Below are 144,179 nucleotides of genomic sequence, written 5' to 3'. Positions count from 1 at the left end.
GTCGCTAGTGCCCTACCACTAAAGGAAAACAATGCAAAGCAGTAGGAGGAAGATGCAGTAAGATGTTACTAATTAAGGTCATGATCTTCTTCTTATCAGGAACTACAATGCGAAGTATGAACGCGTGGAGCTGAAGAACTCGCTGGCACGAAAGGGACAGCCGGAAAACACACCCATCGGCGGCGGCTGGGTCTTCGGCAGCAACGACTACCACGTTGACTTTGACGACGGCTCCACGCAGAATGTCGCGCTGCGCGCGATCTCGCCGATCCCCGTGGCCACGCCACTCCTCAAAGTCGACACCGTCGACGACCCGAACGGTGTGCCGGACTCGGGGCATGGCGGGTCGATCCCGCCCGATGACTCGGCCATCGGAGTCTCGCCTAGCCTCGATGACGACATCGAGATGGAGGTGAACCCTCTCTACATCCCGCTCGGCGGAACGATGTCGACTGGGACCGGCAGTGAAGCGCGCGACCACAGCTACACCGGCGGTGATTCGGACACCATAAGCGAAGGGAATGAGCCGGTCGTCTCATACCCAATCCGGGACGTTCAATTTAACTCGTTCGGTGCTGGAAGCAGGGTGACTGGTGAAGAATCTGTGGAACTTTGATCACACTGAAAATTGCCCTGAAATCCACAGAGGGGAAAACGGACCTCGTTTTTGCTACGCTTTACATAGGTTTATTGATATCGCTTCTCAATCTTTCGCACCGAACAGGGACATTGCGAAGATGTTACAGTGGATATTGCTTTTTTTGTGACGTGTGGACAATTTTGCACAATGTTGAGTTTTGTCGCGGTCGATGTTGTGGAAATCGTGCAAATTATATTGTTGAAAATGTTGCCAATTTTAATTTTAAGTTATCAGTTAGAAAGTCACGCAATAGCGCCAGCATACAATGTATTGATAGTTTTTTTTTCACGTCTTATTAGAATGAGGATGCTCGTTGATATAGGTTGAGACGTAGACCTCTGCGTGTAATAATAGTTGAGAAGCAATTGGTATATCGCAGGAAAACACAACAGGAGCAAGTTCAAACAGTCATGACTTGAGGTGAATCCTTTTCAAGGATTATGATCGTTATTTAATCATTGAATTATCTATTTTCTTTTTTAGTATTTCAGATGGACCATAAGATCTGGACCATCTTGCATAAAAAGTTGTTATGATGGCAACTCTTGTTGGAATGACAATTGTCATGACAGCGACAAGAATTCGGCTTCCTGATTGGCTGTTGCTACGGGAAATTGCTATTCCAGCAAGAATTGCTATAATAACATGTTTTATGAAATGGGGCTCTGGAAGCCAGCTTTCTCCACAAAGTTAATGTATAGAGCGAGGAAGAAGCGTGCAATGGATATCAGGCAGTATAGATCAGCTGTAGATTCCTTTGCCGTGAAAACCAAAAGGGGAGTATACATGAAGTCAGTCTAAAGCTTGCCTGTTTTAACTTTTAATATCTGTGCCAACGACTTTGGACAGTGTGTACAATGCTAAAGAGTTTTCTGCGCCAATGGACACTCAAAAACGTACTAAGTGTGAACAGAATAATTATTCTGTAAGAAACAATATTCATATCACGATGGACGAAATGCTCGCCCACTGAAACATCAATATTTCTTTTATTGTGTCGTGAAGAAGGCTTGCTCTGACGCACCATCTTTCTCTGCGATCTCATTTGTTAGCTATGACTGTTCTGCGGAAAATGCATCACAGAGTAAACAAAACTGATTAATGATAAAATGTGATATTGTTTGGACTGACAGTTGACTTCTTTGACATCCATTTAGAATGGATTCACAGGTACATGTTCTAGTGTGCTTTTAAGACAGCCATTGAGAAAATTATTTCAGACAGTCTTGGAAGCATCACAGTTTATATCGCACTTTGTGTATACATTTCATTTTTGCGAGGAGCTTTCTGTGTTCTGTAAAATGTCACCGTGTGTACCAAGGTACCAGTGTTCTGTTTTTAAAAAAAAAAATCAGGTAGTAAGTGATGCATTGTGAGTTTCAATATTCACCTTGATTCATATGCAACACACTCAACGACGATTTTACTTTATTTATATGTCACATTTTTTTTTTGCGTTGTATTTTGTTCGATTTTTAAGCTTTTACACAATTCTTGCTTCGGACCCGTCAGCATAAAATCTGAGAATATTGGTATTTCACAGCTGATGGTGATGTATCGTGTTCCAATTAGTGATTGAAGACAGTAACAGCAACGAATACGCACACACGACATTCAGCACATGGTATTCGCATAATTTACATTCTCACTGTGATTATTGTTATTTAGTAGAGTGAGATAAATTTGAAATGTGAATTATGAATGGCAAGAAAGTTGGACTAAGCTTATTTTTATGGCGTCATTTTGTCATTCCAAACACAAAGGAGATGACACTCCCACACATACAGCCAGAGGTAATCCCCTACTGTACCCATTACGTGATCTAACTCTGCAATATATTACGCATCTTCCCCCTCAAATGTTTACAAAGCTTACTCAATAAGTCAGGGAATAACTGCAAATAAACAAGATTTAAAGAAGAAGAAGAAGAAGAAAAACCACTGCGACTGCATACAAACTTGGCACGGTGCTGCAATGGTGCCGCACAGGTCCACAGGTGCTGGTATAAAGTCATTGACCAGTTTACCGCTCTATATAGCTTGCCAACATCCGCGCCGAAGCGTACACTCACTGGTAACGTTCGACTTCAGATGAGATTCTCCGGCTGTGTGTGTGAGTGTGTGTAAAGTCATGAAGTCAGCGATAAGAAAAAGAAGAAAAGTGCGTACGTAACGAACGTTCGAAATATCGAATTTTATTTCGTTGTCGGATGAACGAGCCTTTGGAATAATGAAATCCAATCAAAGAAAGGCACGCAAAGAAGAGGGTTATCCTGGTACATGAACGCTTGTTGTAACAAGCTGTTAACATAGGACCAGTAAAATCACTGGGATACGATGAGATTTCTTTTATATCAGGATATGAAACACACTATAGAGTGCACAGAAACCTTGAACTTTGGGGCAAGATACTCTCTAGAAACGAGTTTGTTATGTCAGTATTCTTCGAGGCGAGCGTCACCACTGAATCATCAACGATGAAATTACTTCCAGAATAACATAAAATTAATATAGGCCTAGTGAGAGACAACTTTGCCCAGCTTTTTCAGTCATTACGATTTCATTATAACGTACTGGAAAGGAGAAAAATATATATCATCAACCAAATCAAACAACCAAGTATTAACGTTTAACTTTTTTATTGTTATGTTAACGTATCATCATTTTGACTCGTTCCCTGCGACAGTCTAAAATGTTCATAGACTTTTCACACAACCCCCCCCCCCCCCCCCTGCCCTGTTTCCGAAGCAGTTGATGGCCTACCCGCTACTTGGCTCACCCATCAGCGTAGACAAAATAAAAAAATGATGTGAAGTGAATAGCTCGGGTTTGTTGCGAATGATGTTATCTCATTTGATAGTTGCTGTGTTAAAATTAGCTTAGGTCGCGTTTAATGTTCTAAGGATGCACACTACGTCACACAGTGTATGCGCTTATCATCACTTGGCTGAAACGGTTAACACCAATTTACGGTGTTAACACTACGGAACTCACAGCACGCGTCAGTCTTCAAAATGTGCACCAACGAGAACACTCATGACCAGTGTAACACACACTGATAACACTACATGTAATACATGATAGGCCTATAGTCACGTCGTCCAGTGTCAATTTTCATACACAGCGTAACACGGAGTAATCCTGTTTGGCTGTGTTGATCCACTTGACACGAAAAAAAATCCTGTAACACAACATACATGGATCCTGTGAGATAGTCTGGATGTAATCAAGAATGAAATACAAGAAACTAGGCTAAGGGTGCTCGAAGTTGTTTGTACGTGTATATATTGTATAATCTTTTATCTTTATTATTGTAATTTTCATTTGCATCGCAATAAATACGTGCCTTCAGTAACTGAGACGAAAACCATAATGATGAAGTTTTCTTATTCACAATAGAATGTGATGATATACACTTGTAGTAGACTCAACCAAGCGATATACAGAAAGAGTAAAAGATCGAGAGTAATACACGTAGTGAAAAAAGAGAGAGAGAAATAAATAACGAGAGAGAGAGAGAGAGATAGATGGAAAGAAAGAAGGAATGGGACTCTCAGAAAGAGAGAAAGAGAGAGAGAGAGAGAGAGAGAGGAGGGGAGAGAGGGAGAGAGGTTTTAGGCTGAGGAAAAAGAGAAAAAAAAGCATCTTTTTTCATGCAGTGACATGTATTGTTACCGTAGCAAAAAGCAAAAATAAACCCCAGAGCAAGAAATCACAACTGGACTGTAAAGCTTTATCAAATCAAGTCGTACACTGTATGATCTTTTATTGCCGTTCACTCAAACTTATGCTAATATATCACATTTCTAAAATAATGATGAATAGCTATTCAATTAATGCTATTTTGACACCATGACAAAGGAATATTCATACAATATTGCAGATTACGAAATAAAGCGAGTCGCTATTTTTAGAATGCTTTTTTTTTCTTTGCACTGAAGTGAACATACACAGGCGCATTAGCAACAATGAAAATCGTAAACACACAGTGACTTAAAACAAAATAATGTATGAATCCCACGAATACATTCGTCATAATTTGACCTCAAAAAGCAAAGCTTTGTAACGACTTCGTTCAGGCCAATGGGAGTCTTGTGAGTATATGACGTCACGTCATTAATTTGCGTAATTTATTTCATTTTGACATACAAAACCGTAAGTTCCATTTCAATTCTCACGTTCAATTTGTTTCATTTAGAGTATACTTTTATTTTGACCATGCAGGCACTTATAGAGCTTATTTATTGCATAGTGGTATTTATCCGTACAACAAATATCAAAGCATTCTAAAAGGCTTTACTTCTTTCTATGTTCGGTGAGTTGTTCAAACTGCACAGTATAAAATAATGTTATATTCTCTTTAAAAAGAAATACTGTAGAAATGAGGAATCGAATATGATTATTATAACAACACAAGCGCAAGCGCAAGGAATATCAAGGCATTGCTAAGGAAAAAAGCAGTCGAAAAGTACTCGTTATAGTGCAGCCTATTTTTATTTGTAACATTTACGAGTAAGTCATGATGGGTAATTCCAGTCAGATTTCATGACTCACATAAATCTTACATCTAAAAGGACCAAATACCCGTCTGCACCTTGTACTAGTAAACGTCAAATACAATAGGCACATTCTTTCAAGCGATTATGGCCTTATGTTGTTATCATTCAAAGTATTTTTGATAAATATACATTATAGAATATAATATATATCTTTCTCTTTTTTCTCAATGAAAATTCTAAAATTCTCTGTCAGTATTGATGCATAAATGAATTATATACTAGCGCGTTCGTTATACAAAGTAACAAGACATTATACATGTAGTTTCCAACGTTAATCTGGAAGCCAATGCAATACTGGTGTATAATTGTGTATATTGAGTTCATGTAAGGTACCGTGTCAGGGGCTCGACAAACCCTTAGAAACTGATGTCGAGCCACTAAACTTTCGAAAATGTTACCTTCTGCATGGTGACAAGATATGGCCACTAAAATTCATAATGGATTATTATGTTTCCTCTTATTTCGGACCACTAAATCTATTATTCGGGCCATAAAAGAATAACAGATTTTACTATTCAAGTGCCCAGAAATGGCTACCAGAGGGGAAAAAGATAGTCTGGAGCCCTGTCTTTTAGTGCAGCTCTATGCTGGATTTAATGACGAGGTCCACCGAATCCCACGGTTATAATGGTCAACGAAAAGTAATATAACACCCATTCACAGAATAGGCGGAGTAAAAAAAAAGAAGAAGAAACAGAATGAACACAAAAATGCATGTGAACAGCTTATGAAGTAAATAAGAGACATGGCTAGTGATATGTATAGTAATATAGAACATTCTTTCTTATCAGAGGCAAATTGGAAGACTTATTACAAAGACTATTGTCCAAAATCGTACAATGCCCGTACCATGGATGCTTGCATAATACATGTATTCACTCGTAGAATCACTATATGCGTTACGTCCAATTGTAAACATGACCTCACCAAAGACAGTTGAAGAAAATACAATAGTGATAATAAGTATGCCAGTTTCTATTTTGATATTCAAGTCAATTTCGAAGTTGCGATAAGGAACAATAAGTCCAGCATAGAACATGATTTTCCTTGGCGAAAAGAAGACGAAGAAGAAGAAGAAGAAGAAGAAGAAGAAGAAGAAGGAGAAGAAGAAGAAGGAGAAGAAGAAGAAGAAGAAAGATAGAAATAAGAAAATTGACCATAATACATGGTGTGACAAAGGCATTTACTGACATAACTGTCAGCACAAAAATTGGACATTTACAACGAGAAACACAATTTGTAAAGTTTCCCGATACAATTACAGTCATAATTTCTTGCACATTAACGATGACATTTTTTTTTCATGGCAATGATTTATATTTTTGCATAGATGCTAACGAGAAGCTGATGTACAACCGCCAAACGAAATGACATCACCAGAATATTACAGGATCATATTGGGAGATGACAATTATAACTCTTGGCAATTAAATTCGGCATACCAAAGATTTGTATTAAGAGAAATCATCACCGCTGCCAATACGGTACAAGTAGTACGATCAAGAGAAGCGGATAGAGAGGTGTACCTAATAAGATAGATAGACAGACAGACAAACAGACACACACAGACAGATAGATACATTGATTAATTGTAGACGGGCAAATGCGATAGATAGATAGATTGATTGTAGACAGACAGAAAGATAAATAGACAGATAGATAGAAAAAAAATCATCATGTCCTTAGCGACAAACGGTCTTTCCATCCTCGTGATCGTTTTTTTTTTCCTCTGCGATCACACTTGGATGTCTCTTCCCAAACGGTCGACTTCCTCGATGACCTTAGCGATGCTTTCGTTGGTCATCCTGGCGTTGCCGACGCCCACCTTGAAGAAGTTTACCTTGGTACCGTTCGGCTGGTACGTGATCAGCATGGACCCTTCCATAGTCATGGCCTCCTTGATCGCTGGGGCCACCTGCAAATTGGCAACACGTGACAAACAGACACTTACATCAAAGTCTCGTAGAGAATTAATGAAGGTTCAATGCAGGCCCCCTATACTATATATTCAAGCTTTGTTTTAATCTTCAGCTGTGTTGGTTAAAGAAAAAAAAAGTAAAAGAAAATTTTTATGCGGCTAAACTGAATGATTTTAGAACATTTATGGACATCTCTTGACACTTCACTAAAATTGTTTGATGCTCGAGGGTGATTTAAACATGACATAATTGTTATTACAAATCCTTTGAGCCGATATGCTGATGTTGTGGTAAGTCTACACGATGAAAGCAACTGGGTGAAAGTTAGGCAGACAGAATGGATTATATTGTATGAGAGAGCATACTTTCGAATCGCTTCCTACTAATTCGTCCTGTCAATGTGAGAATGTTCCTTATTAGGCCACATGTACAAATTACCATGGTAACCGACCTTGTGTAATCTTTGCCAATACTCGGGTGTCCTCTCTTGACCTCGTAGACACTTCGGAATGTACCAGAAGCAGATGTTTGTGCACTCCGGCTAAGGGTCGAACACAAGATATTCTTTGTCAACTTTTTTAAACATCAACAACAACAATTTACTAAAACAGGTATATTATGTGAAGGTGCAAACGTGCATGGGAATGGGTGAGCATAACGGTTTATGTTAAAGCCTTTTCCTGTCACACGACTTTTTCAAATTATAAAGAATGTTTGTGTTCCATAATAAGCATGTTTGTATTGTGCCTCGAAGTATTGCAACGCAGATAACGAAACAAAGATTGAGTAAATACCCTGGTGCCAAGCCGTAGGGAGCGTCACTCGTGCGGAGTGCACCGGTCTAATGCGAATATCCAAGTGATCCGCTGTGCTATCAGAGCATGATACACGTCTGAACGGGATCATAGGGCACGCTTAAAGTCGAGAAGATTTTCGAAAGTCATGGAGAGACACAGTGGTCATAAGCATTTTTCGGGAGCATAGTTGAATTTCAAAGCTTGCAATAACCTGCAGGACGGGGTTTGACCATTTACACTCATGCCCGAACTCTTTGGCGTGCATTATTTGTTTCATGAAATCGCAACGCAGAATTTCGTCATCATGTCACTGATATACTCCGTACTGTCCGTAATCAGGATTTTCACCCAGCCGCGTCAGAACAGCTCCCCCACCTCCGTAACCCACAGGGTGTTTCTGTATCACATATTCGCGTCTACGGTCAAAAGTGAAAATAGACAGACAAAATAGATAAACAAGTAACTGGTAAACTGTGCTGCCCCGTCTTGATAAAGTTTTCGTTTGTTCCACGCTTACCTCCTGCACTAGTTCGAAGCCCTCTGTTTCTCGGACTAGTTTTGCTAAATGTCTGTAGTGAAATGAGAGATAAGATGACAATAATTATGACAGCAGAATGTTGTAGTTCTCGCGGAATATGAAAGTGATAATAGCTATGCCTCATCATTCATCCACCAATAAAAGGTCACACTGACTTGTCAATACCTGAATACGAAAATAACGAAACTTTCATTTATGGAAGTTATTTCTACTGCCCTCCACCTGCTGTAAAAGTGATGCGGCTCCTTACTTTTCTGCTTTCAAGAATCTGAAGAATCACCAAAAACCGGTGCCTACACTCAATGTAACCAAGTACATGTACAATTATCATTAGCAACCAGTTCTAAGGACAGACGTTCCAAAGACAAAAATGGTAAGTATTGGATATTTCTCTTCATCAATTTAGTCTTCGAGACCTCATACAAGACCTTCGTTAACCGCGACATTACATCGCTGGTTACTTGACTACACTAGTCAAAACAAACGAACATGCGCACACGGACACAGATCACAGGTGCACACGGTTACATTACACTTCTTTGCGAACACGTGCACTGGGGCACCGTTTCAAAAAAGTTGTCAGCCCTGACAAGTTGTTAGTCTCTGACAATTCAGTAAAATCCTTGGTTTTGATTGGCTGAAAAACTCAGGTCACTGACTGCTACTTTCATTGGTGGTTGCCACTTGTCAGGGCTGACAACTTTTATGAAACGGTGCCCTGGACTTCAGCGCTGGGCCACACAACCACACATTTAGACAAAGGGAACCAACCAACCTGGACACCGCGAACTTCTGGTCGATCTCCGCCTCAAATCCCAGGTTTCCCTTTGCCTTCCACATGAGCCACAGTTTGAAGACATCCACCTTGCGACCGCACTGCAGCGTCTTATCGCCCGTGTCGTACGACATGTCGTAAAACTTGTCTTGCTGGAAGAGGTACTGCGCATGCGCGCTCATGCACTCCTTCATCAGGGTTTCCTACACAGGAAATTGATATTTCAAAGGTTGAAGTTGTATTTCCTTCCTCTAGTTGCCAATTCGATGTTCCTTGAACGTGCATTTTCTCGTCATCCAAGCAGATCTCCCCCACCATTTAAAACGCTCAGTAAAAGATTTTTGTTTTAGGACATACAAAATTTCGTTTCATAACATTCCACAACATTTCAAAACAGATGGAAACATAATCACACAAAAGATCCTAGCATCGTTACATTTACGGTTTATTTCTCAAATAGAAGAAATTATGTTACAGAATCAAACTCAAATTACTAGAAGTTCCTTTATACTTGGTTCTACAGAAAATCCAAAATGTTACAATGTGGTTTATTTGTACGCAAAATACTTTGTATTTTCTGTAAGAAATAAAAAGAAATCGTTACATTTTAGCCAATTTTGTCAATTTTTAAAGCATGCGAAGAAAGTAGATGAATATATGTCTGAGAAAACTAAAGGTTCTGTATCTATGGAATCGCATTTACATTATTTAGTTGTTTCGCAGTTGCCTGTCAAATTTGGATCTATTTTGTCTTTATGTATTGTATGTGACATTTATTTTGTACCTGAATCGTTATATGAATAAAATTTGTTTGTGAAAAAAAAATGTTATATTGCCGAAATTCAATTATCCAATTCACGATATATCAAGTTCTCTTCCTTGCCTAAGGTATTTCTTTAATTTAAAGGTAACTTTTCTGCAAAGATATGATCTGATGAAGAGGTTTTTAACTCTAGAACTTTAAATGTGAGTTTTTAAACTCACATTGCCGTTGACGAGGAAGGACGAACACTGATAGGGCACCCCAATCATTTTGTGCAGACACCACGTGACCGAGTTTACGCGGTGGATACCGTGAAGCAGGTGGCGGTGGGTGCGGGATACGAGCGCGCTGCCGCCCCAGGCTGCGTCCACGTGCAGCCATATGCCGTGTCGGCTACAGATGTCCGCCATCGAATCGATGGGATCGTAGCTTCCCAGGACCGTCGTGCCAGCCGTGGCGGCTACCAATAACGGGATTTCCCCCTGAAATCACGATGTCAGACATGGTACATCAATAAAATCGGTGACTTTTAACTTAAAACTGATTGACAGGATTGTGAATCAGATGCCATAAAACAACTCGACGCAAGAATTTCATCAATTTGAGTAAATTATGCAGTACCCGCTACATAGAATAAAGTCCAGTCTACAAGAATATACAGCTTATTGAAGGAGGCAGACTTTATAACCAGAAGAAGAAGACGAAACAGAACTGGATGTCTGACGGCTGCACGGTGGTCTAGTGGATCAAGACGGTGATCAGAAGGTCGTAGGTTCGAATCATGCACTGGTATGTATGCCCATGACTTCTTTTGTCATGGATACGACTATTTGTACTGATCAATTCAGTGCTTATTTACGTCGATGTTGGGCAATTTGTGAAATCGGTTGCAACAAAAAACAACTCTGCGCAAGAATTTCATCACTTTGAATAGTCGGTAATTTGAATTCAAATAAACTGGCTTGTTATGGTTATAAGCTCCTAAATGAGTTTGACATCGACGCTTATTACGAACATGAATGTTATTCCCCTCCCCCCCCCCCCCCCCCAACATCCCCAAACTCCCTGGCACGAAAGGAAAAGGTAAACGAAGCGTAAGAAAACGTATGATTGCTTAATGAAAATGAGCTGATTGTCGCCTTCAAAGACGGTATACGTTTAAGTGCAGAGCTCCTATTTGAAGTGTTCTCAAGGGGTGCGTTCGAGCGCTTTAAAGCGAACCAAAGCGAACTGAACCAAAGCGTACCGTACCGAACTGTGCCAGATTTGAAGCGTTCGAGCACTCTGTTGAGAAAGCGTACCTCACGAGTTATTTTTAGAAAAGATCACGTATTTTGTAACAAGAATGTCATCCACCTGGCGCTTAAACGACTTGCACCTGTTCCGAACAAAGAGAATGATGTCTTTGCATTGTGACGTATGCGCATAATACGCGCATGCTTTACAGCGAACTTTTGATAAGCTTTTGGTACGCTTTTGGAGCACATCGGGAAGTGGTCCACTTTTGGCTCGGTACAGTACGGTACGGTACACTTAAGGAGCGTTCGAGCGCTCCTCTGGCGCGGGTACAGTACGGTACAGTTCGCTTTAGGAGAGCGCTCGAACGCACCCATAGATTTCTCAAGTCAAACGCCCCCTATAGAAACTCCCCATTCCACCCACTCCACCGGTTCATATGTGTCTTACCTGTTCTTTCGCTGACACGATCGCTTTCTCTAGCTCCTCCGGAATCATCTTACCTCTGTAAAATAGATACATGGAGGAGAAAAAATAATGAGACAGAACGGAAGAGTCATGAATGGACAAGAATGATAAGTTGCATGTGAATGAATGGGTGAATGAATGAATGAATGAATTGATTTGATTGACTGATCGATGGAATAATTAATGGATGATTGATTGATGACTAGATCGACTAAGCGAGTGAATATGACATATCGTAGCATATCGTAGAGGCACGAACGACCGGTTATGTCTATACAAAATATGTTAACTTTGTCATCACCATGTTCATATTCAATTCAGTATTATTAATGCTTTTTCTTAGCGTATGATGTTTGGTATATTACAAGTATCGTTAATGAATTTTCTGGAGCATGTATCAATCAATATTTCTTTCTAAAATATTTGTAATAAACTATGTCGTTTATGTACAGTTCGGCCTTCGGGCAGGGACACTAATGTCTTGATGAGTAATGAAACCATTTTTCGAATCACTACTTAAACTGAATTGAATTCAATAATGAATTCCGCCCAAACAGACGCCTTTGATGGCGTTACCAACATTATTTACCTCTCGTCTGTTTTTACGATGACCACGTTCTCCGTGCCAATGCCCATAAACGCGGCGCCCTTCTGGAACGAATAGTGACCCTATATAGGAACGTAGGACGTACAAGCGGAGGGGGTAGAGAAGATAACAATACTCAGAGAGAAATTCTCAGCAATGATATACCAAACAGAAACTTCCACGAGCATTTAAGAACGTGTTTCACTTGATTGAATATCGCTCAGGAATCAATAACATATTAAAGTAATACATACGCAGACACAAGAGCTTCCATGGACAAAAATATTATATTAATGCAAAATCAATTAATGGATACAAAATTTCAGAAAAAAATCATGTTCACTGCGCAATAACAAACACATAAGTTAACAATAAGTTCCACACCGAAATGTTATATTAAGTTTAACCTCCCCCGCCCCCCCCCAAAAAAAAAATCGTACAGTATAAAACAGAATACATGCACTGCAGTTGTTTATCTTTGTCTGCCTTACAAAACTGATGATGATGGACGATATCTCTGCATAACGCATCCTTCCCTTATTGTCTAATATAGTCATGATAGTGGAAGACAGTTACAGGCATAAATAAAAGAAACAAAATACTCAAAAGGATTTCGTGATTTCGCTATACGATCGTGAAATTCGAAAATATTTGTATGTACCACCTCGGATGCGAAACAATTTTATATCTAAGAAATTCAAGTATATACAATCTATGCATTATGAAATTATTATGAATAGTTATTACCATAAACTTTATACTTCAGTATCGATCGTTCTTTCTTTATTCAAATTTCCCACCCTTTTCCTTGCAAATTTTCAGAAATAATATGGGACAAATTACAATATTACGACATAATTGGAAAGCATAGAGTCTGGAGACTACGAAAATTCCACAATCAGACGATCAAAATTGTGTTAAACTAACATAATTTTTGATCAAGAAGTCACAGAAGTCAGTACACACATATATATTTCTATATTATGATAAAGTGCAAAAGCATTGAGCGTAGAATTACAAATGTTATACGCCATCCAAGTGTACAATATCATACCTGGTCAGATACAAATATTTTGAGCGGCGCCGAGTGATAGTTCCCCTTGGCACGAAAGTTAGGGTCAAGTTTATGCCTCGCTAGGTTTACAGCAAACATATTGGCAAGGGATCCACCTATGAAGGAGGTCAGAGGTCAAAGGTTATTTGAAATTGGCGCCAACTTGAGCTGCGCAGGCCAGTGCCCACACTGTTCCATTACTTGCGTCATCGCAGCGGTTTTGGGTAAATGGTACAGTGCACTCTCGTTATAACGAGCACGGTTATAACGAAATTTCGGTTACAACGAAGTAAAAATTCAGGCCGCAACATGTATCCGCTCTTTTTAATTATTGCTTATTTGTTCGGTTATAACGAACTTTCGATGAAACGAAATAAAACTGCCGGTGCAGAGGACTTCGTTATATGACGGGAGTCCACTGTAATAGTCGCTGAAATGAATCATCCGAATGGAATGCAACTGGATAAAAGTTCATTTTGTTATAATCAGTTGCAAATTTTCTGATTGATTAGACTTTCGCCTGGTAGATCTATAGGTTACATCTGCGATCTAGTAGGCAAAAGTCTAATCAAGCAGGGTTTTTTTTTGCAACTGATTGTGACAAAATGAACTTTTATCCAACTTGCAATAGTATTTCTCCAAACCAATCACAATATGTATTACTATCTTCGCCGCTGGCTACGGAACAACGCCCCTTCCCCCCCCCCCCCCCAAAAAAAAAGAAATACAAGCAAATAAAAAAAAAAGACATTGAAATAGACAAACAAACACATAATGTACAAAACTATGGGAATGTTTGAATACATACTAAACGATGCTCTTTCTGTAACTATGCCTTTCTGCTGTGATTATGTAAATTATCAATAGGTAAATGAGTTTGATTTTAATAGATGAGTGACCAGGATATTAACGTTCCAATGTCAATACGAATGAAGCAACATTATTTCTTCTATCCAGAAGCTTCTCATAAGTAATCAATATAAGTGACAAGAACTTATACATGACTCTCTCGTTTACCTCTCTGAGATCCTGAACAGCACAACAAGCAGACAAGCGATTGAATTCATGAGTAAATATGACAATATCATACACACTGAGATACATCGAGAACAATGCCTTGCTACCTTCCAAAGAAACAAAAAAGAATATAAAACAGTGGGATACAAGCGTTCTTCACTGATACACTTCAGGTCTTGTGCGTTCTTCCTCATTTCGCCTTTGTCTATACTTAAAAAAAAAAATAATAATAGTAAGCGAATGAGAAATTAATATAAGCAGACTTACCAGGACAGAATATGCCATCGCCGCTCTCAAAACCACATAGTCTTCGCAGCTTCCCCAGTGTTTCACTCTCCATCAAAACAAACACCGGACCAACTTCAAAAGTATATCTATAGGACACAAAGCGTTACAAATAATGGTAAACGCACGGATGGAAAGAGAGTTATAGTATACCAAACCTCAAAAAAACCTCTAGAATATACTTCTATTCCACCATTGTGTGGTCTCTTCGACGGACATCGATCGTAAACACCTCATAACCACATTACGTGTATATGTTTTGCATCAAAAGAAACAAATCGATGTGAAACACGATACTTTTCCACTTCTGACACCCCAATTTACTGTTTTGATGAGATCAACGTTAGAAATGATAGAAACAGACGTTATGTCTTACTGGCTGGTATTCAAAACGTCAGTCATCCATGATGCTGCTAGTCCGTAGGGGTCTTGACCGTTGAAATTCGTATCGTAATACTGCGGGTGTGCTGTACGATGAAAAGTGGAAAATGGGAGAGGAGCATTGTTATTATTATTATTATTATTATTGTCATCACTCTTATTACCCCCTCCAAGGATGGAGGTTATTTTTAATTGGCGTTTGTATGTTTATCACCTACAGTGTTTGTACGGAATTTTCCTTTTTTTGGTAGTTAGTTTGCTTGTGTGTTTGCCTGTGTGCAAAATAACTCAAAAAGCTGTAAACGGATTTGAATGAAACTTGCAGGAAAAGTTGATCATGACTGTTAAGAAGCAGATCATTAAATTATGGTAGTGATCTGGCAATTTTCATCATTATTACCATCATTATGAAAATACTAATAATGATGTTATTATTATTCTTATTGTATTATTATTTTCATTATCATTATCATCATTATTGTTTTGTTGTTATTGTTATCAACACAGTTACTTATCGCACTGTTTGGCAAGATTATGAGTTCAAATCGGCATTTTGATGTACAGTGTAATGAGGACTGGAAATGGGCATGGGTAATGGCGATGGAGATTGGGATGGTGATGGGGATTGGGATAGGAGATGGTGGATAGGGATGAGGTAGTGAGGGTGGGGATGGGAATGGGGGATGTTAGAGGGGGGTGGTGGATGGGGAATGGCGGATGGGGGACGGAGAATGGTTGATGGTGGTGGCGGATGTTAGAGGGGTTGAATGGTTGATGTGAGAATGGAGGATGGGTATAAAGGATGAGGGTTGAGGGATGGGGAATACTATTATGGTGGACGGTTGATGGGACAGGGGTTGGGATGTGAACTGTGGAGAGGGGTGGAGATGGGTGATGGGGATGTCAGATAAGGTGATGACATTGGAGGGATTTAGACGGGAAAGGGGGTGGGATAAAGAATTGGGAATTGAGCATGGGGAGGAAGGAAGGGAGCTTGCCTGTTTTCACGCTGTAGTTGAAAGTCTCCTGACAAAGGTCGAGAAGTCTCTGCGATGTTTCCGGCTTGTCGCGGATTTTAAAGTCGAAGGAAGCTTTCAGATCTTCCGGGTGCTTGAAGTCAACGACTTTCATGGGAATAATGATAAAAACAATACGATTAGATATCCAATGTCAAAAAACTAAATTTGAATACAACCTGTACTAACTACAGTGTATTCTTAGATTAATGACTCGAGAAGTAAAAAAAAAAATATGATTTGATGCCACTTGTAATGAAGAGTTTCCATTTTATGGACAATAAATAAATGAAATTAATTTACTGATTTTAATAACCGCAACAATTGCCAGACTACATATTTACGGCCACACTCACCTTTACACTCGCCAGATAACGGCTTTCTAATGCCTTCTTCTAGTATCAACGCGAAGACCTTGGCAAGAAATTCCACTTCCTCGGACCTCTTCGAAGCCATCAAGGTACCCGGATATTCCTCCGCCTGGTTCTCCATTGTGGTATTGAAACTTTGGTTTGATCTGCATGCGGGCCAGATATTACAAATCAAAAGTGAACCTCTTTTAGGCTAAAATTCATGGCGAAACTAAATATTCTGGATCGATGAGCAAAGTCACGGTGGAGCGCAATTTGACCCATATATATATATACACACACACATGCACATATGCTATGCAAATACAGCATTGACTGTCATAAACAGAAAAAAAAAACGTCTGACCACTTGCAACTTCCACGTGTCCTCCTCTATATGGCATTCTGACGCGAGTCCTGTGTATTTAGCTCAAGAAAACGTATAAAATTTCAGATGGATATACCTCCCAACTACAAAGCTATTTGCATTGCCTGTTTAATACTTACCGTATAGATTCGCTGAATCTTGTCTCTCAGACACGGGTGATATCAAGAAAGAATTAAATAATACTAGCATTCTAAAACAAAACAAAAACTACGGCAGAAAAAAACAAACACTAGGTCGGTGACACGGTGATGGAGGCCGTTCTGCTCTCCCTAATGTTGGCTCTTCAAACCGGTGTATAAAAACCCAACGGGTCTCCTTTCCACTCTTTACGATAGTGATGCATGAGGCCAGAGTCTAAATGAACCGCCACCAGTTTATGATAATAAAGCACAATTATGTCGTATACAACATATGAAATAATCCATACAGCTATCTATTGCGTCCTGATATGACGTGCTGGGGTGTGTGTGTGTGTGGAGGGGTGGGCGCGGGGGGGGGGGGGGGGGGGTTCAAGCGTTTCTGACGAGTTAGGATCCCGTGATTTAATTCTGTGACAAGTGCTTGTACGGTAGTGTTTGTGACAGTTAAGTATACGGGTTGGAGTCCCTCTAACACCCCTGACAAGAAAGAAAGAAAGACTGATACGTGAATATTCAATCTCATTGGTATCAAGTACGTCACCAACTTCGATGATCCAGGGAGGTTGCGAGGAGCTGAGCTACAGAGAGACACACCTCCCTGCTTGATCCGATTTATGCCAAACTCGAAACCTGATATTCAGCGCAGAGGAAAGTGAAGCTAAATATCTGCAAATACGACAAACCTAATGCCTGAATTCAAACTCTATATCTACGGTATAGTCTGTGCAATAAATTACCTTGACGAATGTTTGCGGATTACTGTGTGCTATACGGTGGACGGAAATCAGCCACTCTGAATGAACCGTGACAAGTCGAGTCCCACACGTCACACCACATCAGAGCCCAAATACGAGTAGTGTGAGCCCCTTGCCGTGGTGCCCCTGCCTCGCTCGCGGCTGGAGCTCAGTGTAGCTGTCCGATATCAGTACCCGGGAAAATAAACGAGTAACGCTGCGTTGCTGGAAGCGATCAGGTAGTTGTTTTCCACATTCACATCACATTTTACCTGGCAGTTATGTTTGTCCACACGATGATTCTGAACACCCACAGAGCTACTGTACAATATACGGTATTAGTGGGACGGTTGGTGATCACGGTAGCATAGAGTTCGGATCAAGCATGCAAGGTTTATTCAGTGATCACAATCAATACCCTATTCTGCTAGTGCCATATCGGCAGCTGTTTATTGCTTAGCCTAACTTCAAGGCTGTGAAGGGGCAGATCTATGGGCCTATTGCATGTAGGCTGTTATTAGGGACTCCACGATATTTCTATACTACAATTTATTAATAATATGAATGAAGCGAGATTATAAATATAATTTCTTATCATGCACATTTTTATCTCAAGGAAATGGTCTCATGGAGTATTCTGTAAACTGACTGCGCTGTGACCTCTATAATCGTACCCTTTAAAATGACCATTGTTGCTCCTCGAGTTGCACAAGTTATCATATCCTGTATGCCAAAGTGATTCGGCACGTTAGCATCCTCGAATACATATTCGCATCTTCTATTTTTTGTTATATATCACCTGAACGTAGTCGAAGGGGACAAGAATCACACAGCATCCCCTACTGGCCCCGACCTATGGGTTCAGCCGCTACAGCCAGGGAAGTCGAACAGGGAGCCTCCTGATCGATAGACAGCTCCTCTGTTACAGCCATTGTGACTTTTCTTCGGGACCGTATACAGTCTGGTTGAGGTGGGGATTCATGTTTTGAAAATTCCTAAGTGAGATAATGAGAATCCTCTTATGAAACATGAAAGAGCATGTAATTTTAAGAAGGATTCAACGTTTATTTAATGAAAAATTGGTTTTCAAATGGCTGAGATATCCAAAAAAGTGATAAATATAAAAGGCGACAGGTCACGCTTTTTCTTAGGATCTCTTTGTTTCACATTGTTTTTGGATATCTCAGCCATTTCAAAACCGATTTTCATCGAATAAATTTTTGATACCCCTTAGAATTGCATGCTCTTTGACATCTCATAGAGTGGTTTCTGAATATCTCGCAAAACGGTACGTTAAAAGCTAAATCCTCACCTCGACCAGAACTGTACATCCTTTAACCCTTTCGGTGCCAAAGGACTTTGGACAGTGTGTAGAAGGCTACGGAGTTTTTTTCGTGTCAATCGGTACTCAAAGAAGACGCAGGGTTAAATGAAATGCATTCATAATGACACTAAGTCCGCTGCGCCACCCCCCCCCCCCCCCCGTAGAAATGAGGTCTACCCATTATGGACTTCAAGTTTGATGCTCCTTGGGTCTACTTACGATGATCGATGATACACAACGGGAAGGGTTCCCGCCTGCACTCCTCCAAGAGACGTACGGTGGACTAGAGTGTTCGTGACTCGACCTGCAGATCGTGTCGACAATCGCGGGAGATCACAGACCGCGAGTCCAGCGGTGGGAAAACGTCTGGACACCGCTTGAAACAGCCGAGACCAGGACAGCATATTAAACGTTCATAAATCATACGGTCCTCTGTAACGTGACGTGTGTTTCCACTGTTCCCTGCCCGAAACTGAATAGTGTAAACGAAGATACAAGGTTATCCTCTCATAAATCTGTTAGATATGTCCACCCATTGTACATACCCTTCGAGTTTGTCTACATAAAACACACTGTAGAATACGTTTATTGTACATACAACAAATTTGTATTGTACTTGCCTGGGAGCTCTTGCAACTGTCTCTTACGTTCTATTCCGGTGCAGGTCAACATGGCAAAAAAACGCATTGTCTTGGTATTTGTTTTAGTTTATGGTAGTCGGACGGTACACCGAGCATTCTTTCCTGTGAACATTGACCTTGGTACAATGATCAACTGTGGGCAAACTATATTAGCAGAAGGAGTAAAACATACGCCGTCTGTTGGGATAACATGGAAAATCGTTCCCCTTATTGGTTGTATCGAGACACAGATCGTGGTCACATGATGGCTTATGGTGGACTTATAAAAGGAGAAGTCCAGACGATTTCCTTAATTTCCCATCATGTTACATAAATCGACACTTGCCTCCAATATAGATTTGTGGAATTAATATTGTGGTCTTTGAGCAGAGAAACCCACTCTGACAAATTACACTGAGCAATACTTATATGACATAATAGAAGGCTCGAATATTTCAAAAATGTAGCCATGTAATTCCATTACTTTAGCCATGTTCAGACGTATTTCTAGTCGGAGTAAAAATTTGTGGCACGGCAATTAAAATTCAAATTAATGCATATCTTACCACGACCTTTGTGTCCACACGACGGTCGTGGGAAGAAACTCCGACCAATTTATGTGCGAGGGTCGGTGTAACTTCCGGAAGTGGTAGCGCCGCGCACGTCGACCATGCGAGTTTTTAAATATTTTTTTTTTTTAACCAGTGGCGTTTGTCTTCTCCATTCTTGTAGATGGAAATTTCTGCATGAGCGCTAGCTTCTTCGTCGCGTTCGACTAGGTTAGAATTGCGCTACACGCGCACGTGTAGTCGCAAAATTTCAACATTGCCATTACCTTGACCCAGGAAGTTTTACCTAGGTCGTAAGGTATGTAAGTTCATAGATACTCCGAGGGCTTGTCCGCACGGGCAATTTACTCCGACCGGCTAGTCGTGGTAGCGAGATACTCCTGAGAAAACTCAGGAGTATCTCGTTCGGAGGAAGAGGTCGTGGTAAGTTCCTCCGATCGGAGGAAGTTACCACGACCTTGTTCAGACGGGCACTACTCCGACCTTATCCTCCGAAGTTACTCCGACCAAGCTTCCTCCGACCCTTCCTCCGAAGTTACTCTGACCAAAACCGGCCTTCGTCTGAACACAGCTAATACCTTTAAACTTGCCGAACAAATTCACCTGTGTACAATTTATGCATCATACTCTCTTCTTTTGTTCTGCTTCCTTGAGCCCCACTCATGCATTCTTATGGTGAATCTGTCATGTTATCATTCTTGTTCATTGCGATTTGTTATGAATTTTGAAACATTCTTATTCATCATCCCAATTACTACAAATTCTTGATCTCTGAACCCAGTTTAACCGATCTATAGTTGTTCAAATGTAAAAGTCTGAAAGTCATCCGGAATTCTATCCATTATTTACCATTTCAGATGAAACAAGGACCCAGCTTTATTGCTTCAAAATAGTTCTAAAATGTGAGTTAGGGATATAAGTAACCAATGGAAAAATTCAAATCAGTACAATCGATGTTTGCCTTTTATGTTTTTGACCTCACAAATTATTACGATATTTTGGATTTGATTATTGATTCTACCTGTATTTTGTAGACACGTCCGTTATACAGTTATGTAAATTTAATTTAAGTTCGAATTTTACCCCGAGGCCTCGATCAATGTCAAGCTGCCGCTTATGATCGCGGTCTCCTGCTTTTCCATTATCATAATAGATTTTAAAAAAATGCTTAATTTTAAAATCAATTTATTCAAATTCCCTTTTTTATTTTTTTCTGAAATTCATTTATTATAACGACATGACAAATTCTGAATGAATGATTAATCATTATTTACATAATTTACAAGTGTTATTTCCTCGATTCCCTTTGAACACTTTTTTTGTGAGTGATAATAATTATGCTATACGTCTCATACATTGAATACTGTCATGTTCACAGTGTATGTATTGTACTTTGAATTAATTTGTAAGACAGTATGCTGACTATACGTCGTGTAATATTGATTTCTAAATATATGTATTCTTTTGTTATGTGTGATTTGGAAAAAAGGCAGAAATAAAACCAAACCAAACCAAACCAAACCAAAAGTATAGTTAGATACCTTATACAAAATGTGGACAATAGTTATAATAAAAATCGTTTCAAGACTAAACCGTTCACATGGTTTTGGGAATAGCAATGATAGACCCCTTATATTTTAGGCTTTATTGCAGAATTTTAAATATGGTAGGATGTTTTGTGACACAACTGACCTACATATAATGCATCAAACGTGATATCTCGAACATTTTAAAATCACTGCTCCCAATGGTAGGCCTAAATAGTAGGCCTAATTTTAACCTCCGCAATTTGTGAATACACTGTATGATTAACAAAAGACATTGGAATTCACCTTCCTCGAGACTGAGCAAAACTTACATGTTTCCATACAATGTCCTTTGAATATGATAAGTTTGGCGGAAAGTGCATTCCATTGTCTTCTGATAATCATAATATTATTAGCTCTTCAGCAGTCATGAAAAATAGTTATGGCAAGAAAAAAAGATCAAACAATAAATGGCAGATATCTAGATAATTCATTTGGCCACATACATTTTGATGAGGGTATAATGTAAGCCAACGTGCATTTGCATTGCATAGGTTATAGGTACTTCAGTAAAGATGTGAAAATGAAAGGACACACATCAGTATACGAAAAATAGTGAAAATATAACATGGTAATATCATTATTAGTATAGGGGTGTTTCAATTTGGCCAGTTAAAATAAGTTAACACAGTTGGTCATAATCTACCTTGACAGCTGATTTCTCAACTTCAAAAAGGTTCTCCATGCGACGTGTATGTAATAAAATCTTTTCTGATTATCGTTATTTGAAATGAACTCAAACAAAATAAAATCCATGGCATTAATATAATACTTGACATGTGCTTGAAGAGTTCTGGTGATGAAACAGAGGTAAATTTCGGGAGGTAGGAGGTTATCGCAGCAATGGCTGAATATTGAAATTTTGACTTTTTTCCCTCCATTTTCAGGCACAATGAATTCGATCTTGTAAAGCAATGATATCATCGTAAAGAATGGTTATCCATAATTTATGAATGATCAGGGAGGTTGAAGCAACTCGGGCATGGAGAAGAGATTCCACTATAGAGCTGGCATTATTGTTTCTGCCGCCCTCCGCGTCGAATGTCGGGTCAATCAAAAGCGGCATTTCAGACCGACGAACGTGACGGAGGTATTAACGATTACAATCTAGGGGCCAATTCGCGAGTGTAGGTGTTGTTTTTTTTTTTTCTTCCTCAAGAGACCTGGTAACAAAGTAGTCCATACACCTGCCCCTATTCAATGCATTTCAATATTCAAAACGTATTTTTAATGCAATGTTTATTGCTGTGTTTGGAGAGATCAGGAAAACCTCTGGAAAGCTTTCCGGTTGTAGGGGGAAAAGTCTTCATTATCAAGAATGGTTATGGAGGGAGGCAAAATGTTTTGATAATGTTGACAATCGAAAATCCTACGGGGTAAATGTTGAAAATCGTTCATTAGCGATGTGAGGTTTAATGAGGTTGGACATTTATGAACTCTTACACACGTAAACATAAATTACAGATGAAAACATAAGCTATAACATGACAAGAAGTCCCTCTATTTGTAATTCGACAAAACACACACACACACACACACACACACACACAGTTTGGTTAGCAAGCGTCATTTTAAATCTGGTTTTATTTAGGAGAGAAATCTGTCGAGTAAGTGGTGCACCCATGGAGCATTGTGTGTGTGTGTGTGTGTATGTGCGCGCGCGTTGGAGGGAGGGGGAGGGGAAAGACGTGGAAATCACTCACAGAAATAATCTTCGGTTCGTGTATCATTCATCCACTTATCAATGTTAGCTATATTTTCGATTGATATTTGCAGGTGTTGCATCAGCCTAGAAACCCATTTCTTTCTTTTTTTGAAAATAAGTAAATGCTGAAAGTTTGATAGATAATTCTCACGGTTTGATTTTTAGATTTTTTTTCAACGTTCGAAAAATGAATTTGTTGAAAATGAACGAAGCACCTATTCTAGTTTGAGAGGTTCAATGCTGACTTTTTTTTTTTTGAAGAGCTAGTCAACTTTAATATCTCCAGCAATTTTGATACCATAATAATATGATTATGGTCGCAATGTCAGTGAATTACACACTAATACACAATGATTAACACAATCAAAAAAAAGAAACGGAAAATAACGACGATATCTCTTCCAAATAAAATACAAGTATGTGTCTGGCTAGAAAAAAGAAGAAGAAAAAGAAAAAGAAGAAGAAGAAGACGAAGAAGAAGAAGAAGAAGAAGAAGAAGAAGAAGAGAAGAAGAAGAAGAAGAAGAAGAATTACAAAGTACATTTTCATATGTACGTTGTCAAATTGCATTCTGCAAGTATTACAAATATCCTGTACATATGCAATGTATATAATTTCTTTGTTTATTTGTTGGAAGTGAAAATAAATTTGATTCTTTGAATCTTTGAAGAAGAAGAAGAAGAAGAAGAAGAAGAAGAAGAAGAAGAAAATGAAGAAGAAGAATAATCAAACACTCACAAATGTATTAGATGGGATTGTGCATTTATCAGAATGTATACATGTGTACGAGTTATTATTGGTCTGCCATAAGGAGTAAAATCCCGAAAATCAACCGAATATCCCCTACAACATGACATCCTTCATCACACCGCCTGTACATCGTTGCCAGCTATATAGCTAGCATTAATTGAGCATTTTCTATCTGCGGGAATAGAACGTGCGATTGCAAGGACCCGGCGCTGCAAGACTGGTGTATTATCTTTAATATAGATAAGATAATTCGAGAGGGAACTCAACAGATGTAGCGACTCGAAAGTAAACAAGCCGACCGAAAAGGAATATGATTATGATGTGTTTATCTTTTATTATTTCTCATTTTGCGTAGACATCGTATAACGTATCTTTTTCGACGTGTCCTGCCTCGTGTTCAAGTCAAGAGGACTGTTTCGTCACAATCGCGTGTCACCACTTAATTATGTCTTCAAAGCTCACCCAAAAGAAAATGTCATGTTTATTACATATGCCATAATTACATATAATACATCTATCATTCAAGACTATGGTGTGGTCAGTAATGGTTTCCCAGGCAAGGGCAAACGCGATGCCTCGTCTTCAGAAAACTACCGGTACGTAGTCCGTTGTGTCTACTTATAGAGAGCCATTAGGTTGATGCAAGCACCCGATTAATAATAGTCTATTTTGGCAGAGCTGGGAAAGCAATATTGAAAACGGAGAGAAAAAAACTTCTCCGTTTGGTTTATTCGTGTCACTCATCCAAACTAATCAAACACCATGTGAAAAAAGAAGAAACCATATAAGCAATAAACTTACAAACGACTCGACGTTGTAACATGGCAACGCAATCATGACATTCCGGTGCTGATTTTTCTTGCTTTGAACATCCGGTGTCAAATGGGAATATTAACATTCATGGCATTCACGTATTACGGCAGTTCCTATACCATGATTGTACCATCGCATTTCCTAATTTACATAATCATTTCTAATCTAATATAATACCACATGTACTCTAATGAAGGACATAGTGGCAGTCAACGTGACCAAACAAGCATTTTTTTTCTTATGTCGTTGTGTAAGCGGATCAATTCCCCCACTCATCAACAGCACACGAAATCGTAGGAATAAGATAATGGTATGCGAGAGGAGATCACTGTAAGTTCTTATGACGTATTCACACGTCACACTCTGTCTGGAAGCCCGGCAGTGATATTACAACGGCAAAATCGTTAGAGAACCATTAAGCCTGCTCTCGTATCACATTATTGTGAGTGTTATTGCGAACACCATGAAGATCTTCTTCGTTGTCGCCGTCATCGCCACCGCCGTCGCTTCCCTGGCCGCCGATCGGGGGCTCGCCCCGCTTCGGCGGAATCCGGACAAATTCAGCGATCGTCACATCGTCGTTTTGGAGGTATTCAAACCAGGAAAAAAAACAACATTAAACTTTATACTCCAGTTGAATGTATGTACTTCCTTTTTCTTCTATTGGGTTTTTTTTTCCCTCATTAATCCTCAGATCTGTAATGAGTGAATGTTGTTGCAATATTCAAATCATGTCCGCGTTGGGTAAGAATGCACGATCGTCTATTTTACAAAATCAAATGCATAGCATCTTGCATGCCGAACTACCATCTTGTTGTATTAATTTGATAAATAAACAACAAGGAGGATAAGAAGAAAATAAAAGAAGTGAATCTCGGAGAGAAGATGAGCAATGTTAAGCAACAATGATAACAACATTACGAGGAAAAAAAAACCCACACAAACATGGAAAGCAATATCAATATGTCTTTGGGAAATTCTGCTTTCAACAATCTACTTCAAGAATGACATAGATGTAGACGCGTTCGCCAGTCGTTTTGACATGGACTCCGGCCTGACAGGAAGAACGACTGTAGTGTGGGAACTGAGAACGGCCATCAAAGCAGTCGTCGTCGACCTGGATCCAGACACTGTAGACAAGGTACGAGCTATTTCTAAATCTACCCAATGACAGTCGCGTAACTGCTCGAAACTGTTGGCCTCTTTTCTTTTTCTTTTTTTTCTTTTATTTGGGGGGGGGGGGGTCGGAGTCCCCGCAATAATTGAACTTAAAGGGATGGTGTAGTATTGGGTGAGGTGAGGATTTAGTGTTAACTTTTTGAAAAGTACTCAGACCCCATTTACAGTGCGGGGCTGGGCCCCGAAATTCTGTCCGTTTACGGTGCCGGGCTCGGCTCGGGCTTTTAATTCAAACTTTCAATATTTTGTCGTAGTGACGTTCTGCTTGACAACAAACACAATTTGGTATAGTCTGGTTTCCAGACACTTTGCCAACTGAATTCCGTGACGACGAAGTCGCCGTTCGGCAAAGGCCTTTGCCGAAGGAAAAATCCTTTGCAGGACTATACCACCTTAAACTATACTAGCTTTCGACGTTGAGGGGGTTAATATCCTGAATAGCGAAATAGTACGGGCAGACTAGGGTCTGGAACCAGACTAAATTTTGTACCGCATTTGGCCCATATACAGTTTGCATTTACAGTGAGAAAAGCTCGACCTTTTCTCTCCAAATGCGGTACCAAAAGGCCGGGCTCGAGACTACCTCCCGAGCTTGGCCGAATGCGCGGCCGATTTTGGCCCCGCATTTGGCCTTTTGCGCGTTTACAGTGAAATGAAGGCCGAGCGCGGCCGCGGCCGAGCCCGACCTTTTCACTCACTGTAAACGGGGTCTTAGAAACCACTTTATGAAATATTACAGTGCATGATAATTATAGAGGAATTCGAAGTTTATTTGATAAAAATTGGCTGAGATATCCAAAAACAAAGTAAAACAAAGCGATTCTAATAAAAGGATCGTTTTGTTTTGGATATCTCATCCACTTCAAATCCAATTTTCATCAGATAAACTTTGAATTTCTCTCAAAATTACATGCTCTTACTTATTCATTAGATGTTTCTCATAATCTCAAAAAGTATCAGCAAAAAATTTGAAACCTGAAGCCCATCTCAACCGAAACTATACCATCCCTATAAAACAAGAAATAATCCGCGCGAACTGAACTTTCATTCAAATTGAATTTCACTTAGTTTACCGGGAGAAAGAAAGAAAATTCAACAATGTCGTGAAGTACTAGAAGCTATATTGTACAACTCATTAGAATCAGTGTCTCAACAGTGTCTCAAATAGTCAATTCCCTCATTAAAGGTCTTGTTTACCTTTGGGAGCAGTGATTTAAAACAAATGTTCAAAATATCACACTTGATGCATATGTATAGGTCAGTTGTATGACAAAACATCCTACCATAATATTTTTGCTATACAACCTAAAATAAAAGGAGATAAAGCTATTTTTTTCATTAAACCATAACTGTAGACGGTTTAGTCTGAAAACATTGTTATTATAACTATTGTTCACATTTTGTTTATCAACACTTAACATCTATAATACTGGCTCAAAAATTTTCATCGGTTGTTTCTATCCCTAACTCACATTGAAGAACTATTATGAAGCACTAATGCTGGGTTTTTGTTTCATCTGTAGATGGTATATCATGCCTTTAAGACCCATATTTTTACAACAATCGTGACAATTATATATCTGTAAAACGAAGAAAATGGAAAAAAAAAATAAGAAAGACTCCAATGTCAGTCATGGTGACCACTGGCTTAATCAAGGAAGGCTGGTGACAGGAAAACATGGTCATAATACCAGGTCTGTAGGACCGTGATTGTTGTGAAATCCGTCCATTCTATTGCTTTTCTTGATTTGTTTTGTTTTGTTCGTTTGTGTTGTGTTGAATGAATTAATCTATTTATTCACTCATTCTTTCATTGTATATTCATTCATTCATTAAATCATACGTATTCGTTCATTCATGTATGCATTCATTCATCTATTAATTCAATCATTCATGTACTTATATATTTATTCATTCATTCATTTATTCATTCATTCATTCATTTACCCATCTCGTCCATTCACTATTTCTCTCTCTGTCTATTCAATCTGTCAATCCCTTTCCATCTCAACTGCCATCTTCCCAAATGATAAATAATTAATTGTATAACTATCATCAAGTTCTTTCATTCTTCTTTCCATGGCTCCTCTGTCAGGTACGATCCTTGCCAGGGGTGCGGTTTGTGGAAGAGGACAGAATGGGGTACGTCGACTGGGAGGTGGGGTCTTCGGCAAGTGGCGACGAAAACTGGGGTACCGATCGCATCAACGAACGTGAACGTGTTCTTGACGGTGACCGCACAATGCGTGAGTTCGATCATGCTGCTACTCTTGTCGGGCCATGGAGCTAACGTACCTCCAATGGTCGGATAATTGATTAATTGATAAGCGTGTGACCCGTCGCGTTGGTATTGTCGCTTAAATATATATATATATATATATATATATATATATATATATATATATATATACCAACTTCAAGACTGCTCGAAGTTTTATGGTACTTTTGGCATGATCTGTAACAATTATCCATGGGGAATATCCATCGTGGCCTATTTACTTCTCAGTTGGTGTATACTTGACTGATACGGAAAATGTCAGCGTATCTCCTTTAAAGGAAATCAAAACCAAAACAGAAAATCGTGGATTGAGTGAAAGCAGCAACTAGTAGAACACATCAGTGAAAGTTTGAGGAAAATCGGACAATCGATGCAAAAGTTATGACTTTCTAATGTTTTGGTGTTGGAACCACTGGATAAGGAGACTATACTTGAGTTTATACATCATGACTGTGCTGACAACAGTATAAAGAAAATAGAAAGAATATATTCAACATGCTTTCACTTTTCTTTCGTAATGAAAGAGCACTTGACTAACCGCTTTCATAAAGCTACTATACCCTTAACATATGTCAGTATCAAGTTGATGGAATGTGTAATTTTATGAAAAAGGAAGTTTTATTGAATTCTCTATATATTTTCTTTATAATATTGTTGTCCACACATGACGTCATAGACTCTTATGCTAGTATAAGGTCTCTTTCTCCAGTGATTATAACACCAAAACTTTAATGATTAATAACTTTTGCAACGATTATCCATTTTTTCTCAAACTTTCGCTGTTGTGTTCTTCTAATGTTGTTGCTTTCACTCAATTCAAATTTCTCCGGAATTTTGGTTTTCTTGAATGCCACTTTCAAAGAGTAAACTTCGAAAATAACGTACAGTATATTAAAACCGCGTCTGATTCTTTAAACATTTGACGTGAGTTACTGGGTATTCGATTACATAAATCTATAATAACCATTTACTGTCTGACTGCCTTGTTCTCTCTCCCCTCTCTTAATCTTGTCCCCCCCCCCTCTCTCTCTCTCTCTCTCTCTCTCTCTCTCTCTCTCTCTCTCTCACGCACACACACAATTGCACATCTTCCTCCCATCATACCGGCCGTGATCTGGCAAATACGTATCTCGTTTGAAGCGATGTCGAGATATTCACGTTTAAAGTTTCAACGCCTGCCGTTTAACATAGATTGATTTACATAACATAGAATTGCGTTCTATAAGAAAAAGGAGATTTTCATGTTTTATCTAACTCAAAATATATGCTCACTGCCATACATCTAAGTGTACTAAAAGATATGTATTTCCACCTGATCATGAGAATCCCATAGATTGTGTACAAATACAACACGCGCGTAAGGATCGGAACTTGAGATACGTAGTTCTGCCAGCTGCTTAAGCTGCCTCAATGAAAGAGTGATGATCAGGCAAAACTACGGAACTATAGTAATTACGTAGTTCTGCCAGCTCAATGACGTCATTTTTACCCCAAAACCTTGATATTTGAAGATTGTATTTTGAAAATGACAAAGAGTTAAAACATCATATTTTACCATATTAAGCATGATGTTATGAAATTAAAAAAAAAATGACAAAAAATCGAGATACGTAGTTCTGCCAAATCACGGCCGTTGACTGTCCCACACAATAATTCCCTGCCTCTCTCATAAACTCCCTCGACTTTCCCCCAGCAACCGGAGAGGGCGCTAACATCTTTATCATCGACTCTGGAATACGAGTGACCCACATCGAATTTGACAACGGCCGTGCGATTTGGGCGAAAAACTTCGCTGATGAAGTGATAAAGGTTAGTGTATTCTTCCCCAACCCATCCGCTCTCCCCTCCCTTCCACCCCCTCCCCTCCCCTCACTTTTGGTCCTTGTGTCTTAAATCGATTGATATGAAGGCGCATATAGTAGACCTACGTTGCAGATGCCGAGCGCCGTGGATTATGAAACCTAGTACGTGTTACAATGAAAATATTGTCATTATTAAAAAAAAAGGACAATGACTATTCTAACACTGTTTCAAGGTTGTATCATATACGAATTTGAATTTTATTGGCCTGCTTGAGCCTAATGGTAAGATTGGGGCCTTTCACAATCTTTGAGAAGAGCAGAAATGTCGAATCTTAGTACAGCTAGGAATATATGCTTTTTTTGTTTACACTCTTAATTTATTTGTCTTTGTTTTTTTTTTCTTAATTCTTTTCTTTTTTTTGGGGGGGGGGGAGGGGGTTGTGACTGCTGAGGAATTTCTTGTCGTTTCTATGAGCTCATTCCATGATGAAAGTGACAGAAATATTCACGAGCGCACACGCGCAGAATTTACGCTCACAAATAAAGCACTTACTCGCCATTTTCCTCGAAAATTCAGAAGGACGAAGACTGCTATGGACACGGCACTCACTGCGCCGGTATTGCGGCGGGAGCGCGTTACGGCGTGGCGAAAAAGGCGACGGTGTACGCGGTGAAGGTATGCGATTGTCGTGGCGCGTGCCCTGGGTCGTCAGTAACTGCAGGTCAGTGAGAGTGTCTGTGTAAAATCATATCATTGATGCTCACACTAGTGTAGGACCCCAAATTGTGTATTTCTCCGCGTTCCTTACATCCCTCCTTTAAAGGTATTGTTTACCATGGGGAGAAGAGATTTAAACATGTTCGAGTGATCGCATTTGATCCAAATGTGTAGGTCAGTTGTATCACAAAACATCCTACCAAATGAAAATTTTCCAATAAAGCTTAAAGACAAGAATAAATCACTATTTTTCTCAATAAAACATAACTATATAGAGGTTCATTCTAGAAACAAATTCATAAGTATTGTTCACATTTTGTATATTCAACAATACTTAACATTGATTATACTGATTAACATTTTTACATCTTTTTTTTTCTATCCCAAACTCACATTTTAGAACTATTTTGAAGTCAGATTTTAGGTTTTTGTTTCATCTGCAAACATGGCAAAAGGTAAACAGGACCTTTAACGCGCTCCTTGCGGCACTTCATGATGCACTGGTTTACATATTGTATTTGAAAATTGGGCAGTCTACTGTCCACACTCCACCCACCGCTATCAATGTGCCACTTTGTTTTAGACTACAGGCTAAACACTTGACCATCACATTTCATTATGCTGACAACCACCAGAGCAGAGCATTTCTTTTCAAATTTGGACTATTCCCCATATAGATATCTATTATTATGTATAAAAGTTTATCTTTTGGTGTATTATGTAGAGTATCAGGGCCATGTTTTATGAAGAGATAAAATTGATTATATAGTTGATTTTAGTCTATGACAGCCTGTGTGGTAGGGAAATTTAAAATCGATTTTTATCTTTTGATAAATCGGGACCGAAGGTATTAGTACAAGTTTATTTCTCAGTATAAATGCCCCTGCCAACATGCGATCTTAGCTCTTGGTCATCCCGAATTCTGGTACTGCTAGACTTCGATCTTGCTACCCGGCAGAGGGCATATCTTCATCTATTCACTCCAGCCGCGATTGGGAGCATAATAGGGAATGTGTCAAGTCCTTGTTTTAAATTATCGTTGTATTCATCAGCTCTAATTCCACGTCAAATTCGAATTCCAACTGGCAGCCATTAATAACAACATGGTCATGTCTATAATGTGTATTTCCATATTCAAAAAATAAAAACTTAATACATACTGGTTGAACTGGACTCCAATAGTGTGGCTTCGCATCATTTTGGCATGGAGAACTTCTGCTGTCTTATTCATACTCTAGATCTACTAAATCACGTATACTAGTCAACTATTAAAAAGAATGTTTGCGTAGGGGGTGCGTTCTAGGTACTCGTATACTGTTATTACTTCACGAATTTCATGGCTTTAGTTGTTGTTTTTTAAGGACGGTGGAAGGGGTTAATTTCAATTTTGAATTTTGGAATTTCTTAGTTTAATTATTATTTTTTTTTCAGTTTTGAGTTTAATTTTTTTTTTAAGTTTAATTCCGACAATACACTTATCAGCTCGCTTTCTTTGCTTGTCATGCTATGCTTCCTTTCGTTTTGTGCTGTTTTACTTTACTCTACTTTATTCACAATGGTCTTAACACAAATAGGTGTGGATTACGTTGCATCACTGAGGAAGGATGGCATGGAAAACGTTGTGGCTTCGTTGTCGCTGAGTGTCAGTTCCGACGCTTTGAAGGAAGCTGTGAAGGCTGCGATCGCTGAGGGCGTTGTTGTCCTCACCTCGGCCGGAAACGATGGCTTCAATGCCTGTCATCTTATACCTGGAAACATTCCCGAGGTACGTAACTTTATTATAATTTTTTTTTCTTTTGGCACAAATCAATGAAATGCTTATTTTCATTCTCGATTTAAAACAATATAACCTAAAAGAAGCTTCTCAATTTCAATCACATTCAAAACGTTTTTTATTTATGCTGAAGTGCGTTTAAGTTGGAACGTCATCATCCTCTAGATTTGCAGTCAGCGTGACTTCATGCGCTGCTGCCAATTGAATTTAGATGATCTTCAATCGTGTCTGTATAGGAAGTAACATCTTCGACTTGTTGCACTATTCAACTGATAGGTCATCACCGTAGGCAACGTGCAAAAGGACGATTCAATCCGACGTAGCTCCAACTACGGCCAATGCGTCGACATCATTGCCCCGGGAACCGACATCGTGAGCGCGAGTCACGAAGACGACGTTTCATCGACCACGATGACTGGAACCAGTATGGCCTGCCCTCATGTGGCTGGTGAGTTATGATAGCTACAGTACCGTAATTCCCAATGTTCGTAATTGCGAGGATAATATATTATAAGAGATTCATTATTCCAAATAAAATTCCGAAACTGAAATAAGGTTCGTAGTCCCGTAGGTTCATGATTGCGTACATTAATTCTGTTTATTTTCTGTTTAAGGAGCCTTATTCAAATTACCGATGAACGGACCTTCGGAATAAAAAAATTCATTTCATTTTTGTATTAACGTATACGTAACAAACATCACTCGTTATGATACAAACAAAATTATTTTGCACTCAAACTGAATCGCTCAAAAAGATAGAAAAAAATTAAAACGCACACACACACACACACACATTTTTTTTTTTGCTTTTTGTTCTGTTTTTGGAGTCCAGTAAACTATATTCAAGTGTCCTCTCAGAAAACGCAATGATAACAACTACACATACCTTGAACCCTGGAGTTTTTAAACGTGATATTTTCCTCAGCGAATTTTAGTAAAAAGAGTCTCTCTATTCTCAACGAACAGATAGGAAGGCTGGTAAATTTGAGAGAAATCAACCTTTTTTTATATTTATGACCTAACTCACCAGGAGCTGCAGGTATCTTAATGGCGAGGTACGGCGTACACCCGAATGGTGTTAGCGAGGCTCTAGACCAAGCCACAAAGGATGTTGTGACTGGCATGGAAGGCTCACTGCGAAGCAGCACACCGAACGAACTTCTCTACCTAGTCCCCGAGGTGTAGAAGCTAGACACCACGGTCCTTCAGCGAAAAATTGGTCTCCAGGCAACATATTCTCCGACTGCTTCTCATGTTTCATTTCCACAAGAATGGTCGTTTATCATATTTCTCATGCTTGTGCCTAAATCAACACATCTAATAGTTTATGACGTATATGCTATCGACTGTGGCGATATCAACTCCGAAAAGAAATGTTTTCAATAGAATACAATAGATTCCTAACATCATCGTCTAAGTGATGTGTATTCAAGTTCGTATCAGAGCGATAACCGTATGAGTAAACAATAATATAGACAAGTAAAGCGAATCTTTAGACATGAAAGCGCCTAAGAATGCTCAACACATGTCAGGCGTTTTTATTAATTGTCTGTTTTGAGGGGGAAATAGTGGACAATGGGGAGGAAATGAGTGAAAGATGAAGAAAAAGATGCAGACGAAGAAAACAAAGAAGAAATAATATGTATATATATATATTAATATATATATATATATATACATATTATATATATGAAGAGTTTGCAAAAACCGATAAGTCCATTTTTGAAGATTTTGAAGTACGATCTCTGTCTTAAAGTACAAAATAATACCTTTTAAATGATATATTGGTCACTACATATAAAGGTACATTTTTGAAGTTATGGTCAAAAGAAGCAAAAATTTTCTTATTATTCTCTATATTTTTCTTGACCCTTAATCGCAAATATCTCCATTTGACAAATATGGACTTATCGGTTTTTGCAAACAAACTCTTCATATGTATATATATGAATTAAAGAAATTGTTATTTTGGATAAGGGCAAATAAGTTGTCTATAAATCTTCTTAAAACTAAATGTATATTATTTAGTAATACTTTAATAATATAAAAGATAGATGATATAGTTATAGATGAAGTTGCATCAATGAAGTTTTTAGGTTTGGTTATTGACAATAAACTTTCATGGAAGTCAGATATTGATAGTATTTGTCACACAATATCTCGAAATATTGGTGTTATTAATAGAGTTAAATATTATTTTCCTATTCCCACCCTTTTAATGTTATATTCAGCTTTGATTTTACCTTATCTGAATTATGGCATCATAGCTTGGGGGAACACACATCCAACATATCTCGACAGACTGTCCCGTCTCCAGAAAAAAAAAGCTCTTCGAATAATTTGTCATGTATCTTGGAGAGCCCACACCGATGTTTTATTTTCTGAAAACAAAATTTTAAAGATAACCGATATTTATTATTATTGTCTTGGCCAATTTATGTATAAACTTTCTAATAATTTGTTGCCGTCTGTTTTCACAAGCATGTTTGCGAGAAACCGCTCGTTCCATAAATATCCGACTCGTCACTCAGATGAATTCCATCTGCCTTTAACTAGAACTATGTTTACACAATCTATATTTACATTTGCTGGACCTAAATATTGGAACAACCTTTCTAACAGTTTAAGGACATCCCCAAGTTTAAGTTCTTTTAAGAGTTATCTGAAGAAAAATATTTTGATCAGTTATAAGAATTTATCTAATTATCATTATGAAAATTAATTGTATATTAATTTTATGAAATTGAAAAATTGTGTTGATTCTTTATTGGTTGCAAAGAAGTGTAAAATCCAACCTTATATTGTGTTGAAATCACAGCTCAGCAGCTCCATCCATCCGCTACCTCTCGTGTCCTTCTATTTTTTTTTTGTCTTTTATCTTCACTCCACGCAATAAGTTGCTTTCTTTCCCTCTCTCTCTCTCTCTCTCTCTCTCTCATACACACACACACACACACACACACACACACACACACTCTCTCTATTTCTCTCTCCCTCTCTGTCTCTGTTTCTCTCCTCTCTCTTCCGGCATGACAGCGACTTGGTGTAGGGATTTGTTCAGGGTTTTTGTTTCGGATAAGTTAGGTTATAGGTCTTTTCGTCTTAGTTTCTTTATTTCATCCATTTTCAATGTATATCAGTCAATCGATCATATAATTTCTTGTATTACGTGTGGGGGGAATGCACCCTACAAGCTCAGCTTTTTAGCATTCCTCCCCATTTCCAACATTTTCGTATACTTACAAGTTTTCTGTAAACTTATCCTTTACTTTGTATAATGAAATTTATGTACTGTATTCAATTCTTGTAATATATTTATATGTTTTTGTTTGAATTTTTTTTTTTTGAATGAATGAATGAATGAATGAATGAATGAAATAATATGATCTCGTATGATCTTAGGCAAAATAAAAGCACACAAAAAACTTTTTTTTTTCAATTTGCATTTGGGCAATAAGATTACTCGAAACTCAGTTATCTCGAAGAGACATGCAAAGTAAAATCCTTATCTAACATATCATTTTCCCCACGCTCTGTGCACAGTACACACACAAATTACAGTCTTTGACTATGAATTGCTTATAACAGCACTATGCTTTGCGAAACATTAATGACGTTAACGGGTGAGAAAAGCTCTCTACAGACACTGTACACATGCATACACAGTTTAGAACCAAATATCCTGCAACTTTTTCATTCATTTTTCCGCTGATTCCTGTTTGATAAGGATTTCAATTCTTTCACAAAAAGGAGAAAATATATTCATTTATTTCCATCACACTTATTTACATAAAAAATAAACTTTGAAAAGTTATAAAGATCGGCATTACATGCAGCACTTTGAACAAGGATATTGAAAATTGCATATTCGATATTGCATATCCGAAGTATATAATGTGGATCCTGCATACAAAGTTCGTTTAAGACATTTTTTTTTTTGTATTTCTATAGCTCCTATATTGATTTGAGGCAAGCCAAGTTGACTGTATAATGTGTTTATTAATTTCTGCAGCCAGAAAGTAGGCATGTACAAAGTACGTTCAAGACACATTAAGACATGTGTGCGTGTGTTTGTTTGTTTGTGTGTGTGTGTGTGTGTGTGTGTGTGTGTGTGTGTGTGTGTGTGTGTGTCGGGGGTTGGGGGCGGGGGTCGATCCAGGTACACTGAAACTTTGAAAGGCCACAGGGAGGCATAAAAACATAGACGGACTATAAAGGCAAAAGGGCCGAACACAAGAACACAATAATTTTCTTGCATCTCAATGCGATTGCCACCAAAAACAACAAAAAGAGGTTAATTTAGTTCATCCTCTATCAGTCTATAGGTTAGTGGAAATGAAACCTCGTTGATCTCGGCCACTGATCTGTGTAAGAAATATCCGGACGGTATCCGATATTTCCTATTGAGATCAGTGATGTGAGCACAGCAATGAGGTGGTGAGCCCTTTAGCGATATAAGTATGTATCTCTACGATTTTGCTATCTATATCAATCCGCCATATCCATATACGTACATTATATGTATGTGAATATATATTTATGTATATATGTGTATATAAATACACACATACTTACACGAAGATTACATTAACATTCATTTACACACGGTATGACACATTGTGCTGCTGTTGCCAAGGAAAAGTTACGTTTAAGTTACGTTGGAGGGAAACTCATTCCAAGAACATCTAAACACATACTTTCCTGTTCATTATATGATCCCAAACTTTGTTGAATAATAAATGCTCTTTGTGAAAAAAAGAAGAAGATAAAAGTGAGTGGACAGATACGTGGTTCGGGTAGAGGAAAATGAGAAAGAAGGTTTGAATGGTGGCAGAAAACCAGGGAGCCGAAAAGAGAAAAAGAGATGAAAAAAATAAGCAGAAAGTTTCAGGGGCGAAAAGGGAGGAAATATAAGAGGGAATCTTTTGGAAATCCTTGAAATAAACTGTCGGTAGATTTGATATGGTCTGGCATAGAGAGAAAAGACAAAGGAATCGGTGAGTAGAAAGAGAGAAAGAGAAGTTAGAGATAACTTATAGGCTTACTGTAGTCGGTGAAGGCTAGCGGTTATTCTTTCTTGAGGTTGCGGTGTCCTAAAATGGACTTTGGTGGAAGGGAGATGTACAGAGAGCCCTCACTTTTTCAAATAGATTGACTGCTTGTCTTCCAGTGTTTGTCTGTTTGTTTGTTTGTTTGCTTCATTTCCATGACAAAAAATAATCAAGTTATTCCACACAGTTAGAAAAAAAAATTGACATACAATTTAACAGTCATGAAAAAGAAACACGGAGGGTATATCCTATTTTCAGTATAGTGACAATAACTGTCACTTGTTGTCTCCAATGGGGTGCTGTTTAACAAGAATTTCACACATACAGGGACTGATGATAGAATGAAATAGAAATTTCGCTTTGGCGACTTGTATGCCTTCTCCATAATGCAGAGGTCTAAGATGTGTAACGACAGTTTCACATAAGTGGCAAAATATTTGAGTGACGTGTTTGTCACAAATGTGTTGAGTGTTCACTTTCCTTGAATTAGGTTTCATTGGATGAATGACTGTACCGTATATCCCCTCCCCCCCCCCCCAAAAAAAAAAAAATACAACGGCACCCTCTGCAATCATAATTTTAAAGATAGTAAATCAATCCAAATGCAATTTCAGGGTATGAAACTTATTACCCACATTTTACAGAAAACCCTGTTCGATTTGCTTTAGTGGTCAAAGAGAAATGATGATTTTTGTAGAGCATGTCAGGTATCCCTGATAAGTTGACAATATGAGTAAGCGGGTAACAATATTCAAAACTAATTTCTTTAAAAGATTATTACTTATAATTTTATCATCATGACTTATTGAATCACTACATTTAACTGAAATAACAACTTGAATAATGTTGCTGGAACAAAAATATAGAAAACTCACATCGTGTTTCCAAATAATACCTAAAATCTAACTTTGTGCTTGGCACCTTTGAAGCTTGATTAGGCCCAATATTTACAAAATATGAATTAAAAACATTTGCTATTTCTATTGATTTATGATATGCATAATCTCTATGAGATAGAACAATACTGAGGAGGGTAGTGTGACGATATATCAAAGATTTCAACTGAACTGCCTTTAATCCAGTTTCAACCCCCTACACCTATACACGGTGGGAAGGAATGAGAAACCATGATCATGAAATGCTATTAGACTAAAACTTTGTAAAGGGATTTTCTATAGCTCTAGCCCTGCTCAATGGTTTACTTGATTGGAACTTATGCATAATTGTCTACAAATTATACATCTTCATTTTTGAGCATCACAAAAAATGTAATGTAATTGATATTGAAGAGGAGTTTTATCATTTCTAGATTTCTTGCTTCAGAGCCTTCAAGAAAAGTTCTTCCTGTGCATAAGTATCGATTGCTGTTATCAAAAATATATTTTTGTTTGCTTTTTTTATCATCCATAGCATTGTTTTCAGGACATTCAGCTGGTGTCTCCACTTTGCAGCTGGGTGGAAAAATAATTGACATGTAGTTTATGAGAACGCCTGTTATTCAAGTTTGATTCCTTGTAAACTCCTCACTGTTTCGTGATTAGGGTAGGTGCAACTAAACATGTAGCCTGTGACAGCAAATCATGGCTTCCATTGTACGTACTTGGTCTGTGTTATCATGAAGTCATTATTCAAAGAACGTGGAACGTGTATATTGATAGCATGATTGGTATCATGAATCGTAAACTTACGAGGGGAAAATAATTCAAATAAATCATATATGATAAATATCTAACGTTTAGAAAAATAGAGCAGAAACCAAGACGATGTTCTGATTATGTGTCTGTGTTTGTGTTGAAGTAATCTACCAAAATTTCTTTTTTTTCACATTGCTTCGTTTTCATCTCACTGATTACATTTTGTAGAGTGTTTTTCCTCTTAGGTGCATAGTGTGCAGAGAATATCAGTTGGAGTAGACTTACGCGGAAGGACAAACATGTTTTCATTGTTGTCACTTTATGAATCTCTCGTGTCTCTTTATCTAAGTATGTAACTCAATTATGATTACGACACAATAATCCTCTCTCAAATGATGTATGCAAGAAAAAGATTGAAAGTCATACAAGGTTTCTTGTGAGTTCGTAACAAGCTTACATTGAAATGCATATACACCAGAGTTGTAGTAAAGATATAATATATAATATAATAATAATAATGTAATATATGACATGCAAGTGTTGTGCCAGTTGCATTTCATTATTAAGTGTACATTTCATTATTAAGTGTACATTTGAAGAGTTTGTTTGCAAAAACCGACAAGTCCATTTTTGAAGATTTTGAAGTACGGTCTCTGTCATAAAGTACAAAATACACTGTAAAAACATCGGTGTTAGATTTAATACCATGGGTGTTAAATCTAACACCAATCAAGCTTCAATAGAGGACCACACCCACAGGTGTAGGAAATGTATTGTGACGGTGTTAAAAAGTGTTCACCTGGTACTTCGTGGTGTTAATTTGACACTGCATGCGGCTGGTGATATTGTTGACACTGCGCTAGAGTTAATTCAATAATGACACCGCATGGTGTTGATTTGATATTGGTGGTGTTAATTTCAATGGTATAACACCCGTCCAGCTTCAATAGCAGACCACACCAACTGGTGTTACTGTGGTGTAGATGTGTTTACACATTTTTTTCAAAAATCAAGTACTTTATCGGCCGGAAAATTCTTTATCGTCTTGTTGAAGTTCAAAATTAACAAGAAGTGCAGTAACTAAGGAGCTATTCAATAAACAATTTTATAATTTGAAATGACACCGGGAGGTGTTAATCCAACACCATGAATGAGCACCGGAATTTTAACACCAGCTCGGTGTTTCATATTTAACACCGGACTTTTTGCAGTGTAATACCTGAAATGATATATTGGTCACTACATATAAAGGTACGTTTTTGAAGTTATGGTCAAAAGAAGCAACAATTTTCTTATTATTCTCTCTATTTTTCTTGACCTTTAATTGCAAATATCTCCATTTGGCAAATATGGACTCTTCATTTCTAACGGTTGTTAGTGGATTTCAGCATGCTAATTTAACAAGGTTTGGGATTTGTAGCACTGAACACAATGTGATCACATCAGCAAATAAATATCTCTGCATGCAGTACAAATGAAAAGGCCTGAATGTAAATTTATTTCTACATTACCGTGCATGATTTTACATAGCGTTGTCCACAGAGAAAGACACATGTATTATGCTTGTTTGTGCGTACATAATAGGGGATTCCAAGATGTGAATCATTTATATATTATCATCACTGATAATCAATATACATGTCGTTAAAAGCACAGAATGGGAAAAAACACGGTCTGATTTGTGTCACTTTGTGAACAGTCATAGGACATAGCAATGCCTATGAACAGGTCATTTAAATAGATAGGAAGATAATTATAGTACGTGGATACATCAGAATTGACATGCACCAAGTAATTAACAGCAAGACCCATTGAATCCTACCGGAAGAAGCACTACAAGGATGGAGTGGGAGGAAGAAATATGTCGTGTCCAACTAAAAAAAGTCTCGCAAAAAAAGAAAGCCCGGTCAGATAGACAGGAGACTTGTCCAAATAGGAAGAAAGACAGAAGGAGAGAGAGAGAGAGAGAGAGAGAGAGAGTAGTGGGATATACTTTGTATAAATGAGATGGAGAATAGCGGAAAAGGAAGAGATTTTGGTCAAAAACTTAAAGAGATCGCATAGTTTTGGTTGAGACCTAACTTCCGGTATCTAACACTTTTGGTGAGTTAATGAGAAACCTCTTATGAAATATGAAAGACCATGTAAGGGATTCAATGTTTATTTGATGAAAATTGGTTTTGAAATGGCAATTCTAACAAAAGGTGGGACCCAACTTTTATTTTGATCGCTTTCAGCCATTCCAAAACCGATTTTAAACTTTGAATTCCTCTTAGAATGGTATACTCTGTGAGTGTTTTTTTGGTATCTCGCAAAAGTTGAAAGCCCAGTCCTAATCTCCACCAATACTATACCATCCCTTTATAATGATATTAAACTGTAATATGTTATGTATGTTCACTATAACTACAGGAAATTATTAAAAACATGCAACAACAAAAAAATAAACAGTGTAGACTTATAGTGGTTTCAAAACTTAAACATTATGAAAGAACCCACATTCAAATTACACGGGCTGCTAGCGGGAAGCACCCCCCTCATTTCTTGGTTCTTTAAAAACAACAAGAACAACAATAGCAGCAACCGTGACTTTACATTCTTCCGTTGAAAGCTGGCGAGGAGGGGGGTACTATTAAACCTTGACCCCCTTTCCTCGGTGCACAGCCTCCCACCTGAAAGACAACGACAACAATAACAACAACAACAACAAACAGGGAGTAATATTGAACCTTTAATCCACTTCCTTGCAGAGAACACACGGCCCCATCAATTAAAAAAAAAATGTTCCATAGCCCCTGGATATGAGGTCATAGTGCAACAACCGCGTATAATACACGCCATACTCTATGATGCCTTTATTACGTAATATACATAATTCAGTTGTCAATTCAATTCAATTTAAATTATTTTTTTCCAATAACACATGTTTCTTATGGGTATAGATTCAAGGAAAGCAAAACATAGAATGTGTTAAAACATTAAATGTACATATACTTATGGGATTGATTGTTGAAATGATAGGAATGGAAATTTTTGAACCACTTCCTTGTAAACTTCGTTTCACAGCGAAACTTTTTTTTTTCAAAAGTCTTATTTGAGTATAAACATTGTTTCATATTTTTCTATTAATAGCATCCATGTTCTGCGGGAAGGCGTGGAAAGGGGCGGCTCCGAAGGATCGAGCCCTCCACCCCCTCAAACAAAAACTAATTAACAGTTGACAATGAGGGTGCGATTCTATTTTATGAAGATTGTAATCTACTAGAAAACTTTGACATTCATATATCGGGAAGACACTTCTGTTTTAAACTTCACAGAGGTAGGCGTGTTTTCTTTGGGGTCAATCCGTCGCGCTGACTGGCTTAATGAAGCTGCCCCCTCTTTTCATTTATTTCTTCCTTGATATGCTATATAACACCCTGTACAAACGAACATTTATCACTGGTTTATAGACATATCGCTATTCGCCGGGTGTCGATCGATTCATCTCATGGACCTCTTTTCTTTGCCTTGTGTCTCGTCCGTGCGCCTTATTTGCAGTGTTCAGCTCGTGGACCGTATAGCTCGTGGGCCTATGCTACTTGACGTCGAGTTCATGGGCCACGCTCAATGAACTGTGAAGCTCGTGCTGGGATGCATGACTCGTGGATGTTGAGTCGTGACGTGCGGCACCTGGTGATTCGGTGCTAAATGCATTTCAGGATTTCGAATGTTTTCAGAAGCTATAGGTGATAACGGTAATAATAAAAAATATTGATAGTTTCTATGATAATGATTACATGCTGCACTAGTATTTAGCCTCATTTCACTACACCTCCAATGTCAATACATCGCCGTCACAAAGGCTTGATAACTTTGAATAAAAATCCAGGTACCTCTCTATGTAGGCCCTACATTGAGCAGAAAGAGTTGACAAAACGTTTTGTCCAAGGGTGTTAGCGCAGGGCAAGATCTTAACCCGTTGGGGACAAGTCCCGAGTATACTTGGGCAAGGAGTTAACTCGGGAATTTCGATTACCCCTTTAAGAACGCCCATTTTAAAAGGACATGCGGATTGTACACAAACAGTTCAAGCCGCCTGTAAAGTACAATTTACGGGCAAAGACTTGGACAGTCATGACAACGTTGCACACAAGTTAAAGTTGAGTTAAAGTTAGGGAAGGGATGGGAGAGGGAGAGGAACTGGCCATAATCATCTGCCCGTTTGACCCCTCATGCCTCGACGTTGCATTTGGAAACATCTGGATGCGACCACACCAGCACTGACCAGGGAGGTGAGACAAAACACCTCCCTGCACTGACATATATTATGCCGTACCCCGGGTTTCAGTTTACGATCTTAAATCTCCCTCCTGTGAGAAGACCCCCTCCCACACCCTCCCCCACTCAGTCGCTCCTCTCCCTCTCTATATATTCCAAGTCCCCCCCCCCCCATGGAAACAATTCTCTCGACGCCCCTGTCTAATAAGTCATGTAATGTCGTTGTGTTTCTCCTGTCTTGTTCTGTCCTGTCTTTGTAAATAAAATATGTTCACAAGAATCCTTTGAGTGGTTCAAAATTTACAAGCACGCTTTTCAGTGGACCTCTCAATTCTTTTTTTCCTCCAGACATAACTTTGTATTTTGCCGGTATGCATGCATGATTCTTTATTTGTTAACTATTATCTACCATGTAAAGTCGAATACATGCCTATATTATTTCTTCTGATTCATTTTGTGTTACGTTTGCCGAAAAAGAAAAAAAGAATGAAATAAATGAAATGAAATGAAAAGATATTAATGATTTATGGGGAAAATAGTATTTGTTTGTTCTTCCAAAGCATCATATTGCCATCATTGAAACTATTATCATTGTCTTCACTTATCATGATCATTGTCATTATCAATAAGATCATCATCAACATTGTAAAAAAAACCCATACTGTTATCAATATCATGATCATAATTAAATGAAAGAAACATATTATTCAGAGGAGAGAGGGTTTAGGTGTAAGTTTCTTCAATGTAGAGATCAGCAGATCAACTGATCAGCAGATAAATTAACAGAGTTGTCAATTTACAGATCAGCAGCTGCAATCTTAACAAATTTAACTTGTAGAGGGAGGCAAACTCACAAATGATCATTATTATCAGCGTCATCATCTTCATCATCATCATCAACGCTTATTATCATAACCATCATCTTTGCATTTTGTTCTCTCATGTGGACTCAAGTGTGTAAAATGATTAATGAGACACGATACCGACAAACGCTAAGCCTCCAAATAAAAGAATCGACGGATTGTGCATTGTGTGTGTGTGTAGGTGTAAATGTGTGTTCATGTCGTGTAGTTGTGACGAAATGTCATAATTACCTTGCATATCTTTTTTTTTTCTCGATGACGGTTATAATTCTTGATTGTTCGACGTATACTAATCATCTCATCTTGTTTCATTTCACTTTCTTGTTGATTAAATGTTACCACCATGAAGTGAAGGTATTTGAAGCAAATAAAGTCTACTTTTGAAATGCAAAGTCATGTCTGGCATGACGAACATCTAAAAATTGTATAAAATCACCTAAGTAAACAATGGCTTTGAGAAATGCACGTAGTCTGTACATCTGTCGGTGCCAAGACCGATTAAAAAGACGATAGTCACACGATGACGAACTTTTGGTTTTGTGCTAGGTTATACTTTAACCAATCTAGCACTATGTGTTGTCGCCTGACTCCATTTCCATTGGCATTTACCTCTCTTTGGAAAGGATCGAGTGATAATCAAAAGAATGTATTCTGTCTCTCTATCTCTCTCTTATAATTTCAGTTACCAATTGATACAGAATTTGCGAGTACAACTGCAACTCTCTTTTTTCGGCGTTTATCCAAGAAACTTACACCCACTTGCCCACAAGTCAGTATTATGTTTCACGAGCTCTGTTTCACGAACAATGAATGAAAAATCCATGAGTTTTTCGGCCCATGAGATATTTAACTCACGAATCAGACACTATATGGCCCCAATACACACACACAAACATACATACACACACACACATACACACACACACACAAACACCCCCCCCCCCCCAGAATAAGGCTTATAGTGTCAGACTCGAGGCAAACAAGACCCAACACGAGTCCAACACTGGGCAAAAAGGTCTTTGAGATCGGCCCCCGTGATGTAATGAGTTTCCGACTAGTGGCCCCTTTTTGCCTAATGTCCGACTCATGGGCCTTTTTTGTCTTGTGTTGAACTCGTGGGTCTCTTTTGTCAAGTGTCGGACTCATGGACCTTTTTGTAGTGTCGGACTCAACGGCCTTGATTACCTTATTATGTCAGACTCATGGGCAATATTTTCCAAGTGTCGAGCTTGTGGGCTGTGTGACTCGTGGGCTGTACTAGCTGTCTCGTGGGTGTCGGATTCGTGACTTAAACCTTTTTTTTTCATGTACCATGCGATTACACCAATGATCATCTCATGCCGCAATTATCATTTAACATGTTTAATGAGAGTTGTTAGGATTTCTTAACAATCACTGTTGAGCTTGTAAAAAAAATTCAAGTATCAAATTTATCAATGACGCAAATTTTAAACTACTTGTGTGTGTGTGTGTGTGTGTGTGTGTGTGAGTGTGCTTATAGTGTGCTTTAGAATATTCAAATATATGAAAAGTTGGGACGAAGCTGTATCTAAATTGCATAAAGAGATATGTGAGTGTGCAGATATCACATCTTGGTTGCAACATGAAGAAACTGCAAAACTTCCTTATTTTGACATCACTATATTCGGGTTGCTCTTGTTATCTGACAATATATCATCTATCGCTATATCATGTTTACACTCCATATGAAATCTCCGGTCTGTTTTAATATTTAATGAGTTATCTTCATTCGAGCAAACAACGCGTAAACAAAAAGCCTGTAATAAGTAACATCTGTCGGCGCCAAGACTATACTGCGTGACAAGAGGGACGGAATACAAGATAGCGACAGGACGTCAGACTTAGAGCGCTGTGGAGTGTGTTTTTGTTGTCCTTTCTGACTGCGTTTGCTTGCCACCGGTTTTGAATTTGCCTCCTCCCCCCGTGCAGATGATACTTCTTCGTTTACTTGCATTTCACTAATTGACTATACATTTCATTGTTATTTTGATTATTGATTATCACTATGTAATTGATTAAACACTTGAATGTTAAGATGTAAAAGAAAAGTAGATCAGACATAAGACATGTGGAAGACACTGGAAGATGTGAAAGATATGTGAAAGAAATGTCATGCAAAACCAATGACTACCTCTCAGCCAAAATATAAATGACTGAATGAGTAACATGAACTCCCCCCCCCCAAAAAAAAAAATGATTATCGAACACTTTCAAGCAGTAGGTGAAACAGAGCTTCTTGCTTTTCTCGTCCAGTCTTTACCCTTTTTTTTTCTTTTTTTTCTTTCCTCGATGTCTAAAGAGTGGTATCGGATTGAGTAATCGTGGGGGAGAATCATGTCTCACCCTTCCCTGGTTCAAAACCACTTCTCAAATCACATGACAGACCACGCCCACGTCAGTATGTGACAAATGTTCTACCCAATTAGCGCACATGATGTCATCCCTCGGCAGGTGTGCGTAAGGCACCCATCGTAAAGCCGGACTAATTAGACAACTAATGTCACGAGGCAATATCTTCATTCGTCAACCTCATCTCTCCGCGATGAACACGAAATTCATCCTCGCTCTCTTCGCGCTTATCGGCGCCGCCAGCGCCGGCGGCCGGCCACTAGCACCACTGGTTCGGAACCCCGACAAATTCAGCGATCGTCACATCGTTGTTCTGGAGGTAATCCTGACCACAACTGACTTATTTGGTCTTTTGTTGTTTCTTTGCAGCACAAGAACAGTTAGAATGACGAAATACAAACAAACTTTGAAGGGCCACATGGCGGTATTGAAGGAGAGAGCTCTTTTGCTTTTTTATTTGTGTTTTAAAGAATTTATCTAAGTATATATTGTAAAGATATTCACATTCAATGATGCAATATGAAGACTGATTAACATTCCTCGTTTGAATCATTGTGTGATTGCATCAAAATTGTAATGTACAAGGGGACATTGGGATAGAGTATGTTTTGATTAACGGACGTCAAAAAGTTACAACAGAACTGTTTTCTGGTAATCGGAATGGTTAGAATAGGAAAAATTGGCATTGAAGGAAACCAGAACCCAAAGATAATTGTGGATTGAGTGAAAGCAGCAACATTAGTAGACCACATCAGTGAAAGTTTGAGGAAAATCGGACAATGGATGCAAAAGTTATGAATTTGTAAAGTTTTTGGACTGGAATTGCTGGATGAGGAAGACTAATAGAGGTATGATGTCATGTGTGGACAACAATATAAAGAAAACATAAAGGGAATTCCCAAAAAAAAAAACACTTTTCCAGCATAATGAAAGAGCACTTGATTACCGACATTAGAAAGCAGGGGAAATAATTGCTACCCTTAACATTATGTCAGTATCAAGTTGATGAAATGTGTAATTTTCATGAAAAATGAATTTTTGTGGAATTCCCTTCATATTTTCTTTATTATATACACATGACAACATAACCTCTAGTAGTCTCCCCATCCAGCAGTTCCAACACCAAAACTTTAAAAATTCAAAACTTTTCCATCGATTGTCTAATTTTTCTCAAACTTTCACTGATGTTTTCTACTAATGTTGCTGCTTTCACTCGATCCACATTTCTCTTTGGGTTTTGGTTTCCTTTGAGTTTAATCATAAAGTTTTATTCTTATTCATCATCCACATCTTTTTTTTTTATTTGGGGTAGTATCACTGGTTGAAATGTTTTGTATAAGATTATTTCTATTTTTTGTTTAGTCTATAAATTGAAACAGGCCCTATGAGTGATATATAAAGTATCTCTGGTTAGGATTTATTACATAAATACAAATGCGCCCAGAAAATGTTATTTAGCTTGCATTGTTACTGTTTCCAACTTTAATGTAGCTTTGCTCTGGGTACTATTCTGTTGACCTCCCAGTTCAACGGAGCCTTTCACTTGAATGATTCTAACGTAACATTATGACTGTAAGGACACTCGTCAGCCGACGTGTATCTTCCGCGAAGCCGTGTTTGAATCTATACAATATTATAATTCCATTCATAATGTTCATGATACATATGCAAAAACAAATCATTTTAGTTTTCCTACTTTGGTGATGAAATCCTATCATTTTTCAGTTGTTTTTCGGGGTGTAGGCTGTTATTTTGTGAACCAGTTTTTTTTTTAAAAACCTGATATTGTATTATTTCATTTACGTAATCTATGTTAATTATATATTACTATACATGTCTTCTTCTTCCTTTTGGTCACTATTAGGACACTACAGTAAAATAGGCCTAGTTGAAAGAACTCTTCTATATATATCTCAATAATAATGCCTGGTTCGCTCCCATAGTAATCATGGAGGGGCAGCAGATCGAAAATTTTGATAACATCGGAATCATCTGATTATTGAAGCTTCTCTTTCTTTAATCTGGAAAGACACAGCCATATTCAGACCGTGTTAAAAAAAAAAACAGATTATAAATTTTGTGGATGTATTTTGATTCCTACCATGTAAAGGCGTAAACCCCCTTTACTCCAAAGACTCGTAATTCCGAAATCAAATACGGTTCGCTATCTCATAGTTCCGTTACTCCAAAAACGGAATAAGATTTTTTTTTAGAGATTCTTAGGTACAGAAGAACGCATTAATTTTCTGCTTGACTCCCCCCCCCCCCCTTTTTCGGATTAAGGAGCCATTCTTTATTTTGGGATTAACGAACCTTCAATACGACGAAAAATATTTCATTTTCCGATTAACCAAGCTTTATTGATATAAGGACCTTCGAAATAACATCTCAAATGCTCTGGATAATGAATCCTCATTCATTTTCGGATGAACGAAAAAATAAGTAGGTACAGGGAATTTTCCTATTTCCAAGTAGTGAATCTTTGGAATAACGAACATATTTCACTTTTACTATGTCAACCGATGTAATCACTTTGTTTCTCTCTGAATGGTCTGTCCACAGAGATAATAAAAGTTGGTGAAGGAACGGTTATTCCTTTCTCCCGAAAAGTCTCTTACTAGGTTACTACAAGACCACAATGCGAAGGGAACATCCATTGCCTTCACGTTAAGAAGAAGAGGTTTTAACCTCATCACATCTGTCAATTTAGATATTTGATTTCTAAAATAACTGATTTGTGAGAACATGAACACCTTAGAAATTAAAGTGCCCATAACGCTGAGATTCCGGTTTTGATAAAATTTCTACAGTTTTTGGCTCGTCTTTTTTTTTTTAAGATCATTAAAGGGGAAGGCTAGTAACTAATCAGTGGGAATCAGTGCAAATGCTGGGGGATGATTGTTCCAATTCTTGTGGGATTCATTTAAGAGTACGTTATATATATCTATTGTTGTGTGAAAATTATTTGCTTCAGAACGGTCTCATATTCAAGTAATGTACAGCTCAATGCCCCGTCACTGACCAGGCATGCTAACCTGGAAACATTAAACTTAGTGGAGCGGCATAGCTTGAAAAATTAGAGGAATTGTGCATTTTATGATAAAAGCACCAAATTTCGCACACATGTTGACAATGACATTTGAAATAAATTCAGATATTGGGCCATCGTAAATAGCGCCCTCAGCGGCCATGGCAGCCATTTTTCAAAATGGCCGCCATAAAATGCCATTTTTCATAAAAATTTACAAATTTCAGAAGGGAAAATCAATACGATTTTGCAAACGAGTGGGAAACAACATTTAGAATAAATTTAGATGTTGGGCCACCGCAAATTGCGCCCTCAACGGCCATGGCAGCCATTTTTCAAAATGGCCGCCATAAATGCCATTTTTCGCAAAAAATTAAAAATTTCAGAAGGGAAGATCAGGAAGATTTTGTGAACGAGTGGGAAATAACATCAAAAATAAATTCAGATATTGGGCCATCGTAAATAGCGCCCTCAACGCCCATAGCAGCCATTTTTTCAAAATGGCCGCCATAAATGCCATTTTTCGTAAAAATTTACAAATTTCAATAGGGAAAATCAATAAGATTTTGCAAATGACTGGAATATAGCATTTAAAATGAATTTAGATATTGAGCCATCACAAATTGCGCCCTCAACGGCCATGGCAGGGATTTTTCGAAATGGCTGCCATAAATGCCAGTTTTTGTAAAATTTTACAAATTTCAGAAGGGAAATCAGTAAGATTTCGCAAACGAGTGGGAAATAACATTCAAAATAAATTTAGATATTGGACCATCGCAAATTGCGCCCCCTAGCGGTCATGGCAGCCATTTTTTTCAAAATGTGACCGTGCACCTCAAAACGAACATAAAGTCGCACACACTGATTTTGCGTGAGGACTGAAAATAAGTGAAATGGGTCAACCTAGCCGAACTTGACTTTTTCATATTTTCTGAAAGAGCGGGTCTTCCTTTACATTATGCTAAAATTTGGTTTCATAAAACGGGCAGGAAAGTGTATTTTTTTAGCAGTTTATCTAGAACATTTTTGGTAGAATAGTGTGATTAGGTGTGTCTTTAGAATGCCTTTTTCATTTCTGAAAAACCTTGTCCACACTCTTCACTTTCAACTCTCATAACTTTTGAAAGGATAATGCTACTGCTTTGAAAGTTGGCATTAATTATGGACAGAATGTGTTAATGAGGCATGCTTAATTTCAGTTTAATTTGATAATCCCTTCATTGTTATTACTCTGGTGGTTTACTTCCTGTTTTTTGTCCCATTCATCGCACAGCCAGCACGGTTTGGTAAAGATTAAGTGCTTGAATAGACACTGTACTTCAGAGTCTCTTTTCTCAGTTCACACTTTTCCTGAGTTTGTGCCTTCTTTCCAATATTTAGATAGGTTAGGAGAGTCCATTTGATTTGAGTTATACATCATTTTAAAGCTTAAAGTCTGCTCTTTTAGAATAGGGTCTTAACTAAAAATTCATGTCTGGCGACTTTTTGTTTGTTTTGAGGTGCAGGGTCACAAATGGTCGCCATAAATTCAATTTTTTATAAAAATTAATTTCAGAAGGGAAAATCAACAAGATTTTGCAAACGAGTGGGAAATAAAATTCAAAATAAATTTAGATGTTGGGCCATTGCAAATTGCGCCCTCAACGCCAATGGCGGCCATGTTTAAAATTGACTGCCATAAATACCACCTTTTTCTCTGAATTTAGTAATTCCAGAAGGAAAAGTCAATAAGATCTTGCACTCAATTCAAAAATTCCGCTTGAAATATATCTTGGGCCTATGTATTACATTATTGTAAATAGCGCCCTCAATGGCCATTGCAGCCATTTTTCAAAATGGCCACCATGGATTCCATTATTTTTTATTTCCTGATTTCACCAAAGGAAAAGTCAGTAAGATTTTGCACACAATTTGAAAATTATGTTTGGAATAAATGTTTGTATTAGATAACTATAATACTGCTCTCAACGGCCATGGCCGCCATATTCCAAAATGGCTGTCATTGTCATAATCATTTTGTTTTAAAAAATGGTAATTTCTGAAAGAAAAGTTAGCAAATGTGTACATAAATTGAAAAATCATGTTTAAAATCAAACAATATATCTAGATTGCATTAACTCTAGAAATTGTTCCTTCACAAATTTTCAAGAAGAAAAAATTGCTAATAACGGCAATTGCAGCCATTTTCCAAAATGGCTGTCATAGAAGCCATGTTTTTAAATGAAGATGTCCTAATGCCGGAAGAAGACAATAAACATTTTTTTTTTTTTTTTGCGCAAGTTGACAATTACAAACAAAGAAGTTTAGACATTTAGCCATCATAAGCTGTGTTCTCAATTGCTATTTCAGCTATTTGTGAAAATGGCTACAATACACTCTTCTTTTTTCTATCAAAAAGAAAAAGAAAAAAAAAGAAGCAGACATCCATGGCGGTCAGCATGGCCCTTGAGGGCGCCTTCTAAGAAGACCTTATACTTAAATTTATTTTTGAGCATAATTTTCAACTTGTTTGCAAAGTCTATTTGACTTGTTCTTCTGACATCAGCAAATTTTTGCAAAAAAAAAAACAACAAACAAACGTGGGGGGGGGGGCATCCATGGCAGCTGTTTTGAAACTTGGCTGCTACGGCTGTTGAGGGTGCACTTTTGGATGGCCTATTATCAAATTCAGTTTAAATGTAGTTTTTCACCTTTGCGGAAATTCTGATTGACGTCTGCAACACTTTACGAAAAAAAGACATTCATGGTGGCCATTTTGAAAAACGGCTGGAATGGCCATTGAGGGGGCAATTTGCAATGGCCTAATAAGTTTACTTTTCAATGTAATTTCCCACCTGTTTGTAAAATCTCGTTGGCTTTCCCTTCTGATTTCAGTAAATATTTTCGAAAATATAGCATTTATGGCGGCCATTTTGAAAAATGGCTGTCATGACCGTTGAGGGCGCAGTTTCCGATGGCCCAATATGGAGATTTGTTTCAAATGTCATTTCCCATTTATAACCAAAATTTCATTGACTTTTCCTTTTGAAATTAGCATTTTTTTTTTTTAATGAAAAAGTGACACTTATGGTGCCCGTTAAAAAAAAATTGGCTGCCATAGCCATTGAGAGCGCAATTTTCAATTGCCCAATACCTGGATTTATTTTGGATGTAATTTCCCGCTTGTTTGCAAAAAAGAAAAAAAAATGGCTTTCCCTTCTGAAATCTGCATTTTTTAACGAAAAATGGCATTTATGGCGGCCATTTTGAAAAAAATGGACACCTTGGCCGTTGAGGGCGCAATTTCCAATGGCCAAATATCTAGATTTATTTTGAATGTAATCAACATTTATGGGCAAAATCTTATTAACTTTTCCCATCTGAAATTTTCAAAATCATCGAAGAACTGGCACATTATTCTGTTATTGGACAGATGGACGTTGAGGGCGCAATTAACAATGGCCAAATATTAAAATGCAGTTTGAATGTAATTTCCCACTTGTTTGCAAAACCTTACTGGCTTTCCCTTCTGAAGTTAGCAGATATTTTGAAAAAATGACATTTATGGCGGCCATTTTGAAAAATGGCTGCCATGGCCGTTGAGGGCACTATTTCCGATGGCCAGATATCTAGATTTATTTTGAATGTAATTTCCCATTTGTAACCAAAATCTTGACTTTTCTCTCCTAAAATTAGCAAATTTTACGAAAACATGGCATTTATGGCAGCCATTTTGAAAAATGGCTGCCATGGACGTTGAGGGCGCTATTTTCGATGGCCCAATATCTAAATTTAATCTAAACGTTGTTGTCAACATGTGTACGAAATTTGGTGCTTTTATCATAAAATGCACAATTGTTCGGCTTTGCCGCTCCACTAACTGCACATAACTTGAATATGAAACCATTCTGAAGCAAATAATTTTCACACAACAATAGATATATAATGTACTCTTGAATGAATCCCATAAGGATTGGAACAATCATCTCCCAGCATTTCCACTGATTCCCACTGATCAGTTACTAGCCTTCCCCTTTAAAGCCAACCTGGAATGGTATGTGGAATAGCATTATCATTATGAAAAGGAAATGTAAGAAAAGTTACAATAAACTATCGATGGATTTTTCTCACTTTCTTATGTTTTTGATATACTATAAAAAGAGCCAATATTGGCATGTATTGTGCATTGAATGGAGGAATATCTCAGACACTCATTTGCATAAATGCCTGCATTATTTTAAGAAGAATATGATGTAATTTCAGTGTATTTTGTATTCATTTTTTTTTTCATTTTTTGTCCATTTTGTGAAGAACGAGGTAGACGTAGACGCATTTTCCAGCCGTTTCTCCACTGACTCAGCTCTGATCGGAAAGACGAAGCTGGTCAGGAATCTGAAAACGGCCCTAAGGGCTGTGATTGTCGACCTGGATCCTGAGACTGTGGACGTGGTAATTGTCCTCTTGTCCATTCTAATATTGCCCCCCCCCCCACACACACACACCCCAACCCAATTGCACATGCTATTATAGTAATGACGTATAGTGCGAGGAGATATAGTGGGATAGAACGAATTCGAAGAGAATTCACTATGCCAATCTCTAAGCAAAATAATAAGTTTGTATATAACTTGGCACTTAACAATATTTGCTAGGAAATCACATGACTATTTTTATTTTATTTCTCTTTCTCCTTTCTTTGTTCAAGGTCCATGTACAGTCAAAGATATCTCGCAAGCACACTATATCAGTTGGGTGTGTCATTAGGTGTGCTTGTCCATGTGTGTGTGTGTGTGTGTGTGTGTGTGTGTGTGTGTGGTGTGTGTGTGTGTGACTGGGTGCGGATCGCTACAGCTGTTATAGATGTCTACGCTACCTCTTTGTTTGTTTATTAGGCGGTATCATTCCATGAGAAATGGAACATGATGCACCAGAGAGAAAATAATAGTGATAAAACAAAGCGAATGAGTATGATTTAGAAGCCAATAACAGTATGAGCGACCTCATCTTTACTTTGTAAATTGAACGTAATAAAATGTTGAACATTGGTTGGCCTTAGAAAAGGTAGAGTCTGACGCCATAAAGACAACGTATTTTGTTGTTTTTTATTGAAAAGAATTTGAATTATACTATTTTCTTGAGGATCAAAAGTGCACTTGACCTTCCTTTTCCATCATAAAGCTTCAGGTTAAGTGAAGTTGTACTTTTCACTGATGTAAAAATGCAAAGTTAAGCTTTCCGGATTTTCTTTGATATTGAGGCGATGTAGGGACATCACGTACTGGACAGTTTCTTTTACAAACAAACAATCGAACAAACCAAACAATACAGTGCGGCACATAAAATGAGGCTTTTTTTAAAACCATTTATTCTCGCTTTTCCTCAATATTTCACTGAGAATTTCACTTCGCTTCACACATTCATGGAATCCATGTGTTGATGAAAAACTTTTACTTTAATACAGAAATTATTCCATGTGAATGGTAGAAAACCTACCCAGTTGATACGACACCACGTTACAACAGTTACTAATGAATGCGTCACTTGCAGACGTTGTTGCTTTTTCATTCATCTCATTTGATTAATTTGATGTTGTGGCGATGGCGATTAATTTCATATAGCTTTATTTCATTCTGTTCAAAGCAGTCAAGTGAACAAATTTAACAACAATATGTTGTTTATTTTGTAATATATATGATCATTTTAACACAAGGGCAGACGCTGGCAGAGGCATTACAAAATTTCCACATATTGGAGTCCTTGACGGATCTTGAGATGCCCTCATCTCCTAGAGTAATTCGTAAAATTTTACAAGCTATGATTTCTTGCGAAGTTCTTTTTTTCCATATTGTAGAGTTAAAAAATAGGATTGTATTGCTTACTTGTTTATCTATCTAAAAACCAAAGTTGATATCATTATTATATTGTATCCATGTTTTGTTGAAACTTATGTGATTCAAAGTTCCTTAAAATATTATGTACTCGTGTAAGCGTTATGAATATTACTTTGTATTACCTTATATGGAAATAGAATAATTTGAATTGAATTGAATTGAATTGAATTAAATTGAGTTGATTGAATTACTTTATGTGAGCCGACGCTTGGTCAAGCTCTGATTTATACAACTTTTAAAACAAAGCCTCTGTATGGACTGCTATAGCTTGTGACCATTCAAGCATTGTGAATTTTAGGGTTTTGGGGACGAACACACTGCTAAAGCTTTCTGCAGCTCAGTCGGTAGATCACCGCGCTAGCAATCCGGAGGTCTCTGGTTCGAATCCCGATGGAATCCATTTTCTTTTCTCATTTTTCCACTAATATCTATCTCTCTATCTCTCTATCTATCTCTCTCTCTATCTATCTATCTATCTATCTATCTATTTAGTTATCTATCCATGTACATTATGTTTATGTATATCACCGTCACGTTGCAGATACCGGATCGGGTGGTAACATTTACATCATAGACACTGGCATACGCGTCAGCCACAATGACTTCGGCAAGCGCGCCACGTGGGCAGTAAACTACATGGACTATACAGTGAGTCCTATGCATGAGCTTTCAATCTCTGGTTTTCCAAACACGCGTTTTTTCTACTCGTATATGTATATGCATGTGTAGTTAAGATATGTAGTAAAAGCTAAAGCTAAAGTTAAGTAAGACAAAGAAAGAAAGTGAGCTAAAGCTAAAGTAAGTGCAGTCTTCCTGACTGCACTTTACAACAATATGAAACATATCAAACAGCAAGATTCTCTTTAAAAAAAGAAAGAAATGTCCCTTTGGTGACTATATTCCTGTTACGCAATAATACATGGTAGACAATGTGAGGCGACAGTTTCATATAAGTGACCCCCCGCCCCCCCCCCCCCCCCCCCCAAAAAAAAAATGACATGTTTATCACTTGATATATGCGCTAAGAGTTTACTTTTTTTTTTTTGAAAGAGGTTTCATTTTGATGGATGACTCGGATTTTTGAATACTTTCACTTGACCTTTTTACCCTAGCCCTCTGACCTCATGGCCCGCAGTATTCTTCAAATAATCACTAGTTGTTAATATCTCTTTCTTTTACAATACTTTGAGCTTATCAAAGATATGGGAATAGTTGTGGCATTTTAACATTTTCCCGAGACCTCTGAGCCCATGCCTGAAATCTTTGCCTGCAGAGTCATCGTGCGCTGATGAATGTTTCTATAGTTTTATTATGGGTATGCTTTCAATAATCGCCAAGGTACGGAGAAAAAGTGCAATCAAGCATTCAAAAGTAGAATTTTAGCATTTTAACTGGAACTTTGACCCCATGGCTCAAGATTCCCTAGAGAATCACTGTCACTCAGTACATGCATATACACTAAGTGTCATTATAACGAAACATGTACCTTGCGCAATTTCCGACATATGGAGAAAAAAGGTGAAATTTTAGCATTTTCACTTGACCTTTGACTTTGACCTTTAACTCTATTAAGCCAAAGCTATTTTGACCTTTCCCAAGCCCAAGGGGAGCACATTGTGCCCCCCCCCATGTAACTTTTTTTGCATTATTTGATGTATCATCGTCATGTTTGGCACATAGGTTTATAGAGGAACTCATACCCGATGTTACCCTACATTCGAATTGTCCCAAGGTCACCCATGGAGGTTGGTATTTACCAAAACATAAAGAAATACATAGGAAAAAAAACATGCTATTTTTCTGTATAATTTCTTAATCCCCAGTTTATATATCTTATTATACACCAATTATTTTCATATTTGCTACAAAATGAGAAGCAAGTGGGATCTTATCAATAATTGTTATGGTTGAAATTTCTCAAGTTCACCACATAGGGGCGCTATTCACAGCAACATGAAGAAATACATTATGAGACCTATGATGAAATGGGATAGGTACATGTACAGTTATCACATTTTACATTTGCATAATATTGTAATTTTTAGTTTACAGATTTGATAATAATTATGATAAACTAATGATATGGCAGGCATAACTTGGGTGAAGGAATCAAAATGACACAAAATAGAAGGGCAATCTTTGGAAAATACTATTGTTTTCAGTTATCTCTATTATATCAATTGCTTTATGCCTTTGTCACGTAAAAACAAAAGAAATGATAAGAAAAACATTCCAGGACCATAATTATTTCATATTTTGCTTCTTCAGCAAATTTTAGCCAAGAAACATCCATTTCATACACTGTAAGACTGTTAATTGAAATCGGAACAGAAAAAGATGCAAAATCTGACTGACAATGTTGTCATTTATGGTTGTCATGGCAACCAGCAATATCAAATATTGCTAAATTCTACATCAAAATGTTTGCAATAAGATTTTAGGAAAAGTCACCAAATTTGGTTAAAATTGGACTAAGGGCAAAGGAGTGACAAACGGAAATCTGGTAGGGGGCACATTGTGCCCCCTCCCCTCCTTGGATATTAAAGGGTTAATTGACCCCCATGGCCCAAACTAATGCCCAGAAAAACTTTATTTGGTAATACATTATTGTATACACTATAATCTCTCAATGAATGTAGAATACATAGGGAAATCTAAAGTAGTGAAGGTGTCAGATTCAAAAAAGTAATTCCATCCAAGACATGGACTATTAATGCAACCGTGTTTTTTTTTTCCTATCGTTGTTATTGTTTAGTTCTTGCCTTTTTTTTCTTAACTACACAGAATTCAGACTGTAATGGGCACGGAACTCACTGTGCAGGGACGGCGGCTGGTACCGAGTATGGCGTCGCTAAAGAGGCAAACGTGTACGCGGTGAAAGTTTGCAATTGCTATGGATCCTGCAGTACCTCAGCCGTTGTTTCAGGTCTGTAACAATGGGAAATTCAGATATGTATTCATATTTCAAAAGAACTGTTCTACTTTTGTTAGTAAACATCTAGAATATCCAAAAACATTCAGTGAGAAGGGAAAACTGTAAAGCAATAGTTGCATTCTCTCTGACGCAATCTTTGCGCAGAATGGAAGAACTTAGGTATAAAAAATGAAAAGTCTCGTGTGCCTGCATGATCATTGACAGGGGCGGATCCAGGAATTCCGTAAAGAGGGGGCGAGTTTACAAAATTAAAGGGGGGGGGGGGCGCACGCACCCCTCCCCCATTTTTTCTTTTTATTTCTTTTGTTTCAACAAAAAATAAAGGGGGGGGGGGCGTGCGCCGGTTGCGGTCCTCCCTGGATCCGCCTCTGATTGATGTGCAACAATTACCAGAGTTCGATCTCGTCTTACAGGTGTGAACTATGTCGCTGAACAGAAGCGAGGTGGAGTGGATAATGTGGTGGCGTCCATGTCGTTGAGTCTTAACTCCTGGAGTCTGACGACTGCAGTGGAGAACGCAATCGACGACGGAGTGGTGGTCGTCACATCTTCTGGCAACAATGGTTACGACGCCTGCAATCTGGTACCGGGAAACATTGATGCGGTAGGCGACGTCACGTTATGATCATGATTAATCAAGCCACTACAAATTCCAAGACTATTACTTTTTTCCTGATATATCGCACAATTCTCAACATGCCTCCTGTTTATCTATAGACGAGGTTCCAATGACGTCATCAAGTCATGGTTCAACTTGCTGAGAAGCAAAACGTGCGCATGCATGGCAAGCGCGCAAGCGTTACATCTATAATCTCTTTGGTTACATCCCACATCCCATCATCGAGCATTGCTCTTGGAGAATTGGGAAGATTCAAACTAGACAATAATATGTACAAAGCAGAATAATAAACTTTTGGTCTAGTCTTGTTCATAATGGACATGACAAATTATCCAACAAATTGTACATATAGTATTGAAAATGCTCTTTGAAAGAAATGTTTACCAATTGCAGCCTGGATAAAGAAAATGAAATTGATTTTTGACAATATAAGCATGAGCAGTTTGTGGGACACGCGTGAAACATCTAGTCGTAAATGGGTTAAAAAACTCTGTTGAACATAGGCTCTTGATACACATACTCCAAATTCACCTTCTGCAATATATTCGAAATGCGCATCCCACAACTTACAGAATATTCAAACGAAACATCCACTTTGAAAATTATCTAATTCAACTCCCCAAAAGAGAAAGAATAATTTTCTCTGAATTTAAAATTCTCGACCCATCACCATGATCACTTACAAGTTGTCTCTGGAAGATATCTAAATATACCTTGGAGCAGAAGATTGTGTAATCTCTGTAATTTACAGTCATTAGGAGATAAATTTCACTAACTTTTTGAATGTTCGTTTTTTCATCTTAAGAATTATTTTATCAAAAGACTTAATACAAACAAAATGGATCAGTTATCTAACTCGAGAACTCGTATAACCCGAACGAATCTTGTTAATTTTTGTCATAAAACAATGAAACATCTTGAGTATGTATTGTTCTTCAATCCTCTTTTCATTTTTTTGAAGCAATTTTAATTCCTTTGATATCATAAGATGATTAGTGCTATTATTTGGTCTCTATTTTCAATCAAATTAAGTGCGCTTTCAACATCCTTGTTCTACTGGCGCCTATTGTTCTCTTCCCCCTCCCATCTGTACTGATTTAATTCTATTTTCTATGTTGTTGCTATTTGTTTGTTTGTTTAATATTTTGTTTAAATCTTTTTCACTACATTCCGGTTTCTTTCACTTTGTTAACAGTTTGTTCAATATTATTTATTGTATTCCAACACGTAGACAACAGAAATCTTGCAAAATACTATGATCATTGATTATTTGGTTTTTGATGTAAAACAGATATGTTACTGACCAACAGACGATCTACCACATTACGGTGCGCCTATCATTCAGTCTTATTCTGTACCGGCGCCATCACGTATCGTGTTTTGTTGTTGTTGTTATTTTTTCGGGTGCTGTTCGTTATTCCGAAGGTTCGTTATTCTGAAGGTTCGTTATTCCGAAGGTTCGTTGATCCAAAACACGCAAATTCCCTATACCTAGAGGTTCGTTAATCCGAAAATGAAAAAGGGTTCGTTAATCCGAACATTTGTGGCGTTATTCCGAAGGTTCGTTATTCCGAAGGTTCGTTGATCCGAAAATAAAATAGGGTTCGCTGTTCCGAAGGCCTGTTAATCCGAAAATGACCTAGGGTTCGTTATTCCGAAGGTTTGTTCATCCGAAAATGAAATATGGTTCGTGAATTCCGAAGGTTCATTAATCCGAAAATGAAATAAGGCTCGCTATTTCGAAGGTTCGTTATTCCGGAGGTTCGCTGATCCGAAAATAAAATAGGGTCCGTTATTCCGAAGGTTCGTTGATCCGAAAATAAGATAAGGTTCGTTATTCCGAAGGTTCGTTAATCCGAAAATAAGATAAGGCTCGTTATTCCGAAGGTTCGTTTATCCGAATATGAAATAGGGTCCGTTATTCCGAAGGTTCGTTAATCCCAAAACGAAATAAGGTTCGTTAATCCGAAAATGAAATGAGGTTCGTAATTCCGAAAATGAAATAAACTCACTGTAATGACAAAATACGTTGTCGTAATCAAAATACTGCTTGAATATTACAAAATGAAAATTCGACATTGTCTTTGGTGAGGATAATACACGTGTATATCTTCAGGTAAAGCACGTCGTGTTGCAGGAAGAAGTGGCGTAAATCAAGAATCTTGATTTTAATTCAGTCTGAACAATTATTTACCTGAGCGATTGGATTTAGAGCGTAGGGGACTGTGTGATTTTTTTCTATAGCCTATTTTCAGACACCCTCACATTTTTAATGACGATAACAGTAACGACGTCATATTGCAAGTTTGAAATTAAGTGCTTCATTATGCCCCACCTTCCCCACACTGTGGTCGTTATCTTCGACATGCAGCGGCTCCGTGTAAATATGATCTCACATCGTCCACCTTCATAATGGTTATTTTTCAGCACTCGCTATCATGTTTATTATGTATGATAGCGACCAATATAATCGCCAACATCTATACGTGTATGTTTGTTTGTTTGTTTGTTTATTTATTTAATCAATTGTACCAATATCCAATGACGGGGCGTGGTTTGTTTTTGTAAGGTGCTTGCAGTTAGTCCCCTTTTCATTTTGGTCTGTGTGTATGTGTGTATGTGGGGGGGGGGTCTATCGATCCTCTGGGGTATTGGTGTCTTATAAAGAGATTTATTTCATACAGGCAAGGTATTTTAAAGGGATAGTATAGTTTTGGTTGAGATGGGAGATTCAAATTTTAACTTTTTGCAAGATAATTAGAAATCACCTGTGAAATTTAAAAAGGATACAATTCTAAAATAAATTCAAAGTGTATTGTATTAAAATCGGTTTAATGGCCGAGATATTCAAAAACAAAGTAAAACGATGGGCCAAACAAAAAGTTGGTCCAACGTTTTATTAGGATCCCTTTATTTTGAATATCTCAGCCATTTTAAGACCATTTTACATCGAATAAACTTTGCATTCCTCGTATATAGAACATGAAGAATTACGTGCTCTTTCATATTTCATGGGAAATTTCTCATTATCTCACCAAAAAGTTGGAAACCTGACGCCCCATCTCAGCCAATACTATATCATCCCTTTAATTTTGAATGCCTTCCCTTTAAAGATGGTGACCCCCCCCCAAAAAAAAAAAAATCATAATAAACATGTTTAAAGAAAGTGAAATGCATGCAAACTGACAACTCGTTTTTTTTTTACTTCTAACAATGGGTACCATAGCTTGAATATCTAAACAGTACACCTAAATATGTGTCCAAAATCGGGTTTTACTAAAAAAAAATTGCAGTTTCTTTGGGTGATACGTAATACAACTAGCGTCATGGCAAAGGCTATCATAATGGAGTGTACAACCCAATTTACTTAACTTTACGAGAGCTATAGAAATGATACAAAGCATTGGCTTACATTTTGTCAGTTACCATAACGACATGAATTCCATGTGTTACCATGTCACACACACAAAAAAGTGGAGAACTTACTGCATTTAACTTCTCATTGAATTCATGCAAAATAATTTCTTACTTATATAGTGACTGATCGGTAGGACAAGTTCGATTACATTCCACTCTTCACAGTGAAGCTCATTAAAAGAGATGTTACATTTGAAATCTGCTTGTTGAGTATATTTGATTGTTTATTTGTTTAAAAGCCTTTATTCTTAAGTCCACGCATGTGTGATTTTTTTCCCCTGCTTGAGACATGTTAGAGTCGCAGAATATGGTAATTATTTCAAATAATGAATGTATTATCCTGACACTGGTGAAGAAGTGAAGGAGTGGGAGGGGGCGAAATCATCCTCCGGAGGAGAAAATACCTCTCATCGTTAGTATACACGTACAAATGAAATTACAAATTACGACGGCATTCTACACGCCGCCGATAAAAGTTTGTATGGAATTGCGTGTGTTTTTGCGTGTGCCTGTTTACATGTGTGTGTACGTATGTGTTTAGGTGTCCAAAGAGAGTATGAGTATGCTGGCATCCCCTTTTCAAAGTGAACATGCCTCTCCTGAATTTTTATGATGATGATGATGAATTTATTTTAGACTACCGATAAACTTGAGGCTATTAAAGGCGACGATAATGGGGTGAGAGCGGATAAGATGGGCATTTAAACAGTAATTAAGAGGCTCTATAATATGTACTTGACCTCAATACACACACTCACACATATGCGCACACGTATCAACGAACGCATAAGACAGTCACAACACCATAATTTTGTCACAACCAGAATTTTACTCTATTATCGGAATTTTATTTTATTTTCGGATTTAAGAATCTTCATTTTCGGACTAACGAACCTTATTTCATTTTCGGATTAACGAACCTTCGGAATAACGAACCTTATTTTATTTTTGGATCAACGAACCTTCGGAATAACGAGCCTTATTTCATTTTCGGATTAACGAACCTTCGGAATAACGAACCTTATTTTATTTTCGGATCAACGAACCTGCGGAATAATGAGCCTTATTTCATTTTCGGTTTAACGAACCTTCGGAATTACGAACCCTATTATATTTTCGGATTAACGAACCTTATTTCGTTTTCGGATTAACGAACCTTCGGAATAACGAACCTTATTTCATTTTCGGATTAATGAACCTTATAGGAATAACGAATCTTATGTCATTTTCGGATTAACGAACCTTCGGAATAAAGAATCTTATTTCATTTTCGGTTTAACAAACCATCGGAATAACGAAGCTTCGGATTAAATAACCTTCGGAATAACGAACCTTCGGAATAACGGGATGTAACCTTTTTTTCTGTAGCGTCCGGGATGCGGGATCCTGGATCCGCCACTGAAACATACTGTGGGACGTTCTTTTTGGTAGGGCAGAGAGGACCTAGAATGATCACTCTCTATACATGCATCTCTCTCGCTCTCTCTCTCTCTCTCTCCCTCTCTCTCTCTCTTCTCCATAAGGTTATCACTGTGGGCAACACGCAGGAAGACGATACCATGCGCTCGAGCTCAAACTACGGCACCTGTGTGGATATTTTGGCGCCAGGAACGTACATCACCAGCGCGAGTCACCAGAGCGACTACGGGTCGGCCGTCAAGACTGGAACGAGCATGGCCTGCCCCCATGTTGCTGGTATGTTAATGATGATGATGATGATAAAGCAGCATTTACATAGCGCCTTTTATTTGCAGAAACATTCAGAAGCGCCCAGCTCCCACGATGTGTCACACATCACTCACAAAGTAAGTTGCTGGAAATGATAAGTCTTAAGTTCAGATTTGTTTATATATGTTGTATATGTGTCTTCATAAGAAGCACACCCACCCACACACACACACACACGCACACACATACACAGGTACACACACTGATACGATCATACAAACATAGACACTCACTCAGACACGCACATACTAGACAAAAAATAGCAAACACACGATTAATTTTTTTCCATATCCTCGTTGGCTGATTACAATTCTTATTGTTTATAAGAGACACTACGCATAAAAACAACTGATTTCTGTCTTGATACTGCACACCTATAGCCCTCTTATCATTAAAAAAAAAAGTTTCTTCTAGACTTATTTCCCTTGGGTATTATTTTCGACTTAAACTTCTCATTCGTTGCCATTTTCTTTTTGCAGGAGCAGCCGCTATCCTGATGGCGAATAGAAAAATCCAGCCAAGTTCAGTCAGTGATAAACTGGTGTCGGAAGCGTCATCTAATAAAATAAGTGGCGACCTGAAAAACTCGCCCAACAAACTTCTATACGTTCCATAGAAGATATTACAAAGAGAACGTTAATTTCCTGTGATGAAAGTAGAGAAGTTGAAATTGAGTAAAGGTAGGGAGACCCAAGAGTACAGGCAATGAAAAATTTGACAAAATTGGACAAGAGTTTTAGAAAGATCAAAGCAGTATTAATCATGCTTTTAAACTTGGTCTTATTTGAAGACCAATGGTTTCATTTATTTTGAGTAGATCTGTAGAGCTGGTGACCTGCATGCCTTTCTCAATATCCCAAATGCGATGACATATGTTATGATTCATAGCGCCACTTTTTTTTTTGGGGGGGGGGGGTAGGTGGGTTAATCTTTGGTTATTCATTGATTTGTGAAGTGAAAAGGATGTAGAAAGAAATCAGTGACAATGACTGTTCCTTACATTGCCTATAAAAGTACAGTGATGAATATACCCCCACATGAGTTAAGGCTACGTGCGAAAGGAATGTTGCATACAGGTCCTACTGCTTCTCGGGCAAAAGAGACTTTGATAATTACTACAATCATACTGCAATGGATACCATTACCAAATTAATACCTTCTCGGTTTTACTCCTAGCTGTTATGCGTTATCTGAATAAAGTGACAAATCAAAAGATATATTAATGAAGTGGCTTTCCGCTTTAGTGGTAATATAATATTTGTGAATGTGGAATACTGTACATTATGATAAGTTGGTGTTATGAGCGTGTGTGTGTGTGTGTGTCTGCGTGTGCGCGTTTGTATGTGAGTGTGTGTTATTGTTGTTTTTTTCTCTCTCTCTCTTTGCGTTCACTGTATGATCTTATGACAACTTGGTGGACAGTGGTTGTCGCTTTGTTGTAATGGGAGAGGAGAGAGTGGAGTAAGCGAACTGTTCAAAATGTATTTTCTGGTATCAGACATTGTCAGAAGTATATCGTACTGCAACACGTACTCTGCCGTTCAAGCCTACAGAGCGGAATACCCTGACAGTAACTCTAATTTTCATTTCAGTCTTTTGAGTCTATTCACAAACGATCGTAACAGTCGTAAAGAAAGTCCCATGCATCATGATAATTAAAGTTACAGGATACACGTTAGTAAAAACAGTCTGTAGATTATCCTACTCCTTTTTGGAATTACTATAATGAGTGTGGGATTCAATTCAGAAAATCATAATTATGCGGATGGGGTAGGTCCCTAGGAAAAGCAGTCACCACATGCATATCTGTACGCACTGCACATACATTGTACATGCGCACACACACACGCCACGCATGCACGGAAGGAAATAATACAAGTTTCATTGCAAATGAACATAAAGAGAGAAAGGTAAAGCGGAGAGTTTTCACGAAAATAACTCTGAATATACCTCACTTTAGGGTTGTGAAATGGTAATCGTTTAAGAAGATTTGAGATACAGTGAGAATCTATCAAACGTAACAAGGGATTTCATAGAGGTTGAAACAGGGAAGTTGTGTGATTTTAAGATTTACCCTGTTCCAACTAACAAGGTGACTAAACATCAATAAGTAAATTGTTTCACGAATTCGTTTCAGAAATAATTGTATTTGATAGCCCGCATGATATCTACCAAACATGCCGCAAGTAGTCACGCTAAGCAATAAGATCTGATTCTTTGAAAGAAATGGAGACAGTGAGATTGAGAGAGAGAGAGAGAGAGAGAGAGAGAGAGAGAGAGGGGGGGGAGGGGGTGGGAGCGAGGGGAAAAAAGATGAAGCTAAGGCCATATTAGATTGTGAGAGTTTTTTTGAACCCTTTGACCTGTTTGAAGTTCTCATCACAGATGAGAACATAATAGGTATCATTTTACGATCATTTATACAGATGGTCAAACCATTGATTTTGAGCTAATGTTTTCTACTAAGAGTGTTAGGTTATCTGTTTTCCACACGCTTTTTTGTATTTCGCTTTATTCAGTTGATATATTCACACTTCTATTATTATGGCAATTTTTGTATAATTGTTCATATTTACTTGAACTTTTTCATAGTTGATATACATAATGAAATGAAAATTAGATTGAATTAAATTAAAGGGACTGTACAGTTCTGGTTCAGGAGAGGATATAGCTTTTAATGTTTTGCGAGATACTCAGAAACCACTCTTGAGATGTCAAAGAGCATGCAATTTTAAGGTGTATCAAAACTTTATTTGTATCAAATAAAGACAGAATAAACTGACCAGAAAGAATATAAATTATTAGTGGAAAAGTGAGCAAAGAAAATGGGATTCCATCGGGATTCGAACCCGAGACCTCCGGATTGCTAGACCGGTGCTCTACCGACTGAGCTATAGAAAGCCCTAGTACAGTGTTCGTCCAAGAAACCCTTAATTCTCAATGCTCGGGTGGTCAGAAGCTATAGCAGTGTGTTTGTGTGTAACACACACGCACACACTTGAACCTGGCATAAACCCGAAGGATAATTCAACTTGGGGATAAATGCGACGGATCACCGAAGTGATGGAGCTTTTTGAGTTTGTAACAAATAAAGACAGAATAAACTGACCAGAAAGAATATAAATTATTAGTGGAAAAGTGAGCAAAGAAAATGGGATTCCAACGGGATTCGAACCCGAGACCTCCGGATTGCTAGACCGGTGATCTACCGACTGAGCTATAGAAAGCCCTAGTACAGTGTTCGTCCCAGAAACCCTTAATTCTCAATGCTCGGGTGGTCAGAAGCTATAGCATTGTGTTTGTGTGTAACACACACGCACACACTTGAACCTGGCATAAACCCGAAGGATAATTCAACTTGGGGATAAATGCGACGGATCACCGAAGTGATGCAGCTTTTTGAGTTTGTAACAAATAAAGACAGAATAAACTGACCAGAAGGAATATAAATTATTAGTGGAAAAGTGAGCAAAGAAAATGGGATTCCATCGGGATTCGAACCCGAGACCTCCGGATTGCTAGACCGGTGCTCTACCGACTGAGCTATAGAAAGCCCTAGTACATTCAGTGTTCGTCCCAGAAACCCTTAAATCTCAATGCTCGGGTGGTCAGAAGCTATAGCAGTGTGTTTGTGTGTAACACACGCACACACTTGAACCTGGCATAAACCCGAAGGATAATTCAACTTGGGGATAAATGCGAGGGATCACCGAAGTGATGCAGCTTTTTGAGTTTGTAACAAATAAAGACAGAATAAACTGACCAGAAAGAATATAAATTATTAGTGGAAAAGTGAGCAAAGAAAATGGGATTCCATCGGGATTCGAACCCGAGACCTCCGGATTGCTAGACCGGTGCTCTACCGACTGAGCTATAGAAAGCCCTAGTACAGTGTTCGTCCCAGAAACCCTTAATTCTCAATGCTCGGGTGGTCAGAAGCTATAGCAGTTTGCTCACTTTTCCACTAATAATTTATATTCTTTCCGGTCAGTTTATTCTGTCTTTATTTGTTACAAACTCAAAAAGCTGCATCACTTCGGTGATCCCTCGCATTTATCCCCAAGTTGAATTATCCTTCGGGTTTATGCCAGGTTCAAGTGTGTGCGTGTGTGTTACACACAAACACACTGCTATAGCTTCTGACCACCCGAACATTGAGAATTAAGGGTTTCTGGGACGAACACTGTACTAGGCCTTTCTATATCTCAGTCGGTAGAGCACCGGTCTAGCAATCCGGAGGTCTCGGGTTCGAATCCCGATGGAATCCCATTTTCTTTGCTCGCCTTTTATTATTATCACTTTTTTTTGGATATCTCAGTCAATCGAAAACCAATTTTCATAAAAAATCAACATTGTATCCTTCTTAAAATGGCATGCTCTTTCATATTTCATAACAGGTTTTTCATTATCTTACTTAGGAATGTTATAAACCTGAATCCTAACCTCAACCAGTACTGTACAGTCCCTTTAAATTAAAGAATAAAAATAAATCGGTGTTTAAAAATGCCGGTTTAAGAAAAAACAAACAAACAAGAGGCCAGAACGTCAGAGATTTTGTATTTAGTAAATGATATAACACTGTCATGACCTATCTGTTGTTGTGATAGTTGATGAAACTTGAATATTCGCCGTCATCTCTGAAGCTCACAGAAGACACTCTAAGAATAGGGTTCTCAATTAACAATCAACGATGCTCAGTGCACAGTCAGCAGTGCTCGCGGTTTTGAAGGATATCCCCATAAATATCCCATACCTCATAAAAGACAGTGATATTTTAAACCTAAAGGGAAAGTCTACCTTCCAAGACCTAAATCATCATCTATGAGGTAGAGACTATAAGCTTATTTAAAACATACGGTGGCAATTTTAATAACTTTACATTCACTGTCGGTGAACTGTTCGTGCAAGCTACTGTAGCAGTGATTCTAACCATGACCATGCACTAGACATCAAGGTAATCATCTACAGATGTAATAATACTAAAGGGGATATGGGCATGAAAGCATTGTGGCAACCATTTTCCAGTCAAGTTTATAGTTTATGTTTATTAAATTTAATGCGTATCGTATGTATTAGAATAATTCAATGTTAATACTGATATGTTCTTACTACTAATATCTCGAGATGTGGACATAAAATAAGTTAACATGGCGGCAATCTATTCCAATTAGATAATGCTATACCACTCGACTTTCAGTGAACTCTTGATATATGACCCTGTACTACAAAACCATCAATAAGTCACCATAATGGATTCTGGAGGAGCTGGCACTATAGGATTTGAAATGACATGTTGTAATACAATACAAATGAAACTCTCCCAGCTCTTTAAACAATGGAATAAAATGTGCACTCTCTGGAAGAGCGTGTACTGATAAAAGAGGCTTGGAAGGTCTATAATTAATCTCACCCAGTAGTGCTCTGTGCGATGAAAAGAACAAAGAACAAGACATCAAAATTCAAAGCTACTATTGTGAAGGAATAATCAAACTAAACTGAAAGTTTGCACAGGCTTTGAGTACATCTATTCTTTACTGATGAAAAGTCACCAACGTGATGGTATCATCCTTTCAAAAGTTGTTGCAAGATGTTTTGGGTTATTCCATGTTTTGACAGGACTATTTTGCATCTTTTCTCATCGTCATTATAATAGTCTTCAGCATCATCCTCATTAGGCATAATCCCACTGTTACCAGGGTTATCGTTATCGTTATTTCGTCTTTGTCATCACTGGAGTCAACATTCGACCATTCATTATCGTAAAATGATGCACAAATATCCTCATCATTCGTTGTCTTCACAGGTTTTTTTAAAAGTATTATCATTGTCATCACTTTTTTTCATCTGTATTCTCATCACCAGATAGGCCTACGCAAGTGATAATAAATATCATTCATTGTCAGCATTATCATAATCAATATCATCTTATCTCTTTTACCATTTTCATTCATTATCAGAATCAGATTGCGTCCCCCATTATAAGATATTAAACACAACACCATGTATTTATAACTGTGATACAAAAGGATAAGCCAACATACTAATCTTCTTCTTGTGCGTACGTATGAATGTGTAGGCCTATGTATTTGTTCGTGTGCGTGTGTACTTGAACGTGTGCGTTATGCGCACGACAATTAAAGAGCTTTTAAAAGATATCCTCCTCGCCTAAAAATTATATTCATGAATAAATGTGCGGATAACGCAGTTTGCTGAAACATGAGACCCTTTGAGTCAGCTTCCCTTTAAAATTTTAGTGTTAATTTTGGTGATGAAGCTTTTACTTCTTCCGCACCATGATTATTTATCTTGTCCAATTTTATTTCGTTCTTTGTCAGGTCCATCCCGCAAAAAGGGTTTTATCCTTTGAAGCAATTTTATGTCAATCAAGGTTTATTACAATCGTAACCGGCAATGTCTCATCTCCGGAATTGATCATACTCATATAAGCCACATTTTGAAAAACAATAATCCAGGAAGACAATATTTGTTCCACTAAGAGCCCCGTTACCCTTAGATCCTGATCAAGAAGAGATAATCGTGCAGTGGTACAGGGAACAAGACTTGCTCTACAATGTACATGCAGTCGGGTACCACAACAGGCTCAGAAAGGAATAAGTTGTGGGACGAAGGGGCCTCCAAGCTTTACGTGTCTGGTATACCTGCTAATTTTAATTGGTTGACCTGCAATGCAGAGACCCTCGAGAGAAACGAACAAACAGACCAACAAAAGTAAAAAAAAAAACTTTCAACAGATGATGATAAATATATATATTTAGCAAAGAAATAACAAAATAAAGCAAGTCTGACCAATAATTCCTGGATAAAAATCCACAAAGTATATACCGGCGTGCAAAAGAATACGCATTTTCAGCGGCGCATGGGAGGAAATGGGTCAGAAAACATTTCCCAAGGAAGTCGCCATGAGATTGCAAAGAGGTCGCGTAGTGCACACTGAAGATCGGATCGCGTACGCAATAAGATCGCTCCAACTCGTGGCGATCTGGTGCGATTCACAGAGATCTCGAGGTCGCTATCAACTCGCGCCAAATCGCAGGGCATGTCGCTCAGTGGCCATTCCGCTTTACTGCTTTCGAGATAATAGGATTGAGTCATCACACATGATATTATGATAACGAATACGATTGTCATTATCACTAACATCAGAACTGTAAATCATCATTTTTGTCCTTTTTTCTCATCAGCGCTCATGTTATTTTCTTTACTCTGTTTTTTGATGACCATCCTCCTATTCCTACTTCCTTGTCTGTATTTATCACACACTTGGTCACGTGTACGTCTCAGCCTTTAAATCTGTTTCTCCTTTCTTTATGAGTTTCTTTGTCAAACCACACGATCACGTGATTAGAGTCCCGTCCACAAACAGTGCACACGTCACCATTGAGACACCGACGATAACTACAAAACGCGTGATGTGCTACTGTCACAACGTCATTTCCTACTCGTCTGCATCATCTCTCAATGATGAACACGAAAATCGTCTTCGTTCTCTTCGCGCTCGTCGGCGCGGTCAGCGCCAGCACAAAGCACGCACCACTGCTGCGAAACCCAGACAAGTTCAGTGATCGTCACATCATAGTCCTGGAGGTAATACTGAGCAGAACTGATCTTTTTTTTTTTTTTACCGCACACAAATACTTGTAATGATCATTAAAGAATATACTAACAACTTATGTGTAGAACATATCGCTAGTAAGGAAGAAGAGTCACCGTTGTATATTAGTCAAGTATTTTATAATCATTTATCCATGTTTCATGATGCAACTTTTGTTCTAATCATTGCGTATAACAATATTGGTATTTGCATGTAAATTAAGTCTGTTCGACTGTATTATGCATTATAATAGGTTTCTTTTTTGGTTATTTTGTTGTTGTTGTAGGCTTAAGTTTTGCTTTGCTTTGCTTATTTCAATCTAACAGCTTAAAAACAAAACTAAACCAATGAATGGAGTGATTGATTGTATGTAAGTTTTGAAATGAACTTTCCTTCAGTAGAAAGGCCTACTTGTTGGCTGTTGGTTGACGTGTATTGACGATATGCTCGCGTCCAAATAGCTAGTAGGTATCATTTTATTTCCAGTTTTGTTGTAGTTTTAAACTTGGTATTGTTCCTTTGAACCGTTTTATACTTCGATGAGTACTAAACAATTTAATCACTATAAATGGACTATCATTGTTGTTAAAACAGTCGCCATTTAGCCTATGCCCGTCATATACGTTAATAAAAAATAAGATATACAATTTGAATAAGAGTCTACAGAAGTATGACTTTGTGTCTTTCAAAAACCATAAAAGAAAATTTTAATTTCTTTCTACTTCAGCAATGAATAATTATAGTTCTTTTCAGGTGCATGGAATCTTATTCATGTCAAGGAAACCTTCCTATATGCATAACAGGAAAAAATCAGGAGAAATTATAAAAAAGTTAAATGTTGAATTGGGAATAAAACCCAAATTGTCATGTGAATTAAGTGAATGTAGCAATATCACAGTAGAACACAGCAGGGAAAGTTTGAGGAAAATCAAACATTGCATTCAAAGGTTATGCATTTGCATTGATGACTGCTGGTTGAGAAAAATATAACAGATCATGACGTCTAATATGGAAAACGATAGCAAGAAAATATAACTAGAATTCTACAAAATTTCGTTTCACATGAAAAGTACATATTTCCTTTGGTTGTTACTGTTAAGGGTAAGATTGTTCCCATGTTTTTTGAAAGAGGTTAATCAAGTGATCTTTCATTCTCCGACTAATGTGGAAATACGTTTAATTTTTTTTTCTTGTTTGACTTTATTTCTGTCTTTTCTTTTTCAAATCACACACAAAAAGGGAATACATACATTTGGGAAATAACATCATACGGCGCATAAGCTTAGCATACTGTCTTACAAATTAATTTAAATAACTTAGGACCATAACAGTATTTGATATATAAAACGCATAGAATGATATCACCCCCCCAAAAAAGTTCAACAGGAAATCGTAAAACCAATTGTAAATCAACTGGGTGATGATTGATTATTCATATAAAATATATTATGTTGTTGCAATAACCAACATTTAGGAAAGAATAGAAATAAGGGGGATTCAAATGAACTATCTTTTTAACTGTGTATTTCGAAACAGCGTTATAACAGAAAAGTAGGAGACCGCGATCATAAGCAGCTGCTTCACATGGATCGAGGCCTAATTTTGAATTTAAATTTGACTTACATAACTTTATAAGGGACGTGTCTGCAAAAATCAATCAATAATCAACTCCAGACTATCGTATTGTGAGGTAAAGGAGAGTAGGGGGGAAACTCAAAATAGTTTTCATTATATTTGTTTTCAAGAGGCATTTTCCCGGAATATGACAAACAAACCATTACTATCATACTGCGCTGAGGTGAGTGCTGTGTTGTGCTGTGCTGTGCGTTGCAAGGCGTGAAGTACAATTATGTTAATTTAGCGTTAAGGCATATATCATTTGGTTGTTTTTAGTGTACTTCACACACAACCTAAATGGGTCAATTCCTGGCCTGACTAGTATTAAACTAGTCGAGCACGGTTAGTAAAAATTGCTATACGAACATGATGATAGTAAAATGCGGCAATGCAGCTAGTAATGCTCTGCTGGATTAAATCAGGCCATGGTTTACTAACCCAAAGCTAGTCAATCAAGTCTGACTAGCATAAAATTGTATGCTGCACTAGTTTGCAGTGTATACGCCAAGAATTAGTCAAAGTGGAGGAACTAGTGTAAAGCTAGTCGAAGTGGAGAAACTATCAAAAACTCGTTGATCTTACGAAAACAGCGCATGTTAGTAAAACTGAAGGAACTATACCGTGAACTAGTAAGTCAAGCTGGCAGAACTAGGGTGAATTCCAGTGAATACATGTTTGAATGCATTTGGTTAGGCCAATAGAAATTGAGAATTCCCCTGTCATGTGTTTACTTTAAGCCAATCACCAGCCGCAATTTCCCCTGGTTTGGGCGCGGGAAGGTTTACCTGAGCGACGCGTCTGTCGGCTGTGCGTGGACGTACTGTGTGCATGTGTATACGATGTGCTGTGCGTGTATTATATGCATAGGATTTACGTGCGTGTGCAATCGTGAGAATCAGAGCCTGGATGTAATGGACGTGAGAAAATTTCTGTCTTCAAATGGAGTGGCCACTCCATTTGAAGATTACGTGCGTGTGCAATCGTGAGAATCAGAGCCTGGATGTAATGGACGTAAGAAAATTTCTGTCTTCAAATGGAGTGGCCACTCCATTTAGTCCATGGGCCAGGCCAGATATTGGTACCATCTGAGGTGGCAAAACCTTTTTGGTGTCATTTTGTTTGTCGGGCATAGATATGCTTATCAAGCTATGATAGCATTTCCAAATGAGTAGCTTAGTCATAGTAAATGAATTTTTAACCAATTTGGTCTCGTTGTTATATCCCCATACTTCTGAATCGAAACTAACCGCCATACAAAGAAGAGCACTGTCTTCTGTATGTTCCATAGAGCTGTAAAATGCAGCTCTATGGCATGTTCACAGGTGTTCTGTTGTAAACGCGGTGCGCTTAGTCTTTATTCAAGGCAGCGAAGGGAATATCCAAAGGTTATGATGTCCACAGCGCTTAGTCTTTATTCTAAGACGACGAAGGGAATATCCAAAGCGTATGATACAGTGTATGTCCTTTTATCTAAAAACAACAACAACAAAAGCAATTCCTAGTGAATTTTACCGTATTTTTCAATCATTTATAATTTTCCGGTGAAAACGCTACGGTGAAAACGCTGATACCACGCCAATGTCACTTTATTTCCCTCCAACAATAAAAGATAATGCAAAAACGATGTACCGGTACACTACGATACATTATAATGAATGATATTGTAAATGAACAGAGTGATTTTTGTTTAAAACTGATGTATTTGTTGATAGGGTTGTATAAAAACAGTATGGATAATCCCTTTTATGAGGAACTTTAGATATGATAACGGTACATTGGTCTAGATAAACATGGGCGTCACCAGGGGGGGTGCGTTGGGTGCGAACGCACCCCCCTTCAGATCCTTAAAAAAAAAAAAAAAAAAAAAATCAGTCTGCGAGCGACCTCAACGCCGGACACTAAATAATTACTCTTTTCTATTTTTTTTTTTATATTTTGCACCAGGGACACACACACACACACACAAATCAATTCGCACCCCTGGTTCTGGCAGCACTGATTTTATCTATTAATATTCTACAGTGTTTACTATTTATCGACCGTACTGTACATCCGTACGATACGGAGCACTTATACACGTTTGCATGTAGGCCTACGTGTGCTACTTACAAGTATGTAGGGTCTATGTACGTTACTTCTGACCAATCCATATTGCCAACCCAAGAGCGAGCCTTAGCCTCATTAGCAAAAGATTTTAAAAAATGGAGGGGCAAGCATATCATTTTGCCCACCTCCCCTCCCCCCTCCATAATTCCAGAGACGAGAAGATTTTCGTATCTTTTTTTTTGACAGAAAAACAAAAAGTTACCCCCATAAAAATATTGGAGGGGCACGCATATTTTAATTTTGCCCCCCCCCATAATTAATAATTCCCGAAATGAGATTTTCTTGCTTTTGAAAGAAAACAAAAATATTGCCCCCATAAAAATATTGGAAGGCAAGCGCACCATTTGCCCCACCCCGCATAATCATAATTCCCGCGATGAAAAGATTTTCTTGCTTTTTTGTTAGAATTCAAGAAATTTGTCCAATTATTTCACCCAAAAGCAGTGGAGTAACTACGGAGGGGGGGGGGGGGTGCGCCCCCCTCCCAATCCGCTGGTAAAAGATAGTATACCGAAATAGTAATTCAGGTGTTAGTAAACTGCTTTTGAATGAAAAGGTGATCAAGAAATAAGATATTTTTCTATGATTTCTTTTAACCATAATTAGATAGGTATATAGTGTGAAACATTGTTCAAAATGCCCGGATCCGACAAGGGATTGTGATTCAGCGTGATTCCTGGTTGGCATTCTGCATATAAGCAGGATGTGCGCAGTGTACTCAGTACATCCGAACGAAGAGTGGCTACAATGTTGCGCAATGTGATGTAGAATGTCAAAGCTAGATCATTGATTTTGCAGTGTTGCTTTACATGCTAGTCTATGTAAAAATGTCTTGCATTGCCAATAAAAAGACTTGACCTGGGCTAATTCCTAACTTTTCCATGTACATATAATACACACACACAAACAAACACGCACAATTAGTTTAGGGGATGCTCTAAAGTGCAGATTTTGGACATCCTTTCCCCGCTTGGTCACTTCGACGCCACCTCGCTGGTCAAACCTCCCACAGTATAAGAACAATGAACATAAACCCACACCCTTGACTACCAATGGGGGATCCAGGGAGAGGGGCGCACCAGGCGCACCAGGCGCACCGGGCGTCCCCCCCCCCCCCTCCCCCTTTAATTTCCAAAGCGAAAAAAAAAATATAGCTTCAAACGGCAGTTTTTGGACAGTAAAATGTCAAAACTTTCAAGCTCGCTCGCTCCTCTCGCTCGCATTTAATCGTAATGCCATTCTCCTGAAGTTGCTGCTAGTAATTGCCGGCAGTTGCGCCTGGTACGCCCCCCCCCTTAATTTCCAGAGCAAAAAAAATATGGCTACAAACGGCAATTTGGGGACTGTAAAATGTCAAAATTTTCAAGCTCGCTCGCTCCGTTCGCTCGCATTTAATCTTTATGCCATTCTTCTGATGTTGCTGCCAGTATACCATTGCCTGCAGTTGCGCCCGTTGCGCTCCCCCCCCTTAATTTCCAAAGCGAAAAAATATGGCTAAGAACGGCAGTTCTTGGACTGTAAAATGTAAAATTTTCAAGCTCGCTCTCTTCGCTCGCTCGCATTTAATCGTTATGCAATTCATCTGATGTTGCTGCCAGTAATTGCCAGCAGTTCCGCCCGTGCCCCTCCCCCTTAATTTCCAAAGCGACAAAATATGGCTAAGAAAAGAGCGGCAGTTTTTGGACGGTAAAATGTAATATTTTCAAGCTCGCTCGTTCCGCTCGCTCGAATGTAATCATTATGCTCTCCTGATAGTGCTGCCAGTATTGCTGCCACCTCCTTTATTTCCAAAACGAAAAAATATGGCTCCAAATGGCAGTTTTGGGACTGTAAAATGTCAAAATTTTCAAGCTCGCTCTCTTCGCTCGCTCGCATCTAATTGTTATGCCATTCACCTGATGTTGCTGCCAGTAATTGCAAACAGTATAAGATGCGCCCGATGTGCCCCCTAAATTTCCAAAGCAAAAAAAAATACGGCTACAAACGGCAGTTTTTGGACTGTAAAATGTCAAAATTTTCAAGCTCGCTCGCATTTAATTGTTATGCAATTCTCCTGATGTTGCTGCCAGTTATTACCGGCAGTTGCGCCCGTTGCGCCCCCACCCCTCCTTTATTTCGAAAGCGAAAAAATATGGCTCCAAATGGCAGTGTTTGGACTGTAAAATGTCAAAATTTTCAAGCTCGCTCTCTTCGCTCACTCGCATTTAATTGTTATGCCATTCACCTGATGTTGCTGCCAGTAATTGCCAGCAGTTGCGCCCGGTGCGCCCTACCCCCCTTAATTTCCAAAGCAAAAAAAAAAAAAAAATATGGCTACAAACGGCAGTTTTTGGACTGTAAGATGTCAAAATTTTCAAGCTCGCTCGCTCGCTCGCTCGCATTTAATTGTTATGCAATTCTCCTGATGTTGCTGCCAGTAATTACCGGCAGTTGCGCCCGTTGCGCCCCCACCCCTCCTTTATTTCGAAAGCGAAAAAAGATGACTCCAAATGGCAGCGTTTGGACTGTAAAATGTCAAAATTTTCAAGCTCGCTCTCTTCGCTCGCTCGCATTTAATTGTTATGCCACTCCTGATGTTGCTGCCAGTAATTGCCAGCAGTTGCGCCCGGTGCGCCCCCCTTAATTTACAAAGCAAAAAAATATGGCTACAAACGGCAGTTTTTGGACTGTAAAATGTCAAAATTTTCAAGCTCGCTCGATCCGCTCGCTCGCATGTAGTCGTTATGCCATTCCCCTGATATCGCTGCCAGTAATTTGTCGTTTCACACCATTTCCATTATCCATTTATATAGGGGTGCAACCCTCTCCGGCACTTACACACACTCCCCCCACCCTTGCTCGCTCCCTCGCATACTACCCCAACCCCCCCCCCCCCCCCCCCCCCAAGATGAAATCCTAGCTACCGGTGCCCTTTCCCCGCTTGGTTTCCCTAAAAAAACAGTAAAAGTCTAGGGATTGAGAGCTTCCTATCAAAATGTCTGTCAAAAAAAATCTCGTGAACATTTAGTGTCAAAACGCACCCCCCTTGAAAAAAAGCTGGTGACGCCCCTGATAAAGAACTAAGCGCACCGCGTGACAGCTGTGGATATCATAACCCTTTGGATATTCCCTTCGCTGCCTTGAATAAAGACTAAGCGCACCGCGTTTACAACAGAACACCTGTGGACATACAGAAGGCAGTGCTCTTCTTTGTATAGCGGTTTAGTTTCGATTCAGAAGTATAGGGATATAAATACGCGACCAAATTGGTTAAAAATTCATTTATTATGACTAAGCTACTCATTTGGAAATGCTATCATAGCTTGATAAGCATATCTATGCCCGACAAACAAAATGACACCAAAAAGGTTGTGCCACCTCAGATGGTACCAACAACCCATTTTTCGGGTCTTGGCCCATGGACTAATTTGAAGACAGAAATTTTCTCACGTCCATTACATCCAGGCTCTGATTCTCACGATTGCACACGCACGTAAATCCTATGCATATCCGGGGCGGAGATATTATTCACATTTTTGAAGGTAAGCAAACCATAGATCGATCTAATTATAACTTGTTGAGTTTTTCCAGTATTATGGGCTACTACCTCTCCGTAAACGACCATCTAAGTTACCTTACGAATAACCCCGGGCCCGGGACGCGTTTTTTTTAAAGACGGCACAGATTGGGGCATGGCGCGTGTTAAACCTATCGGAAAAACGTTGGGTTAGGGTTTTTGGTTATGGTTATGGTTATGGTTAGGGTTAGGGTTAGGGTTAGGGTTTGATGGTTAGGGTTAGGATTAGGATTAGGGTTAGGTTTAGGGATAGGGTCCCCGATAGATTTTTAGTTTCCCCAATCTGTGCCGTCTAAAAAAAACACGCGCCCGGGACGCTCCTTGTAACGTTAGTGTACACAGTTAGCTATGGGGCTGGTCGCAGTTACCTTATAAACACCTAACTTACTTGCTTACTTGGGTATACTTGGGTGTAGAGACTGGAAGCTAAGCTTATTTGTCCCTCGTTACAGTTCTGTCCCGTCTCAGGTAGGGCTCATATTTGATTGGGTTGTTTCTCCAGTGTCTTTCTAGGGACGACTTGAATTGGTTTATGGTGGTAGCGTTGATGACCTCCTTGGGAAGTGCATTCCAATTGTTAACATTTCTTATTGAGAAAGCAGACTGCCTCAGACTAGAATGGATACGTTGTTTGACAAGTTTGAGACCATGACCTCTTGTTGTTGAACCGCTGGCCAGTTGGAAGAATTTAGAGGGATCTACTCTGTCGAAGCCTTTCAGAATTTTGAACATCTGTATCAAGTCAGCCCTCTGTCTTCTGTAAGCCAGAGTGGGAAGGTGCAGTTCTCTGAGTCTTTCTGGGTATGTCATTTGTTTCAGTTCAGGAAGAAGCCTTGTTGCCCTTTGTTGGACTTTTTCTAGCATGTCCTCATCCCTCTTCAGTGTTGGGTGCCATACTGAGTTGCAGTATTCCAATGTTGGTCTCACAATTGTTTTGTAGAGTGAGAGAAAGCCCTTCTTCTGTAGAGTTGTGAAAGATCTCTTAATCATTCCCACTTTACTGTTGGCTCTATTGGCAGCATCTGCTGAGTGTTTACTGAAAGACAAATTCTCCTGAAATAGCACCCCCAAATCTCTTTCTTCACTTCCACATGTTATTGAGTCCTATATATGAGATGGGATTTGAGTCAGTATCCAGTGTGTAGTCATACCTGTGGTTTTTCCTCCCGTAGTGCAGGAAAACAGCTAGAATCCGAGGCCGAAACTCAACTGTTAGGTGTTTCATAGGATCTAATACTACAGTAATACTTTGAGTCTTTGTGCATGTTGGGATGGGGCTCGGCCTATTCGCGGACTATTTCATAAGTCGATATTTAACTTTTTAACGTTAGAAACGCATTTTTCAAACAAAATAGAGTCTAGACCAGGTTATGATTTCCAAAATTAACAAAAATGAGTGACGAATGTAACCGTCATTGACATTGTACATCTGACATTGTAACTGTGTGAGGGGGCTACTTGTACTTTTGTAGGCACCTACAGAGCGAAGTTGAAAAAATGCCTCTCATGATACATCGATCATCAGGAGCTATCTTCTAATAGAGTTCTAAAAGTTCTAACGTTAACATTATGCGCTTCAGAAAATATTGGGACACACTAAACTCCGAGTCTAAATTCTCCAGAACGTTAGTCGTAGGCCTAACGTTAACTACTAACAGTGTAATGTTAGATCTTAAAGAAACTAATAGAACTAGACACGGTCTAGTCTACATGTACTTAAGTTGGGGTTCTAACGAGGTAGGGCTTACTCTAAGTCTAACTGTAAAAGTCTAACCGTTAGTCTAAACAAGTCTCACAACCGTTGGCGTTAATTGTACACTGTAAAAAATTTGTTTAGTTTCTAAACACCTAACTAAACACTTTTCTGTGACAGTTTAAAAACACTGCGACGTGTTTATATATTAAACATGTTTATGAACTAAACACATGCTGTGTTTATTTTCAGCACACCCTAGGTGTTTATCACACACACATGTTTATGTTTTAAACGGTTCTGATGTTTAAAAACTAAACACCTGCTGTGTTTATAGCCTAAACACCAAACGTTTACACCGTAATCACTCACAGTGTTTAAATACTAAACACCGCACAGTCACATAAACACCCACAATGTTTAAGATCTAAACACTGAACCAAAAAATAAACATGACGCACTGTTTACGATGTAAACACTGCGACATGTTTATTCGCTGTGACAGATTAAAAACACTGCGACATGTTTATTTGCCATTTCAGTGTTTATTCTCAGAACACATGTCTGATTTTTAGATCGATCACAAAATTGCATACACTAAACATGTGACATGTTTACATATTAAACATCGTAATTTCTCAGTGTTTATATGATACATGTTTACACCTTATACATGCTGAGTGTTTATAATATGAGACATGTTTACACATCATACATGGTAATTTCCACGTGTTTATATGAGACATGTTTACACATCATTCATACATGCTAATTTCTACGTGTTTAAATGAGACATATCATCATGCATGTTAATTCCCGTGTATTTATTAATGTAAAGTGGATTGTTTCCACTTTTTTGCATGGAATAAGATAAACGCATAACATTATATAGAATTTACCCAGTATGTACCAAATCATCAGCACACTTACATCGCATAATACCAGGGAAGACCTGGGTTAGCTTTCAGAAACATTTTGGCTACAAGAGTTAAAGGCAATTCTCTGAATGCAAGTTATCAAAACATCAGTCAAAGCTTGGGCAATATCTGATGAATAATAAGTTAAAATCCTTTAAAGGGGAATTCGAGTCCAATAAATAAGTCTGATAAAAAAGAGTAAAACCTTACCAGTTTAACAGTAAAAATTTGAATGAAATCGGATGAAAAATAAGTTATCAAACTGTGAAGATTTGCTAATTTCTGCAAAGCAGTTAAAAGTGGATATGAATATGCAAATGAGTGAGTTGACCATGCCATAACAATTTTCCATTGATCGTGTACCCCCCCCCCCCAAAAAAAATGATGAAATTCAATGTTTATGTTAATGAAATGTGAAACATTATGGTATTGCTGGTTGAATAACAGAAAAGTGATCAGTTAGATATATCAGGACTTGAGCCTCGGGAATAATTGCGTTTGAATGAAAAACTTGAAATTAAGTAAGTTGTGAGGGAATGACATGCCCACGTTGCCATTTGCATATTCATATCAACCATTCAAGAACTGTTTCCTCAAAAATTAGCGAAACTTCAAAATGTCATAACTTCCTTATTTTACATCCGATTTCGATCAAAATTTTACCAATGAACTCTTAATATTTTATTCTTTCTTATCAGACTAACTTGTATTTGGACTGGATTTCCCCTTTAAATATTGCCATGTTATTGCTATACGACACCATACTGAGTTAAATGCAAGATACCTGGGAGTCACTGGCCTGTACACGAAGACGTGAATGGAATTCTCTCCTATACACACAGTAAAGTTTGTATTTGCAGGAAATGACACATAACTCATTTTGGAGAAAAAAAATTGCATTTAACAATTACTTTTCAGTCACATGTAATTCTTAGCCTACTTTCAAGAATTGCCGTCTTTCTACTGTATTCAGAACTAATTCTTAGTACATGTATTGTAAAACAAACGAATAAACTTGTTGATTGTGAATTGCAACTCAACGCTTCGGAAGCTTGACATGTATGTATAACCTCCAGGAACATAACTGCAGTCTGTGAACAAATCGATGCCGACCTTGAAGATTGCATCAGTTATTGGCAAAGTGCTTTGGGGTGTACCCGAACCAAATTAGGCTCACGGCAAATTATACCATGCACAACACTATGGTCGTATTGGTACTGGTCAGGGAGTGTAGATGATGCACTCATCATAAAGAGACCCCCCCCCCCCCAAAAAAAAAAAAAAAAAAAAAGAAAGAAAAAAAAGAAAAAAAAAGTTTTCACTGTATTTAGCCTGTGGTGAACATCTGCACTCCCTGATCAGTACCAATAATGGAACTTAAATACATACATGATATCGTTCTTTTTCACTGCGACGTTCACTGAAAGTACATGTAGGCTAACAGTACTGTATTGATTTTTCACTTTTGGTATTTCGAGAGAAATCTTAGAATGTTAGTGGATTTCAAAAGGTGAGTGAGAAAAAACTTCTACCTTGCTAGAACCTTGGAGAAAGAAGTCAAACTCAATGGGTATACATGAATAGTCTATTAGAGTCTAATCAGTCTCATCATACTCCACATAATCATGGTATGGAGGGCCACTTTCAATCTCGACACAGCAGAATTTTTGGTAAAGACAAGAGGATATGAACAAAGAAAAAATAATGCATTGCAACTGGAGGCGGGAGGGTATGCAAGGCTGTCATGAACACGCGATGTGATCAGCAAGACTCTTCCCTTGTCAATTTGTCAGTCAGTTGCAAGACTCCTCCCTATTCTCCATGCATGTTGTACTACATTTCTGATACCTCTCTCCATGTGACCGATTTCAAGAATATCTCAGAAAGAAAATATTAACTACCGAATGCTGCATTTCCTATCAGGTCTATAAGAAAATTGCAAAGAATTCCAAACAAATGCAACTACTGGCCTCTTATTTGCGCCCAATATCTGCTGATTGTATTTGAAGCACCTGAGGGGAAAAAAAATGAAATGGCTGATATTTTGATTTGATTTGATTTGTTTTGATTTCTATATTCCTTTTTGCACAAGAATATAACAGAAAGCTAATCGAACAAAGTTCTTGAGTAATATCTTAACAGTGAATTACAAGGATATTGGTTGATGAATAAAATGAAGTGAATAAAACTGTTTTTCTTAGTAGTGCAAAACGATTTCGAGCAAGTGTCTTTACTTAATAGATAACATTACAATTTTACGTACCAGCTGTTAAAATAAGACAATTACACATATCTATGAGCAATAAGAATACAGGTGACCATTATCGTAAGCACAGAGGACAATAGAATCGCTTTTTTTTTGTGGATATCCCTGCCATTTCAAAACCAATTTTCATCAAATAAGCATTGAATTCCTCTTCGAATTATATAGGCCCCCTACCTTCATATTTCTTTAGAGGTTCGTCATTATGTAATACACGCATACACGCACACGGAGAACTGAAGCCCTAGCGCATACAAAATCCTATCAACCCCCATATGATTTACTTTATTCTAGTATACAGGTTTAGATGCACACTGTCAGTGAAGAAAAAAACAAAACAAAAGAAAGGTTGCTCTAACAGGTGGGATGCCTCCTAATAGGTCTGTAGTGCATCATGACGATGTGAGACATCACATGGCTAGCGGGAAAAAGATTATTAACATTCAAAATCATTATCAATGGTTCATTCCCTTCATATGGCATGTAGGCCTATAGATATACTGTATATCAGTATATCTTGCGAAGTCCTTGTAATCCTCAGATGTTTGCACTCTTTAGACGGGTTGTATAGAAGTAAGCGCATGCATCTTTCATTCTAATCCAGACAGGTTTGGCGTGATCCCTGATCAATTCTTCCATGACATACTGGTGCTGGTAAAAAGAAATGATTACACAAGGAAAACAAATCAGTTGGCTTTGCAATACAATGGACTTAACCGCTCCCATAGATTCTGAAAATGAATGGATAGCAAAGAAGTTGACTGAATCCATAAGCAAGTTCAAATTAAAAGGAATGACAGAATCCCTTCATCACATTAGCACATAGTGTCTTGCGTCAGTTTTTACTTACTTTGCTGAATTTTCTGGAAATAATTCAAGTCTTTTTTGTTGTTGTTGTTTCTTCTTTCTTATTCATCATCATTATCAAGCAGAGTTACGACCATACTGTATCCTTTGTTTCTTGGGTGAAGATCTGTAATTTACACTTTCAACAATATTTGCAATAAATCAATTTTCCATATTTATTTTAGCTAATGGATTGAATTCGGGAGTCGGGAGTAGGTAATCCCCCCCCCCCCAAAAAAAAAAAAAAAAAAAAAAAAAACAAAACAAAACAAAAAAACAAAACAAAAACCACACACACACACACGCAAAACAGAAGAACTTAAAGCATCTAAAATCTGTATTTTATAGAAACTCATTTACATGCCCTTTAAGTACATAATATTCATTGATTTGGCTCTGCAATTTTGAGTACTTACTTGATTTCCACTTTCCACACGGGTAGTACATGGTATACAGTGATGTACTATCCCCAGTCGATTTACTCTGCTGACTGCACCATGCCTCGTTCTCTGCCAGCAGATGTAATGTCTTTCAGGATTTATACAGTACACGTCAGGACATCATCGTCACCCACTTTGGTGCCATCGCCATCCCCTTCCAAGACATCCTAATGGGCTTTACATTCAATTTTCACCACCTGTTGAGTGAAGAATTTACAGGGAATAAAACTGAATTTCACTCAAAATATAGTTACTAACCCATCGTCATTCACATGAAAGATACTTCATGACTTCGTAAAATTAAAGATACAGTGAGTTTACCCGCTAGGCCGAGTTTACCCATAACTACGGTACCGGTAATTTGCAGAGTGTAGGCCTAGATATTGTAACGTTCCCCCGTTCTAACGTAACTTAGTCGTTAGATTTAGAAATAGAAAACTAAAACAAACGAGCAAAATCTTTAAGGGCGTAGCTTATTTCCACGCCTACTACAGTTTTACATTAAACGAGGGCGATTTTGCAATAAATCTTGTTATTCACCGACTTAGCAGAAACTCACCGCTTTCATGCAGGCCGGCCAGGCTAGAACTTTATCCCTTCGACACCATCTTAGCTAGATCCGCTCCTTTGTTATATGCAGTGCACAAGTGCAGTCGAGTCAGCAGCAGCTCAGTTTATGCAGTCGATCGAGTCGTAAGTGCAGTGTAGTGGACGACCAAGCCTAGAACGAATGCGCACGTACTGTAGGCCTACGCACATATCACGCTGCTGGGGCATGCAATCGCAGCACCAGCCAGCCAATCACACAGATCCATCCGTACAGGTACGTACGCGCGCGCACATCTCCTTTCCCGCCAATTAATTGTGCATTGATTATGGTCATAATCATTCATAGCACGAGTGTGCGCTAGAAGCGCACGCACAGGGCACCACTGCGTGCGTTGTGGCCGCGGCCGTCATGTCACATGCGCTGCTGACTTGTAGAGTACGAGTATCACAGTGTTTATGTTAAACATGTGCGGTGTTTAGAACGTGTTTACGAGGCGTTCTAAATGTAAACGCGTCTGTTTATCCTGACAGTAAAAGTGTTTAGGCCTAACCAACAAACATTTGGGTAATGCCCTAAACCATGAACGAAATCATTAACAAAGGCAACTCCCATTTTTTTCTAGCAGTTAAAATATAGGACTGTACCTGCGAAACCAAAATATAAATTTATTACAGTTGTATTACATATTTTTAGGTTATCCTTTTTCCTTATTGATTAGGCATTTCCATGAAAGGCCTAAAACATGAATTATTTCATAGTGCATCTTGATGTCGTAACAGTTTCCACTTTCTCGTGATAAAAGGAAACTAGAAATTGCAATTTACACACCATTTCCAACACTTCTCCATATATATATATGGACATATTGAGATTAACATAACGTGACCAGAATAAACACTCCAACTAAACACTCCAAGCTAAACACTTTAACTCTCAATACTTTACACGTGCTATACACACCGGGTGTTTAGATGTTAAACAAAGTGTTTAGATTTTTAACACTGTGTTTAGTTCATAAACATGTCGCATGTCGCATTTTTTACAGTGTAGGCCCTACTCATTTATTCTATTCCAACTAGAACAGCATTAACGCGAAATAGGCCTACTATTACTAACGGGTTAGGCCCAACTAGTATTAGTAATAGTACTAGTAGGTAGTCTAGAACTCCGGTTAGGTCCCCACTCACCCTTCACCGCTATAGCTGGGGACTTCTTTCAACCTCCATAGACTTTACGCATTAGTGGAGACACACACGCAGAATGAGAGGGGACCGATATCACGATTTAGCCCTAGAACGTAGTAGAAGCAGAACCTAGACCACTGTTAAACATCTAGGGCCTACATTGAACGGTTTTCCAGGATAAGCTATATCCTAGGGCCTAGGTCCGGTTCTCATTGCGGTATTATAGACCTAACGTTAGGCCTACAGTGCAGTGGTATGAACTCTACATGGACTACAAGCATAGCATCATGCACACAGAGATGATCACTGTAAAGTATGTAGAGGGAGACGTCTGGTCGAGTTTAGACCACGGTTAGAGATCGACGTATATAAAGCTGTGCTATAATTAACCCTATTTTAACTGGGGGGTCAAATTGACCCCCTTCTCGACATTTCACGCCACGATTCCGCAACGCGCAAAGATTTTGCCGCGTCATTTCATGACTTTTTTTTCATTGAAGTCTCCCGCATATTTTGAGACCAAATTTGCGACGTCCGGATACACCGTTTTGAAGTTACGCAATGTTTTGCATATGCATGTCAACCTGAAAACAGCTCAAATTCATGATTTCTGTGCAAATCCTATGCAAATTGTGGTTTGTTTTTTTTTTTTTGGTTAATTGATATAAATTAGATTATTTCAACTTTTAACCATTGAAATTAATCAATTCTAATGTAGATAAGCTTGAAAAAGTGCCTGCAACAAATTTTGGAAAAAAAACCAAACAAACAATGGAAAACAAAAGATCGAAAAAACAGTAAAAAAAATGAAAAATTAACAAAACAATAAAAAACAAAGGAAACTGATTTTGACTGCGCTATTTTTTCAAAAGAAAATTGATGTGTCTTGAGGAACTCTGACACAAAAATTTAGCAATCCTTCAGTCTTTTTGTTGGAGTTATATGTAAAAATATAATTTCATGCATAAATTTGCATAATTAATTTATTCAAAAATATAAAATCAACATTTTTTCTATTGTATGACCGTGTAATCTTGTAGTTGACATCCGGCTCTATTTTCAGGCAAAATTTTGCGGCCATCGCGTGATCGGCGGCCGAGATCTGAAGGGGGGGTCAAATTGACCCCCCCCCCCCCCCCCCCCCATATGGAAAACTTGCGCGCATTTGCTCCGGAGCGAGAGCACCGGTGCTTATAACACGTGAAAAGACGCGTCATATCCCCCTCCTTTGGGACAAAAATAGCTCTGCACAAAAAACATGGCTATGAATCCAAAACCCTCGCACTCCAAATGAAACTAGAATGTACCCTCTTTCTACTCCGTGTATTTCCCAAAAAAAAAAAAAATAGGTTTGGGGAAATTAGGGCACTTTTCCTCTGAAATTCTGCTTCAAATCACCAAATCTTGAGTTTGTCTATGGCGGAGTACCCAAAATAAGCCATAATTTTCGGACATGCCCATATAAATCACAGGCTGTACCACGGAAGCTTAGTGGAATTGTTTACCCTCGCACTTCAAAATGAAGTAGAATGTTTGGGCTCTTCAGTGATGTATAACTTGCTTTGATTGGTCAGAGAGAAATTAGGGAACTTTTCTTGTCAAATCAAAGAATGTTTTACAAAACTGCTTGTGACTTTGCTAAAGCGTGCGAGCTTTTGTGCTGTCCATTGTACACAATTCCCCTAATGCTTACGGACAACGGACGAGTGTGCGTAAACAAACGATTGTGTTTGTGCTGTGGAACGAAGGCGGGAGAGTTCAAGTTATTCACAATTTTCGCTGGATATCATGCCTTTTGAATCGTCTTTCGTCCACATTATAACAGATTAGTCTTTATTGATATTCTGACAATCCTGCAGAGTGTATTACAACTTCTTTCAGAGCTAAATATTCCCAAATTCAAGGATCATCATGCGTATTTTGCTCTGCAGAGATGACTTGAGGTTGCAACAAGCCGTGCTTGAACAGACCATGGTTCAGTCCCATTAAATCAACAGGGGTGAATGAACCCATTATGTAGATACTGTACGCGTTGGTGTGTGTGCTCGTGAATGATCAACTTGTGTGGTGAAACGGAAATGCCGTTGTAGGGAATCTAGATTCCCGGTACTAAAAATACTAATATCATTTCATTATTAGCTGTCAGATAAAAAAGAATGGCTTCCATGTTCATGCATTCTGTCCCTCCAGTAAGCACACGCACGGTTCTCCCGATTCCCTTACAATGGACGAGTCCGCTCCTTCCCATATTATGCTCGAGTGCACTCGGCTGTTGGCTCTCGGCGACTACGTGCACTCTGGTCTGCATGGGCGTCACCAGGGGGGGTGCGTTGGGTGCGAACGCACCCCCCTTCAGATCCTTAAAAAAAAAAAAAAAAAAAAAATCAGTCTGCGAGCGACCTCAACGCCGGACACTAAATAATTACTCTTTTCTATTTTTTTTTTTATATTTTGCACCAGGGACACACACACACACACACAAATCAATTCGCACCCCTGGTTCTGGCAGCACTGATTTTATCTATTAATATTCTACAGTGTTTACTATTTATCGACCGTACTGTACATCCGTACGATACGGAGCACTTATACACGTTTGCATGTAGGCCTACGTGTGCTACTTACAAGTATGTAGGGTCTATGTACGTTACTTCTGACCAATCCATATTGCCAACCCAAGAGCGAGCCTTAGCCTCATTAGCAAAAGATTTTAAAAAATGGAGGGGCAAGCATATCATTTTGCCCACCTCCCCTCCCCCCTCCATAATTCCAGAGACGAGAAGATTTTCGTATCTTTTTTTTTGACAGAAAAACAAAAAGTTACCCCCATAAAAATATTGGAGGGGCACGCATATTTTAATTTTGCCCCCCCCCATAATTAATAATTCCCGAAATGAGATTTTCTTGCTTTTGAAAGAAAACAAAAATATTGCCCCCATAAAAATATTGGAAGGCAAGCGCACCATTTGCCCCACCCCGCATAATCATAATTCCCGCGATGAAAAGATTTTCTTGCTTTTTTGTTAGAATTCAAGAAATTTGTCCAATTATTTCACCCAAAAGCAGTGGAGTAACTACGGAGGGGGGGGGGGGTGCGCCCCCCTCCCAATCCGCTGGTAAAAGATAGTATACCGAAATAGTAATTCAGGTGTTAGTAAACTGCTTTTGAATGAAAAGGTGATCAAGAAATAAGATATTTTTCTATGATTTCTTTTAACCATAATTAGATAGGTATATAGTGTGAAACATTGTTCAAAATGCCCGGATCCGACAAGGGATTGTGATTCAGCGTGATTCCTGGTTGGCATTCTGCATATAAGCAGGATGTGCGCAGTGTACTCAGTACATCCGAACGAAGAGTGGCTACAATGTTGCGCAATGTGATGTAGAATGTCAAAGCTAGATCATTGATTTTGCAGTGTTGCTTTACATGCTAGTCTATGTAAAAATGTCTTGCATTGCCAATAAAAAGACTTGACCTGGGCTAATTCCTAACTTTTCCATGTACATATAATACACACACACAAACAAACACGCACAATTAGTTTAGGGGATGCTCTAAAGTGCAGATTTTGGACATCCTTTCCCCGCTTGGTCACTTCGACGCCACCTCGCTGGTCAAACCTCCCACAGTATAAGAACAATGAACATAAACCCACACCCTTGACTACCAATGGGGGATCCAGGGAGAGGGGCGCACCAGGCGCACCAGGCGCACCGGGCGTCCCCCCCCCCCCCTCCCCCTTTAATTTCCAAAGCGAAAAAAAAAATATAGCTTCAAACGGCAGTTTTTGGACAGTAAAATGTCAAAACTTTCAAGCTCGCTCGCTCCTCTCGCTCGCATTTAATCGTAATGCCATTCTCCTGAAGTTGCTGCTAGTAATTGCCGGCAGTTGCGCCTGGTACGCCCCCCCCCCTTAATTTCCAGAGCAAAAAAAATATGGCTACAAACGGCAATTTGGGGACTGTAAAATGTCAAAATTTTCAAGCTCGCTCGCTCCGTTCGCTCGCATTTAATCTTTATGCCATTCTTCTGATGTTGCTGCCAGTATACCATTGCCTGCAGTTGCGCCCGTTGCGCTCCCCCCCCCCTTAATTTCCAAAGCGAAAAAATATGGCTAAGAACGGCAGTTCTTGGACTGTAAAATGTAAAATTTTCAAGCTCGCTCTCTTCGCTCGCTCGCATTTAATCGTTATGCAATTCATCTGATGTTGCTGCCAGTAATTGCCAGCAGTTCCGCCCGTGCCCCTCCCCCTTAATTTCCAAAGCGACAAAATATGGCTAAGAAAAGAGCGGCAGTTTTTGGACGGTAAAATGTAATATTTTCAAGCTCGCTCGTTCCGCTCGCTCGAATGTAATCATTATGCTCTCCTGATAGTGCTGCCAGTATTGCTGCCACCTCCTTTATTTCCAAAACGAAAAAATATGGCTCCAAATGGCAGTTTTGGGACTGTAAAATGTCAAAATTTTCAAGCTCGCTCTCTTCGCTCGCTCGCATCTAATTGTTATGCCATTCACCTGATGTTGCTGCCAGTAATTGCAAACAGTATAAGATGCGCCCGATGTGCCCCCTAAATTTCCAAAGCAAAAAAAAAATACGGCTACAAACGGCAGTTTTTGGACTGTAAAATGTCAAAATTTTCAAGCTCGCTCGCATTTAATTGTTATGCAATTCTCCTGATGTTGCTGCCAGTTATTACCGGCAGTTGCGCCCGTTGCGCCCCCACCCCTCCTTTATTTCGAAAGCGAAAAAATATGGCTCCAAATGGCAGTGTTTGGACTGTAAAATGTCAAAATTTTCAAGCTCGCTCTCTTCGCTCACTCGCATTTAATTGTTATGCCATTCACCTGATGTTGCTGCCAGTAATTGCCAGCAGTTGCGCCCGGTGCGCCCTACCCCCCTTAATTTCCAAAGCAAAAAAAAAAAAAAAATATGGCTACAAACGGCAGTTTTTGGACTGTAAGATGTCAAAATTTTCAAGCTCGCTCGCTCGCTCGCTCGCATTTAATTGTTATGCAATTCTCCTGATGTTGCTGCCAGTAATTACCGGCAGTTGCGCCCGTTGCGCCCCCACCCCTCCTTTATTTCGAAAGCGAAAAAAGATGACTCCAAATGGCAGCGTTTGGACTGTAAAATGTCAAAATTTTCAAGCTCGCTCTCTTCGCTCGCTCGCATTTAATTGTTATGCCACTCCTGATGTTGCTGCCAGTAATTGCCAGCAGTTGCGCCCGGTGCGCCCCCCTTAATTTACAAAGCAAAAAAATATGGCTACAAACGGCAGTTTTTGGACTGTAAAATGTCAAAATTTTCAAGCTCGCTCGATCCGCTCGCTCGCATGTAGTCGTTATGCCATTCCCCTGATATCGCTGCCAGTAATTTGTCGTTTCACACCATTTCCATTATCCATTTATATAGGGGTGCAACCCTCTCCGGCACTTACACACACTCCCCCCACCCTTGCTCGCTCCCTCGCATACTACCCCAACCCCCCCCCCCCCCCCCCCCCAAGATGAAATCCTAGCTACCGGTGCCCTTTCCCCGCTTGGTTTCCCTAAAAAAACAGTAAAAGTCTAGGGATTGAGAGCTTCCTATCAAAATGTCTGTCAAAAAAAATCTCGTGAACATTTAGTGTCAAAACGCACCCCCCTTGAAAAAAAGCTGGTGACGCCCCTGATAAAGAACTAAGCGCACCGCGTGACAGCTGTGGATATCATAACCCTTTGGATATTCCCTTCGCTGCCTTGAATAAAGACTAAGCGCACCGCGTTTACAACAGAACACCTGTGGACATACAGAAGGCAGTGCTCTTCTTTGTATAGCGGTTTAGTTTCGATTCAGAAGTATAGGGATATAAATACGCGACCAAATTGGTTAAAAATTCATTTATTATGACTAAGCTACTCATTTGGAAATGCTATCATAGCTTGATAAGCATATCTATGCCCGACAAACAAAATGACACCAAAAAGGTTGTGCCACCTCAGATGGTACCAACAACCCATTTTTCGGGTCTTGGCCCATGGACTAATTTGAAGACAGAAATTTTCTCACGTCCATTACATCCAGGCTCTGATTCTCACGATTGCACACGCACGTAAATCCTATGCATATCCGGGGCGGAGATATTATTCACATTTTTGAAGGTAAGCAAACCATAGATCGATCTAATTATAACTTGTTGAGTTTTTCCAGTATTATGGGCTACTACCTCTCCGTAAACGACCATCTAAGTTACCTTACGAATAACCCCGGGCCCGGGACGCGTTTTTTTTAAAGACGGCACAGATTGGGGCATGGCGCGTGTTAAACCTATCGGAAAAACGTTGGGTTAGGGTTTTTGGTTATGGTTATGGTTATGGTTAGGGTTAGGGTTAGGGTTAGGGTTTGATGGTTAGGGTTAGGATTAGGATTAGGGTTAGGTTTAGGGATAGGGTCCCCGATAGATTTTTAGTTTCCCCAATCTGTGCCGTCTAAAAAAAACACGCGCCCGGGACGCTCCTTGTAACGTTAGTGTACACAGTTAGCTATGGGGCTGGTCGCAGTTACCTTATAAACACCTAACTTACTTGCTTACTTGGGTATACTTGGGTGTAGAGACTGGAAGCTAAGCTTATTTGTCCCTCGTTACAGTTCTGTCCCGTCTCAGGTAGGGCTCATATTTGATTGGGTTGTTTCTCCAGTGTCTTTCTAGGGACGACTTGAATTGGTTTATGGTGGTAGCGTTGATGACCTCCTTGGGAAGTGCATTCCAATTGTTAACATTTCTTATTGAGAAAGCAGACTGCCTCAGACTAGAATGGATACGTTGTTTGACAAGTTTGAGACCATGACCTCTTGTTGTTGAACCGCTGGCCAGTTGGAAGAATTTAGAGGGATCTACTCTGTCGAAGCCTTTCAGAATTTTGAACATCTGTATCAAGTCAGCCCTCTGTCTTCTGTAAGCCAGAGTGGGAAGGTGCAGTTCTCTGAGTCTTTCTGGGTATGTCATTTGTTTCAGTTCAGGAAGAAGCCTTGTTGCCCTTTGTTGGACTTTTTCTAGCATGTCCTCATCCCTCTTCAGTGTTGGGTGCCATACTGAGTTGCAGTATTCCAATGTTGGTCTCACAATTGTTTTGTAGAGTGAGAGAAAGCCCTTCTTCTGTAGAGTTGTGAAAGATCTCTTAATCATTCCCACTTTACTGTTGGCTCTATTGGCAGCATCTGCTGAGTGTTTACTGAAAGACAAATTCTCCTGAAATAGCACCCCCAAATCTCTTTCTTCACTTCCACATGTTATTGAGTCCTATATATGAGATGGGATTTGAGTCAGTATCCAGTGTGTAGTCATACCTGTGGTTTTTCCTCCCGTAGTGCAGGAAAACAGCTAGAATCCGAGGCCGAAACTCAACTGTTAGGTGTTTCATAGGATCTAATACTACAGTAATACTTTGAGTCTTTGTGCATGTTGGGATGGGGCTCGGCCTATTCGCGGACTATTTCATAAGTCGATATTTAACTTTTTAACGTTAGAAACGCATTTTTCAAACAAAATAGAGTCTAGACCAGGTTATGATTTCCAAAATTAACAAAAATGAGTGACGAATGTAACCGTCATTGACATTGTACATCTGACATTGTAACTGTGTGAGGGGGTTACTTGTACTTTTGTAGGCACCTACAGAGCGAAGTTGAAAAAATGCCTCTCATGATACATCGATCATCAGGAGCTATCTTCTAATAGAGTTCTAAAAGTTCTAACGTTAACATTATGCGCTTCAGAAAATACTGGGACACACTAAACTCCGAGTCTAAATTCTCCAGAACGTTAGTCGTAGGCCTAACGTTAACTACTAACAGTGTAATGTTAGATCTTAAAGAAACTAATAGAACTAGACACGGTCTAGTCTACATGTACTTAAGTTGGGGTTCTAAACGAGGTAGGGCTTACTCTAAGTCTAACTGTAAAAGTCTAACCGTTAGTCTAAACAAGTCTCACAACCGTTGGCGTTAATTGTAGGCCCTACTCATGTTATTCTATTCCAACTAGAACAGCATTAACGCGAAATAGGCCTACTATTACTAACGGGTTAGGCCCAACTAGTATTAAGTACTAGTAGGTAGTCTAGAACTCCGGTTAGGTCCCCACTCACCCTTCACCGCTATAGCTGGGGACTTCTTTCACAGGGCTGCCAACTCTCACGGTTAGGTCCCCACTCACCCTTCACCGCTATAGCTGGGGACTTCTTTCAACCTCCATAGACTTTACGCATTAGTGGAGACACACACGCAGAATGAGAGGGGACCGATATCACGATTTAGCCCTAGAACGTAGTAGAAGCAGAACCTAGACCACTGTTAAACATCTAGGGCCTACATTGAACGGTTTTCCAGGATAAGCTATATCCTAGGGCCTAGGTCCGGTTCTCATTGCGGTATTATAGACCTAACGTTAGGCCTACAGTGCAGTGGTATGAACTCTACATGGACTACAAGCATAGCATCATGCACACAGAGATGATCACTGTAAAGTATGTAGAGGGAGACGTCTGGTCGAGTTTAGACCACGGTTAGAGATCGACGTATATAAAGCTGTGCTATAATTAACCCTATTTTAACTGGGGGGTCAAATTGACCCCCTTCTCGACATTTCACGCCACGATTCCGCAACGCGCAAAGATTTTGCCGCGTCATTTCATGACTTTTTTTTCATTGAAGTCTCCCGCATATTTTGAGACCAAATTTGCGACGTCCGGATACACCGTTTTGAAGTTACGCAATGTTTTGCATATGCATGTCAACCTGAAAACAGCTCAAATTCATGATTTCTGTGCAAATCCTATGCAAATTGTGGTTTGTTTTTTTTTTTTGGTTAATTGATATAAATTAGATTATTTCAACTTTTAACCATTGAAATTAATCAATTCTAATGTAGATAAGCTTGAAAAAGTGCCTGCAACAAATTTTGGAAAAAAAACCAAACAAACAATGGAAAACAAAAGATCGAAAAAACAGTAAAAAAAATGAAAAATTAACAAAACAATAAAAAACAAAGGAAACTGATTTTGACTGCGCTATTTTTTCAAAAGAAAATTGATGTGTCTTGAGGAACTCTGACACAAAAATTTAGCAATCCTTCAGTCTTTTTGTTGGAGTTATATGTAAAAATATAATTTCATGCATAAATTTGCATAATTAATTTATTCAAAAATATAAAATCAACATTTTTTCTATTGTATGACCGTGTAATCTTGTAGTTGACATCCGGCTCTATTTTCAGGCAAAATTTTGCGGCCATCGCGTGATCGGCGGCCGAGATCTGAAGGGGGGGTCAAATTGACCCCCCCCCCCCCCCCCCCCCCCCCATATGGAAAACTTGCGCGCATTTGCTCCGGAGCGAGAGCACCGGTGCTTATAACACGTGAAAAGACGCGTCATATCCCCCTCCTTTGGGACAAAAATAGCTCTGCACAAAAAACATGGCTATGAATCCAAAACCCTCGCACTCCAAATGAAACTAGAATGTACCCTCTTTCTACTCCGTGTATTTCCCAAAAAAAAAAAAAAAATAGGTTTGGGGAAATTAGGGCACTTTTCCTCTGAAATTCTGCTTCAAATCACCAAATCTTGAGTTTGTCTATGGCGGAGTACCCAAAATAAGCCATAATTTTCGGACATGCCCATATAAATCACAGGCTGTACCACGGAAGCTTAGTGGAATTGTTTACCCTCGCACTTCAAAATGAAGTAGAATGTTTGGGCTCTTCAGTGATGTATAACTTGCTTTGATTGGTCAGAGAGAAATTAGGGAACTTTTCTTGTCAAATCAAAGAATGTTTTACAAAACTGCTTGTGACTTTGCTAAAGCGTGCGAGCTTTTGTGCTGTCCATTGTACACAATTCCCCTAATGCTTACGGACAACGGACGAGTGTGCGTAAACAAACGATTGTGTTTGTGCTGTGGAACGAAGGCGGGAGAGTTCAAGTTATTCACAATTTTCGCTGGATATCATGCCTTTTGAATCGTCTTTCGTCCACATTATAACAGATTAGTCTTTATTGATATTCTGACAATCCTGCAGAGTGTATTACAACTTCTTTCAGAGCTAAATATTCCCAAATTCAAGGATCATCATGCGTATTTTGCTCTGCAGAGATGACTTGAGGTTGCAACAAGCCGTGCTTGAACAGACCATGGTTCAGTCCCATTAAATCAACAGGGGTGAATGAACCCATTATGTAGATACTGTACGCGTTGGTGTGTGTGCTCGTGAATGATCAACTTGTGTGGTGAAACGGAAATGCCGTTGTAGGGAATCTAGATTCCCGGTACTAAAAATACTAATATCATTTCATTATTAGCTGTCAGATAAAAAAGAATGGCTTCCATGTTCATGCATTCTGTCCCTCCAGTAAGCACACGCACGGTTCTCCCGATTCCCTTACAATGGACGAGTCCGCTCCTTCCCATATTATGCTCGAGTGCACTCGGCTGTTGGCTCTCGGCGACTACGTGCACTCTGGTCTGCATGGGCGTCACCAGGGGGGGTGCGTTGGGTGCGAACGCACCCCCCTTCAGATCCTTAAAAAAAAAAAAAAAAAAAAATCAGTCTGCGAGCGACCTCAACGCCGGACACTAAATAATTACTCTTTTCTATTTTTTTTTTATATTTTGCACCAGGGACACACACACACACACACAAATCAATTCGCACCCCTGGTTCTGGCAGCACTGATTTTATCTATTAATATTCTACAGTGTTTACTATTTATCGACCGTACTGTACATCCGTACGATACGGAGCACTTATACACGTTTGCATGTAGGCCTACGTGTGCTACTTACAAGTATGTAGGGTCTATGTACGTTACTTCTGACCAATCCATATTGCCAACCCAAGAGCGAGCCTTAGCCTCATTAGCAAAAGATTTTAAAAAATGGAGGGGCAAGCATATCATTTTGCCCACCTCCCCTCCCCCCTCCATAATTCCAGAGACGAGAAGATTTTCGTATCTTTTTTTTTGACAGAAAAACAAAAAGTTACCCCCATAAAAATATTGGAGGGGCACGCATATTTTAATTTTGCCCCCCCCCCATAATTAATAATTCCCGAAATGAGATTTTCTTGCTTTTGAAAGAAAACAAAAATATTGCCCCCATAAAAATATTGGAAGGCAAGCGCACCATTTGCCCCACCCCGCATAATCATAATTCCCGCGATGAAAAGATTTTCTTGCTTTTTTGTTAGAATTCAAGAAATTTGTCCAATTATTTCACCCAAAAGCAGTGGAGTAACTACGGAGGGGGGGGGGGGGTGCGCCCCCCTCCCAATCCGCTGGTAAAAGATAGTATACCGAAATAGTAATTCAGGTGTTAGTAAACTGCTTTTGAATGAAAAGGTGATCAAGAAATAAGATATTTTTCTATGATTTCTTTTAACCATAATTAGATAGGTATATAGTGTGAAACATTGTTCAAAATGCCCGGATCCGACAAGGGATTGTGATTCAGCGTGATTCCTGGTTGGCATTCTGCATATAAGCAGGATGTGCGCAGTGTACTCAGTACATCCGAACGAAGAGTGGCTACAATGTTGCGCAATGTGATGTAGAATGTCAAAGCTAGATCATTGATTTTGCAGTGTTGCTTTACATGCTAGTCTATGTAAAAATGTCTTGCATTGCCAATAAAAAGACTTGACCTGGGCTAATTCCTAACTTTTCCATGTACATATAATACACACACACAAACAAACACGCACAATTAGTTTAGGGGATGCTCTAAAGTGCAGATTTTGGACATCCTTTCCCCGCTTGGTCACTTCGACGCCACCTCGCTGGTCAAACCTCCCACAGTATAAGAACAATGAACATAAACCCACACCCTTGACTACCAATGGGGGATCCAGGGAGAGGGGCGCACCAGGCGCACCAGGCGCACCGGGCGTCCCCCCCCCTCCCCCTTTAATTTCCAAAGCGAAAAAAAAAATATAGCTTCAAACGGCAGTTTTTGGACAGTAAAATGTCAAAACTTTCAAGCTCGCTCGCTCCTCTCGCTCGCATTTAATCGTAATGCCATTCTCCTGAAGTTGCTGCTAGTAATTGCCGGCAGTTGCGCCTGGTACGCCCCCCCCCCTTAATTTCCAGAGCAAAAAAAATATGGCTACAAACGGCAATTTGGGGACTGTAAAATGTCAAAATTTTCAAGCTCGCTCGCTCCGTTCGCTCGCATTTAATCTTTATGCCATTCTTCTGATGTTGCTGCCAGTATACCATTGCCTGCAGTTGCGCCCGTTGCGCTCCCCCCCCTTAATTTCCAAAGCGAAAAAATATGGCTAAGAACGGCAGTTCTTGGACTGTAAAATGTAAAATTTTCAAGCTCGCTCTCTTCGCTCGCTCGCATTTAATCGTTATGCAATTCATCTGATGTTGCTGCCAGTAATTGCCAGCAGTTCCGCCCGTGCCCCTCCCCCTTAATTTCCAAAGCGACAAAATATGGCTAAGAAAAGAGCGGCAGTTTTTGGACGGTAAAATGTAATATTTTCAAGCTCGCTCGTTCCGCTCGCTCGAATGTAATCATTATGCTCTCCTGATAGTGCTGCCAGTATTGCTGCCACCTCCTTTATTTCCAAAACGAAAAAATATGGCTCCAAATGGCAGTTTTGGGACTGTAAAATGTCAAAATTTTCAAGCTCGCTCTCTTCGCTCGCTCGCATCTAATTGTTATGCCATTCACCTGATGTTGCTGCCAGTAATTGCAAACAGTATAAGATGCGCCCGATGTGCCCCCTAAATTTCCAAAGCAAAAAAAAATACGGCTACAAACGGCAGTTTTTGGACTGTAAAATGTCAAAATTTTCAAGCTCGCTCGCATTTAATTGTTATGCAATTCTCCTGATGTTGCTGCCAGTTATTACCGGCAGTTGCGCCCGTTGCGCCCCCACCCCTCCTTTATTTCGAAAGCGAAAAAATATGGCTCCAAATGGCAGTGTTTGGACTGTAAAATGTCAAAATTTTCAAGCTCGCTCTCTTCGCTCACTCGCATTTAATTGTTATGCCATTCACCTGATGTTGCTGCCAGTAATTGCCAGCAGTTGCGCCCGGTGCGCCCTACCCCCCTTAATTTCCAAAGCAAAAAAAAAAAAAAAATATGGCTACAAACGGCAGTTTTTGGACTGTAAGATGTCAAAATTTTCAAGCTCGCTCGCTCGCTCGCTCGCATTTAATTGTTATGCAATTCTCCTGATGTTGCTGCCAGTAATTACCGGCAGTTGCGCCCGTTGCGCCCCCACCCCTCCTTTATTTCGAAAGCGAAAAAAGATGACTCCAAATGGCAGCGTTTGGACTGTAAAATGTCAAAATTTTCAAGCTCGCTCTCTTCGCTCGCTCGCATTTAATTGTTATGCCACTCCTGATGTTGCTGCCAGTAATTGCCAGCAGTTGCGCCCGGTGCGCCCCCCTTAATTTACAAAGCAAAAAAATATGGCTACAAACGGCAGTTTTTGGACTGTAAAATGTCAAAATTTTCAAGCTCGCTCGATCCGCTCGCTCGCATGTAGTCGTTATGCCATTCCCCTGATATCGCTGCCAGTAATTTGTCGTTTCACACCATTTCCATTATCCATTTATATAGGGGTGCAACCCTCTCCGGCACTTACACACACTCCCCCCACCCTTGCTCGCTCCCTCGCATACTACCCCAACCCCCCCCCCCCCCCCCCCAAGATGAAATCCTAGCTACCGGTGCCCTTTCCCCGCTTGGTTTCCCTAAAAAAACAGTAAAAGTCTAGGGATTGAGAGCTTCCTATCAAAATGTCTGTCAAAAAAAATCTCGTGAACATTTAGTGTCAAAACGCACCCCCCTTGAAAAAAAGCTGGTGACGCCCCTGGTCTGTCATACCCTAAATGCGCGAAATCGTGCGAAAGTTTTCCATATGCCCCCCGTAAAAACTTGGTCTCCAATAGCCCAGTTGAAATAGGGTTAATGCAATAGACTAGAAGCGTCTAGAAACTCTACATTGCTATTGAGTCGACAGCCGAATCACTGACACTGTGTTGCCAGAAGGTGATCTCGATTGATACGGTAATAAAAAAAAAATGGTGAAATTTGGTTTTTTATATAATTGTGATGACCTATGTAGTAAAAAGGACTTTTATTTGCCACCACATTCGAGCATCCACACAGCTGGGAGAATACCATAGTGCTATTGCACTCCCACGTCATGTGTGGCAATCATAAAGTAAGAAATACGATGCATGCACTGTTAAGTGTTAGTCCACTGTGACATCACACTTCTAGCTGAAGATCAACGTGCTCACACATCATGGAGATCGATCCCCCTTTTTAGCAGACGACAACGGGTACTATATTTGAACATTGTTTTTTATGAAAGTTACAGGTGACCTTAGGCATTGAAATTTGGCAGAGATCATCTTTGGGTCTTTCTAAATATGCTGATCGATGTAGCTAAAAAGTAATTTCTAGCTTTTCTATTGATGCACACTTAGTATTTGTGTGAACAAAACGGAACTGCATATTGTCTTGTGGAGATGAGTTCTAAATCCATTTCTGAACATTGTGTTTTCATGCTTTCCTCCAGATAAAAAGACGTAACATGACAGTTCTTCGGGAGTGATGGTGATTTAAAGGAACTCGGTATAGGGGTCATCATTTGGAGAACGAAGACAGATTGATAGCTGTACAGTCTCTGTCACACCACGAGGGTGCAGATCACCAGATTGAAGAAGTACATGTAACAGATGTGGCCAACGACGAGCCATTGAATGCAGGGTTGACGAATGCTGGAAACACCGGGCCAACATCAGCGAAGGAGCCTCTGAGATATGGACTTCCATTGCACTAACCCTGCTGTAAGCTATTCTGTTGTTTTCCACGATGATTAATGAAGGGAGACTAGTTTGAAATTGATTCACATTTATTTTACATTCTAGAGTCTCAGTAATTACATAAGAGGCTACATTAAGAGACTGAAAGCTTTGTTGGTTTTGTTTTGTTTGAAGAAATGATTTTCAAGTATTAATTATTCTTCATGGAGCAGTTTTGGAGCTGTCCTTCTCTCTGAAAATGAAAGCCTTGAGAGGTTAGTACTCGTATTTAAGAAAAATGTGTACTTGCTGTATCGACAGAAGTGAAAACCATGTTATGGTCAGTCTTGAGTTGTGTAAGTAGAGCTGAACGTTGCTTATGGCAAATATGTATATTAAATGATTTTGCACTTCAAGTTTATAATGTAAACTGGAGGGACCTATTACTTAGTATCCTCATGCCATAATTTGTATGATTTGTAAAACCTTTAAATTTTACTTATTTGCCCAGGAATTCAACACACACATCACTCCAAGGGGGAGGAGATACTTCAATAGCTGATGGAAGGAGTTCTGACTGCTCCAAGGAGACACCTGCTTATCCAGATCATCGTAGCATATTTCTTGTTGATAATGGAAGCAGAAAACTGTACAGCGTAAGTTCAATTGTTTGAATAATGGTCTGGAAAACCAGTTTCCCATTGTCATGTCTTGTACTATACATTTCCATGCAATATAGCACCATCTAATTTGCCTGTTCACTTTTGTTTTTGTCTTCTCAAATATAGAGAATAACAGTCTAAAATGTGCCCCCCCCAAAAAAAAAAAAAAAAAAATGAATAAATAAATAAAATTATAAATAAATAAAAATAAAAATGAAGGGACCGGTAAGTATAACGTTGTAAATGAAGTGATGGTTATAGATTTAAAAATAAAGACTGATATACTTGTATGAAACATGTAAACAGAGTGTACCTACAAGACTCCGCGCTGACTTATTTTCTTGGTAGCCCCATTGGGCCACATGTAAATGATAATAGTCCTAATACTTATGATATAATTACAATAATGATGAATAAAAAAAATGGAAATTGATTTGCCATAAAGTTCGATGGATAATCACATCTTGTATTTTTCTACTAACTGTGCACATCCACACTTAACCCATCTGCATGAAATTTTCATTTGTATTAACTGATATTTGGTGTAAGAAGCACATGAATAAATGTACTTGAAACAGCGGTACTGAATAGCAATAGAAATTAATGCCAAGAAAAAAAAAATGAAAATAGTTCAGCCCCTTAAAAGATTGAAATGAGGGTCAATTTTTTGATGCTATATATTTGCTTCGTAGAATATGATTAACACTCTTCTTGCTTCCTTTTTAAATTCAGATACCCAAGTAGTGAGCAAAAGACGCGTTGAAGCCAAGGCAGTTGCGATGCAGTACCCCACTTTGTGAGACACCACACAAGGTGCACAAGGATATGTAAGTTTATACTCATAAGTTTATGTGATCTACAACTTTTTAGCCCTCTTTAGCAGAAAGCTTAAGTGACATACATGGTATCTTATTCATCTAGCTTTTAAAAACTTGAACATTTTCAACTTTTCTCCAGAGATAGTGGACAGAATTCTCGCTATCGCCAATGACGTAAAAAGTACCCGGATGTGGCTTTTTCGTCAAGATTTAGTGCACTTGGTAGCAAGTTTAGGGCACTTCCGGCGCGGAGCATAATTTGCACAACGCTAGCGTGCGCGTACGTGTACCTTACCTATAGCGCCGCGCCGACCACGGTAGTACAGTAGGCGGCTGTACCGCCCGAGCCAGCGAGTGGCGCGGCCAGGCCTGTCATACTCGTACACTGTAGTCGAGTCCCCGCCGGCGGCCGGCCTTGCATTAGCATGCACCACTGCATGCAGCGCATAAGCTAACACATACCGGTACAGCGTGCTGCTTGATCATGCGATCGATGTGCACATCACAGATCAGTCATCTCTGCATACGCTGAAAATATGCTGGAAAATATTCACCCACCTGGATATCGTCATAGAATGCCCATCTTTTTTTTAATTTGTTCTCTCTAGAAATGTCGCGAACACAATCGGGAACGAACAGTGATCTCGTACTTATCCTGTCTCCGAAGCAACTTCTCCTAAGTAAGTACAGTACATGTACGTACAATGTACGTAGGCACTAGGCCTACTACCTAGTGCTATGCTACTACCACTACTAGTTGACCCACGCGGCCACGTCACGTCTCCCATGCCAGTAAGGGTCCTATTTCTGCAGATTTTTTTTCATTTATTGTCGTGCGAACAACACATGGCAGCTTCGCAGCAACAACCAATAGTCGTATTAACAGCAATTTCTTAAGAATGGAGAAATTTCAAATCATATTAAAGCTGTAATTCAAGTCGAGAAAACAGGAAGTACACGTAGAATACAGTCGGTTGTGTGTGTAAATAGCATTAGTCACGTATGCGTATCACGCGCGTACGAACGGAAGTGATTTTGCTACCGGACTATCCCATAATGCACCGTAAATGACGCTTAAATCAACATCCGGGTACTTTTTACGTCATTGGCGATAGCGAGAATTCAACCATACTAGGAGTTGATCATCCTTGTTTAGTTAGGGGGCAAGGACCCAAAGTTGTTCAGGATATGGTCATGAGCCCCCCCACCCCCCCCCCCCCCCCCAAAAAAAAGAAAAAAAATGGCCTTTACAGGGAAATTAATTGCATCTATGTCTTAATTAAATCATTGGGCAAATATACAGGCAATGTGGGGGCTTTTGATAATCTTTGATGTACATGTTCATAGATGTCTAATAAATTTTGTGTGCAGATTGGTCTGATTCCATGACTTAGGTTGGATGTACGTAAACTCCAACGTAACGTAATGTAACGTAAGCTCCAACATGCCAGTTGCGCCGTTCATTTATCATAAACCTATTCTCGTTTTCTTCCATAAGAATGCCACTACATGTATTTCTACTGCTATCAGATCTTCTTCAGTTATAGTCAACTCTGTGCCAAAGTGAAATTTGTTGAGACTCGAGAAAAAGCTTTGACCTACGATGCATTCTTATATTTCAGGAGTACCTGTATGACAAGGATCTCGGGATTCATTGAGTATCGTTTGGAGACCTTGAGGAGCTATGACACCACTCATCAACTCAGGCAGAGAGAGAGTAGTTGCAGCTCCCACCAAGCCCCTGACTGAACACAATTCCAACGTTAGATTAGAAGCCCAACGAGAAGAGACAGCTACCATCGGTGTATAGGCCTACGTACATATCCTTGCTTTTTCCTCTTTTGAGATACATTAAATGCTCCTCTGAAGTTGGAACTTACATTCTTGTTGAAGAGTCAGCCTCATCAGGCTCATTGTCCCCGCCGAACGAGTTCGAGCAGGGGACTATGAAACGGGCTCCGTACGTGTGTGTGTCCGTGTGTCCGTCCGTCCGTCCATGTGTCCGTCCGTCCGTCCGTGTGTCCGTGTGTGCGTCCGTGTGTGATCAAAATCTTCAATTTGCTACTTCTCTGTCATTTATGAGCCAATTTTGATTCTGTTTGCTTTATATGATAGCACTACATGGGAGCTTTGAAACTTCTACACAGAATTTCAGTCGTGACCTTTGACCTTGACCTTTGACCTATATTGTACATTTTGCTACAAAATGCTACTCCTTCACCATTTCTAACCCGATTTCGATTCCGTTTGCTTTATGTGATGGCACTAGGTGAGGGCTTCAAAACTTCTACACAGAATTTTGACCTTTGACTTCTTTGACCTTTGACCTTGATTTTTTTACCTATATTGTACATTTTGCTACAAAATGCTACTCCTTCGCCATTTCTAACCCGATTTCGATTCCGTTTGCTTTATGTGATGGCACTAGGTGAGGGCTTCAAAACTTCTACACAGAATTTTGACCTTTGACTTCTTTGACCTTTGACCTTGATTTTTTACCTATATTGTACATTTTGCTACGAAATGCTACTCCTTCGCCATTTTTAACCCGATTTCGATTCCATTTGCTTTATATGATGGCACTAGTTGAGGGCCTCAAAACTTCTACACAGAATTTTGACCTTTGTCTTCTTTGACCTTTGACCTTGATTTTTGACCTATATTGTGCATTTTGCTACAGAATGCTACTCCTTCGCCATTTCTAACCCGATTTCGATTCCGTTTGCTTTATGTGATAGCACTAGGTGAGGGCTTCAAAACTTCTACACAGAATTTTGACCTTTGTCTTCTTTGACCTTTGACCTTGATTTTTGACCTATATTGTACATTGGCTACAAAATGCTACTCCGCCATTTCTAACCTAATTTCGATTCCATTTGCTTTATGTGATGGCACTAGGTGAGGGCTTCAAAACTTCTACACAGAATTTTGACCTTTGACTTCTTTGACCTTTGACCTTGATTTTTTACCTATATTGCACATTTTGTTACAAAATGCTACTTCCGGCGGGGACATATGTTACGCACCGCGTAATTTCTACTTTTCCTTGTCTGTAGTTGAACATGAAGCTGTTACCAGGACGTACTGCAGCACTTCAACACTAAAAGTAGAACAGGGCTCGTCGATGAAAAGAGTTTGTTTTGAAACTTCAAGCTGCCCTGAAAACAACCTTATTATAGGGAAGATTTTATTTTCCCAAACAACTGGCAGTATTCACCAAATATTGTGATGACACAAAACGATCCAAATTCTGTATGTTCATCCATGCTTCCTTCCATGTGTCCATCTGTTACAGTTTCAGTAACTTTTTTGAACTTCAATCGTAACCAAACTTGGATAATAGGTGCACTATGGTAACTTTCCCCTTATGACACACTTTGAAGTCACATGACAGGGTCAAAGCCTCAAAAGTAAAAAAACAAGGTCATTTGAGGTATAATTGTTAGTTTATTTTGGTTAACTGTTTCAAATTTTGTCAATTAGTGCTAGTTGATATTTAATTTGAATATTAGATGATCAAATATCAGTAACATAATAAACTGCCTTTAGTCAGAAACTGGCTTTCTGGTGAAAAAAAAAAGAAGATCTATTTTTAGGACAGAGAGTGGTCGATCCATGTACTGTTTTCAAAATGTGGTCTTAACAACTGCTAGTGAAGTGGGTAATGTTCACTGTGTCTATTTTAAACTCAACTGAGCCAAAGGCTTGAGTGAGCTATTGCGATCGATCGCTTTTTGTTCGTCATGCGTCGTGCATAGACTTTTACATTTTCATCTTCTTCTCAAGAACTGGTGGGCGGATATCAACCAAACTTGGTGGGGATCATTCTTAGGGGGTAGGGACCAAAAGTTGTTCATGTGGAGCATGTGGCCCAGGGGGACAGCCCCAAGGGGAAAAAGGGGGTAATCTTTAAAAATCTTCTTCTCCAGACCCTAAAACAATGCAGTTAATATGTTATTTGTAGATCTATACATTTACCTATAAAGAATATAGTTTGTTCATGGAAAGACCCAAGTTTCGGTGGTGGGGCCAAGGGGAAAAAACACATGTCCATCTTCTTCAAACCGGAGTCCAGATTTCAGTCAAACTTGGTTGGGATCATCCTTAGTGGGTAGGGTCCCAAGGTTGTTCATGTTGAGCATGTGGTCGAGGGGGGGGGGGGGGGGGCAAGGGAAGATGGGAGAAACTTTTGTGCTCCAGATCCAAAAGCATTATAGGCAAGATATGGTGTATGTGGATATCTTTATAGGTGTATAATATACGTTCAATGCCTCAATACCTATGATAACCTCCTTGGAGCTCGGGGGGGGGGGGGGGGGGGGGCAGAGGATAGGGCCCCCAAGAGAGGAAAAAAAAAATCTTGCTCTCCAGACCCGAAAGCATTACAGTCAAGATACCGGTACGTTTTAAGTAGATACCTTAAAGGTAGGGAATCCCATTTGCATGCCTTAAATGAAGAGTTGTATATATACAGTGGTATGTTGAAGAGAGTATCATTTTAGAAACTCCCATAAAGTATTGAAAGTGGAAGGTAACATTTAGTACACTTTTTTGACCATTAGATTTTGAATTGAATTTTTTTCGGGGCTCACCGTAAATTCCAGTACATTACTAGGCTACCTTTGCAGACCCATGCATTGCATGTGTGTCCATCATGTATATTTTGTGAAGAAAGTTCATCAAAACTTACAAACATTTCTATATACATTCTTGCCACACACTCTATATGTTATTACATCAGCTCTTATACTTTTAGATTTGTGTTTATAGATAAAAAATACAGAAGACTGCAACAAAAAGGCTTAGGTGTGGCTGACACACAGAACTACTGAGTAGTTGAGTTTTGTGCATTATTCAAATTGTAGATAACTGTTGACTTCCAAATTTCTCAGCAGTGGCCTAAACAAGTCCCCTGAGGTTCATATTTAATGTTTTGCTGCATTTTGGGAGGTCTGTAAAAGGTATCCCCTACCTTTAAAGATAAAGAATATTCATGAAATGTTGTTCATGACAATACCTCGGAAAACCCCTTTGGACAGACTGTTTTGTGTACTAACATCGGTCTTGTACTAGTCTTGATTTCATACCTTGATACCACCTTCAGAAATGCATCCTTTCTGTACAAAATGGCATGATATAAAAAGAAAGTCAAAATCTGAAATTGTTTAGAGAATTTGTTCCGTTTGTTGTATTTTTAGATCAGATTAATACATTACATGTACCTACATTTGTATTGGATGTTACATCACTGCAAGCCTCATTACATCTTATTCTTATGGACAGTAATGTGTTTTGTGTGTGAAAGTTTATGAAATATACTCTGTAATAACGAAATTGTATAGGAACCACACACATTATCTCAATGAGTTATTACTATATGCATATGTTATAATCATTTGTAAGAAAGCAACCAGAGTCAGATTTCTCTAATTAGATTCCAAAATACATGTATAACCGGGGGGCCAAAAGCTAAAAACAGAGGTCGAGTTGCACTCTCTCTACAAACTAAGTAGACCATGCTTATTTTCAAGTTTTTATTGTAACAAACAACATTCCACTGGTCTACCTCAAAAAATTTGTTGCGAAAGCCTCCAAATCCAAGATGGCGTCCAAGATGGCCGCCATATTTACTGAATTTGTTATTTGAAAGATAAAATTTGATTGAAAGATCAGATTTCAACAAATGTGATGTCATATGAAAGAGAATAAAATTTTCTACAAGTTGATACCATTTTTGTGGGTTATTGTGATAAGTGGATTGAGATTTTAAGGAAAAGACACTCATTTTTTGATATTTTTCTGAAAAAAGGAAAATCATGAAAATGCTTGATTCAGCATAAATCAGAGAAAGACTAAAGGATTATCTTGAAACGTTTCAAGAATTTTGTTTGACATATAATTAATATTTGGAGAAAATTAGGGGTCAGTACCGTTTTTGGTTCAGGAGTTATAACGTCTCAAACTTGAAAACTCACTATGTAAAAATGGCCACTTTAGTTGTGACAATACCTCGTTGGTCGTAAAAAGAGCCTGCGCGTGCCAAGACTACTACACGCACCACTGACACTGGCGCTTGTAGCAGTGCCAGTGGTGCGTGTAGTAGTCTTGGCAAACGCAGACATTTTCTTTGACAAACACGGGTTTGTGTCTGCAAACTAACTTTTCATACCAAGTGGTAGCTGAGGTGACGCTGATTGCTATTATTTCAAAGTAGATTGTTCTGAAGCAGATGAGATGAAGCAAAAATATCTTTCAAATAGAGGTAGAAGCTTGAAACAACCTTGCTATAGAAAGTTGAAAAAAAAATCTGGATCAATCACTCAAAAAATTCAAGATTGCAGGCCATCAAGGCTGACATAGTGTATAAAATTGCGCCAAAGTAAATGTATTATTTCGTTTTTGATACAATTTTGTCTGTTGTGCTATCTTAAACCGTTTTTATGGACACATTTTTAGAACCAGTGATATTCTACTCTCCGAAAAAGAAAAAAAAAACCAAATCGAGTGGAAGTTTTTGCTTTTGATGTGAGGAGTGAATAACAAGAAAAGGGTGAATTTAGAGTGAAATTGGAGTGACTTTTGAGTGAAAATGTTCATTTTCACTCATTTTAGAGTGACCTTAATAGGCAGGGCTCCACACTAACTTTTATTTTTGGTGGCCCAAAGGCAAATATCCGATCTTTTTTGGTGGCCCGATCAGGCCACCTATGTTCTTCATTTCTGACATTTTGGTGGCCCCGGGCCACCGGACCACCGTTAGTGTCGAGCCCTGCCTTAGGGATCACTTGTCACTCTTCGAGTGATCCCCGAGGTCACTCTAAAATGAATGAAAATGAACATTTTCACTCTCGAGTGATCCTGATATCTAATATGGGAAAGCATCTACCAATGGCATAAGCTCAGATCAATTGTGACACTATAACCCACATGAAATCAGCCTAAAAACAATGTAAGAAAAATCTGGTAACAGAAAATACAGTTTCAGCATGCTTATTTGTAAATGTGAATATACAGCACGAATAATCAATTTGGACAATTTTATTCGAACAATATACTGAAAAGTAATTTCGCATAACACATTTCGCACAACAAAGTTGAGAAATTGCCGCCATGTCGGATTTTTTTTTTTTTTTTTGGGGGGGGGGGGTTCGGATCAGAAGGGCTTTCAAGGACATCTACGGATCAGACATTATTACACATATACCATCATCATTCAGGCGTTTCTACAACAGCAGAGTAACATACAAGTAAAAAAGCATATCTTTGATACAGAAGCATTTCTTTTTTATCAAAGATTGGGCCTTACCCTAACACTGGAATGAGCTGCACCCCCCCCCCCCCAAAAAAAAAAAAAAAAAAAAACGACCCTCAATATGGTTTACACTAGCACAATATCGTTCGGATGTATAGGAACATGTAATAGACAGCAATATAAGAAGATTAAAAAAATATATCAAATTATAAGTTATAAGTTGAGATTTAACTTTGACGCAACACACTAAAGGTATTCTACCATTGGGAGAGATATCACATTCGATTTATATGTGCAGGTTAGTTGTATTACAAAACATTCTACCATGTAAAAAAAAATATAATAAAGCCTAAAACATACGGAGATATCACCATTGCTTTTCAAGAAACCATAGCCATAACTGTTGACATTTTAGTATATAAAAAAACATTCTTATCAGATCTATTTAGTATATCTAACAATATTTATTAATTATACTGATTTCAGTTTGTACATTAGTTGTTCTATCCCTAACTCACAGTTTAGAACTAGTTTGAGGAATTAAGTAAAGCTGGGTTTTTGTTTTACGTGCACTAATGGTAAATAATGCCTTGAACGACAACCTCGATTAATTACCGCCATCTTGAATTTTCTGTGGATACTATTTTTATCGCTAAATATTACACATTGGCAAAATTTGTGCCAAATTCCAAGCTCCTATCTCTTTTTGGAAAACACTTTCTGTTCAATTTTATCTGCCTCAGAACAATCTACTATGATGAAATGCTACAGTAATAGCGATCAGCGTCACCTACCACTTGGCATGAAAAGTTAGTTTGCAGGTACATACAAGCAAGTCACTAGACCGTTACAGTATTACATGTGACCATGTAAACACATTGTATGCAAAATTTATAATGCATAAATGTAATTTTTTCAAGTTTTAGACGTTAACTTGTTAATAGTGTATGATATTGCCTGTAATTCCAGAAATATGAATTATGTCTCAATCTCAGTAAATCTCAATCTCAATCGCAGGTTTCAAAATAATTCTTCAGGTCTTCTTTGATAAATACTAAATCATGCATTTTCACATTTCTTCCTTTTTTCAAAACAATATAAAAATATGGATTCCCCCCCCCCCCAATTTATCGCAATACACAGCTAAAGTGGTATCAACTTTTAGGAAGTTTTACTCTCCTTCATATGACATCAAATGTGTTGCAATCCAATGTCTCTATCAAATTTTATGTTTGAAATGTTAACTTCAATAAAAATGGCGGCCCTATTGGACCGCATCTGTACTTTGGAGGTTTTTGCAACAAATCTATTGAGGTGTACTTACGGAACATTGCTTAGTATGCTTAATATTATGTATGGTCTTGTTTATAGAGAGAGTGGAACTCGAAAAGTAAGCACGATCTTGGATTTGACCCTCTGTGACGTCTTTGGGAACAGATGCGTGTAAATGCATATTATGTAAAATGGGATTTCAAGTTTGAGACATTATAACTCTTGAACCAAATACAATACCGACCTCTAATTTTCTCCAAATATTGATTATATGGGAAAGATGTTTATTTCGGCATGGTTTTCATAAACATTTTTAATTTAATTTTTTAAAACTTTTTAGAGAAATATTCATGGTGCATTCTGAAAAAAAAATGTCTCCGTAAAAACCTAAGATGGTTTGAAATAGCATTAAAATGTTCAGAATATATAAAAACCATATAAACAGACAGCAAAACAGACAAAATTGTATCAAAATCGAAATGATACATTTACTTTGGCGCAATACACTATGTCAGCTTTGATGGCCTGCAATCTTGAATTTTTTGAGTGATTGATCCAGATTTTGTTTTAAACTTTCTATAGCAAGGTTGTTTCAAGCTTCTACCTCTATTTGAAAGATATTTTTGCTTCATCTCATCTGCTTCGGAACAATCTACTTTGAAATAATAGCAATCAGCGTCACCTGAGCTACCACTTGGTATGAAAAGTTAGTTTGCAGGCACAAACCCGTGTTTGTCAAAGAAAATGTCTGCGTTTGCCAAGACTACTACACGCACCACTGGCACTGCTACAAGCGCCAGTGTCAGTGGTGCGTGTAGTAGTCTTGGCGCGCGCAGGCTCTTTTTACGACCAACAAGGTATTGTCACAACTAAAGTGGTCATTTTTACATAGTGAGTTTTCAAGTTTGAGACATTATAACTCCTGAACCAAAAACGGTACTGACCCCTAATTTTCTCCAAATATTAATTATATGTCAAACAAAATTCTTGAAACGTTTCAAGATAATCCATTAGTCTTTCTCTGATTTATGCTGAATCAAGCATTTTCATGATTTTCCTTTTTTCAGAAAAATATCAAAAAATGAGTGTTTTTTCCTTAAAATCTCAATCCACTTATCACAATAACCCACAAAAATGGTAACAACTTGTAGAAAATTTTATTCTCTTTCATATGACATCACATTTGTTGAAATCTGATCTTTCAATCAAATTCTATCTTTCAAATAAAAAATTCAGTAAATATGGCGGCCATCTTGGACGCCATCTTGGATTTGGAGGCTTTCGCAACAAATTTTTTGAGGTAGACCAGTGAAATGTTGTTTGTTACAATAAAAACTTGAAAATAAGCATGGTCTACTTAGTTTGTAGAGAGAGTGCAACTCACTCGTTAAGTAAGCGACTTTTTGGGGTTTGGCCCTCCGGTTAGTACTGTACATTTAGTACACAATCCTTGGGAATGAATTTCTGCTTTAGTTTCAGACTTTGCCTTGCGGCTACTCCTTGACACAGATTTCGAGTTGTATAGCCACATATAATTTATAGTTCTTAATACACTGTACAATAAAACATGCGTTATGAAGCTGAAATAATGAGAAGGATGAGAAAGACTCAAATCAAGTTTGTAGCCCATATCATACCAAAATTATGAATTATAATAAATTTGCTCTCATAGTGTTAAGTTGACTTGGTCATATGATTAAAGCTTTTGTGACTTGATTTGAGATAATTATCATTGAGAAATTTATAATGCATTTGGAGTTGGATTATTATACCTGTCCTAGCTGTAAGAAAAAACCAAAATCAACTGCCTAGTTCCTAGTATAGCAAAGTTATTCACATAATTAAAAAAATCGCTCCCATAGACTTTATGTGTACCGTTTCTCTCCCCTCTCCCCTCCCCCGCACCTTCATCGTTTTTTTTTTATTCTATCACTTGCCGTGTCACAATTTTATGTGCTTAATGAGCTCATATAACAATGAATCATAACATAATTTTTTTTTTTGGTCCACCCTTTTGGGTTGCAAGTTCACAACACATGGCCATTTACGGGTTCAATTTTATATAAATGTTGTATATAAGGAGATATGCAGTTGTAGAGCTCGACTCTTGATTTATTTCATGCTTCCCATTGTGCATTGAGTGTTTTTATGTAACCCTGTATATTCATGTTTATTCAATGCTGCAATTCAATTTCTTTTCAATTATGTAAGATTCATTTGTGATATTCATGATGCCTACATTAATTTGCTGCATTCGTTGGATGAATAAAATTTGAGATTTTTAACCTGATATTATTGCTTTTGTTTTAATGTATTTTCGTCACAGTTACATTATCTGCATACATGTAATTTCATTTCAGATTCATCTCCGAGACCTTGACTAGCTTTCGCTTGTCACGCATGCTGCACTAGGTTTGGTGAAAGCTAGTCAAAAGGGCCAGACCAGCAATAAGCTAGTCTAGCTGTTTGTACTAGCTCTATGTTAGTGTAACTTGACACCATCTACACTAGTTTAAAGCTAGTCGTTTTCTAGTCAAGCAGCAATGACTAGCCTTACTCAGCATAGTCCAGCATCCATTACAAGTCTCATGCTAGTCCAGCAGTCATGACTAGCATGGAAATCCAAAGCTAGTAACTTAGTTCAGCAGACATGACTAGCTTTGTGCTAGTCCAGCACTCTTTGACTATCTTTTGCCTAACTAGTCCAGCAATCACTACTAACATGATGAGTAGTTTTATGCTCATTACTAGCTTGATTTCCCTAGTCCAGCAGTGTTAACTAACATCATGACTAGCATTATGCAAGTCCAGAAGTCATTACTTGCCTTGGCTTACCAAGTCCAGTAGTCATTACTAACTTCACGGTAGTCCAATAAGCAAGTCAAGCTAGCATTACTAGAATAACACTAGTCCAGGGTGACACCATCTGGACTAGCTTCTTATTAGTCCTGCCTACCAATTTAGGTTGTGTGTGTTGTGTGTCATGATTGTGTGTGTCTGTAAGATATTTCTGTTTGCGATATTCGTTTTGATGTGTTCATGATTATGATTTGAAAAATACTCATGCCATTGCATGCAGCAAGTTAACTTAAAAACCCCCAAATTCCTTGCGGTATTATACGTTATTATATTTCGACAAAAGATATTTTTTATAAGTGCCTTAGAAGAATATAATTTATGGGTTACCTTTCTTTGCTCAGGGAGATTATTCCAAACATCTGGTCCATATACTAATTGACTTTTGAGCCATCCTGAGCTTGGGATTGCGGAGGTGATAATCTTTGGATTGTCGAGTTGGGTTGAAAGCGTGAACACTTGAGTTCACAATGAACAAGTTGTGAAATGAGCATGGGGGGGGGGGGTGTGTTTGCTATGAATTTGTACATGAATATTGCGTATTGTAGTGTATGAATGTTTGGATATCTTTTTTTTTTTTTAGGGTTTTCAAATTACAGAATAACGGTTCAGAGTTTGCCAGTGTGAATTGGTGCAAATACGGAGTGCTCTTTTTTGGAGAAGTTGAACTGATTGAAATTTTGTTTTATTAGAATATGCCCACACTTTATGGCAGTGTGTGATGTATGGTAAAGTCAGTGCATTATACGAAATAAAACTATCATTTTCTTTAAAAAAATACTTTGAGTTGAAACAATCTACCTTTATTTCTCGACATTATGGTATTCCTATTGTTAACATGTTCATTTCAGGCAAAATTGGCATCAATAGTTAAGCCTAGGAATTTTGCAGACTTTTCTTTTTCTACAAGGGATAGCCCATCAATATATACTGAGCAAAAAAGAAAGTAAACACTTTTTCAAGTTTAAATTTAACACAATTTGAAACAAGAAGTAACTCGCAAATGTAAACCTATGATGTCTATAATGCCTTTGTAGCGCCCAAAGATAAAGAAAGGGGAGAATTTATGAAGAAAATGGAGAATCTCCTGTCAAATTCAAATTCTAATGGGCATTAAAGAGGCAATATTACAAATTAAGAAAATAGAAATTGATAACTGGGTCTTGAATTTGTATTATGAATTCTTAAATTTCTAAATTAAGAGAATGAAATGATTAAAGAAATTCTGTCCATTCATCTTTGCGGCTTACTCCCTGTGTTATTTGAAATTCTTATATCCCCCTTTTAGCTATGCCCACTTTGTTTTGTTTGAAGATATAATGAAATAAAAGGGAACAAAAACTTATTTTTGTTTTTCCATCCATGTCTCTCATTGTGCTAAACTGGTCTTTTGTAATCACTGCTATTTTGAAGGGCATTTCAAATGAATGACAAATCAAATTTTGCAGTTTTTACTTTTGTGTCTTGGAGGATAAAACAAATATTTTCACTCAAGCATAAACCAGGTTGATAGCCAATTAAAAAACCTTTAATATGGTATACTGGTATAATGGTATGGCATGGGAACAATCCAATATGATTAAGATAATTAAATGATACTTCGAAATGAAAATGAAATATTGCCATCCAATCGTATGACAGCGAAAAAAGGCCCATGGAAGTTGTGTATGTTGATTGGATTCGAACGTTCCAAGTGCGAAGTTGTGTTCCTATAATGAAACTGAAACTGGTATTTGGCAGAAATTTGAACGTCTATCAAGCTGTCGCGAAATTGAATGCCAACTTTTAGTCATCAAATTGATTGAATTTCTCTCTAAATTAAATAAAATAAAATCTAAAAGGAGTGATATGAAATGACATTACATACTCAAAGAATCAAAATGAACCGAGATGAGAGTAGAGCAGTGAGCAAAATCACTAGAATTTAAATGCCTGTATATTGATTCGAATGCAAATCTGATGAAATGTGGCGGGAAAAACCTTTCTAATTTTCTTAGTACTTTCTTTTAATCTTTTTCCACATTTTGAATTCACAAACTTCAGTACTAGTAATCTTTACATCAAGCGATGACGGCACCAAAACTTTAAGTATTCATCACTTGTGAACGTGTTCTACTAAATTTGCTCTATTCACGCAATGATTGTAGGTATCTCACTTGTCTGATTGTTTTGGGCATATTATGTTCAAATCATTTTTTTTTTTTTTTTTGGGGGGGGGGGGGGGTAGGGAGGTTGACGGTAAAAGCAACGGTAATCACCCCCTATAGAATTTACCATTTCAAGGTTTTTGAAAGACTACAATGCTAAAAAAAATCCTTTAGTTATTACTTCAATGTAAAAAAAAAACGATATTTGTAAAAATTTGCTAAGAGTTGAACGACAGACCAGTGTAAAATTGTGAAATCATCAGGTCGGAGAATTATAAAAGTTTTGCTTGTAACAAAAAATCATTAATTTGTGAGAACACAGGAAACTTTGCATGTCAAAAACTTTCCTATTCGAGGATCGAATTTGATGTTATATTCATCTACAATTTTGTTCGTCTGTTTTCTTATTCTTTGTAGCCAACTTGAACATTGCGTGTAATGCGCTTTAATTCTGAAGAAATATAGAATAAGGACAAATTCTGATTAAACCTATCGGGTAATTGTATTTTTCAGACATTCTTACAGTTTTCGTAAATGACATGAAATATAATAATTTATGAGCAGGGTATATTTCATGTAATATAGACTGATTGAAGGAACACTCTAGCCACTCATTATATACATCTTTTCAAGACCTATGTGAAAATGATTTTAATGCCTTTTGTCTTTGAATTTGTGTCTGAATGTAGAATGACGTGGACGTAGACGCATTTGCCAGACGTTTCTCCCCTGACAGCGTGCCTGACGTAACTTTGATCAAGAGAACGTCGAATTTTATCAGGACTCTGAAAACCGCTATCAGAGCTGTCATTGTCGACCTGGATCCTAAAACTGTCGATGTGGTAACTATTCATCCCAACCTTGCTTACCCTTGCTTTTCTTACAGAAAACAAGTGCATTTGCATGTAGAGGTTAATCAGTGAGTCACTTTTAACAATGTCGCGTTTTATCATAGTAACTGATTTAATGGCGTGGTCGATGGTAAATTTCTTGTCACTCATTGATGATTCTATTTTTTTTTAAGCAGTTAACAATCATTTTAGCCAGTCTTTATTATGATCAACAGTTCATCCGTATTGCGACAATCCGTTGCCACTAGTCAGTCGGAAACTCTTTTTTGTCTTCCTTTTTTTTTGTGATAATGCCATTTTCGCCTTCTCGAAATCCCCAAACCAACTTTTCACCAAACTTGTCACCAAAAATCTGAGAAATGAAGACACTATGTGGTATTCGAAAAGCCTAATGTCAAAGTTTCCAATATCTATGCAATTGGGAATTCTGTCTACATTCCAGAAACTCCAATATGCATGATTTGAGAATCTTTAAGGGGGCACTACACTGAAAATTGAAAATTTTTCCAATTTTCTGTTTTACTTCTAAGTGACAGCTTAGGTTCTTACCTTCAATACTCATTAGGTTCTACACTGAAAAATGCAGTAAAAGTGGTTAAAATTCCTTTTTTCTGATACCCTTTTGAAGGCACATTTTTGCACTGGGGGAACGCTTATTCAAAACTCTATAGGTGGGACTACAGTGTGATAAACACTGAATATAATTATTATACTGTGTTTTTGTGGGTTTAAATCATAATTTTTGACAAAATATGGTTGTAAAAGTGCATTAAGTGAATTCTGCACATATTTTGAAGAGAAATTTATGTCTAGATACTGCTAGAAATGGCATCTGCCTGTACTTTGAGGTCAAATTTGTGTTGAAAGTATGACGAATACAACTTTTTATGTATTTTATTATTTGAAAATGACATCTTCATTTTCAAATGCCGTTTACTCAAAATGTGTTTTTTTATACCTTTGTTTATACATTTTGCTATAACTTGAAAATGCTTCAATATTTTCTTCCCAAATTTGGTACACTTATGCAGAAGGACATGCTTGATAATCTAATGGAGCATTTTGGAATTATGGACTTTAGTTTTTAAGTTATTGACAGCTGAATTCTGATTTGTTAATACCGGTTGCCATGGCAACGGGAAAACACATTTTTCAAAAATAGTCGATTAAAATCTTTGGTTTTTTGAGTTGCATCTATCGACCAAATATGAACTAAAAATGCCAAAGTTTACAGCAGTAGTAGGCATTTTTGTGGTAACCAATCACATGTAGACATCTGGTTACCATGCATAATATCATATATTACAATGTATACCATTGTATTGCTGACATCTCTAGCAACAGTATACAAATAGTGAATGGTCACGAGTGCAATGGTACGAGATTTCGCACGAGGTGAAAGATAGAGGCGCTCTATTCAACGAGGCGAAGCCGAGTTGAATAGGGCGCCTCATTATTCACCGAGTGCGAAATCTCGTTCCATTGCACGAGTAAAGACCATACACTATTTGATTTATACAACGTCCAAGTAGATCTTTTTGGTCTAAGTAGGCCTAGAAGTCTATATATGTATGAAAAATATAGCCATACTTACATGTGGATCCACTGCGATTCTCTTTCTGGCTTGTGCAATCAGGGCGTTTAGATACAGGTCGGTCCGGTCGTCACAGCCTAGCGCTCATACACGTACACTACCACTACGAAGGCCTACGTACGCGCATGCATGTACCGCACACGTACACTGCGCTAGCTGCATGCGATCCTCAATATGCAACACACAGTACACGCAGTACCGTACAATTTCTCGAACCGTGGAATAGAACGAAAAAATCGAACCAAGTTGCACGCAAAAATAGAACCAAAATTGCACGGCGCGCTGAATGGAGTACTTATTGAATATCACGTGACCAACAATCCTCCAATCAAATTACAAGGATCTACTTGGACGTTGTATAATACATATTATATATATAGTGCATGAGGCTGAATGCACTATTATATATATAGTGCATGAGGCTGAATGCACTATAACAATATAAGCACCGACAAATTCTGAATTTGCCCCGAAGGCCAGTTATATTCAATGAGGCCGCAGGCCGAATTGAATATAATTGCCTGAGGGCAAATTCAGAATTTGGAGGTGCTTGGTACTTGTTATAGTGCAATAAGATGTCATGCACTATGTGATATATAAAATAGCATACATACCCAGGCAAGATAAGCCTAGCGTTAGATCATTTCTAACAACAGTTGCACGTGTCTACACAAGCAATAATACCAGTTTCTTTGAACCTGTGTAGACAAAATCCTGAAGATCCAAATTCAACTATAGAGTCTAGGGTCTACGTGGTTATATCTAACGTTTTCTAGCTAGCCCTACGATAGGTTAGGTCTAGGGCCCTAGGGGTCCTGGCCTAACGTTTTTATACTAGATCTACGTACACTGTACTGTACGTCACTTACGAGCGACAGAGCTAGTTAACACAGGCCTACAATAGGTCAACTAACAGTAACACGTTAGACGCCCTACTTACTGCACTGTGGGTCCAGGACCAGGACTAGATGATGTTTTGTAGGATTAGGGATCTACTGGATTTAAACACAAGGCTCGTGCCAGGCCCCATTGCTGCACATGCGGATTCCGAGAGTGTGTTGTGAATGTCGTAGTAAAGTTCATAGCGTAGCGTGATCAAAGAGCGCTTAGCGTATACTGTACACACTGCCCACACGCTGCCCATTTCCACGGCGCACTTCCACGTAGAATGTACGGAGAAAGCGGCACAAATCTTGGGTTGACTTGCTCAGTAATATCCGTCGGATTGATTCCTTTTTCAGAACAGTCGGAGTCCAAAATTCGTAGGGCGTATTTGATGGCATCCTTTGTGTCCTTATTGTCTAAGATACTGTTTATATAGATCAGTCTCTCTAAAAGTAGCGAACCTGTTCATTTCAGCTTCCATGTTTAAATCTACAGCTGAAAGTCTAGTCCCATCACACAGATAAGTTGCTGGCATAGCCAGCCTGCGAGAATTGAGAATAACGATAATATCGAGCAAAATATATCGCGGTTGTGGCGCAATCGCGTTGATAAGGTGCGGGATTCAAGTACTCGATGATTAAAATGAGGGAGCAAAAACCGATATCAAATCGATAGTGGGTTATCGTTTGCAATCGTTATATTTTGCGTGCACTATAACTTTTGTCGTGCACTGCCGGCCTGTATCATAAGTATGTATGCTATTTTATATAACAATATAAGCACCGACAAATTCCGAATTTGCCCCGAAGGTCATTTATATTCAATGAGGCCGCAGGCCTCGTTGAATATAACTGCCTGAGGGCAAATTCAGAATTTGGAGGTACTTGATACTTGTTATAGTGCAATAAGATGTCATGCACTATGTGTTATATAAAATAGCATACATACCCAGGCGAACCATACGAAAGCCTATAGATATCTAGATCACTTAAGATTCTACACGTACGTGCATGACGTGTCTAGACAATACCAGTTTCTTTGAACCTGTGACCTGTGTAGACAAAATCCTGAAATCCAAATTCAACTATCGAGTCTAGGGTCTATATTTAAATCTAACATAGATCTAACAGTGCAAGTAACAGTACGATAGGTTAGGACCAACGTTAGATCTAACGTTACGAGTGACAGAGCTAGTTAACACTAAGTGACCAACGTTAGACCGAATAGGTCTAACGTTATGGATGTAACACGTTAGACTGTATTTTATAGTGACGCCCTACTTACTGCACTGGGTCCAGGACCAGGACTAGATGATGCATTGTAGGATTAGGGATCAACTGGATTTAAAAACAAGGCTCGTGCCAGGCATTGTAGTCACCATTGCTGAAAATGTGGATGCCTAGAGTGTGTTGTAGAAGTTTATAGCGTGGCGTGATCAAAGACTCGCGCTTAGCGTACATACCGTACATACGCCGCCCATCTACGGGGCACTTCCGCGTAGAATGTACGGAGAAAGCAGCACAAATCTTGGGTTGACTTGCTTACTACCCGTCGGATTGATTCCCTTTTCACAACAGTAGGAGTCTAAAATTCTTAGGGCGTATTTGATGACATCCTTTGTTTTCTTTGTGTCTCTATCTATAGATCACTCTCTGTAAAAGTAGTGAACCTGCTGTTGTTTTCAGCTTCCATGTTTAAATCTACCGCTGAAAGTCTAGTCCCACACAGATAAGTTGCTGGCATAGCCAGCGAGAATCGAGAATAACGATAATATCGAGCAAAGCATATCGCGGTTGTGGCAGAATCGCGTCGATAAGATGCGAGATTCAAGTACTCGATTATTAAAGTGAGGGAGCAAAAACCGATAGTCACATCGATAGTGGGTTATCGTTTGCAATCGTTATATTTTGCGTGCACTATAACTTTGGTCATGCACTGCCGGCCTGTATCATAAGTATGTATGCTATTTTATATATAGTTTTATGGGGTTTTGATAGATTCTTCATGACATAAATGCAAAATATGTGATTTTTTGTCATTTTTAATTTTGTTGGTGTAGTGCCCACTTAAAGATTCTTTTATATTGAATTAGTATCGATTGATGTACAGTGGAAAATGACTAAAAATAATGTTAGTGAGTATAATTTCAAAAGTGTTCTGGTCAGATCAATTCAATTCAATTAAATTCAATTCAATATGATTTTATTTCCATGTAAAGTAATACATTCACGGTCCCCCTTTGGGGTGTTACGGCACATTTTGGTAAATTACCAGAATGTGCAATTTACCAAAATGCGCCGTAACTATATTACGGCACATTTTGGTAACTGCACATTTTGGTAATAGAAATTTGTTACCAAAATGTGCCGATAGTGCACCTATACCTGACGGGATCAACTGTTACCAAAAATGTGCTGTTAAAAGTAGATTTGCCTGCACATTTTGGACAATCTGCACATTTTGGGTAACTGAACTAAAAACCCATAGATGGGCTTGAGAGTTGATACGGTCAATAGTTAAGGTGATATGGTCCTGCAGTAAAGACAGGTAAGACACTTTTTTTAAGCTCACATTGCGATCGCTTTTCGTTTTGAGGGGCCCCCTTGGGCCCCTATATAGATGGGGATGAAAGTTTGAGGTGTGGGGACCAAGGGGGGAGAACACAGTTTCATCTTTTTCTTCAGAACCAGTGGGCGAATTTCAATCAAACTTGGTGGGGATCATCCTTAGAGGGTTGGGTAATAAGGTTGTTCCTGAAAGAAAGATATTATTCTGAGGGGTCAAGGCTCAGACTTGAGTTTCTTCAGTTTGTCTCCCTCTACAAGTGAAATTTTATTTTAAGATCGCAACAACAGGTTGTTCCTGTTGCGCATATGGCCCCAATGGGGAGCCACCCCCAGGAAGTAGGTAGAAATTTGTGCTCCAGGATATAAAGCATTACACGCAAGATATGTAGTACATGGATATCTTTACAGCTGAAGAAAATAATTTGTTTATGGGAATACCTAGGGTATCCCCTTTGGAGACCCGGGGGGGGGGGGGGCACATTTTCATCTTCTTCAGCACCAGTCGTGCTAGTGGGCGGATTTCAGATCATCAAACTTAGTGAGGAGCATTCTTAGTGCGTAGGGTCCCAAAGTTGTAAGTAAGTGTTGGTCAAGTGCATTTATAGGAGATTGCATTCCAGGAGTATTTATTAAGATGGTAAATAATTGTTCCAGGCAGGACTAGTGTTCAGTGTTAGTAATTTTTTGAAGGGGGGGATTTTTCTGGCATTGATAGAGTCCTTGAGCTGCCATGGCACTTTCATAGTACTGGGTCATGGGTGTGGCGATACAGTTTTAATTTGTTTTTGTGATGATTGTGGAGGAGCAGAAAGTTACCAAAATGTGCCGTCAATGTCCTGCACATTTTGGTAAATTTACCAAAATTTACCAAAATGTGCAGGTACCAAAATGCACCGTAACATGTTACGGCACATTTTGGTAACTGGATATTTTGGTAATTTACCAAAATGTGCAATTTCCAAAATGTGCCGTAACATGTCACGGCACATTTTGGTAACTGCACATTTTGGTAATTTACCAAAATGTGCAATTTACTAAAATGTGCCGTAACATGGGGCGAGGGTCATGGTCGCGTGGTCAAATTTGTTGAAGTTTGCAGAGATTAGCATGTACGTGATGAAATGTTTATTTGTACAGACTTGCAAGATTGCAGCATGGAAGGCAAAAATACAATACTCAGATGAGCGCTAGACCCAAATGGGCCTTCTGTTGTGAGAAAATTCTATGTCACTTCTACACAATAGCAGAGGTATTATTCTTGTGACGACTTTATCGCTTCGAGTTTATATACCTTATAGCGTTGTAACATAACGCCCCTTCATTATCTCTTTTTGTTTCAAAGAACATTTTTTCTTCATCAATGGAAACAAATTGTAAAAACAAATGTATACAAATTAATGGTGTGAAGTGATGATCAATACAAATTGATGATGTTCAATACCGACAATGAACATTAAAACAATCAATTCAAATGAATGTTTTATATAGGTGCGGTCGTTGCCGGGTGTGAGTTACGTCGAGGAAGACGCATTGGGTCGCGTCAATTACGACGATGCATTAAGCTGGGGCACTGACCGCGTCAACCAGAAAGATCTTCCATTGGATAACAATGACGATTTCAAGTGTGAGAAAACTTAATGCAGTTATGTAGTTAGTGATGTACTTGTGAGTATGCAATTACAAATACGGGTTTGGTGAAAATACAGCCATCGACTGGGTGAACTGATCGCTCAAAGCTGGTCAATAATTGTAAATGTTCCCTCATGGGCAGAATATTCATGAGAGTGTTCTCCAGTGAGTCAGCATTGTGTGTGTGCGTGTGTGTGTGTGTGTGTGTGTGTGTGGTGTTTGTTTGTCTGTTTATTTGTGTTTCTTTGTATAAAGTGATTAAAGAGGGACGTGGTATGTTTCATTCGATAAATGGTGCAATCACACACATATGGTTATTCTTTTCGCTTTATACAATATAATAAACTTAGATATGGGGGTAGGGTGATTGAAAAAAAAAACAAACCCGAATTTCTTTCGTTCGATCAAACCATGATACATGTATAGTCTATGAGATCTAAGCTTTTGTTTTACTGCAGGCTTTTGTGTAATATTGTCTATTCATGTGCGCATTTTGTGCAATTAAGCAGATATTGATCAGTTTGATCAAGTTGATCAAAGTTGATTTTTGTATGTTAAGACATGCAGAATTTTGTATAACATTCGTATACATGCTTTGAATTTGCATATAAGTATTTGCTCGTAAAAAGAATAAGATATATATGTGACTTAGCAGCACAAGTGAGAAGAAAATAGCTGCCTAATTTTGATTTTTGTTTGTTTGTTTGTTTCATTTCCATCTGAGGAGATAGCTGGATAGCCCATATTCAGCTGCAATAGCTGGTCTTCCATGGGGTCCAGTTGGATGTGAGGTGGGACCACTTCACCGGGTTAAACACCCTGCTCTTTGCGATTAATGAATGAAGCGGGATCTTTTACGTGCATGAGTTGTTACTCTCTCATACACGGGACCTCCATTTTATGTCCTATCCGAGGGACACATGACATTTGTGAATATGATTCCGATATCGTACGAAATTCAAATGAAGAACATCATGAAAAAAAAGAGCAAATAAATGATACATGAGGAAGCAAGAATAACTGGGAGAGCTTGAGGTGCAGGGACATTAAATCAAGTATCTTTGAATTATATTCGCATATATACTTCTATACTTATATACTTCTATACGTACGTATATTTATGTTAGCACCTGCCTGATGTATCTATCTACCCATCTCTCTCTCTCTCTCTCTCTCTCTCTCTCTCTTTGTCTTCTCGCAGATGATGGTGAAGGTGGGAACATCTACATCATAGACACTGGCATACGCGTCACCCATAATGATTTCAACGGCCGCGCCACATGGGCAGAAAATATCGTGGACAGCAATGTGAGTCACGTGTCTAACACTTTCACTGTCGGGGTTTCCGTCACGCGTTCTCTACTCTTTATCTCAATCTTTTATAATTCAGAATATACCAAGAAACATTGAGAAAGAGGTCAATACCCTTGCCTTCACTTCCAGCGCTACACTGAACAGGATAAATGATTTTTTTTTCCCTCTTGAAGATGCTCCAGTTCGCATTAAACTCGATCACGACGAACGAGTGGCACCGGTCAAAGCTTGATAAACGCTGGCTACCTGTCCACTCCTGAAAAGAACACAGTGTCCAACAGTGTGTTCACAGTGTGTTCACATAGTCGATTATGTTAAACGCTCGAATCTAACAGTGTGAGGACGATTTCACACTGTGGTGTAGTTTTGATCAAAGAGTGTTCACATAACGATGCTTTGTTTCACACAGCTGTAAATTGATGACTCACGTTGTGTTCACACTGTCAAAATGTTCACACTGTCTCGAGTTTAACAGTGTGAAGAGATTTCACATACTGTGTTCACACTGTGGGACACTGTGTTCTTTCCAGCAGGGTACGACAGGGTCAGAACGTCGATGTCTACTTTTAATCCTGTCAGAGCCCCGAGTTCCGCTTTGAAAATGTCATCATAGCTGGATAGCAGGCTTTGCACGCGTTTAATAACGTTTTAAGACTGATTTACTTCTTGCCAGTCGATCTTAAGAAATTTCAACCAATCGCGTCCCAGCAAGCTCGGCCCCTATCGCCCTTGCTATCAGCAGGCGGAGAACAGCCGTTTGGTTGTACAGAGTAGGTCGCTGTCTCCTAGGAACTTCACTGTCTGACTGGTTGATGTTCGAAGCTTGTAGGTTTAAGTCTTTATTGTAGTTTTGACCTTTCATCTTCTTCCAGTGACATATCCAGTTCTGGGGGGCATTTCATGAACCATTTTGTCTGACAACTTTGTTAGACAAATTTTCTCTCAGCCAATAAGATGCAAGGATTTCAGTAGCTTTCAACAGTTTGTCAGACAAAATATCTGACAAAACGCTTCATGAAATGCCCCCCTGATCGTTTATCATCGTCACACCAGCTCCCGTAAGATTGAATTTTCCTCCCACTGCCGTTGTCACAATATTGGCTTGGTGTGTTTTGAGGTCGCATGATAATTGTACAATGTACTTAGTCATTTCATTCAAATTCGTACCGTAGTCACATTACGTGAATTTGTGAGACGACGCAGTTCAGCGAAATAGCAGTCTTTCTCTCACCGTCACGACCGTGTTCCCTTTCTCTGTGACGAGACCGACACTGGAAGGGATCCGTGTGTCCTACACAGGGCATAAAAAAAACAAAAGTCCAAGAACGGCGCTGCGTAGGATCCTACAGTAAGCCTGTACGTGATGTAATGAGTGTCGAAGTCACAGGCCTTGCCTAGTGTAGTGATATGGACTGCAGGCATATATCTCGTGGGCTGTATGACTCTTGGGCCTTGGACTCTTGACGGGCAACCGTGGAAACTACATATTGTTCGGCTGGAGAAGGACGTTTTGCTCACACTCTCACCGTACGCAATTTTGCTGTTCAGGTACCGGTACTGTGCATGTGGTACGCGGAGATTATTTGAGTCCGTTTTACAAAGGAGTGCGTTAATCTCCACTTTGAACTGACGATCACCACCATTGACCACTATGTACAGGGGCGGATCCAGGAATTCCGTAAAGAGGGGGCGCGTCTACAAAATTAAAGGGGCGCACGCACCCCTGACCCATTTTTTCTTTTTATTTCTTTTGTTTCAACAAAAGATAAAGGGGGTGGGCGTGCGCCGGTTGCGGTCCTCCCTGGATCCGCCCCTGATGTAGAAAACACAGTCAATGTAGCCAATTTAATAATATCAGTACGATATTTTCATTCCAGGACTGCATTTGCATAGTTTAGTTCGGTTAGTTTTGTTTTTTTTCTACCGCAGAACGAAGATTTCGATGGGCACGGAACCCACTGTGCAGGGACGGCGGCAGGTACCAGGTATGGTGTCGCTAAAAAGGCAAATGTGTACGCCGTGAAAGTTTGCTATTGCGCTGGATTCTGCCGTTCCTCTGACGTGGTTGCTGGTGAGTATCAAATCAACTTGTAAAAGTCAGATAGACAAAAAAAAACCACTAATGTTATTTTGAGTACACCTTTGCAATTGGGTTATTCAATTTCTGCTTGGTCCGACTATCAAATGGTTAACCTCTCAGTTCGGATGGGTATTAGACGAGATTAGACCATAAATATTGTGATATACAGACCAAGTCAATGGACCATGTGGATATTAAACGAAATGGACATAGCCCATCTGGTAAGGAGGCAAAGTGTTAATTGGACTAAATGAAGTTACTATGTACTAGACGAGTTGGTCGTATAGGTCAAAGAGAATTGGACCACGTGGGTTGAGACTAAGCGGGTTTTAGACGAAGTTGGAATATACCAAGTCATAGATCACCAAAATACGCCAAACGAGTATCAGCGAGAAAAGGCAAGCAAAGTAAGAAACAATAGTGTGTTTTCTGTGAAGTGATCTTGGCGCAAGTTTGAGGAAATTACAGTGTAGTAAAAAGTTTCGTGTGCATGCACGATCATTATTCCGCAACATTCACTCGTATTCCATCTCGTCGTACAGGGGTCGACTATGTCGCTAGAAAGAAGACGGATGGCGAAGAGAACGTGGTAGCGTCTATGTCGTTGACATTTCTAATGCACTCCCAGGCTCTGCAGGGTACAGTGACTTCCGCAATTCAAGAGGGCGTGGTTGTAGTCGCAGCTTCTGGGAACCAAGGCGATGACGCCTGCGAAGTAATGCCGGCAAACATTCATGGGGTATGCTATTACGTCTAGGGCTATTAACGATGCTCGGTACGCTGAACATGGTCCTTGTGAATTACCAACATCTGATCATTTCTCCCTCTTTCTGTTTACCATAATCATCAACAGATTATGCTCTAGTCTTTTGTGTATTTTAGTACATAATCAGTACATACTCCGTCAAGGTAATTCCATGCTACCGTGAACGTGAAAGTCTTACATTTTGGAAGAATTTGAAATTGACGCTCAAAATTTATTCAGTCAAGTTTCCGATTCTAGTAAATGTATATTCGTTAAAGAATAATTTCCCTATTATTTACAATATTGAAGAGTTTGTTTGCAAAAACCCATAAGTCCATATTTGTCAAATGGAGATATTTAAAGGTCAGAAAATAAAGAGAATAACAAGAAAAGTTTTGCTTCTTTTGACCATAACTTCAAAAATATACCTTTATATGTAGTGACCAATATATCATTAAAAAGGTATTATTTTGTGCTTTATGACAGAGACCGTACTTCAAAATCTTCAAAAATGGACTTATCAGTTTTTGCAAACATACTCTTCAATTGAAGTGATATTCCAATCGATGGCTGAAAAATATATAGTAACTATCTTTATATTGAAAGGGATCACATTGATCCATATGTATATTGGCCTTCCTGGGGCCCTCGAACGCACAGGTCCAAGAAGTGTGTTGGTCTCATAGAGATAGCTACACAGTTCATGTTCATAACAGGTCAATTTCATGAAATCATCACATAAAAGTCTTCGCATGAATCTCAGAGTGACCAAGGTCGCTCATACATGTACACTGTTGTAAAGCTTTTATGATTATAGACTTTCAAAGAGAATTAGAATCCATCAAGTCTCTCATGGTGTCTTCTGAGCAGAGTATCCATCAAAAGAGCTTCATGAAGCGCACCTGTTCTCTCTCACCCTCCCCCTCCTTCGTATCTAAGGTTATCACTGTGGGCAACACACAGAGAAACGATATCATGCACTACAGCTCTAACTACGGCAAGTGCGTGGACATTCTGGCGCCAGGGACGTCCATCACAAGCGCGAGTCACTGGAACGACTACGAGTCGGCCGTCAAGACCGGAACAAGCATGGCCTGTGCTCACGTTGCAGGTACGTGTATGTTTACTATGAACACCTGCACTGACACCCATACACGCCATCATACAGACCAAGACACACACAGGCACAGTGTCGATATTATGTTTGTAAAGTCTTTCCTGTGATGAGTCTTGAGCAAAGACTAACCTGCCAGCTGTAGCTGGATATACGATTCAACTCCACGTGCGGAGACACTCACTTTGAAACCTGCTAAATAAAGACACACTCTCTAAGCCTTAGAATCGTCTCAAAAATGCATCTTCGTTTCTAACCGTTCCCACTTCAAATCAACGGCATACAAATGCCAAGCCAACACACATCACACGTTTTCCCACTATCATTATCATCAAATATACATGCATTTCTGTTTCATAAATTCTTAAAATTAATAATTTTGAGAACCTAAGATGCAAACTTTATACATCCATTTTTTTTTTCACTTTAAGATGCATAAGATTTGATGCTGAAAAACAAATAAAACAATGAAAGTACATTATTGATGATTTCATTATCTTCCAAAATATTCCATATTATGAAACGTATACAATATCATTTAGAGTCTTTTATTTTCGAATTTGATAATTGAAATTGAATTGAAATAACATCATTTTATATTTCTGCATTCAAATCTTCTTCATTTCTCTTTGTCCAAAGAAATGTACAAAATATATTATCTCGTGTCAAACTGTCAAAGAAAACAAAAAGCAAATTCATGTATGAAATAAATAATACAAATCACTACTAGACTCTCCCTCCCATGCAATGCTTGACACCATTTTGGACCATTTAACTATCAAAAGGACTAAGGGAATGAAGGGTACGAGGTTATATACATGCTTTGCAGGTGGATCAACTTTTTCTTTTCGAATAACCGTGTAAACAATCCATAAAAATGGAATGATTTAAAAATCAATGACACAAAACAAACTAGACTCTCTCTCTCTGCACTTACATGAAAACCATAGATTTCTCTCATCCTTTTTCGGGCCTTCATTATCTAACCCTTTTCACTCACTAACCCTAACCCTAACCCTTGCCCCTTCCATCTTCATGTTCCTATAATGCTATAATGGGCTGATTTCACTGATCACGCAAACGATTTGCGAAGGACGAATAGAAAAGTACATATAAGTATATATTCTATATATATATATATATACATATATATATGCATATATATATTATACATATATATGTGTGCATATATATATATATATATATATATGTATATATGCAATAGTTTAGGTCCAAGCATGTTGCGAATTCACGTATTGGCTCCAATATAACTAAGAATCAAGAAATGAATTAGTAATGCATTATTTCGCCAATAACGAATGAGTTTATTGTACCCAAATTTTCGGTGGCCTCCACCTTCTTCAGGAGTGTCGTCCTTGACTCTTCGTTATAAATATGAATATAAATATATATATATATATATATATATATATATATATCAACATAAATAAATGAAGAGTTTGTTCGTAAAAACCGATAAGTCCATATTTGCCAAATGGAGATATTTGCGATTAAAGGTCAAGAAAAATAAAGAGAATAATAAGAAAATTTTTAATTCTTTTTATCATAACTTCAGAAATGTACCTTTATTATGTAGTGACCTATATCATTTAAAAGGTGTTATTTTGTACTTTATGACAGAGACCGTCATAAAGTGTTTATTCCTCGCCATTTTCTCTTCAAGGAGCAGCCGCTATCTTGATGGCGAATCGAGGCGTACAGCCCAGTGAAGTTCGTAATATACTAGTGAGGGAAGCGACATCTGATAGAATACATGGAAATCTGGCAGACACGCCCAACAAACTTCTGTACGTTGAACCTCAGGATGAAAGAAATAGAGAAGAACTTTAACGAGGAAATCTTGAAATTAGGTTTAGAGTAAGAGAGACAACTGCTGCTGCACAGTAAATTCCTCCAGTTTTATATACTTTATTTTGTTGCATTCGAATTATCTCCACTTTCATGCAGTATACATATGCACAATAATACCGTTAGAACTAAGGTCTACTACATAATTGTTATCTTTAAAGTAGCGTTTATTAACGATTGATGTAATAATAGTTAGTGTTGTATTTCATCAAACAGTGTACAGTTGAGATCGCAAGGAAACGAAAACAGAACAACCTGCAAATGTCATAATTGTCAAGTGAACCGACGCTCGATGTGACTTCTCTACCAAGTGTCATGCACGTTACTTTGTAAAGACGTTGAAAGATATTAGAACATGATTCAGCAAAACAGTAAATGCAGTACATAATAGTAGAATACGAACTATATCTCCACCCCTTCAAAACTACAGGGGTGAGCCTGTGACTCTAATTTCTACAATTTGCCATTTTTTTTTAATTGATATGACTGTTGAATATCTGGTGGAAATTAATGTAAGCATTGGGATCTTTTAATTGCCCAACGCGTATTTTATAAATAAACTGTAGTCACATTACAATGGACACGAATGTCAAAAGAGCAGGGCCTACATTGTGATCATTTCATCTAGTTGAATAAATATTGTGAGTTACAGAATTTCTGTGTAACAAGCATGGCATATATTCCCTAATGAGTTGCGTTCTATTTACTGGGACTGTAGGAGACAAAAGTGTCGATAGGGTCACGATTCCGAAGCTTTATTACGAAATATGCATGCGCGGCATACATTGAAGACGTGTTAATGCGTTTCACGTGCTGTTTTGATTTATTCTTCATACATAACATCTTCCCCATTGGCTGAATATTCAGTTGAAAAGTATAACAACTGAAACAAGAATTCAAGAAGTTTCTCCTGACTATAAAAACTTATTTCTTTCACTTAAATGATGATATTACCAGAAATGACGTCTTGTTTCTGTTTTTTTCTTGGTTTTGTATCAGAGCTATATTCATATCATTTTCAACCAAAATTTAGCCAACTCAGGTGTATAGCCAACCGTACTTCTAAAATCCATATTGGTGCTAAATCATGTCTTTGTTTGTTTCTCTTATAAACCAAAGAAAAAAGTGCGTAGTCTATTTTGCGAACTGCGTTGTTCCCTCAACAACTGAGTCGACATTAGGCAGCATCGCAGCAGAGATGCGTGTGCGCAGTTGTCGCTTCATGAGCACGCCTGTTGAGATATTCCGCTGGCGTGTGCATCGTGGTGGAGTGTGGAGTAGCTGTTCAGCAGCTGAGTAGGAAACGCAACAGTTTCACTTAAAGAAGTCCACCCATAATCAATATGGGAATGTGTAAGATATATATATATATAAACAATTAAATATGAATTCAGGAAAAAGGCATGAATGATTATACACTTGCCAATGAAGAAAGACAGTGAACATCAAAATAATATTTCAGTCTTTGGCATAATTCCGTCCTCTGCGTAAATACCATCTCTGTAATAATGTAAAAACCTGTCAAGATTACATAAATAGTGCAAATGACATTGGCATGGACTTTTTTTATCTTTGATAACAAATTCTGTTTGGATAGATATCCTGCTTGGTGGAGGATATTGTGGGTATTTAAGATAGTACACTATGCCATGGGCCTTCCGGTGTAAAGAGGAAGAGGCAATGAAACATTGGCGGCGCCCTTGCTCAACTAACAGACTGCTCTGTTAAAAGCCCGGGATTTCTATCATGTATGTCGGTCAAGTGGAAGAATGGTGAACAAACTAAAGTGAGCACAGGGACTTTGTTAAAGTATTAGATGTTCCTCTCTTGCGGTTATCCCAAATTTTGACTTATATATTACAACAAAATTATTTCCAAGCAATTATTATAGTTTCGATATGATTCGCTCACAGATGAACTTGTCAAACTTCGTGGACTTTTTTTTGTTTTGTTTCGTTTTCTTGTTCTTGTGGTGACCATCTATTTCTAAGTCCGTCAGGGTGTTCGTGTTACCTTTCCTTCGCACTAGCTCCTTTTCCTTTCAATACGAACACAAAATACAAATCTTGAAAGAGGTTCATCTGTTTGGTAATTCTCTAATAAAAGCGAATTTCATTTGTTCGAAACCAAACATCTCTTTACCTTGTGTGAGCTTTCGCCTCCTGTTTTCTGCAGGCTTCATCAGACTGGCGTTGCCTCGCCGTAGATGGGGGTATCGGCTGTCTTACAGTCCGATGACAAAGTTTACGTTGGGGAGACGGGCAGACAATTTGAGTCGGAGAGTCAAAACATCAATAAGAGGCAGACTCACCGCAGAAGACCAAGATGAAGGATGCAGATCTCACTCCTAAAAAAAAAGTCAGCCATAAGTGAACGCGTGGCTCAGGAAAACCACACCATTGATCGGATAAAGAGCAAGATTGTCTCCAAAGACAGCAATAAATTCACACCATGGATATAATAAGAGAAACTATATACCACATCCAAAGGGGCATGAACACATAATGAATCGTGACGTGAGGGGCAATACAAATTATCTTCAGCGTGCATTCCCTCGAACTGTAAGACTGCCGATACCCCATCTACGGCGAGTCAACGCCAGTCTGAAGAAACCTGCTGCACAGAAAACAGTAGGCGAAAGCTCACACAAGGAAATGGAATTTTGATTGTGAACAAAATGAAATTCGCCTTAATAAAAATCCAAATGTATGAGGTTTATTAGACTTGGATGGCAGTTTCATTAACCATATATCATCGCTATTTTAATCTATGATAAACGTGTTATGCTGGTACAATATATTATACATGAGTGTGTATCTTTCTCTCCCCTCTCACTCTCTATGTCCCTTTGTGTACAATATGTGTGGTTTTATGGCGACTTGGTGTATTTTATAGTTGAAGAGTTTGTTCGCAAAAAACCGGTAAGTCCATATTTGCCAAATGGAGATATTTGCGATTAAAGGTCAAGAAAAATAAAGAGAATAATAAGAATTTTTTTTTGCTTCTTTTAACCATTTCTTCAAAAATGTACCTTTATATGTAGTGACCAATATATCATTTAAAAGATGTTTTTTTTTTTTTTTTTTACTTTATGACAAAGACCGTACGTCAAAATCTTCAAAAATGAAATGGACTTATCGGTTTTTGCGAACAAACTCTTCAAATATTCTTGTGTGGTGAGGTCATATTTGTTACTATTTCATGTCGTCACAGTTTGTCATTTTAGATTCCTTTACCATTAATAAACATTAAATATACATGTAGTAGTACATTTAAAATCTCACTGCAGATTAGTTGCCGCGGCTGCGGCCGACGACGTCAGTCTGGCTAGTGACAGCTCAATGACGTTGAGGACGCATAAAAGCAAGCGCGCCATCTATCGTTCAAAAATCCGCCCTACCGATGATGGAGCATCCTTTAATCACATACATTTTGTACTAGTACTGTGACATAAACAAAATAAAAAATAAACAATCCTGGATCCAAACGGTGGCCCGAATCATTACCTAAATGTAGTATGTAGTATTCTTTTCCTTGTGTCATTATCCACTCTTCCTGAAATTGTCATTCAAATCCGTTCATAAAGTGTCAGTAATTTTGCAAGACACAATTATGATAGGGGCCTCCTTGGACATCAGAACAAACAAAACAGCAACCCCAAAACAGACAAACCATGAAGTTGAACAGGGGCAAAAGCATAACTTTTTTGGGACTCGCTGGAGATGATTATGAAGGCACTTACGAGGGAGGTTGCTACAATAATACATCTTTAGTTTGCGCTATGTGTATTTTCTCTCTGATTAACTGTGACTGTCCATAACTTTTTTTTTCTTACGCGTCGTCTATGCAGCAAACGGACTGCATAATAGTATCATCTAATGTTTTTTTTCGAGCCCTCAGACTTCCCCGTAGAGCGCAGTGAGTGAGTGAGTGTGTGTGTGTGTGTGTGTGCGTGTGTGTGTGTGTGTGTGTGTGTGTGTGCGTGTGTGTGTGTGTGTGTGTGTGTGTGGTGTGTGTATGGGGGGAGTGAGGTTGCGGGGAAGCAGTGACCACAGGTAGGAAGTTGTCCACGAAGGGTTATATTTTCTCAATTTCTCAATTTGTACATTTATGATAATTTGCGAGCTTCGCTTCCTGTATTCTACGTTCCGTCCAAGCAGTGAGATAGAAAAACAATCCCAAATTTTCACCCGCATCTCTTATCAGACCAGAATCAGTGCCCTTAACTTGGCCTTGACCGGAACCATATTCAACTCTTCTTATCAGACCAGAGCCAGTACTTCTGGACTGAACTTCCCCACATTATATCAGTAGTCAGGAGTGGATCTACATTGGGGGGGGGGGGGGGGGGGGGTATGGTATGGTATGGTATTTATTTCCGTATAAAAATAAAAAAAAAAGGGTGGATTGCCCATATTCAGCGTTGCCAACATGGCAACGCTGTTCTTCCATGGGGTCCACATACAATGAGTACAATAATTATGGACACGTACAAAACGAATTATACAAACATGCAGGTGGAAACACATACAGTAAAATGAGGGAGAGAAAAAAGAACAACCGATAATAGAAAAGTCTTAAAGACAATTAGATATAACAATGACCAAATCAGAATATGTTTAGATATAAAATGGAGTGTTTGAAATAAAATCCTCAAACATATCTATGCAGTGAAAGAAAAAAAAAAACAGATTGTTGTAAAATAATTACTTTGATAAATTTAGATAAAAATACGAAGTAACGAAACAAAAGTAACTGGAGACTTGTGTAAAATGCTTAGATGAATCTATGACAGTTTAAGAAAAATAAAATTCGTGGCAAGTGATATGTCAATTACGGAAAACTAAAGGTAAGGTATATAATGATTGTATCGAAATCAAAGAATAACAATTCAATGGAGAAAAACAGGTACAATTTGTAAAAAGTTTTAAGAAATATTTTGAAATATGGAATAAGTTGGAAAGCTGATTAAAAATTTCGGATGTCATGAGTTGTTAGAAAAACGAAAATGATAAGATATTATTAACTGATACGGATTGCATATATGCTTATTTGCATGAGATTAAAATCATAAGTCAATGACAAAAATTCAAAAGCAAATCCAAAGAATATATAAAACAATTGAAAATTAATACTGGGCATGCAATCGCGACATTACGATGAAAAGAAACAGGTTCAGAAAATACAACACCGAAACAGACTATATCACATTATATATAACTTAATAAAAGACAAATGAGTGAGATTTGAATAAAAGTACGAAAAATATATAAGAACAGGGGGTGCAGAGGTAGGGTTCAGGGGATTTAAATACCCCCTCCCTCCCCCCCCCCCCCCCCCCCCCCTCCTCCCGCGTGCCCCATATATACACGGGCTCCGGACGCCAGGGTATTTGTTACGCAACCAAGGTAGCTATACATTTAAATTCCCACGCTCGCTACCCGGCCGTATCCATTGCATTGTGCGCTAAGCCGCTGTTGGCGGGCAATTTCATTGTGCTGGTCACCGGTAGGCCTATAGTGATTTCACTTTGGATTTAGCCGCGAGTGACGCCGGACCAGTACGGAACCCCCTCTCGCTCGCTTTTCACCCTTCTCTCATTATCAAGCGACAGTGTGAATACGGTAATTGGGACATGGAACATAACAACTGTTGGTGAATGACGGCAAGGCAGGCCTCGTAAAGGCAGGCCTCGTAACTTGGCTCCTGGTTCACCATGTGCACGAATGGCCGATAAGCTAACAGAGGGGTGAATGATAAGGTTAGTAGTCAGTAGGGAAAGAGTTCCTTATGTCCCCCCCCCCCCCCCCCCCACCAACTTGCACAAAATAAACAAACCACTATTCCCCCTTACTATACTAATAATAAACTGAATAAAGGTTATGGGATGGGAAGTCTTCCCATTATTAGTAACAAAAAATAGCAATCTGTCCATTTTGCCCAAACTAATGGGGGGGGGGGGGGGGCATAAGGAACTCTTTCCGTCAGTAGAATGTGAACTGTATCAAAATAGTATTTAGAATATTCATGTACATGTTGTCTAAATGTATACCTTTTCTGTTACGATTCATTAGGCCTACATTTGTACATGCGCGGATCAATGTCTAGGGTTACTCACTGCTGGCTTGTAGAGCAAATTTCAATGCCGCATTCGAAAGTTTTTGGATGTGTCGATGTCACTAAATGCAGAACACATGTAGGCCCTATTTATACAGTTTTGCATGACCCTACCTGCACTTGTCCATAGCAGACCCGTCGATCAACCGGCAATTTATTCTTCAGTCACAATCTGACCTCGCGATCAAGATAAGTGAATATCAGCCCGCGTCCAGCCAGTCGTCGTCCGCTTGAAGAACGGATCGAGTGCAATTTGATGTACAATGTGCACCATACGTTATGTTTAAGGATGCTGCATGTGAACAAATTAAATGTATACATGTAAATTAGTTTACTGGTATAAGATCGTCAAAGAAAAACGCTACTTTTATACGATAAAACACAACCACTGATTGGTGATTCAAGCATGCGCTTTTTGTACCAGCTTTATTATCATACATTGACAATGCTAGCTACAACCTGTCCTGGAGGCTGGAAAAGACATCAGACAATTATATCAGAAATACAGTACTTTGGTCCCCGAAATCAAGCGTGCTGCATAATTTGCATGGTTGTTTTAAACTTCCCGTTTGTAATTCTTAACAACATGTACACGTTGTATATGTCACCCTCAAATAACTGTTGGTAGCGCCTTCAGCTATGTCAGACACTGAACACTGTTTACTTTGTAGGAACAGAAATGTATGGCAGATCGTCTGTGTGAATCGCATTCCTCGATGCATAATTGTGAAACACCAGTATATCCCAGTGAGAACTATATAGACAGTGTGTCAAATCCTTCCGCAAATATAAACGTTTATCTAAATAGCTATTTAGCCTTATGCCTTTGTTATAATAAGGTTTTTTTTTTTAAACTGTTCATTACGAATTGAGAAAAGAAACCCACAGGTTAATCGATCCGTGTATAGTTCTTATAAACCCATGTAATAATTCCCAATAAGTTGCGATGAACAGTGGAGAAAGCAATAATTACATGCAGTATGTAGGTTCCCACATCTGCATCTGACAGTTATTAGCGTACAGTGTTATAGGGAGAGCTGAGAGGCTCCACAATGCAATTAGGCCCTTAATCAGTTAACAGGCTGGGTTCGCATCGCCGATGAGACCCGCTTGAGCAAACCGTTATGAACGCGGGCTTATTGGTTTAATAAAGAACCTCCATTGCCTCCACCCCCAACACACACACACACACACACACACACACACGGAGATCGATCAGGGAGACAGATTCTAGTCCGCTGCACGACTGCCTTCCGGGGCGCGTCGAGAAAAAAAAAAAATATTCGCTTCCGGGGCTAAGTTGGAATAGGGCTGGGGGGGGGGGGGGGGGGGGATGGAGCAGGCAGTACAGACCCGAATGGGACCTGTGTTTACAGTTTCCCCCTTCGTCGAAAGGGCAGTTACATCACGACCTTGTGAATGAACGTGAAATGTTTGAATGAGTTAACAGCGTTCATTTTCTTTCTAATCCTACAGCTGTAGGTTTTTCGTAACCCTTATTTTCTTGTCTTGCATTCAGGACTCCGAATTTAAGGACCAATTCCAGCAACTTGTGACTCTTCGCAGCTCCACAGAGAAACCCTGTATACTGAGAAACATAGTCGGGGATATGCCATGGGAGACATTGCACAGGCACATGAGCAAAGTAGATTGGTGACGGAGAGTTCGTATGTTCCGAGTTTGCCAAGCGTGTCACCTTCTAATCCATCCACACTGCCCAACGCAAGTTTGGCGCGTTTTGTGTGCATCGACTGCCAGAAGACGTACAGTGACTATCGGGAACTCGTACAACACCTGTCGGAAACGCATTATGCAAGTGAACACTCGGTTGATGATGAATTCATAAAATTTGCAGATCAGCTCGCTGAGGGTACTTGTCTAGCCCACAGGAAGAAATCTTCTTTATGGGACGAAATATCTCTCCATGAAGATCAATGGTCTGCATTATACGAACTCCATGATTTGCCATCAGCTCTTGACAATGGTGATGTTGAGCCACAACATCTAACTAGCAATGTAGGTGAGCAACCTAGTGAGCATGCGTTTTATAATCTAGAAGCCAACGTGAATGACGTCAGTGTGTCCGATGTTGTTCATGGCTCAGGAGGTGCTGACAGTGTCTTGTCTGGTCTGCCGGTGACGGCATCCCAGTCGGAGATCACATTGACCCCACACAAGGTGAAAGTTGAACAATCCGACACGTCCATACAACCAGTTGATGCACTAGAAGTTGAAAAATATAATCAACATGCCGCGGAAAGTTTGCGTGGAAAAAGAGCTGCAGAAACTAGCCTTTCGCCAGCAAGTGGGCTAGCCGATCAACGATATGATGCTGTCAGCAGTACATGTGTTTACAGGAGTAAAGATACTTCCAGTGACAACGACCCCACAGCTGAACCTTCCCTCAAGCGGTGTAGGGCTGACTCTGTAGACTCTGGAATATCAGAAGGTATCTTGCCTCGCGGGACTCATCCAAACCATGACTCCACGTCGCCTTTTGCTGAAGCAAGCGCAAGACGGGAGCAAGTCGGGGATTGTCAAATGAATGAGACTGGACCATCGACTGTTGCAGAGTCGTCGTACTTCATCCCTACGTCGTGTAGCTCTGGTACATCATCAGGACAGAAACACCCACCCCCTCATCGGTCGCAGAAGGAGGATATGCCTGCAAAAGGGCAACGCCCCAGCGATCGAGTTGTTTCCAAGGTGCTCTGTTACTATTTCTTGAGTTTACAGAAGATCACGAGTCAAGAATTCGAGAAACTCTCCGTGAGCCTTGGACTACCCGTTCAGCTCCTCATCATGCTCCATGTCAGCGTGGGTGACTTCATGGATTCGCATCAGCAGAATCCCAGGCCACGAGAGTCCCTAACGTGCAAGCTCTGCGGGTGTGATTACGACGACTTCAGGACGCATTTATTTGGCGATGTCCACATTCAGAAGACCATCAAACATTTCTCAGAGGACACTCAACATGATTCTACCGACTTACAAGGAAACAGTGGAAACGTTTTCGACAAAATTAAAAGCTTCCTACCTCAAACTACGAAGTCAGAGTCACGCGTGAGTATGATTTACGCCCTAAGTCTGTTTGAAAGAGGGATAAGAATGAATGCATTCAGAGTAATATTTGTCACATTCTTAACACTATATTGGTCTTTTTTGTTTTTAAAATGCATTGCAACTCACTTGAGCGTAGATAGAATCTATTTAACTTAAATAGTTGTACTTGTACATGTACTTGATGATAGTGATTTTGAATGTGACTTCGATAATTGGCAGGGGTATATATTCCCCAGTCCCATGTTGAAGTTGTCTTCGTTTTGTTTGAAATACGTTGTACGAAGTGTTTTGTTTCGTGTAAGATAATATTGTAATGATGGACGGAGTTACTGGTGTTCGCTTGACATCAAAAAGAATTTTGTGATTGTCTGTAATTTGTTATTATCAAAGTGTCAATGATTTAAAGTATTTTGCTTGACCAAATTGGCTCCCTTGTACAGCTTGATCATCAAAATAATGATATCAATCTTCTTTACCGCGATCTTCGCTACTTGGACCTGAAATCAGTCGTTTACGAATGAGTACCAGTTGTGTATTCGCAGTTTCCTTTTTAGGCAAATGCATTCTATAATTACACAAACCATGACGGATTCTGGTAGATCTCTCTCACTGGTCATAGAATACTTCTAAAGAAATTACTATACTTTTAATGTGTTTTAACCACCTGTTAATTCTGATATCTTTCTCCCTAATACAGCTGCAATATTTATTGTGATAAAAAAAAACATGGATCTATCGTTATTTTCTTTCTTGTTTGATATCTTTAATCAGATTCAACAATCATCATCTAGCACGCCTGGAGAAAAAGCGGAAACCATGCACTTGAACGGCAAAACATCTGCAAGGCAAAATGCACAGAACAATCGATCTTTTGTAAATATGCAATCGGATGTGTCAACGAGCAGGGGGAAAGGGGGTCAACCTGTGCAACATCGTCACCGTCACCGTCCGAATTTGACGGTGAACCCGTCGGGAATGTTAAATGCTGCCGTCAGCGCGGGAAATCAGGTCGTGCATGTTGACCACCGACACCAAGCCCAGATCAACGCCACTAGGACTGCGGTGGGTCATCCCGCTACTGCAGGGAATGTGACTGCTCTCGAGAGGCAAAATCGAGAGAGGCTTCCTGGGACATCCATGCGCCATCCGAACTTTCTTCCACGAGTTCCAGCGGGGAATAATTTCCCCGGAGCAGGCGTTCCTAATACCTTGATGCATCCCCCGCCACCATACCACACGATTCTACATCGACCGGGCATTCCACCACATCCGTACCGCACGATTCTTCCTCGACCCAACTTTGGAGCGAACCGTCCCCCATTTGTGCAAGGTAGTGGCCCGGTCCAGCAACAGTACCGCCGAGTCGTACAAACCGGACACATTTCAACAGTGCAAAAGGGAATCAGTTTGCATCGGCAGGTCCCTAGCGCAGGCACACCCCCTATCTTCATGAAATGCAACTCTCCCTCTACTTTGAATTATAATCAGAATGCGTCCGTGATATCTAGGCAACTAAACAACTTTCGGCCTCAAATGAAGCCCAGTGTACATGTACCTCTGCCACCTCAACAGCACTCACTGAGTGCCGTGAATCCATTTTCAGACTCAGCGCTAGTTTGACCCTGGTTGTCCAACAGGAGTCCATGATTAGGCCGGTACCAGCTACATTTACCGACCAGCTGTGTGCGGTGTTGCTGTTTTTTTTTTCTTCTTTTTTTGTGGTCAATCTATACATGGAATTAGGACATGAATATGATGGCATGGATGTAAGAACGCCCATTCGCGTGCAGAACCCATACCCAGAGTCCGACTTCATTGTTGCCTTTCACCTCAATGGCCTGGTAATCTTCAGGCAGCATTTAATATACACCTGTACTTTGATTTACCACGTAGTCACGTCACGAACTCTCTTGTTATCTAATTATACATTGATTTGGTTTTCCAATATGTACTTCGTAAATCGTATACGTGCTGAATTGTATGCTCGCAGTGAGGTACATAACACATTCATTGTATAGAGAAAAATTGGCCTAAATGTTTAGATGAAATGTTATTTCAAAATTAAAATGAAGTGGTAGCCGTTGGTTTCCGAGAACCAAAACCATGCAAGCGTTTTGAACTTCAGATATCCCTTTGATTATGATATTCTGATCGGATGAATCATATCACAATCCTATCATTTGATTTGTAAGAACCCGCCCATCCCCCTATTTTTTCCCGGAGTCTCCTTATTTTGTGTCTTTTCACCCGCTGCTTTGATGCTTTACTCGTACATTATCCTGGTTTTTAGTGGTAACGTAACGACTGATATTTTGATAGAGTAATGTTGAAGTGGTTTCACCTTTAAGAAGGTATTTCAGTGTACGTATACCGGTTGAAGCTTGTTCACAAGCCTCCAGATGTACTGTATGTGTTTAGTCTTGCCAGCGACGCAACTGCTGTTTTTATTTTAGCTCCAATCCGCTGAATTTTTAGAGTGCAATAGAAGTTTTGAGCAGTTTTTAAAGTTTTTAAAGAAAGTTCATCATCAAATAGAAAAGAAATGAAATCATATCAATTATGCTGCATTGTAGACGGTCTGAAAAGAAACAGTTTTGATAAGGATACGTTTATCACAAACACTTTTATTATTTTCTCTGTTTTTCTTAGATTAAATATCAAATATCTCGAATTGATACGCGAGATTGCATTTATCGTGTTTTTCTTATTAATTAAACTCTTCAAATCTGAATCTCTCTAGGCCCGTACAATTTGTAAATATAGATTGTATCACAGTTGTCATTTATTAGTCCCCGTGTAAAATGTTAATTCCGTATAATTTCCCCTGGGTTTAAGGTTGATTGTATAATGTACGCCTATAATGCCATATTCCACTTAATAAATCCACGTAAAAAAAATAATAAGATATGTACGCAGATAAAGGAGAATATTTTATATAGTCAATCTCGCCTTAGTCGAATCCAACGGACCGGAGAAAATCCTTGAATATACAGCTGTGCGTGTATTTCGATTTACACATAATATATATATTAACACTTGCTGATATCTATCTGCGACATATTTTCTTCGTCGACCTTGTGCTAGATCGACTGAAACGGAGTTGATTGTATCTGGAAACATAGCCCCTGGTAGTAACGAATGGTGACTTCCAAGAGAAGCTATTGATAAGAAATTACCTGGTACCTTTAAAACGCCCTCAGAAAAGACAAGCTTACGAT

The 144,179-nt window shown here is 38.8% G+C and overlaps 5 protein-coding genes and 1 long non-coding RNA gene across 8 annotated transcripts; 5 read left to right on the top strand and 1 right to left on the bottom strand.

The window, feature by feature from the left end:
- Window positions 1–77: 77 nt before the first annotated feature.
- LOC139713264 (uncharacterized) lies at window positions 78–760 on the top strand (the record flags this gene model as incomplete). Its single annotated transcript, XM_071625009.1, has 1 exon — window positions 78–760. A coding segment is annotated over one exon (539 nt), but the record flags the coding sequence as incomplete, so codon positions are not given.
- Window positions 761–4,397: 3,637 nt separating this feature from the next.
- Window positions 4,398–19,549, bottom strand: LOC139713259 (cysteine sulfinic acid decarboxylase-like). 2 transcript variants are annotated; one of them, XM_071625003.1, is made up of 13 exons: window positions 19,189–19,549; window positions 16,390–16,550; window positions 16,016–16,141; window positions 15,013–15,103; window positions 14,619–14,725; window positions 13,335–13,450; window positions 12,284–12,363; window positions 11,677–11,731; window positions 10,212–10,472; window positions 9,228–9,430; window positions 8,432–8,483; window positions 7,569–7,658; window positions 4,398–7,113 (listed from the first exon to the last, which is right to left on the bottom strand). In XM_071625003.1, the coding sequence occupies exons 1-13, from the start codon at window positions 19,371–19,373 to the stop codon at window positions 6,934–6,936; spliced, it is 1,707 nt and encodes a 568-aa protein (XP_071481104.1). In that variant the 5' UTR covers window positions 19,374–19,549; the 3' UTR covers window positions 4,398–6,933. The 2 variants fall into 2 exon arrangements, with proteins under 2 accessions (XP_071481104.1, XP_071481105.1); XM_071625004.1 differs by lacking the exon at window positions 19,189–19,549 and adding an exon at window positions 17,649–17,944.
- A 5,926-nt stretch (window positions 19,550–25,475) lies between these two features.
- Window positions 25,476–33,948, top strand: LOC139713263 (aqualysin-1-like). Its single transcript, XM_071625008.1, has 8 exons — window positions 25,476–25,601; window positions 26,016–26,153; window positions 28,287–28,437; window positions 30,163–30,269; window positions 30,849–30,993; window positions 32,564–32,754; window positions 33,040–33,211; window positions 33,794–33,948. The coding sequence occupies exons 1-8, from the start codon at window positions 25,476–25,478 to the stop codon at window positions 33,946–33,948; spliced, it is 1,185 nt and encodes a 394-aa protein (XP_071481109.1).
- A 13,186-nt stretch (window positions 33,949–47,134) lies between these two features.
- On the top strand, window positions 47,135–65,236 carry LOC139713262 (aqualysin-1-like). Its single transcript, XM_071625006.1, has 6 exons — window positions 47,135–47,260; window positions 54,260–54,397; window positions 58,624–58,765; window positions 59,188–59,378; window positions 64,334–64,505; window positions 65,018–65,236. Exons 1-6 carry the CDS (start codon window positions 47,135–47,137, stop codon window positions 65,152–65,154), a joined length of 906 nt encoding a protein of 301 aa, XP_071481107.1. The 3' UTR covers window positions 65,155–65,236.
- Window positions 65,237–101,580: 36,344 nt separating this feature from the next.
- LOC139713258 (uncharacterized) lies at window positions 101,581–105,512 on the top strand. Of its 2 annotated transcripts, none has more exons than XR_011709629.1 (4): window positions 101,581–102,171; window positions 102,638–102,782; window positions 103,521–103,601; window positions 105,229–105,512. It is a non-coding gene; the product is annotated as an uncharacterized lncRNA (long non-coding RNA). The 2 variants fall into 2 exon arrangements; XR_011709628.1 differs by having other exon boundaries at window positions 103,521–103,615.
- Window positions 105,513–116,866: 11,354 nt separating this feature from the next.
- Window positions 116,867–131,763, top strand: LOC139713261 (aqualysin-1-like). Its single transcript, XM_071625005.1, has 8 exons — window positions 116,867–116,890; window positions 117,823–117,975; window positions 124,519–124,654; window positions 125,861–125,967; window positions 127,903–128,044; window positions 128,596–128,792; window positions 129,738–129,909; window positions 131,597–131,763. The coding sequence occupies exons 1-8, from the start codon at window positions 116,867–116,869 to the stop codon at window positions 131,761–131,763; spliced, it is 1,098 nt and encodes a 365-aa protein (XP_071481106.1).
- The last annotated feature ends 12,416 nt before the right edge of the window (window positions 131,764–144,179 follow it).

The sequence above is a fragment of the Diadema antillarum genome, unplaced genomic scaffold, assembly GCF_040938485.1.
Source record: "Diadema antillarum isolate AM-2024a unplaced genomic scaffold, OU_Dant_1.0 seq00001936_RagTag, whole genome shotgun sequence".
Taxonomy (NCBI): Eukaryota; Metazoa; Echinodermata; class Echinoidea; order Diadematoida; family Diadematidae; genus Diadema; species Diadema antillarum.
The sequence above is the reverse complement of the archived record's forward strand: the minus strand, read 5'-3'. Positions and strand labels throughout refer to the sequence as shown.

What these genes read in the sequence shown, in the direction of transcription:
- LOC139713259 (XM_071625003.1), bottom strand. Translation starts at nt 19,373, where the DNA reads ATGCTGTCCTGGTCTCGGCTGTTTCAAGCGGTGTCCAGACGTTTTCCC. An exon ending in GTTGTGTATCATCGATCATC is followed by an intron (nt 16,551 to 19,188) that starts GTAAGTAGACCC and finishes GCCCGCATGCAG; the next exon opens with ATCAAACCAAAGTTTCAATA. An exon ending in CGATGGCATATTCTGTCCTG is followed by an intron (nt 13,451 to 14,618) that starts GTAAGTCTGCTT and finishes CCTCCTTCATAG; the next exon opens with GTGGATCCCTTGCCAATATG.
- LOC139713263 (XM_071625008.1), top strand. Translation starts at nt 25,476, where the DNA reads ATGAAGATCTTCTTCGTTGTCGCCGTCATCGCCACCGCCGTCGCTTCC. An exon ending in GTCACATCGTCGTTTTGGAG is followed by an intron (nt 25,602 to 26,015) that starts GTATTCAAACCA and finishes ATCTACTTCAAG; the next exon opens with AATGACATAGATGTAGACGC. An exon ending in TACCTGGAAACATTCCCGAG is followed by an intron (nt 32,755 to 33,039) that starts GTACGTAACTTT and finishes TTCAACTGATAG; the next exon opens with GTCATCACCGTAGGCAACGT.
- LOC139713262 (XM_071625006.1), top strand. Translation starts at nt 47,135, where the DNA reads ATGAACACGAAATTCATCCTCGCTCTCTTCGCGCTTATCGGCGCCGCC. An exon ending in GTCACATCGTTGTTCTGGAG is followed by an intron (nt 47,261 to 54,259) that starts GTAATCCTGACC and finishes CATTTTGTGAAG; the next exon opens with AACGAGGTAGACGTAGACGC. An exon ending in ATCCTGAGACTGTGGACGTG is followed by an intron (nt 54,398 to 58,623) that starts GTAATTGTCCTC and finishes TTAACTACACAG; the next exon opens with AATTCAGACTGTAATGGGCA.
- LOC139713261 (XM_071625005.1), top strand. Translation starts at nt 116,867, where the DNA reads ATGAACCGAGATGAGAGTAGAGCA. An exon ending in AAAATATCGTGGACAGCAAT is followed by an intron (nt 125,968 to 127,902) that starts GTGAGTCACGTG and finishes TTTCTACCGCAG; the next exon opens with AACGAAGATTTCGATGGGCA. An exon ending in TTCCTCTGACGTGGTTGCTG is followed by an intron (nt 128,045 to 128,595) that starts GTGAGTATCAAA and finishes CTCGTCGTACAG; the next exon opens with GGGTCGACTATGTCGCTAGA.